The sequence below is a fragment of the Carcharodon carcharias genome, chromosome 10, assembly GCF_017639515.1.
Source record: "Carcharodon carcharias isolate sCarCar2 chromosome 10, sCarCar2.pri, whole genome shotgun sequence".
In the NCBI taxonomy this organism is placed as follows: Eukaryota; Metazoa; Chordata; class Chondrichthyes; order Lamniformes; family Lamnidae; genus Carcharodon; species Carcharodon carcharias.
In genome coordinates, this window is record NC_054476.1 from 64,070,279 (window position 1) to 64,214,457 (window position 144,179).

Below are 144,179 nucleotides of genomic sequence, written 5' to 3' on the forward strand. Positions count from 1 at the left end.
TGAGTATGCCTGTATTTATGTACTTTTTTTGCATGCATGTGTGTCTGTGTGTATCTGTGTGTATGTGCAAGTCTATGTAAGTGTGCCTCTCTTGTGTGTATATCTGTGTATATGTACATGAATGTCTGTTTCTGTGTTGTCTAACATTCACCCCCTCCACCACCAGTGCACAGTGGCAGCTGTGTGTACCATCTACAAGATACAGTGCAGAAACTTGTCAAGGTTTCTTCAAAAGCATCTCACAAACCCACAGCTTCTTCTACCTGGAAGGACTAGAGCAGCAGACACATATGGGAATCCAACCGCCAGCAAGATCCCCTCCAAGCTGCACACTATCTAAAATTGGAAGTATATTGCCATTCCTTCACCATCGTTCAGTCAAAACCCTGGAACTCCCTAGCCAAACAGTGAGAGTACCTACACAATGTGGACTGCAGCAGTTCAAGAAGGTGGCTCAAGGGTAATTAGCGATGGCCACATTCCATGACAAATTAAGAAAAACTCCCGATTCCCATCATACTTGCCGTCCTCCTAAAATGTAATGCGTTTCTTAAAAAAATGTGGCCTCAAAAATAATGTGGCCCAGTTGCATGTAACGTTAATGTAATAGTTCTGTCTATGGGCAGCTCTGGTTTTTTAGGTATGAACATATCTCTGTGTTAGTGTCTGGCAGCTGTCACGGGCTCTGGGACCTTGGATGGTGTTTGGAGAGCTGGCGGGGTGGAGGTGGGGGAGCTGAATTCGCGGCTGCGCAGCTTGGCTGGCGGCGGAGGGGGCTGAGCTCCTCCTTCTAGCGCGCTGCCTTTTCTTTCTCTCGCTTGTCTCCTTCTAGCACCGCCGGCCTCCAATAAAAACCATAACAATGTAGATGCAACACATGACGGATCGATAGTGAAGCTGTGAGCTCGGCGGCGGCGGCGGCGGGGTGTGTGTGTGTATGTGTGTGTGTGTTGGCTGCTGGTTAACCCGGGCTGGGAACAGGCGGTGAGTGCGGCCAGTGGACGGATGCCTGGCCGCTGTCCGTGGTGTTGAATGATCAGCTCAGTCCATGTCTCCACCTCCCGCGGCAGCACCCCAGGAAAGCGACCTCCCTCCGCGACATGTCTGATCGAGGAGATGGGCAAGGGCGACGACAACGATCGCATCGTGATAAACGTGGGAGGGACTAGGCACGAAACGTACCGGAGCACCCTGAAGACCCTGCCCGGCACTCGGCTGGCATGGCTCACCGAGCCCGGCGCCTTCGCCAATTTCGACTACGACCCCAAGGCGGACGAGTTCTTCTTCGATCGTCACCCGGGGGTCTTCGCCCACATCCTCAACTACTATCGCACGGGCAAGCTGCACTGCCCGGCCGATGTGTGCGGACCCCTATACGAGGAAGAGATCGCCTTCTGGGGCATCGATGAGACGGACGTGGAGCCTTGCTGCTGGATGACTTACCGGCAGCACCGAGACGCCGAGGAAGCTCTGGACAGCTTCGAGGCCCCCGACCTCAACAGCGGCGACGGTGACGGCGGAGGCGACGGGGTCGGGGACTCGGAGGACGAACTGGACACCAAGCGCCTCGCCCTGGGAGACTGCTCCCCCGAAGCTGGGGCCAAAGCTGGCTGGTGGAGGAAATGGCAACGCCGCATTTGGGCTCTGTTTGAAGACCCTTATTCCTCTAAATATGCACGGGTAAGAAAAAATACATTTGAAAAAATCTATCAAATAATCGTCACGTGAGTACTACAGCATTCAAACACGATCCTACATCGTAAGAACTTGGTCAAATGCATTGAGGAGCAATTGTAGAAATGCATCCAATTAAAATGAATGCAAAAGGGCATGTCCCAATTGACTTAATATCGAAAGGAGCATAATTGCAAAACACAGTCATTTGAGGAGGTAGAGAGGAGGAGGATAGAATGCTGCGAACTAGACCGAGGGTACCTGGGGGATGCATACTCACTGCAGAATTCTAGGAATACTAGACTGAGGTGTTGTATCTCCGATTTGAGATGAGAAGATTACAAATTGTAAGGGGCTTAGAACAAGCCCACTGGTGGTTGTAGTAAAATCGCGTGTCTATAAATAAATGTAAACTTGTTCAGCACATACTGGGGGTAGAGGTGACAGATATTGATGCAGTTCAAGTGGGCGCAAAGCCCTTCTTCACAATCTTAGGTGTCCGTTGCCGAGAGGTTGTGATGACCGTTTTCCAGGGAACATTTTTTTTTGGAGGGAAATTAGTAATTGGAAATGCCAATTAGATTGGTGGGTTACTTGAAGGGTTTTCTGGGAACTGGAAATATATGGTAACGCGGGACTCGCTTTACTTCGGAGAACTGGTGCTTCTGATCAAAGCTACTGAGGTAGCGCACAGCAGGAGTGCGTTTCAAATTGGGGCTGATTGATATTCCATAGGCGTGCATCCCGGGAGCAGACTGCAGAGGAATCTGAGAGTCGCCACTTTAACCTCAGATCCCAGTTTTATTCTTTAAAGAAATGAGCCGTAGGTCATCTTACAGAAGGAAGCCAGTGATTCTAGGCACTGTGTATGTTTTGTTCTTTGGTTAAAAAAAGACTCAGGCTGGAAATAGCAAGATGAACACGAACAACGTTACCATAAAGTGCTAACATCAATACAATCAAAACATCTCTAAGTGCAAATGTATATCTCAGTAATCCTGCAAAGTATGACATATTCGTATCAAGTCCATGTTTATACACTCTACAAAGCGGCTGAGATGGATGTTGAGGTTTAAAGCTTTTTCCTCTTCTATATTGCTGGCTAGATGCCGTGATACATTATTATCGCTGCCCTCAGAAAATGATAGCTATCGATTTGTAGATTATTTAAAGACTGATAGATGAATGGTGACATTGTACATTGTGACCAATCACCTTTATATAGGTGCATCCTCTTCATCTCAAACGTCTCCGTGCCCCAAAGATTGAAATCACCCGTTTCAGATGAAGAACCGGATTCTCGATGGGGCGATGCACTTGTTTGGGGCAAGATCAGTGGCGATATTAACTCGCAATGTCTCCGTTATTGCATAATAACTGTGTTGGAGCACCGCATGTAATTCAGGCTCTTAGCACACGTGATGTTCAACGAAATCGGAATGTTGTGCTGGTTTCTAAACAAATTGAGAATGTATGAAGGGTAGGGGAGAGAGAAGGCGGGAATCTGCATTTTAAACAATCCGATAAGTAGCAGTAAACAGACTATCTTTCTATATGTGAGAAATCTCAAATCATTCTGAGAACGTTTACATGCTCCATGTTGGATTGTACACGTTCCCCAGCCCTCTCACCACGCCCCCCCTCCCATGTGTTTTAGTGCTCGATTCACCAGAGACAGTGGAATGTCTATCATGATACCCATTGCAATTTCTTTCGTCGTTATTTCAAAGAAACAATTCCTTTCATATGCAGCAAAACCAAATCATGTGATTTTTCCGGACTGGATCCCAGGATCTGCGATATATATACATAGAGAGAGAAAACATTGGGGCTGGATGAGGGCTTCAGGAAGCAATGCGTGCTTCCTCAATGCTCCAGCAGGTGGTACCTGGCACCACGTCCGATTTTCCTGAAATCTCTGCAGTGGGGAAGGGAAACGGATGTTTACAGTCGACAAACCAACACATGAACAGCAGGAATACTGAAATACAGATAGACAGACAGACCGTCACGGAGGATAAATTCTTTGACTTGAAGCTGCGGAATTAACCCATTAGTTTGATGCAATGCGCGAACAGAGATAGGAGCAGATTGACCTTGAATCTGGTGGATTAACGCCCTTTCTTACAAATTGTACAGCTCAAGAATGGGATCTGCCATCTAGGCTGCCTTCTCATACTTCCTTCGAGTTTTTATGCTGAAATGGTGTGGGTTCTTCGATGTTGAGACAGGATAAAGGCAAATGACCTTCATAAATGTACCGTCACCAATAGTGACATTATATTGAAGTTACTTGGATTTGCTTAATGTTGCCGATATTCCTACTCGTAAATTGAAATTATATACAATATAGTAGATAGAGCAAATTCCCTCAGTGTGAGGAATAAAAGCATGGAATGAACGGCCTCATGTCAAATACATAAACAAAAATAGGCATGGAAATAACCGAATCAATTATTATAATTAATTCCATATTCGGAAAGTAAGCAAGAGCGTTTAAATCGGATCTCTTTACTGATTATCACTGTGTTTTCATGGTGTTCTCATTTTTGAATGAGTTTATAATCGACTGGGGACCAATATATAGCAAGTTAGCGAATTGCACATTACTAACCGAACGAAGCCAAACTGCCTCAATGCCGAATCGCAAGGACAAGGTTAGGCATAGGTGGCAATTGGCGGGGGTGGGGGGGAGTTTTTTTTTAAGGAGAATGATGATATGCGTGGAGGGTGATTGGAAACAACTTCTAGGCATGGTAGATGTACGTTTTTTTTTCTTTGACATGCCGCAATTGATTCTTCATTGTAATCAGGAAAATCTCATCTTCTTGAAAAGCAAACGTTAGGCCAAGTTTTTATTTGATTTGGTTGGTGGGTGAGGTGGAGAACAGCGTATCGTATTAGTCCTAATATCATGCATGTGATGTGACATTTCAAGACATTTACGCCTCTGCATCAAACACTTTCCTGCCAACGCTGTCTCTTTAATACAATACAGTTAGTGAAATTAGACAATGCAGTGGGTTAGTCACTGCCCTTTCACCCCTGGGACCTTGGCTCAAGTCCGAGCAGTTTGGTGGGATAAAAGTCACCTCTGTTCATTTTGGATCTATATCAAAATGAGCTTAGAATAGTCACTCCAGATCCTGGTGGGCATGGAGCCCAAAGCACATGACTGCCAGTAACTTAGCACTACATCATTAAATTACAGAACTTTACAATACAGAAACAATGCATTTGGACATCTAGCATACCCTGGATGTGTTCTCCACATGGGACACCACCTTGAAACATCAGTCTCCTGTTCACTTCCTGTATTCATTAATACCAGCCTTTCCATGCAATTATTAAATTCCTTTAAAAAATATGGACTTTGATTGTAAGAATGGCTTTTGGCAGATAATACCATATTCATCATTATTCCCATGTAAAGACATTTTTCTAACTTTTTGCCTTAATGCTTTTTGCGATTCTTAAAATCTATGCTGTTTTGTCACCATCTTCCTTAGCCCAATGGAAATATCTGTCTTTACCTTTTGATACTGAAGCCCTCTGTCAAGCCATTTCTTAACTTTTCCAGATCTTATGAAAACAGCCACTCCACAAATTTCTCTTCTTAACTATAATTCCTCATCGTGGTAACCTCCTTTTAAATGCACACTGCAAATTCCCCATTGCATCCTCCCTCTAGTGAGGTACCCAGAAATGCACACTCCAACTTATATAAGGCCTTATATAAGTTCAAACTTATATAGTTTTATACTCCTTGCAGTTGTATTCTATGGCACTAGATACAAAGCTAAGGTAATTGTTTGCCTTTTTTGTGGTCTTATCTTCTAGCACTGTTACCTTAATGCCCTGCATCACTTGATGACAGGGTTCTTTTGCTGATCAGCTCCATTTAAAATTGTGCTATGTAGGATGTATTATCTTTCATTATTATTTCCAAAGTATATGACTTCACACTAACCATATTGAATTGCATTTGCCTCCTGTCTGCCATGCTGCATGGCAGTAACAATTATCAGTCTTGGCTGGAATCCCCAATTTAGTATCAATGACAAATTTCAATATTTTCCAATCAATTCCTAAGTCCAGGTTATTAACATATACACTAGCCTATCTTTGATTGTGGAGCACACAGGGAGTCAAGGCCTTGTGTAGTCTTCAGGTGGCGAGGTATAGAGGGCAAAGAATTGTTGAGTTTATTGGTGCAAAGGGATTCCTCTGCACTATAGGTTGAGCAGCTAGAAGATGTAAAACTGATGCACTATAGTACCATCACTGGCAGGACAGTGCAATTACAGTGTAATAAGTTTATGCAAACACTTTTCATGATAAGTAGGAATCTAGAATGTGAAACATGACAGAAAAATGCGATGAAGATTTTAAATATAAATTTGTGTAGGAAAGGTAAGAGGAAGTAGGTGGTCAGTAGGAATGTGGAGTTGAAGTTACAATCAGATCAGCCATGATCTTGTTAGATGGCAGAGCAGGCTCGAGGGGCTGAGTGGCCTATTTCTGCTCCTAATTTGTATGAAGTTAGATAGCCAAATAAAGACAGCCCAACAGAGACCCCTACTGAGGACTACTCATATTGTTTGATTTTGGGAAACTTCCTATTCCCTCACACTCTACCCTTTCCCTTTAATTACTTATCTATGTTAAATATATGTCCTTTTAATTCTAAGTGCAAGTATCTTTGCCAAAGGTATCTTATTTGATTCCTTGCCAAGTGCTTTTTGAATACATACACTAAATTTCCTTTATCTATCCTCACTCTTATTTCTCCAAAAAATTGTATTAGGTTGGTCAAGCATGACTTTCCTTTTAAGAATTCAGTATCTGGTCTAGCTCATGTTTTTGTAAATACTCAGTAATGTCATCCCATATTGCAGACTGAAGTGATACTAACTGACCTAGACTTCCTAGCTTATCCCTCTCTCTATTCTTGAAGAGAAGTGTCATGTTTACCACCCTCCAGTCCCCAGGCATAGATTTTCTTTCCAAAGTATTTTGGAACATTATATCTCTTTTCCTGTTCTTTACTGGTACATGTTCTCTGGTTTCCATCTTCATTTTCTCTTCCCCATTCAGACTGATAATACATTCATAGCAAACATTTCAGTTTTCTTTCCATTTTTCTGCACTGATCATGCTTTTGATATTTTTTCCTAACTTGCCTTCAGGATCCTCAAATATAAATCAGTTGGCCCTGAAAGCTTGTCTGCCTTAAAGTTTGAGAAACTTCTTTATTACCATTTCTTGATTAATAACTAACTGTCCTACACTACCTCTGGCAGCTTTACAATTCTAATATCCATGTCCTTTGTGAAAACTGAGGCAGAGTATTTCCATTCCCTAACTCTCTAGGTCAAGCTTGCCTCCTTTTTATTATTACTGTATTCGGTTTGATTATTCTCTGCATACTAATGCGGCATTACTGCTTTGCTCATTTTTAGTCTTTCTAATGTCTCTTTTGTAGGTTTCCTATACATTTTATATTTGCCATTGATTTTTCAAAAAGAACAATTTGCCCAATGTGCTAATCTTTTTTTGCTATTTTTAATATTTAATTTGAGCTAATTTCACTGTTCATCCAGGAAATCCCAGTCCTCAAGGCACTTTCCTTTTTCCTTTATTGAAGTGCTCTTGAATTGCAACTTTCCATCCTCTGTTTAAATATGTTCCATTGCTACATTTCTATTTGCTAAATTTGCCTTCCATTTAATCTGGGAGAAGTTTCTTTTGCCTTGGTATAATTATTCTTCTCCTCAGTCAATTACTCATATTTTGATTTCTCTCTTTCCTTTCCTATATTTGCACTGGGCGTAATTTTACAGTGGGAATTGCTTCCCAAATATTCTCCTTGGCTTTATGTCACCTATTTGCTCTGCTTCATAATTATTCTCCTCCAGAAAAGTCACAGATGGTTGATCTGGGAAATGGAAACTAATGCCCTGGTACAGCAGGAAGGCTCTTCTTAAACTCTGTCTGACATATGTTGTTAGGCCAGTGCAGATGAAGCTTTCCTCTGCAACTAACTGTTTTGTACCTGACCTGCAAGTGCTTGATGCTGACATGTGCCTAAAATTGTTTAATTTCTCACCCCTCATTGTGCTAAATGAAAAAACAAACAAAAAAGTCAAAAATATATAAACTTAGATCTCACTCCAAACTATGTTGGAAACTGTTCATGTTCCTGTCTCGACTGGAAGATTTTCTAGTAAAATTTACTAACAACAATGATTTTGGAATAATTATTTTAAAAAAAACAGTGTACAGAAAACACAATCTGCTATGGTAATAAATTACATGGATTAGAGAGGTGATAATTTTGCATCCCTGATCTCTGCTGATAGGAGACCAGTCAAGGTGCTACAGTTGGCCTCTTCAGTGCCCTTTTCAGAGTTCTTGCTCCTGATTACTTGACTGGAAGTTGCACACTTTGGATATGGATAGGGGTCGTCTAGACTGTAATACTCCTCCCACCCTGTCAAAGTTTATTTGTAACTGGTTACTTGTGGGTTAGGTGCTGGAATCAGTATCTGGGGTTTCCCACTTGTGTGCTTACCACCCCATGATTTTCTACCCATTCATTTTAACGTAGAGGAAAATTATGCGCTGGTAAATGCAGAAAGCTAGTTTTTTAGCAAAAAAAAAGAGATGAACATGTAATGCACAAAATGAATGTCAAGCCAAAGCATGTTTAAATATTTTTTTCAGATTTCCCATGGGGTGGCTGTAGATTATGTTAGGGCCATTGGCTGTCAGCCATCTGCTTACATCCTGTTTCTGAAGTCTGTTAAAATCAGACCTACAGCTTGGTACTAAGATTGCAGATTGGTCAGGTAGAGTATTTGTATAGATCATTGCTGGGGGTTGGGGGGATGGGATGGTGAAGATGTGTAGTAGCTTTGAGATGTAAGAAATTTAATGAATTATTTATATAGTACAAATTGCATGCTTCAGAGAACCTGTTCCCCATATGTTCAAGCTTGCTATGTGGGGGAGTATGTGTGTGAGCACAGAATGTGTGGTGAGTGGAAAGATTACACTATGTCATTGAGAGTGTATTCTCCATTTTAATTAGTTTCTTTTCTTTGTTCATGGGATATGAGCATTGCTGGCAGGGACAGCATTTGTTGTTATCCCTAGTTGTCCTTGAAAAGGTGATGATGAGCCATCTCCTTGAACCACTGAAGTCCCTGTGGTGTAGGTATACTTCCAGTGCTGTTAGGAAGGCAGTTCCAGGATTTTGATGCAGTGGCAACGAATGAAAGGTGATAAAGTCCCGGGTCTGGATGGTGTGTGTCTTGGAGAGGAACTTGCAAGTGGTGATGTTCTTGTGTGACTGCTGTCCTTCTCCATCTGAATGTTAGAGGTTGTGGGTTTGGAAGATGTTGCTGAAGCAGCCTTGGCATGTTGCTGCAGTCCATGTTGTATATGGTACACACTATCACTACTGTGCACCAGTAGTAGAAGGAGTAAATGTTTAAGGTAGTGGATGGTGCTGAGCTTCATGAATGTTATTGGAGCTACACTCATCGAGGCAAGTGGACCATACTTCATTACATTCCTGACTTGTGCCTAGTAGATGGCAAAAAAGCTTTGGGGAGTCAGGAGGTGAGTTACTCACCGCAGGATTCCTAGCCTCTGACCTGCTCTTGTAGCCACAGTATTGATATAGCTAGTCCAGTTCAGTTTCTGGTCAATAGCAACCCCAGGATGTTGATGATGGGGGTTTCAGCAAGGGTAATGCCATTGAACGTCAAGCGGAATGATTAGATTCTCTCTTGTTGAAAATGGTCATTGCCTGGCAATGAGTTTTCCTTTATGAATTTTATGCATGCTTGTACTGGGGAATGGGACTTCTCAAATTATTGTCAGCATCAAGCACTCCTACTTCAGGTATAATGTAGTTATATAGGATAGATTTTCCAAATCCTTTGCAGCAAGCATTTTTCTCAATAATGCTTCAAGTGTATTAGGTCTTTGCCCAATCTAAGAACTCGCAACATCTGCACTAGATAGAGTTAAGGCCCCTTTCCATTAAATGCTTCTGTTAGGTAAAATATAGGAGAATGTTAAGCCAAATCTCCCTTCAAACAGTTCCAGATTAGGTATAACACAAGTTAAGTAGAGGTTAAAGCTTCCTTTTGCTATGTGGATAGCATGTATCTAGAGGTGGTCACCCCACACCTTACGAGTATGAAGGCAGGGAAGGAATGAATGACTGCCAGACAGTTAAGGTGTTCTAGGCAGGTATTGCAAGAGTCCTTTGAGTGTATCTCCTTCTCTAACTAGTACTCAGTTCTGAATACTGGTGAGGGCAGTGGTTCCTCTGGGAAATATAACCAGAGCCAAGGTCACATCTCATGGGTAGCTTGGTTGTGTGGGGGTGAATGGGAGGGGGGAAATCATGGAGGAGGATGGCCAGGAAAGCAATAGTGATAGGGGAACAGACAGGCATTTCTGAGAGTGAACAGCTAGCGTCTATGGTGCATATTAGTACAATGACATAGGTAGAAAAAGGGATAAGGTCTTGTAAGTAAATTTTAGGGAGTTAGGAAAGAAATTAAAAAGTTGGATCTCAAATGAATACTCAGCATGCCACGTGCTAATGAGTACAGAAATGGGAGGTTAGTGTGGCTAAGTGCATGGCTGGAGAGGTAGTGGAGTAGGAAGGGGTATTGGTAGCAGTTCTGGTGCAGGTGGGACCTGTACAAGTTGAACAGCTTGCAGTCATCAGGGTCAGGACCAATATCTTGGCAGGAAGGTTTGCCAGTGCTGTTGGGGAAGGTTTAAACTAGCTTAGCAGTGTGATGGCAACCTGATTGTAGATTCAGTAGGGAGAGAAGCAAAGCTTGAAATAGAAAGCAGGAAATTAGTAAGTGAGATGGAAGGCTCTGGAAACAAAGGCTAGAAAATAGACAACAAAGGAGCTGTTTATTGATTAGTGGTATATACTTCAATACAAAATATCTAGTGAATAAGGCAGATGAACTGAGGGTACAGATGGATACTTGGACATATGATTTCAAAATTACAAAGGAAATTATGAAAGCAAGGAGAAGACATGAAAATAATATTGGTAAGTTAAATCACGGAAAACCCAAAGATGTTATATAAACACATAAAGAGCTCGAGGGTAACTAAGGAAAGAGTAGAACCAATTAAAGACCGAAAAGATGACATGTGAGAGGAGGTGGATGACTTGGGCATGGCTTTTAATGAATACTTTGCATATGTTTTCACAAAACACAGGGATGAGGCAGACATTATACAAAAGGAGGGGTGTGAAATATTAGATGGGATAAACATTGTGAGTGAGGAAATATTAAGGCATTTAGCATCCTGGAAAGTGGATAAACCAGCAGACCAGAATGCAAGTCTCTCTGGCTAAAGGCATGGTGTTGGAGGGCTAGAGAACTGCTAATGTTGTATCATGTTTAGAAAGGCGATAGCCCATGCTATTACAGATCAGTCAGCTGAATCTTGATGGTAGGCAAAATTATTGGAAAAAATTCCAAGAGACAGTATAAATCATCATTTAGAAGGTCTGGATTAACCAAGGGCAGTCAGCAAAGATTTGATATATGGAAGGTTGTGTTTAACTAAATTGATTTAATTTTTTGAGGAGGTAACAAGGAGGGTTGATGAGGGTAGAGTGTTTGATGTAGTCTATATGGATTTTAGTAAGGCTTTTAACAAAGTCTTACATGGCTGCCTGGTCAGAAAACTAAAAGCTTGTGAGATCTAAGGAGAGTGACAAGTTGGGCCCAAAATTGGCTCAACAGAAGAAAGCAAAGGATGGCTGATGGTTATATTTGTGATTGGAAAACCAGTGGGGGTCCCTTGTTGTTCATGGTATTTATCAATGATTTAGATGAAAATGTAAGGGACATGATTAAGAAGTTTGCAGATGACATGGAAATTGGCTTTGTGGTTGATAGTGAGATAGAAAGCGGTAGATTGCTGAAAGATATCAATGGATTGGTCGGATTGGCAGAAAAGTGGCAAATGGAATTCAATCTGGAAAAGTGTGAGATAATGCATTTAGGGAGGGCAAACAAAGCAAGGGAAAACACAGTAAATGGTACAATACTGAGAAGTTGTAGAGGAACAGAGGGACCTTAGTGTGCATGTCCATAAATCCTGAAGGTAGTAGGACTGATAGATGAGGTGGTTAAGAAGGTGCACAGGAAACTTTACTTTACTTTATGAGACCTAGAGTATAAGAGCAGGGAGATTATGCTGGAACTGTATAAAATACTAGTTAGACCATAGCTAGAGTATTGGTTACAGTTCTGGTCACTGCATTACTAGAAGGATGGTGATTTCACTAGAGAGGGTCTGGAAATTTATGAGGATGTTGCCAGGAATGGAGAATTTTAACTATGAGGACAGATCGGATAGGCGACGGTTGTTTTCTTTAGAACAGAGGAAGCTGAGTAAGATATAAATGAGGTGCATAAAATTATGAGGGGGCTAAATAAAGTGGATAGGAAGGACTAATGTTAGCAGAGAGGTCAATAGCCAGGGTGTATTATATTAAATTCATTCATGGGATGTGGTCATTGCTGGCTAGGCCAGCATTTATTGCCCCATCCCTAATTGCCCTTGAGAAGATAATGGTGAACAGCCTGCTTAAAGTTCTAAAGATTTAAAGTGATTGGCAGAACAATTAAAGGAGAGTTGAGGAGAATTCTTTTCATCCAGAATGTGGTGGCGTCTGGAACTCACTGCCTGAAAGGATGGTAGGGGCAAAACCCCTCATTGTATTTAATAAGAAGTTGGATAAGCATCTGATATGCTGTAACCTGGACTAAGAGCTGGAAAGTGGGATGAGGCAGGATAGATCTTTATCGGCCAGCGCAGCCACAAAGGGCTAAACGACCTCCTTCTGTGCTGTAAATATTCTATATTTCTATGTTTCTAATCTGTCCCATCAAGCACTCCCAGGTCAGGTACATAGGAACATAGGACAAACAGGCATAGAGAAGCCCCGTCACACGGTTCATCAAAGTTGCTCCCAAAACCCAGGGAAATAATAACTCCTACCCTTGTATTCCTCATTTTCTGCCCTCACTAAGGAGAAAAAAATATTCAATAAGGCCCGCTTGTGGGCATGAGGATCACAATGTGCTATTATCCCTGAACCAATGGAAGTGATGGAGGTAGAATACAAACTTCAAGCTGAATGGCTGAACACCTAGCAGGAGGCCCAGGTTTGTGCAAGACTAGAACCAATTGAAACTAGCCTGCACTTTATAAATCAGCTTGGACCTCTTTGATGGGAGAGTGCTGGAAGTCACAAGAATATTAGAATAATTGCTTACAATTTGCAGCACAGAAATAGGCCATTTGGCCTCACTGTTCCATGCAGGTGTCCATACCCCACTCAAGCCCCATCTCACCCTCTGAGTGGAAGAAATCTGAGCAATGGCATAGCAGGCCAGAGAGAGGGCTCCCAGGTTCTCTGATACAGCAGTGGAGCCTTCCTACAGAAGTGGAAAGGAGGATCTTTCTGCAGATAAACACTGCAAAGACAGTGTAGCAGTTAGCTGTGGAGGTCAATGCCAGTTGGCTGGCCCTGAGGACCTGGATATGGTGACCTCAAAGGAATGTATCTTTAAATGCCATATCATACAAATCACACCACCAATCTCACACCCTGCTCAATGCACTACATCTACATCACTCACCCATCAGCATTTTCTAGCAATTAGGACTCATGCCTAACATTCAGATGAAATCTCACCATCACACACTTACCTCTGCTGCAAGCCTCACGCCCACACCTCACAGTTTCAGCACATTTCCAGCTATTCAGCTGTGACAGGCACATCATCTAAGCACATTGTAACACACTCACTGACACTTCCCTCTCTCTCTTACAGGACAACGTGGCACATAACAGGAGGAAAAGACCTGATGAGGGACAGGCACAGCTGCATCTCCTGAGCCCCTTGGGGGAAATTGTGCTCAGCATTATTGGCATGGCCATTATTGAGTCCAAGATAATCGTTGTTGCTGAATCCCTCCAGGATGATGGTATGTTCCTGCCTCATGCATTTTGCAAATCCCACATCACCTTCATTCCACACTCTTGTATGAAGTACAAATTGCACATGATGTAACTGTGCAGCTCTTACATTGCAACCACCCCTGTTCTCCCCTTGTGTATTTATGCTTTCAGATACCTAAGACCTTCTGCCTGGCAAGCCAAGGGTGCCTCAGGATGAAGGCCCAGAGGAACAGCACACGTCTGAAGAAGAAGCATTGACACTCGATCTGCCACTCACAGCCACCAGCTCAGATACTGGCACTGCACATAACTTATACGATAGATTACATCTGCCTGATGTAAGTCACTAGTTAAGATGGGCTGCAGAAAGGGCAGTGTGAGTGCCAGCTTGCTGGAGGGCTAGGCGGTAGGCGAGTTCTGCTTCAGGACTTTAATGGGGACATTGATTGGGCTGTGTTCAGGAAAAGGCTGATGAGCATGCACACAGAAATGCTTGGTGCAGACAGCCTGTTGTCACTGTCAAGGAGAACGGATGAGTCCTGCTCCAACTTGGCACAGGACTTTGTGCCAAGCTTAGCGCATTTTGCCCAGCATGAAAGTGGTGGCCAACTTCATTCACATACTTGTGGACTCAGCAATGATGCAGCATCTGATGGCTGATGTCTCAGCTTCTATTGTACCACAGGCAAGAGCTACCTAACATTTGAGTGCTTCAGTGCAAGTTCAGACTGAGGTCATGAAATCTGTTACTGTGCAAGATCTGCCTGTTGCCATGCCGGCTCAGATTGCTGTCATCATGGCTGCAGATATCAATGCTCAAAGGGGCTTGCAGGATCTCATAGCAGTCCAGAAATCTGTGCTGTACCAGAATATAGGATTGTCGAGGCATTGTCCAGGGGAATGGTCATGGTTCTGTGCTGCATGAACCTCTTGTCCTCTCTCAGGATGACAGAATTCATGCTCATACCACTGCTAGTACTCCTACTCTTGCCTCTCAGCCAAGCAGCCCAGGCTTCTATCGCCCAGTCTAAGGTGGTGCAGCCTGAAACTGGGCCCTGAAGACCCAGAGCTGCCTGGGGGCGAGTTGCAAGGTCAACTGAAAAGCAGCAGCCATCCACAGGCCATGCTGCAGAAATGGGGGTGGAACTGCATAGGAGCACTAGGCAAGGCAAAGGCAAGCACAAAGGGAATGCAGATGGATGAGTATTGTATGTATTGTTGGAATTGTTGTTGGAGAGGAGGTGTTAGGCATCTTGAAGAATATTAAGGTGGATAAGTCCCCAGGGCCAGATGGGATCTACCCCAGAGTACTGAGGGAGGCAAGGGATGAGATTGCTGGGGCCTTGACAGAAATCTTTGTATCCTCACTGGCTACGGATGAGGTCCCAGAGGACTGGAGAATGGCCAATGTTGTTCCATTGTTTAAGAAGGGTAGCAGAGATAATCCAGGAAATTGCAGACCGGTGAGCCTTATGTCAGTGGTAGGGAAATTATTGGAGAAGATTCTTCATGACAGGATTTACTAACATTTGGAAGCAAATAGGCGTATTAGTGACAGGCAGCATGGTTTTGTGAAGGGGAGGTCGTGTCTCACTAACTTGATCGAGTTTTTCAAGGAAGTGACAAAGATGATCGACAATGGAAGGGCAGTGGATGTTATATACATGGATTTCAGTAAGGCCTTTGACAAGGTCCTTCATGGCCGACTGGTACAGAAGTTAAAGTCGCACAGGATCAGAGGTGAGCTGGCAAGATGGATACACAATTGGCTTGGTCATAGAAGACAGAGAGTAGCAGTGGAAGGGTGCTTTTCTGAATGGAGAGCAGTGACTAGTGGAGTTCTGCAGGGATCAGTGCTGGGACCTTTGCTGTTTGTGGTATACATAAATGATTTGGAGGAAAATGTAACTGGGCTAATTAGTAAGTTTGCAGACGGAACTAAAGTTGGAGGAGTTGCAGATAATGAGGAGTATTGTTAAAGGATACAACGGGATATAGATCGGTTGGAGACTTGGGCGGAGAAATAGCAGATGGAGTTTAATCCAGACAAATGCGAGGTAATGCATCTTGGAAGGTCTAAAACAGGCAGGAATTATACAGTAAATGGCAGAACCCTTAAGTGCATCGACAGGCAGAGGGATCTGGGTGTACAGGTCCACAGGTCACTGAAAGTGGCAACGCAGGTGGATAAGGTAGTCAGGAAGGCATATGGCATGCTTGCCTTCATCGGCAGGGGTATTGAATATAAAAGCTGGAAAGTCATGCTGCAGCTGTATAGACCTTGGTTAGGCCACACTTGGAATATTGTGTGCAATTCTGGTCACCACATTACCAGAAGGATATCTCCACATGCATTGGAGAGGGTGCAGAGGAGGTTTACCAGGATACTGCCTGGTCTGGAGGTTATTAGCTATGAAGAGAGGTTGGAGAAACTCGGATTGTTCTCACTAGAGTGACGGAGATTGAGGGGCGACTTGATAGAAGTTTACAAAATTATGAGTGGCATGGACAGAGTAGATAGAAGCTTTTTCCCAGGGTGGAAGAGTCAATTACTAGGGGACATAGATTTAAGGTGAGAGGAGAAAACTATAGAGGAGATGTGCGGGGCAAGGTTTTTACGCAGAGGGTAGTAAGTGTCTGGAATTCGCTGCCAGAGGAAGTGGTGGAAGCAGGTATGATAGTGGTGTTTAAGAGGCAGCTTGACAAATACATGAATAGGATGGGAATAGAGGGATACGGACCCCGGAAATGCAAAATGTTTTAGTTGATGGGCAATATGATCGGCGCAGGCTTGGAGGGCCGAAGGGCCTGTTCCTGTGCTATACTTTTCTTTGTTCTTTGTTCTTTGAAAGTTGGTATGGAATGGTTGTTTCGTGGTATCTTTCATTTCAGTACTTTGGTCAAGAGATTGCTGTAATGGTCTATAATAGAGGGATGGAAAGGTGGGGAAGTATGGAGCAATGCTGATTCCTTGGGGTTTTTTTTCCGATGAACCAGAGTCTGATGAGCTGCTCACAGGATAGCCTGTCTGGAGTGATGATGTCTTGGATGCCTCTGCTCTTCCTATTTCTCCTCCTCCTTTTCTTCTTCATCCTCCTGAGGTGGTTGTAAAAGCCTTGGTGGCAACGTGGTAGTCTTCATGATGTACAGGTTGTGGAAGGCGCAGCAGGCCATCATAGATTGAGAGAGATGCTCTGGTGAATACTAAGTACTGGAGGTTTCCCCAAGTAGTCCAGGCAGGACACCAATGCTCTGCTTCATGACATTCCTCAATGCAGCATGGCTGTCTTGTAGAAGTGTGGTATACGTGTGGGTGGGTGTTGGAGGGGAGCCATCATCTGCATAGAGAACAAATTGCCTTTGTCACCAAGCAGCCGTCTTTGGGTTGGATATTGTGGTTTGAAGATGGCTTGAATGGTTGACTGGTGCAAGATGAAAGCATCATGACTGCTGCTAGGACAGCAGGAATTCAACAATGCGATGGTCTGGGCCAGGTCACACACCAACTACATGTTCAGGGATTGGAATCCATTGCAGTGGCAGAACACCTCTCCATTGAGATGTGGCACTCTCAAGGCTACATGCTTGCAGTCAATAGTTTCCTACTCTATTGGGAATCCTGCTTTCCTGTCAAAGCCATATAACCCCTCTTCCTGCTCCTCTCTGCTTAGAGGGAAGACAATAAAGTTCCCTATTCTGGCACACAGGTCCTCGCTGACCTCCCTGAGACAGTGATGAATGGTGAACTGAGATATGTTGGTAGTGTCAGCCTGGAGAGATGCTGAGGTATAGAAATTGAAGGCCACAATAACCTTGACGATCTTTGGCAGTGCCATTCAGGTCTGATTGAAAATGTTGGCGCAGTTCAGTGACCACCTCCTGGATAAAGTGTAGTTGCCACAGGCACTGGTCATAAATTTGCACCTGGAAATACTGTTGAAAGAGCCTCCTGCCTCAAGCTCCTGCTGAGAGCCCTCCTTCTCCCTCTGTGAACAGCTTCTCCTCTCTACTGCATCTTCCCGTCATGCTGCAGCCCAAGAGAAACTGAACTATATGTGATTGAGCACAAGTGATCCACTCGGAAGCCTGCTTCTGGATCAACAGCTATCACAAGGTGGAGGAGTGTTGAACAGAAGGCCCTGCCTAGGGTAATAGGAGGGCACTTTCCCTACCTTCATCTCAGCCAAGAATAGTGTCTGAGACAGCTACATTTCACCAAGGATGTGGTCACTAAAACATGTTAACATCTCCAATCAGACCTGCAGCTAGAGAGCAGGGTGAGGATGGTGCTGTCACCCTGGTCACTGTGCCTCAGGGTCCTTCCAGGCTGCAGCTGGTGACATCATCAACATTTCTCAGTTTGCCATGCTTTGCTGCATTTGGATGGTCACTGAGGTCCTGTATACCATGGGAAGGGACTTCATTGTCTTCTTTCTGAGCAGAGGGAAGCAGAAGGAGTGGGAAAGTGGCTTTGCTAGGGTAGCAGGTTTTTCAGTGGTGCAGAGAGCCACCAACTGCATGCACATGACATTGTGGGTACTGCATCTCAGTGGGGAGATAGGTGGAAACCACAAAGGGTTCCAATCCCTGAACATGAACAGAGCATCATATTGGTGAATATTGCTAACAATGCCACAACTGTGGCATTCAGCCATTTGCATCATGATCAAACCACCACATAAAACCAGAGGGATGCTGTTGGCAACAAGGAATACCTGCTCTGCACATGGCTCATAAGTCCTCTCTGCCCTTGGCCACATATGGGTACAGTGCTTCTGTAATCAGCCCAATGCTGCAGCCAGTCTAGGGCACACAATCAACGCCATGGTTCCACTGCCTGGACAGCTTAGTATTTGCCGGAATGTGTCTTGTGATTTGTGGTGATATACTGTGACCTCCACAACCTGGCAATCATGATGATGCAGTATTTGTCTATAGATCCTCAATGACTATCTCAAGAGGAGGTGAAGGATGAGAGGAAGCACCCAGGACATCATTCTTCCATAAGCATCTCATGTGGTTCCCCTGAAAAACTTCCGACTTTCCCACCTTTCCATCCCTATGTTACAAACCCTCACAGCATCCCCTTGGTTAAAGTCCTGAAATAAAGGAGCACACAAAAGAACCATTCCATTACAACTTTATCCAAACAACATTTCCAATACAATACTTCATACAATACTCTTCTAGTTATCTTTGTGCATTCCCTTAGTGCCTGTCTTGCAGGTGCCTTCACCTGGCCTATGCAGTGCTACCTCAGTGGCTGCAGCATGGCTGGTGAAAGGCTGTTGATTTTCAATAGGGGAGACAGCAGATGGATTTGCAGGGCAACCTCGAATAGCTCTGAGATTTGATAGCCCTGTTTCAGACTGCACCACCTTAGCATGGTCAAAAGCAAATTGGGCTGCTTGGCTGAGAAGCAACAAGCGGGCACTGGCAGAGAGGCAGTGATGGGAGCATGAATTCTGTCATCCTGAGAGAGGATAGCAGCCTCATGCACCATGGAACCACTGCCATTGCCCCCTGTTTGAGTACAGATTGCTGGACTGCTGCGAGACCCTGAAAGCCCCTTTGAGCACTGGTATCTGCAACCACAATGGCAGCAGTCTAAGCCTGCATGGCACCAGGCTGATCTTGCATGGCAATAAGCCAAGCCATGGCACAAAGAACTCATGACTTCAGCCTGAGTTTCCTTTACAGCATTCAGATGTTGGGTGCTGCAATGAAGCTGAGATCAGCCATCAGATGCTGCATCATGTCTTCACGTGTTCTCTTGGAGTTGGCCACCACTTTCCCACTGGAAAGGATGGGCTCCAAGCTCTGCGTGAACTCTCTGCCAAGTTGGAACCATACCCTCCATGCTCCCGGACAGTGACATCAGGCTCCCTCTTCCAATGCACCAAGTATTTCTGTGTGCACACCATCAGCCTTTTCCTGCAAGCCACATGATCAAAGGCCACATCTGCTTCCTCTGCAGTAGATCTCGCCTGCAACACCACCCTCTATGGAGCTGGCACAGAAACTATCCTTTTCTCCTGGCCTGCTTGCAGCCCACTCATGTTCGCTGACTCACCATGCGCTGATCCCACTGCTGTACTATCCTCTAAAGTACACATAGTACCAGTATCTGTGACAATGCTTTGTTATCAGACAAATGCTCTTCTTCTTACCCTTCACGGTGAGGCTACACTGGCTGGCCGGTGGGTCTCTGAAAGCATAAATGCAGAAGGGGAGGGTTGGGGTGAGGGAAGGTGGTGTGGGTGGAAAGCAAGAGACTCATTGTTACACTATCTGAAGCTTGTACTTCATTCCAGATTGGGAGATGAGGGCGAAGTGGGATTTGAGAAGGTGCAGAAGACTAGACCATAGTGCCATCCTGGATGGTTTCAGTGCCCTAGTTACAACACCCTCAATGACTGCTGTGTTAATAATTTGGAGCAACCATCTCCTGCAAGGGTCCAAGGACATTCAGTTAATGATTTAGACGTGAATATAGGAGGTATGATCAATAAGTTCGCAGATGACATGAGAATTGGTGGCGTCATAAATAGTGAAGAGGGAAGCCTTAGATTATAGGATGATATAGATGGGCTGGTAAGTGGCAAATGAAATTTAATCCTGAGAAGTGTGAGGTGATGCACTTTGGGAGGACTAACGTGGCAAGGGAATACACAATGAATGGTAGGACCCTAGGAAGTACAGCGGATCAGAGGGATCTTGGTGTACATGTCCATAGATCCATGAAGGCAGCAGCACAGGTAGATAAGTTGGTTAAGAAGGCATATGGGATACTTGCCTTTATTAGCTGAGGCATAGAATATAAGAACAGGGAGATTATGTTGAAGCTGTATGAAATGCTAGTTAGGCCACAGCTGGAGTAGTGTGTGCAGTTCTGGTCACCACATTATAGGAAGGATGTGATTGCACTGGAGAGGGTGCAGAGGAGATTTAACAGGATGTTGCCTGGGCTGGAGCGTTTCAGCAATGAGGAGAGACTGGATAGGCTAGGGTTGTTTACCTTAGAGCAGAGGAGACCTGATAGAGGTATACAAAATTATAAGGGGCTTAGATACGGTAGAGAGGAAGAAGCTTTTTCCCTTAGTGGAGGTGTCAGTAACCAGGGGGCATAGATTTAGGGTAAGGGGCAGGAGGTTTAGAGGAGATTTGAGGAAAAATATTTTCACCCAGAGGGTGGTTGGAACTTGGAACACACTACCTGAGGGGGTGGTAGAGGCAGGAACCCTCACAACATTTAAGAAGTATTTAGATGAGCACTTGAAACACCATAGCATACAAGGCTATGGGCTAAGTGCTGGAAAATGGGATTAGAATAGATGGGTGCCTGATGGCCGGCAGGGACACAATGGGCCGAAGGACCTGTTTCTGTGTTGTATAACTCTATGACAGCTTGCGTAGATAGTCTTGTAACCCATTGAGTATAGATGATGAAACGGTAATCTAATTGAGATGTTCATGATGATGAAAGACTTTAATATGGTAGATAGAGAGAAACTGTTCCATTTCATGGTGGAGTTCAGGTAAAAGTGGCATTACATTAAAATTAGAGCTAGGCTGTTTAGGGGTAATGTCAAAAGCTACTACGTCATTCAAAGGGCAGTGGAAATCTGGAATTTTCTCCCTCAGTTGAAAATTTCAAAATGGAGACTGAGATTGATAGATTTTATTGGTGAAGATATTAAGGACTGTGGAACCAAGATGGATAAATGGAGCTAAGATACCATTCATCCATGATCTAATTGCATAGCAGCACAGCTTTAGAGGTGAATGGTCTACTCCTGTTCCTTTGTTGCTGTGAAATGGCAGCTGACACAACCAATTTTGTATCACAGTTTTCACTGTTTACCTATCACCCTTGTGCTTTGCTGACCTACATTGACACCTGGTTAAGCAACACCTCAATTTTAAAATTTACATTCTTGTTTGCAAATTCCTCCATGGCCTTGCCTCTCTCTATCTCTGTAGAGTCTTCTGAGACATCTATGCTCCTCCAATTCTGGCCCCTTGCAAGTTTTTGTTTTGCAAACATTGCAAGCATGGGCTGGTTGGGTACGGTCTGTACCCTGCCCATTGCGAACAGCGGCTAGGATGTGCTGTTTGACATGATCTGTCAGTCATTGGGATGTACGGCCTACATACCTAGCATCACACTGGCACTGAAATTCATATACCACACTACTCATTTGTGTGATAGGCAGAATGTCTGTTTGGCTTGACAACAGTATCTATTAATCATGAATGCCACCCGTGTTGCTACAGCGCAGTAGCAGCGTGAAACAGCTAGCTTCACCAGTTGCTCAAAGTTTTGAGATACCTTGCTCTTCCAGGGTAATCTGAGGTAGACTGGGTATTTTTTGGGGCCAAAAGTAACAGCCTTAAACCTGTTTATGAGTTTGTGTGATATACGGTGCAAAATAATCTGATCAGGGTAGCCATTATCCTGCAGGATGTCTTTGATGCCCCCTAATTCAGCATCAAGCTTGCATGGTGAGCAAATGTCTTAGGCTTTATTTACAAGGTTTTTGATAAGACCAATCTGAAAACGTATGGAACTGTAAGAATCCCAATGCCTATATTGACCAGGAAGGTAGGTTTACAGTGGACCGTGGTAGAGAATGCACCTCGCAAATTTTTCAACTAGTACATCAAGGAAGGGGAGTTCATTGACTGCTCCATTTCATATTTGAGCACAGGATGGAGCCCATTAAGACATGTAAGGAAATTGTTACATGCAGCTACAGATTTAGATATAGCCAACATGTCATCCACACATCAGAAATGTGCAAGGGATAGGAGATTATCTGTCATACAATCAAAGGCACGTTTCTTTTGGAGCCCAACAAAGATGTTTGTGAGATTTGGACCTAGAGGGGGTCCCATGGCAACGCAATCTATTTGAGCGTACACGGTGTCATTAAAACTGAACTCAACTGTGCGAGTTGCCGAATTCATAAGTTCAATGAATACTGATTCATGCAATGGTGGCGGGTCCAGATCACCATGATTTGTGCTGCAGCACAAATACCTATGACTTCCTCAAGTGGGATATTGGTGAATAGGTTAGCAATGTCAAATGAGCACATGGAAACAGCATTGCTATCGATATGCAAGTCCTGTATGGCCTTTGCAAATGTGAAGGAATCCTTCACCATGTATCTGGAAAAGTTGGGTCAGAACTGGTTGTGACAATTCACCCAACCTTTTGGCAAATTCATGTTGTACAGAACCGGTCATAGATAAGATGGGACATACAGGAACATCACTTTTTTGTGTCTTGGGCAGCTGATACATTGGGGGATGCAGTGAACCGTGAGGACAAACACTGTCATAAAATCTCATGGTAGCTCACTGCTCTCACACAAGTCCAGCAAGCATTTTTTTTTTAGCTTGTTTTCAAGCAAGACTGACTGGTTATATTGTGCACCAGGTCCAATGGATACAAATTTGGACTTGTCATTAAGAATGGCATGCATTTTGTTGATATCATCTGTCATGAAGCTATTAATGTATATATTATTATTGGAAAATATTTTTCTTTTGAAATAGAGGTTTAGTCTGTGGGTATGTCCTAACTGGATTAAAGCCAGCTAGTCTGGGTGCTTTGATGTGTACTAGTTTTGAGATGTGAGAGAGTTAGAGTGCATTTGCATTTTTTGAATAGAGCATTCAAGGAGTGGGGTGAAATCTGGCATCTAGTGAGCAGAGATCAAGTGCTTATAAAATTGGTACTATGAAAGAGGTTTTATTGTTAGAAGAGGTTGGTGATACAATGAGAATATACATTCGATGAACTGTGCTAGGTATAACTTCAGCAGTTTTGCAGAGCAGAGGCAATGTAAGATCAAAGTATCTGTAAGTCTACAACTGTCTCCACAGGACCCCAAGTGAAAGAAACCTCATTTTGAATTTGTAAGGTGAAAATGTTTTGCCTGGTGTTTGGTTAAGTCTGTGGGTTGCTGTTGCCTTAATGGAGATTAGTTTGGGAATTTGTTAAAAGTTATGATAGTAGTAATTTGTAGCCATGTGTATATACTTAACTTGTGTAAATTAATAAAATGTTTCATTTAGTTTAATATAAAACCTCTTGAGAACTGATGGTCTGATTCCTAAATTTAGAGCTGACCCTCAAACATACCACTTAAGATATAGGTTATGACAGTTGTTTAAAGTTTCCCTCTGGGATTTTTAAATAACTCAGCTTTACCGAAAGGCTGTCTCATAACATCATCACGTTTCTTAGCGATGACTATTCCCTTCCCTTTGTCAGGTTTACTGATGTGTATGTCCGGGTTGATCTTAAGGCCTTGCAATGCTGTAAGACATTTGTGTTGCATGTGAAGGTCAGACAGGTCATTCAGAATCCTGCAATATGCATGTGCTAAATTAGCCAGGCGCGCTTTCAAGGATTCAGCGTCTTCAGTGAACGCTGGTTTGTGGTAAGATAGTTGGGAGTAGAGGAGTTTACAGTTAGCTAATACCTCTTCCCATTTGATTTAGGATGAAGACACACCAAAATTGAAACCATGCACAAGAACAAACTCCTCGCTTTCTGAGAGTACATGGTCAGAGAGATTTGTTACGCGTTTAGTGATATCATTAATTGCGGGATTCCGAACAACCTGACAGCCTTGATCGAAAGTAAGTTAAAAAAGTTTGCTGGGCTTGTGGAAGAGTGATGAGCCACCACGTGATATATATGACAGGGTTCGTCCTCAGAGCTTACACATCCACGTATGTATGGGCTGCCCAAGGCACAAAAAAGTGATGTATCTGTATGTCCCGTCTTATCTACGACCGGTTCTGCACAACATGAATTAGCCAAATGGTTGGATGAATTGTTACAACCAGATTTGAGCAACTTTTCACACATGCGGTGAAGGATTCCTTCACATTTGCGAAGGCCAGAAAGGACGTGCATATTGATAGCGATGCTGTGTCCATGTGCTCATTTGACATTGCTGGCCTATTCACCAATGTCCCAATTAAGGGAGCCATAGGTATTTGTGCTACAGCACTATATCATGGTGATCTAGACCCGCCACCATTACATGAATCAGTATTCATTGAACTTAGGAACTCGGCAACTCACCCAGTTGAGTTCAGTTTTAATGACACCATGCCCAAATAGATAGTGTTGCTATGGGATCTTCTCTAGGCCCAGCTCTTGCAAACATATTTGTTGGGTTCCATGAGAAACATGTCTTTGATGGAATTATAGCTAATCTCCTACCTCTCGCACATTTCTGATATGTGGATATGTTTGCTAAATTTAATTCCGCAGCTGCATGTAACAATTTCCTTACATGTCTTAATGGGTTTCATCTTGTGCTCAAATTCACCTATGAAGTGGAGCAGTCAAATAAACTCCCCTTCCTTGACGTACTAGTTGAGAAATCAACCACAAGTATACCTTCACTGGTCAATATATGTTTTGGGGTTCTTACAGTTCTATATGCTATAAGATTGGTCTTATCAGCAACCTTGTAAATAGAGCCTGAGTCATTTGCTCACCATGCAAGCTTGATGCTGAAATAGGGTGCATCAAAAACTTCCTGCAGGTCAGATCATTTTACACTGTATATCATGCAAACTCATGAACTAAGGCTGTCACTTTCAGCCCTGAAAAATGCCCAATGTACCTAATATTACCCTGGAAGGGCAAGGTATCTCAAAAGTGTGAGCAACAGGTGAAGCTAGCTGTTTCATACTGCTACTGTGCAGTAGCAACAGGAGTGGTATTTGCCACTAACAGGATGCTGCCATCAAGCCAAAAAGACATACTGCCTATCACACACGTGAGTAATGTGGTGTATGAAGTTCTGTCCCAGTGTGATGCTAGGTGTGTAGGTCATATGCCCCAAAGACTGTTGGATCATATCAAACAGCATGGGCTGAATTTTCTGGCCCACGTACAGGTGGCGGAGCCCACACGTCAGCGCTTAAAATGTCACATGCTGACGTCGTGCGATCATCAGAGCGTTGCATCGCGATGTTTACGTTGGCGGGCGTGCTATGCAGCGTAACGCACGCCCGCCATTAATTAAAGGCCTTGTTAATGCCATTAAGTCACCAATTGTCGACGATTTTGAGGGGCCCGTGCAAACTTCGGCTCGGCGCACAGGTCCAACGGGCAAGCAGTAAGTGATTTTTTAACAAACCTCATCCACTGGCGGGATGAGGTTTGATTTCAGATTAAAAAATGTTCAGTAAAGTTTCTGTGTACTTCATTAACACATCCCATCTTGTGTGACATTTTCACATGAGGGGGACATGTTAATGATTTTTTTATTTCTCTAGTTTTGAACCTTCACCACCTTTCAGCGATCTCCCTGAGGCACCACTTAGCCTCAGGGGGATGCGCACTCTCATAGTTGGGGAATCCCACCCCACCCCCCCCCAACTCCCCCGGCCCACAAAGGGAGTGCATAGCGCTTCCCGTCGGGCATCATGCTGGCCGGGCCTTAATTGGCCTGCCCACGTAAAATGGTGGCGGGGCCCGTTTCGGCAGCAGCGATCGGCTGCCCGCCCGCCGCCGAGTCAGTCGGGCCCGCCCACCCATCAAGGGCAAAATTCAATCCCCATGTCCCAGCCGCTGTTCACAATGGGCAGGGGACAGACTGTGCCCAACCAGCCCGTGCTTGCAAAACTCAAAACACAGATTCTGCGATTGGATGACATTTGCTCAATAATTCTCAATGTGCTAAGAATTACACCGACAACCAATTTAAGATTGTCAGTCGGGCTCGGAGTGTGACACATTTGCATGTACCGGAAGCTACATATATTAATACACAGGGCTCTGTTCTTTGCAGACAGAAAGAATATGTACATACACTACGCCTGTTTCAGCCAAACAAAATAAGGTATTCGCCGACTCATTCCTCAGGGTAATGCCTTAACCAATCAGGGTCAAGCTGCCTGGTTGAAATTTCAAACAATGCTTGGCAGTTAACTGTCAATCACCATCAATGGTGCATTCTCCATGGCAATACCACTTGCCCACTAATAGTACTCTTTTACATACAGTATAAATTGTTGTTTTCCTCCTTATATTATTATTTATTCGAGTGTCCTGAAGAGTACAAGACGAAAAGCTTAGACATGTCTCTGTTTTCAACAATAAAAAGGCTATCTGTCTGTGAAACTCAATGTAGAGGTTTTGGATGGCAGACCTCATACCTGCGCAGCAATAAAAATACAGCACAATAGCACTAATGGGTTTAATCTGAAGCAGTGACAACACATGTAACATCTCAAAAAATAACAGTAAATGCTGACAGACATATGCATTGAGAAAAATATAGATATCTTTCATAATGATACCTTATACACAGGTGCTAATGGAGCTCCTCACGCCCAGATATTAATAGATATGTATTTCATAGAATCATGGAAAGGTTAAAGGAAGAGGGGGGCCACTCAGACCTTTGTGCTCAAGCCACCTTCTGCAAGAGCAACTCCCCTAGTTCCACTTCCAACCTATTCCCAGTAGCCTTGCAATTTTTTTCTCTTCAGTTAATTATCCAGATCTATTTTGAAGGCCTCAATTGAATCTAGTTCCACTGCACTCTGAGGCAATGCAGTCCAGACCTAACTTGAAGCGTGGTTTTTCCTCATGTCGCCTTTGCTTCTTTTGCCAGTCACCTTAAATCTATGTCCTCTGTTTCTGGATCTTTTTGCCAATGAGAACAGTTTCTCCCTATCTACTTTGTCCAGACCCCTTATGGTTTTGAACTCCTCTATCGCTCCCTCCACACAAACAGTGTCAGCAGTGTGTACCATCTACAAGATGCACTGATGGAACTCACCAAGGCTCCTTAGGCAGCACCTTCCAAACCCATGACCACTACCATCTAGAAAGACAAGGGCATTATATACATGAGAACACCACCACCTGAAAGTTCCCTTCCAAGCCACTCATCATCCTGATTTGGAAATATATTGCCGTTCCTTCACTGTCGCTGGGTCAAATCCTCAAACACCCCCCCATAACAACACTCTGGATGTACCTGCACCACATGGACTGCAGCGGTTCAAGAAGGCAGCTCACCATCACCTTCTCAAGGGCAATAAGGGGTTGGCAAAAGATGCCGGCCTAGCCAGCGAGGCCCACATCCCGTAAATGACTTTTTAAAAATCAGATTTCATCTTAATAATTTCTTCTCCAAGGAGAACAGCCCCAGTTTCTCCAACCTTTCCACGTAACTAAAGTTCCTCATTCCTGGAACCACTATAGTGAATATTTTCCGCATCCACTCTATTGCCATCACATCCATTTTAAAGTGGTGCCCAGAACTGGACACAATATTCCAGTTGAGGCCAAACCTGTGTTTTATACAGGTTTATTATAACTTCCTTGCTTTTGTACTCTATGTCCCTACTTATAAAGCCCAGAATCCTATACACTTTATTAACTATTTTCTCAATTTGCCCTGCCACCTTCAATGACTTGTGCACATATACCTCTAGTCCCTCTGCTCCTGTGTCTCTTTAGAATTGACCCTTTATATTGACTCTCCTCATTCTTCTTATCAAAATGAATCACTTCACACTTTACTGCATTAAATTTAAGCTGCCCATTGTCTACCCATTCCACCACCCTGTCTAAGTCTTCTTGAAGTTTATCACAATCCTTCCAAATTTTGTGTCATGTGAAACTTTTAAAACTGTGCCCTGTGCACCCAATCCTAGATCATTAATATATATATCAAGAAAGCAGGGGTCCAGCACCAATGCCTGGGGAATCCCACTACTTACCTTCCTCCAGCTCAAAAAGCAACTGTTTACAACTGCCCTGCTTCTGTCCCTTTTATTCCATGGGCACTAACTTTGCTGAGAAGCCTATTATGTAACACTATCAAATGCCTTTTGCAAGTCCATGTACACCACACTGTAAACACTGAGTGTGATTTCAAGGTGCCCTAGCAAAACTGAAGTCATAGGGATTCAGGGGGAAAACTCACCACTGGTTGAGTCATACCTAGCACAAAGGAAGATGGTTGTGGTAGTTGGAGGTCAATCATCTCAGTTCTAGGACATTGCTGCAGGTGTCCCTCAGGGTAATGTCCTTGGCCTAACCATCTTCAGTTACTCCATAAATTGTTTCTGATGAACTGTTTGCAATATAAATTTCAAAATGTTGCAATGCTAACACCAGATCCAAAGTTTCCTTTTCAATCGTTGAATATCTTCTCTGCTGTACATTCAATTTTCGTGAAAAATACCCTATGGGTTTTTCAATTCCATTTTCATCTTCTTGTAGCAATATGGCCCCAATGCCTATATCGCTTACATCAATGACCAACTTAAATTGCTTGGCATAATTGTGTACTGCCAAACTGGCATCATAGTTAATACAATCTTCAAACTGTCAAATGCCTCCTGACACTCCAGTGTCCATTGAAACTTCTTGTTCCTTTTTAATAGTTCAGTCAGTGGAGCAGCCACCCTGCTAAAATGCCCAGAAATCTCAAAACTTCTCCTTTTGTTGTAGGCACAGGAAAATCCACCATAGCTTTGACTTTCATATCTCTTGGAGCCACCTTACCATGTCCAATGGTATGACCTAGATATGTAAGTTGTGGTTTTGCAAATTCAGTTTTAGCTAAATTCATCACCAAATTAGCTTCTTATAATTGACAAAACAATTCTCCCAGATACTGTAAATGCTCCTCTTGAGTCTGACTGAAAACCATCAAGTTGTCAATATAATATAAAATTGCTCAGTCCAGCAATTACTTTGTTTGTCAGTCTTTGAAATGTTGCAGGTGCCTTTTTCATACCAAATGGGATGCCTTTAATCTGATATAATTCATCTGGTGTCACAAAATCCGATATCTCTTTTGCTCTCTCCGATAATGTTACTTGCCAATATCCTCTTAGGAAGTCATTATTTGTGATAAATTTTGACTAATCCACTTTCTCAATGCAATCTCCCAACTGTGCTATAGGATATGAATCCACTTTTGTCACTGCATTCACCTTTTGATAGTCCACACACAGTCTTTGTGTTCCATCCGATTTCAGCACCAGCACAATAGGCTAACTCCAGTTACTACATCTAGAGTCAACGATATCATTTTGAATTTGATTTTTTTCTATGCTTGTGATAACTTTGCTGGATTTAATCTATAAGGATGTAGCCTTATCGAAGATGCAACTCCTGCACATACATCCTATATAGCCAAATTTACCCTCCCCAAATTATGCCCACAAATAGCTCTGTGTGACCACAATAGCTTCCCCAAATCACTTCGACATTTGTCTGGAAGGTAACTCAATAGCTTACCCAAATCACTTTGACACTTGTCTGGAAGGTAACTCAATAGCTTCCCCAAATCTCTTTGACACTTGTCTGGAAGGTAACTTAATAGCTTCCCTAAATCACTTTGACACTTGTCTGGAAGGTAACTCAATATGGCATTTAAATTTTCAAGTACCCCCTTATTAGCCAATTTGATTAGAGGAAAATCAATTTCAGAATCCTGCATTTCTACTTCTTTCTCATTGTCTACCACCAATAATATCTCATTTTGGTCTTCTTCCCTGTTAAAGTACTTTTTAAGCATACTTGCATGACACACCCTCTGCTACTTTCTTCTATCTGGGACAGGATTTTCAGGCTGTTGGGCGGGTGCATTGGGTGGGCCCAGGAGTGGCCAGGGAATGGGCCATCACCTACGATTGGCCCCTGACCGCAATTTCACACTGGCCAATTAACGACCTGCCAGTGTGAAAGGCGCGATTAAAGGCCCAGCGCTGCTGGGGTGGTGGCGGGAAGAGGGCGAATGCTGAAGTCAGCATGAGCATGGGGGAGCATGGAATGAGAGCTTCTTGAAAGCAGGGAGCTGCCTCAAGGAACTGAATAATTTTAAAGCCAAAAATAAACAATATGAAATTCCGAAAAAAATTTCCACCCATAAGAGTCAATCACCTAAACATATTGATGATCAAAATTCTGGCCAGACATTTTTATTTTTCCTTAAATTAATATCAGAAACCTCACCCACCCTTGGCCGAGGTTTCGTCAAAAATCCAAAGGCCGCCTGACCAATTTGCTAGCTCGCCAACTGTAATGTTGGACGGCAGTGAAAATTCCAGGTTAATTACTACATTAATGGCCTTAATAAGCTTGTTAAATGTTGGTGGACACACTGCTAACTTTCACGCGTGCCCGCTAATTGAAATATCATGCGAGTGCGTAATGACTTCAGGACGCTCACCTGGCCTATTTTGTGCATGATTGGGTCGGGTACGCGTCCGCCCTCGGGTGTAAAATTCTGCCCCCAGATTATTTATTAAATAATTTATTTGACTCAGTTTCTTTTCAATCCTTTAAGACCCACTAAATGTTGCCTTTACTGAGTTACCCAGTACTGATAACAGAACTAACACTCTCTCCCCAGCAACACATTACGAGCTGTAGCTTTCCTGTCTGCCCTCACTTTAATCACTTGCTGTGATATCTTTAAATGTTCCATGGCCAACTCACATGCCCTGTCCAATCTTTCTCTGAAGTTTGACACATAATCCAGGAGAGTAGTTTCTGAATTTTGACACACCAACTTCTCATGAATCAATTTCCTCATGACCATAAACTAGTTCAAAAGGTCTAAAACCAGTTGATGCATTAGGAGCATCTGTAATAGCAAATAACAAGAATGGAATTACCCAACCCAGTCCTGTTGATAATCTTGACTATACACCCTCATCATAGTTTTTAAGAGTTTGATGCTTTCTTTCTAAAGCTGTGACATGAAATTTGAACCCTGATCTGATTGTATTTCTTCAGGTAAACCGTACTTTAAAATAATTTAGTTAACTCTTCCACAATTTTCTTTGTTGTAATATTTCTCAAAGGCATTGCTTCAGGAAACCTTGTAGACACACCCACTTTTGTCAGAAAGTGATTTCCACTAGTAAAAGGCTTTTCAAATGCTGGAATTGGAATTAAAGGTGTCAGCTCAATCACTGCTTGTGGTTTCCCTATCACCTGACATGTGTGACATGTTCTGCTGAATTTGATTACATCCCTATGCAATCTAGGCCAATAAAAATGTTTTTTACTTTTGCTTATGGCTTTCTAATTCCTAAATGTCTCCCCATTGCAATTTCATGAGCTATTCTCAGAATCCCATTTCTCTATCCAAATGGTATTACAATCTGATGCACCTCCCTCCAGCTTTCATTTGCTGAAGCATGATAAGGCCACCATTTTCTCATTAACACATTACCCTTAAGGTAATAACATTCTGGAATACCTCCTGAATCTGTTTCAGAGTAAGCTGTCTGATATAACAGTTTTATTTATGAATCCTTTTTCCGTAACTACACTAACTGCTTTGAGTTAAACACCTCAAGTGCATTGCCCTCTGTTCTTGCCTCCTGTACAATGTTATCAAACACAGTGCCAGCTAATTGGACTTCTATGCCTTTTCCCTGCCTGCCTTTGAACTCCCTGTTCTTCTTGTTTCAACCTATGAGTCTGTGATCTTGTTCTTGTACAATCTGGAAACAATCCAGGATGCTCTCCCTGCAACACTTCTGTTGAAAACACTTCTACAGGCTGCTCAACTACCATAGGCATCACCCACATCTATGACCCAGCTATATCATTATCCAGAATAAAATGAACCCCTGCAATGGGCAATTTTTTCACTATTTCAGCAATCACTTCACCTGTTTTTCACTTACTCCTTAAATTTACCTTCCACAATGGAATAGGTTTAGCATCTCCAGGAGCCCCACTTATTATGACCTGCTCCTGTACTACTCCCTCTGAGCAACAAATATCACCATCCCACAATGTTAAGGATTGACTAGCCCGTGTGTCTCTTAAAATTTTAACATATTTACCTATTCCACCCTGTACACATGGAAAGACTTTTTCACATACAAAATCTTTAAACATTTCTGCAACCTGCTCCTCAGAATTCTCTTGGATAAATTGTGAACACATTCTCACTTCTTTACCTATCACAGATTCTTCCTGTTTTATATGTACACAAACCAGTGTTTTTTTTTCCTGTGCCTGAATCTCAGAGCCCCAGTACTTTCACTTCCAGATCTTTTCTGCAACCCACTAATCCCAACAGATTTTCCCTGCAATTTCCAACACACCGACTTTTTGTGTCCAATTTTATTATAATGAAAACATCTCAATTTTTGAATGTCACTTCTACCCTCAGCACCTTCCTTTTTATTCTGAAAAACAAATTTCCTGTGAATTTCCACCTACTCCTCTTCCCTGACTCCCCACCCTTCTTTCACCATCCCACTTTCCATCCTCCTCTGATTTAAAAGGGTGATGAAGAAAGGTTTAGCTGTATGAACTAACTCATTAGCTACCTCTTCTGCTTGTCTTACCATTTCAACCCTTTGTTCCTCCACATGAGTTCTCATTACTGAAGGAATTGAATCGCTAAATTCTCCCAAAAGAATTACCTCTCTAAGAGCTGCATATATTATCCTTATATTTAATGCCCATATCCACAGATCAAAATTACTTTGTTTTACTTTTTCAAACTCAGTATAAGCTTTATCCGGCTGTTTTCTCATATTCTTAAATTTCTGCCTGTATGCCTCAGGAACCAAATCATATGCACTCAAAATAGCCTTTTTTTTAACCACATTGTAGTTCATCGACATTTCTTCTGACAATGAAGCATGAACCTCATGTGCTCTACTCACCAACCTGGATTGTAACAATAATGTCCAGTTTTCCTGTGGCCATTTCATCTGTTTGGCTATCTTCTCAAATGAAATAAAGAATGCTTCAACATCTCTTTCCTTAACTTTAAACATCTCCCCACTGGGTTCTGATCTGGAAATAAATCCTTCCCCACCTCCTGGTGTCTCTTTTTTAACTGCCAGCAGTGTAAGCTGGAATCTTTTGTCTCTCTCTTTTTCGCTTTCCTGCCTTTCTGCTTGTTCCCTTCTTTTTCTGCTGCTTCTAGTTCAAATTTTAAATTTGCAACTGAATTTGAGCCCATTTCAATGAACCACCCCTTGAAGAATTATGTTTGATTTCTTTACCCCATGCAGGTAACCCTAATTGTAACTTATCTGACAATTCCATTAACTTAGCTTTATTTGCCTTTTGTAAACCAACTAAAGTTATAACTTCAACTCCGAGACAAGACTTAGCAAGTGCCAAAGCCACATTGCAGTCTCTTAAAAAACTTAAAAAAAAACCTCACACCAACTCCTGAATTCAAAGTGCTTCTTGTGCTCGTAACCTTAAGGTTCACTAACTCCAAACCAATTCAGGAATTTCAAATATATCACAGATGAGCCTTCAATTTTGTTATGGCACAGCTGATGGTAAATGCCAAGCTGTTCAAATCCCAGAGGGAAACTTGAAACAACAGCCACAACTATTTTACAATTAGTATTTATTTCGAGATGTGTGTCTTGAATTCAGTAGTAATAAGACCACTGAGTCTTATAGGTTACTTACAAAACTAAATTAAACCTTTATTAATAAAAAATGATTTTAAGCACATACATAGGTTGACAAATTAGTACTATGATAACTCCTAGATCCTCTAGTTAATCTAACTCTCAGTTACACCTCCATTAATGGACCAGTAAAACACGTAGATTTTAAAAGACCCAGGCAAAGTGACACGATACCCTGAACAGTCAAATTGAATGTGAGTTTTCTTCACTTCAGTTTTTGTAGACAGCAACCTGAGGCTTAGAGCCTGGAGGCTTTTCCCACTTGTTAGATCTTAGAATTTTTTCCTCTTACAGATAACCTCATCTCCTTTATACAGGTTTCTCCCTTTTTAATGTAAATCCCATTGTCCCAGTATATCCCTTCAACTCTACTTTTCTAATAATAAAAATCTTTCATAGTGCCAATTTTATCAGTAAGCTTTGGTAAAAATAAACACACTGTTTGGCTTCTTCTGGCTAAGTGTAACATTTCACCACCTCTTTTGAAATTCAGATTACTCTGGCTTATCTAAAAATGCAAATTTTCCCTTTACAACTCACATTCTAAACCTTCAGCCATGTTTACCTATTTAACATTTCAAACCTAGCTCCTCTTCTGATACATCAAAGCCTTCAGACCAGCTCTCCTTAATTCATTTAAATCTCACAAACTCACACAAAGACACAGACTATTCCTACCTTACAATAAATTCCCATAACATTATGAAAATTATTAGATTTTCCTGACATAATGTCATCCTTTGCTGGTTCCTAAAATTTCCTAAATCTTCTGGCCCACCGTTAGTGCTTGTAGCATTGTACATCTTTTCTTTCAATTTGATACCATCTTTAACTTCCTTAGCTATACATGGATGATGCATCCTTCTCATAGAGTCTTTTTTTCTCAGTGGAATACACCCTTGTTTAGAGTTATAAAGTGTCTCCCTAAGTGCCTTCTACTGCTTGTCTACCATCTTAACTTTTAACCTAATTTCCCATTCCACTTTAGCCAACTTTGTCTTCACACCCTTGTATTGCCTTTATTTAAGTTTAATACACAAGTTTCTGATTCAAATTTCTCACCTTCAAACTGAATGTGAAATTTAGTCATGTTATGATCAATCTTACTTAGAGGGCCCTTTACAATGAGGTAATCCTGTCTCATTACACATGACCAGGTCTAAAATCACCTGTTCCCTTGTTGGTTCCAGGAAACTGAGGTGGTTGGCCAAGGATTACATCTCAGTGGCACAACTTTCCTCTGCCTCCAGAAGGCCTCTAGGGGAGGGTTCCTCTTTCAAAGGCACTTAGTGCATGATCAAGGGACATGGCAATGGGCCATGGAAAGCCTCCCTGCCCTTGCCTGCAACCCCCCATCCCCTGCGGCCTCCTCCCCCCTGACCCTCATCCCACCCTCATTCACTTGTAGCCTGTGTCATTCGGCCATCCTTGGCCTCTCCCTGGGTGCATTACTGGCAATAGCCATCGCTCCCAGTGATGCTGCTTATAATGAAAAATTGCTGGCCTCTGATTGGCCAGCAGCTTTTGGTGAGCAGGATTTCTGCCCCCGGGGACCTGAATCCAGGGGAAGGCCTGAAGCTGGCCAGCTATGTACCTGACAGGCACTTAATCCTGTTCGTCCTTCCTGTCAGAAGTGATGCGGATTCCCACTGATTCTTCAGCCAGTGGGTGGATCCATGTCAACTCCATTAAATTCCACCTGTGATATTATATTTTGAAACCTCAAATACTGACAGTAATATATTGGCACCTCAAATCCGGACAGTTATATATTGACACCTCACACACTGATAGTAATATACTGACACCTCATACACTGTTAGTGATACATTGGAAACTGTGGGAATGACAAAAGTAGCTCTAACTGGCTGCAGGACCTTGGCAACTATAGAAGCGGCTCTTTGAACACAGGTGCCATGTGTTTCCTCAAGACCAGGGACCCAGTGGAGGACATATCTTTGCCAGGCACTTGATATTTGAGGAGTTTTTGGAGTCATGATGGATCTCGTCCACCCAGTGTCCCTGGAGCTTGGGGTGTAAGAGAAGTAGTACTAGGTCTAGAGGCGTGAATGGCAGAGTGCATCAGCAAGATTTGAGCCTGCGACTGGATCAAACACCGAGGGAGGTCAAGAGGGAGCTAACCAGGAGTCAGTCTGAGGAAGAGCATTGCTGGTCTAACCTTAATTACCTTCAAATATCACAGAGGCAGTGCCAGCAATGATTGCAGATGGCTTGGAAGGCTGTCGCGGACCCGTGTGCTCTGCTGCAGGATGACCTGTGGTCCCTGGGACTCAGAGGGAACCCAATGCCTGTTGCTTTGAAAGTCACTGTGACCTTAAACTTCTACACCAGTAGTTCCTTCCAGGGCTCCACTGGAGACACGTGCAAGATCTTCCAGGCAGCCATTCATTGCTGCATCAGAGAAGTGAAAAATGCCCTGTTCAAGAGGGCTGGAGAGTTTGTGCAACATATTACTGACCCAGAGAGCCAAGCCAAAATATCTGTGGATTCCTGGGTCATTGCAGGCTTCCCTCAAGTGCCAGGCATGATTGATTGCATCTATGTGGCAATCAGGGCTCCTTGGCACCTAACTCTGGTGTTTATTAACAGAAGGGGCTCCAGTCAATTAATGTTCAAATTGGATGTGCGACCACCAAAATTGTATCCTCCAGGTGTGTGTTTGGTTCCCAGAGAGCTCTCGTGATGCCTATATACTACACCACTCCCAGTTGCTCTGCTGAATTTGGCTCTCCATGACGGTCATCAACATCTCCATGAAGGAAGCTTGCACACCTGAGCCACGGCAGAATTCATGGCCTGGAAGGACTCCTCCATCATTTGCGCATGCTGCGCATAGCCTCTAGCTTTGCCAAATGTTCCCCTGCCTATTGATACATCTCCTGAAGGTCTCATGTGCTCATGACATGAGGCCCATCATCAGCCAGAGGATCAGCATGGGCCTAACCTCCAACAGTTTTTTGAATGTCAGGACCCTTGGCTGTCACAGCCTCCCATCAGCTGCTCTGGTGTATCTGTGATGTGCTCACCAGATTGTGACCCTAATTCTAAATGCGATTGTATTCCCACCGAAGTGAATATATATGCGCTGGTGGAGCATGCGAGTGAAAGATGTGATGGTGCATTCTCTGAGGCTATGGTGCCCTCCTCCTCAGAGGTGGACGGCAGAGCCCCAGTCAGTAGAACAGGCCGTCCCTCTGGAATTCAAGTATCTGCATTGGCGACCACAAAGAATTAGGTTCAGGCTCTTCACATTCCCTCCTCCCGCTCCTCTCTGATGTGTGTCGCCCTTCTACCCAGTGGTTGGCACCAAGCCCGTGGCCTCCTCACTTCCTTCTATCTGCACTTCTGAATTGCCCTTTGTAATTGTCCAGCTTCCCTGTTCTCTGGCCAGTTCCACCACCTCCTCCCCTTCTGGTGTGAGCAATCAATGAAGGGCATTCCTCCACCTGTCTTGATCCTTTCTATGTTGTTGTGGGCTATTTTCTCCTGCAATCAGAAGGGAGGATTGAGTCCCCACTCAATGAACAACTGACCCACTTATCAGGTGACATTCCTCTGACAGGTAACAGGGCCTCACCATTGTGTGTCCATTCCAACACTCACAGCCCTTGTACAACGATGGAACCTTTTTGCCCACATGCAGCCAAGTGCCAAGATGCACCTACAGCATGGGGCTTACAATTCTTTTGGTCACCTGCCTGCTCCCTTCCCTTGGTAAGTCACCTTGCTTATTGCCCAAATGAATGTCACATTTTGTTATCTTCACCCTAGTAGCGCAGAGGAAGATGTTGGTCCTCTTTTTACATTGGACCCATGTGCGCCTGTGGAAAACACAGCTGCTAACCTCCGCTGCTATGTCCACCCAGGAGGGTTGTGTGATGCCAATAGTGGTGAAGAGCACCTTCCGTCATTCCTGAGCAGCCTAGAGGAGAACCTGCAGGGACGTATCACTGAACAGCAGCCCACACTTTGTCTGGTTTGAGCCATTAGCCAGTTGGTTCACTCCCTGATCAGGACAAACATGGATAAGATTGGAGATCTGGAGAATGAGGCTTGAGTTCCTGCTGAAGAAGAGCAGATTGAGGTTGAAGGTCTGTTCAGGATGGGAATTCTTTGCTGCCTCTGCAAAACTGTTGCTGCTGGTTTATGTCACAGAGTGCAGGTCGAGGTGCCATTTAAAAATGGGATCTCTGACCCCATCAGCTGATGCCGGGTTCAGGGACATCCTTCCTACCCTGCTGTCTAATTGGTTGATCTCCACTCCTCTACATTAATTGGCTGGCCACCACATAATCACAAGTGGACAGTCTTTCTAGCTGTTGGTGGCAATGCAGCCCACTTCCCAGTCCATCACCTGGCCCTGCGTAGGAGTGACTAAGCTCCGCCCACTGATTCTAATATAGTGACACCTCACACACTGACAGAAATATGTTTACACCTCACACACTGACAGAAATATATTAACACCTCACATACTGACAGTAATATATTAACACTTTACACACTGACAGTAATATATTTGCTACTCACATACTGACAGTAATATATTAACACTTCATACACTGACAGTAATATATTTGCAACTCACACACTGACAGTAATATACTTACACTTCACACACTGACAGTAATATATTTGCAACTCACATACTGACAGTAATATATTAACACCTCACACACTGACAGAAATATATTAACACTTCACACACTGACAGTAATGTATTAACACTTTACACACTGACAGTAATATATTAACACTTCACGCACTGACAGTAATGTATTAACACCTTACACACTGACAGTAATATATCAACACCTCACATACTGACAGTAATATATTAACACCTTACAAACTGACAGTAATATATTAACACCTCACATACTGACAGTAATATATTAACACCTCACATACTAACAGTAAAATATTAACACCTTACATACTGATGGTAATATATTAGCACCTTACACACTGACAGTAATATATTTACACCTTACATACTGACAGAAATATATTTACAACTTACATACTGACAGTAGTCAATTGATACCTCACACAGGGATTGCAATATATTGACACCTCAAATGTTGATAGTAGTATATTGATGTCCCATATACTGACAATTACATATTAACACATCATATGCTGACAGTGATATATTGGCACCTCACATGCTGACAGTGCACTGATAGTGATATATATAGATGCCTCAAACGACCCTAATTTATTAACACCTCACAGACCGACAATAATATTGTCATATCACACACTGACATAACAGACTGACACCTGACTCACTTGCAGTCATATATTGAGACATCACACACTGACAGTAATGTATCGATCATTCCCACAATGACCTTAATATATTGACACCTCACACAGGGACCGTAAAATATTTTCACTTCAAACATTGTTAGTAATATTTTGACACCATATACACTGACAGTAATATTTTAACACCAGATAATTACAGTAGTATATAAATGAAATGACCATAATATATTCACACCTCACACATTGACAGTAATAAATTGACACCTGACAGACTGGCAATAACATAATGATGCCTCAAACAATGGCAGCAGTATATCAACACCTCACACACTGATAATATATTGATACCTCACACAGGAATCATTATATATTTTCACTTCACCTTTATTAATATATTGATACCTCATATACCGACATATATAATATATTAGCACCATATCCACTGACAATGAAATATTGGCGCCTCACATTCTGAAAGTAAGATGTTGACCCTTTATACACTGTCAGTAATATATTGATGTCTCACACAGGAAATGCAGTAGTATTTATATGGCTAGTCCAGTTCAGTTTCTGATCAATGGCAACCCCCAGGATGACAGTTGCACCACACAAGTGTCAGGCAATGACTATCTCTGACAAGAGAGAATCTAACCATCACCTCTTGACATTCAATGACAATACCATCACTGAATGCCCCACTATCAACATCCTGGAGGTTACCATTGACCAGAAACTGAACTGGTCTAGCCACATAAATACTGTGGCTATAAGAGCAGGTCAGGGGCTAGGAATCCTGCGGTGAGTAACTCACCTCCTGACTCTCCAAAGTTTGTCCACCATCGACAAAGGGCAAATCAGGAGTGTGATGGAATGCTCTCTACTTGCCTGGATGAGTGCAGATCCAATAACACTCAAGAAGCTGGACACCATGCAGGACAAAGCAGTCCGCTTGATTGGCACCCCTTCCATAAACATTCACTCCCTCCACCACCAATGAACAGTGCCAACAGTATGTACTATCTACAAGATGCGCTGCAGAAACTCACCAAGACTCCTTAGGCAGTACCTTCCAAACCCACAACCACTACCATCTAGAAGGACAAGGGCAGCAGACACTTGGGAGAGCCACCACCTGGAAGTTCCCCTCCAAGCCACTCGGCATCCTGATTTGGAAATATATCATAACTCCTTCACTGTCGCTGGGTCAAAATCTTGGAACTCCCTCCCTAACAGCACTGTGGGTGTACCTACACCACAGGGGCTGCAGTCGTTCAAGAAGGCCATTACCTTTGCAAGGGCAATTTGGGATGGGCAATAAATGCTGGCCAGCCAATGACACCTACATCCCATAAATGAATTTTAAAAAAACACACTGACAGTAATGCATTAAAACATCACACCTGATGGCAATATATTGACGCCTCACACACTAACAGAAATATATTGAGACATAACACACTGATGGGAATATATTGATCACTCCCACAATGACAGTAATATATTGACACTTCGCTCAGGGGCCCTAAAATATTTTCACCTCAAAAGTTGGTAGTAAAGGATTGGCACCTCGCATACTGACAGTGACATATTAACATCTCATACTCTTGCAGTAATATATTAACACCGTGCACATTGACAGTAATATCTTAATACTTCACAGAGTGACAGTAGTATATTGACACCTCACAAACTAGCAGAAATATATTAACGCCTTGGACGTTACAGTAATAGATTGACACCTCACACACCTCCAGTAATGTATTCACACCTAACCAACTGACAGTGATATGTCGATGCCTCACACACTAACAGTAATATCTCACTTACTGGCAGCAATATATTGGCACCTCACACTGTGACATAATATATTGGAAACCCACACACTGGCAGTAATATATTGGCACCTCACACACTGACAGTAACAAATTACACCACACATGTTAATAGCAATATATTGATGGCTCACACACTAACAGTAATATTATAACATCTCACCCACAGGCAGTAATATTTTGACACCTCACACACTGACAGCAATATTTTGACAGTTCACATACTGACAATAATACTTTTTTACCTCACACACTGATGAACATATTAACACCTCACACACTAACACTGATATATTAACACCTAAAACACTGACAGTAATATATTGATCATGCACACATTTCCAGGCATCTAATACACTCACAGTGATATTCTGACACTTGAAACATTGACTATCATATTGACAGTAATTGACAGTAATATATTGACAGTAATATATTGACACCTCACCCACTGACATTAATATATCAACACCTCACACACTGACAGTAATAAATGGCACCTCACACACTAACAGTAATATATTGACACCTCACACACTGACAGCAATATATTGACACTGCACACACTGAGAGTAATATTTGGATACCTCACACACTGTTAGCAACATATTGACATCTCGCACATTGACAGTAATATATTGACACCTCACCCACTGACATTAATATATCAACACCTCATACACTGACAGTAATATATTACCACCTCACAAATTGACTGTAATATATTAACACCTCACCTACTGATAGTAATATGTTGAGGCCTCACACATTGACACTAAAATGTTGACACCTTACAGACTAACAGTAATATATTGACACCTCAAACACTGAGAATAATATATTGATGCCTCACACACCAACATCAATATATTGACATCTGACACACTGACAAAAATATACTGACACCTCACACACTGACAGTAATATATCGACACCTCACACACTGACAATAGTATATTGACGCCTCACACACTGGCAAAAATATATTGAGACCTCGCACACTGATAGTAATATATTGACACCTCACACACTGATAATATATTGACACTTCACACACTGACACCAATACACTGAGACCTCACGCACTGACAGTAATGTATTGACACCTCACACACTGCCAGTAAAATATCGACATCTCACACACTGACTGCAATATATTGACACCTCACACACTGATAATAACATATTGATGCCTCACACAATGACACCAATACATTGAGACCTCACACACTGACAGTAATATATTGACACCTCACACACTGACAGTAATATATCGACACCTCACACACTGACAGTAAAATATCAACACCTCACACTGACAGCAATATATCAACACCTCACACACTGACAATAGATTAACACCTGAAACACTGACAGTAACATATGGATGCCTCACACACTGACAGTAAGGTATTAACACCTCACATACAGTAATATATTAACACCTCATGTACTGACAGTAATATGTTGAGACCTCACATACTGACAGTAATATATTGAGACCTCAGAAATTGACAGTAATATATTAGCACCTCATACACTGACACAAATATATTAACATCTCAAGATTGACAGTAATATGTTGATCACACACATGCTGACAGTAATATATTGACAACTCACACATTGAGAGTAACATATAGACATCTCACACCCAGATAATAAAATTTGACAACACACATAATAAGAGCAACTTATTGACAATGCCTATAATAATAATGATGCTTCACTCAGGACCTGTAATATATTGACACCTCAAACGCTGAAAGTAATGTAATGCTCACACATGGACATTAATACTTTAACATCTCACACACAGACAGTAATATTTTGATGCCTAAAACAATTACATTAATATATTGATACCTTGCATGCTGATAGTAATATATTGATACTTCATGCACTGTCAGTTACTGGCAATTAAAACAGTGACAGTAATATATTTTGTCCCCTGCCCTCACACTCTTCCAGATATACATTGGGAAAAGTAACTGGCAATAATATACTAACACCGCAAATACTAACAATAAAATCAACACCTCACACACTGACAGTAAAATATGAACACATCACACACTGACAGAAAAACGTTGACACCTCATACACTGACAGCAATATATTGACACGTCACACACTGACAGTAATATAGTGACAACTAACACACTGACAGTAATATACCAACACCTTACACACTGACAGCAATATATTGACACCTCACACACTGCCAGTAAAACATTGACATCTCACACACTGGCAGCAATATATTGACACATCACACACTGACAGTAATATAAGTGATACCTGAAACAATGACAGTAACATATGGATGCCTGACACACTGACAGTAATATTGGTTCTCGCACTCTAACAATAACATAGCGACACCTCACACACTGACAATAGGTTGTCATCTGAAACAATGACAGTAATATATGGATGCCTCACACACTGACAGTAATGTATTAACACCTCACATGCTGACAGTAATATATTAGCACCTCACACACTGACAGTAATACACTGACATCTCACACACAGATAATAAAATATTGACACCTCACACACTGACAGCAGTATATTAATACCTCACGCACACTGACAATAATTTATCAAAACCTCACACACTGAGCATAATATATTGACACCTCACACACTGACAGCAGTATATTAATACCTCACGCACACTGATAATAATTTATCAAAACCTCACACACTGAGTGTAATATATCGACACCTCACACACTGACAGTAATATATTGATACCACGCACACTGATTAATATATTGACACCTCACACAATAGCAGTAATATGTTAACACCTCACATACTAACAGTAATATCTTGACAGCTGGTTGGAGAATGTAAAACCAGGGGACACTGTCTCAGAAGAGGCAGGCCATTTAGGACTGAGCTGAGGAAGAATTTCTTCATTCAGATGGTAGTGAAGGTTTGGAATTCTCTACCCAAGAGGGCTGTGGTGCCTCAGTCATTGAGTATGTCCAAAGCAGAGGGCAATAGATTTCTAGATACCAATGACATTGATGGATACAGGAATAGTGCAGGAAGATGGCATTGAGGTGAAAGATCAGCCATGATCTAGTTCATGGTGGAGCAGGCTGGAGGGGTTGAATGGCTTACTCCTGCTCCTGTTCCTATATTCCAATACTCCAGTGTTTCATATAGATTTAACAAAACTTCCCTGATTTGGGACTTTATGTCCCTATTGATATATGCTTTATTAATTGTCGTATGTTTGATTATCCGCTCTCAACGAGCCCATTATCTCTAATCTGTCTCCTGCCTTCAGCCAATTTCTTAATGAGGTCAACAATTTGCTTTAAATTTTAGCCTATAGACTTTCATGAGGGTCTTTATCAAATGCCTTCTGGAAGTCAGTATAATTAACATCCATAGACATTCCCTGTTCATTATTTTACTCACCTCTTCAAAAGATTTAATCAAGTTTATTAGGCATGGCCTACCCTTTACAAGTTCATTAATATTGATCCCTTTTTGCCTGTGAAGAAAAACCTGGACCCCCTGGATTATGAAAGCCCATGGCATTATAGAACACTTACCATCAGGTCAAACATGGGCAAGGAAACCTCCTGCTGATTACCACGTACCGCCCTCCTTCAGCTGATGAATCAGTGCTCCTCCATGTTGAACACCACTTGGAGGAAGCACTGAGGGTGCCAAGTGTGCAGAATGTACTCTGGGTGGGGGACTTCAATACCCATTACCAAAAGTGGCTTGGTAGCAGCACTACTGACCAAGCTGGCCGAGTCCTAAATGATATAGCTGCTAGACTGGGTCTGTGGCAGGTGGTGAGCTACGACGCTGGCATCTGCCTAGCTATGTGAAAAATTGCCCAGGTATATCCTGTACACAAAGAGCAGGACAAAACCAACCTGACCAATGACTGCCCCATTAGTCTACTCTACATTATCAGTAAAGTAATGAAAGGAGTCTTCAACAATGCTTCAAGCAGCACTTGCTTAGCAATAACCTGCTCACTGATGCCCAGTTTGAATTCTGCCAAGGCCACTCAGCTCCTGACCTCATTAAAGCCTTGCTTCAAACATGGACAAAAGAGCTGAACTTTTGAGGTGAGGTGAGAGTGACTGCCCTTGACATTAAGGCTGCATTTGACTGAGTGTGGCATCAAGAAGCCCTAGCAAAACTGGAGTCAATCGGAATCGGGGGAAAGCTCTCCGCTGGTTGGATTCATACCTAGCACAAAGGAAAATGGTTGTGGTTGTTGAAGGTCAGTCATCTCAGCTCCAGGACATCACTGCAGGAGTTCCTCAGGGTAGTGTCCTAGGCCCAACCATCTTCAGCTGCTTCATCAATGACCTTTCTTCCATCATAAGGTCAGAAGTGGGGATGTTCACCGATGATTGCATAATGTTCAGCACCATTCACGACTCCTCAGATGCTGAAGCAGTCCATGTCCAAATGCAGAAAGACCTGGACAATATCGAGGCTTGGGCTGACAAGTGGCAAGTAACATTTGCATCACACAAGTGCCAGGTAATGAGCATCTCCAACAAGAGTGAATATAACCATCTCCCCTTGACCAGAAACTGAACTGGACTAGCCATATAAACACTCTGGCTACAAGAGCAGGTTAGAGGCTAGGAATCATACGACGAGTAACTCACCTCCTGACTCCACAAAGCCTGTCCACCATCGTCAAGGTACAGGTCAGGAGTGTGATGGAATACTCTCCACTTGCCTGGATGAGTGAAACTCCCACAACACTCAAGAAGCTTGACATCGTCCAGGACAAAGGAGCCCGCTTGATTGGCACCACATCCACAAACATTCACTCCCTCCAGCACCAATGCACAGTAGCAGCAGTGTGTACCATCTGCAAGATGCACTGCAGGAATTCGCCAAGGCTCCTTAGACTGCACCTTCCAAACCCATGACCACTACTATCTAAAAGGACAAGGACAGCAGATAGATGGAAACACCACCACCTGGAAGTTCCCCTCCAAGACACTCACTATCCTGACTTGGAAATATATCGCCGTTCCTTCACTGTCACGGTGTCAAAATCCTGGAATTTCCTTCCTAACAGTACTGTGGATGTACCTACAACACATGGACTGAAACAGTTCAAGAAGGCTGCTCCCCACCACCTTCTCAAGGGCAACTAGGGATGGGCAATAAATGCTGGCCCAGTTAGCGAAGCCCACATCCCCTGAATGAATATAAAAAATAATTGAAGCTCAGCAGTAGCAGACCCTACCAGACACCAATACAGATATGCAGATCATATACACTTCTATAATCTTGCAACTCACCAGCTTGTGAGCACACACCAGGTATACACAATGTGACATCGCCACTGATTGAGAGCATTGAGGAGATATGTCAATGACAAAAAAAAGACTTGGAGTGGGATTTTCCGGCCCTGCCCATTGCTGGGATTGTCTGGTCCCACTAAAAGTCAGTGGACTTTTGGCTGGGCTGCTGCATCCCCTGCAGCGGCTCCTGCATTGGTGGGATGGAAAACCCTAGCCTTGGATTTATGTAGCACCTTTTATGACCTCAGGACATCCTGAGGGTTTTAGAGCCAATTAAATACTTTCAATGTGTAGTTACTGTTGTAATGTAGGAAATGCAGCAGCCATGTGCTCATTGTAAAGTCTCTCAAACAGCAATATGATATTGAAAAGATAACCTGTTTTAGTGAAATAAAAACAGAAAATGCTGGAAAAACTCAGCAGGTCTGACAGCATCTGTGGAGAGAGAAACAGAGTCAATGTTTCAAGCCCACATGATTTTTCTTCAGAGTTTTGAAGAAGAGTCTTGCAGACTTGAAACGTTAACTCTCCACAAATGCTGTCAGACCTGTGGAGGTTTTCCAGCATTTTCTGTTTTTATTTTATATTTCCAGCATCTGCCATGTTTTGCTTTTTCCTGTTTTAGTGATATTGGTTGGGGGATAAATATTGGCCAGGATAATAGGGAGAATTCTCCTGCTCTTTAAAATAGTGCCATGCATTGATTAATGTCCACCTGAGAATACAAAAGTTCTAGACCAAAGAGGTACTTTGAGGGCTGGAGGCCAGTGGGCTTCACCTTGAAGTCACAGTGTTGGAGTGACAAAAAAAATCCTTAATAAAAAAGGGTCCTACAATTGGTGGTAGAATTCATCTTTCTCCTCTTCTGTATTTGTCGCTGTTGTTGCTTAAACTTGCACAACAATGGCTTTGGCGTGTCTTGTGTAGAATCTGGCAGTGATGATGCGATGGTTTACTGGCGTCAACCTAACTAACATTTGTGTTGAGCATCTGTTGAGTATGAGGCCAACTCCATGGGTGTGGTTTTCTTTTTGCCCGGAGTAGAGGATCGTGCAACGAGCAGCTCTTCACATTCAAGGATATCAAAGAGCAGAGCCTGGAGTATCAGAAGCAACTTGTTATCAACTTCATTGATTTTAAGAAAGCTTTGGATGGCATCCATCGATAGTCTCTCTGGTACATTGTGAAGATAGTACAAAGTCCTGCTGCGGTATATAAACATCTTCAAAACCTAATACCATGACTCCAGCTGCTGCGGCAAAACCAGCATGGGCACCATTGACTCCTTGAACATCATCGCAGGAGTACAGCAAGGCTGCATACTCTCTCCATTCCTTTTCCTCTTGGTTATTCATTTTATCATGAGGAAGTTGATGCTGGGTATAGCCTTTGGCATCACGTGGCAACACCACCAGTTGACAGACCTGGATTTCACTGATGACATCACCATGCTGGCCGAAGAATCACATTCACTCCAAGACATGACTACCAGCCTTGAGAGTAGTGGTGCCAAGTTTGGTCTACACATAGCTGCGAGAAGACCAAGGCAATGACGACTGGATGACAACAAGGCTCTCTCAGCACTATTGGGCAACAGATCATTAAGGACACTGACCACCTCCCGTACTTAGGAGGTAACATCTTGAGGGAGAGTGATGTAGAGATCACCATCCACACAAGAATCAGCAAAGCAGTATTGGTTTTCCACCAGCTCCACACGGTCTGGGCACCCAACACCATCAACACACCCCTGAAGCTGTAACTCTACATGTCCATAGTAGTTCCTACCGCAACCTAAGCCAGCGAGAGAATAGCAAAGGTGTCGCATAAGTTGGACAATTTTCACCAGCGCCACCCATGTAAGATCCTGGGCGTCACACAGAGAGACAGCATCACCAACAAAGAAGTACTACTAAGGGCTGGTCAGAGGCCCATGCGGTACATTGTGACAGAGAAATGACTGAGACTGGCAGGACACATATTTCATCTCTTGGACGTATGCCCCGCCGGAAGGCCAATAGATAGGACACCACCTGATGAAAGAAGAAGAGGGGGCAGGACAAAGAAGACCTGGTGAAGTACATTTAAGGAATACCTTCAAGTGTGGGACGTAACTTGGGCTGGAGTGGAAGAGATTGCAATGGACCAGGCCCAGTAGTGGAGTCTTGGTGTCAATTGTCGCACATGGGAGTGGAGGCACTAAGTCTAAGTAAGTAAGATATTTCAGCAGTCAGGTGCATGTATGACTTATATTGCAGCTGGGGCACATTTCCAGGGAATTTGTTATTCCTTCTTTGATAAAGTTCAGTTAGCCTTTACAATTATATATGTGGCAATAATCCACAAGCAGCTTTCTCCTCATATGTTAATGTCCAACATCTATCAGTGCTTCTGATACCAAATAATTACACCTCCTTATTCCTATAACTACAGGCACTGTAATGTCAGCTCTTCTGCTGCACAAAAGAGCTACCAATCAGTTCCTGTAGTTTTAACTAACTTGCTGTGATTATGTACTCAGGTTAATATGTGCTGTGAGTGAAAGGGGTTGCATCCAATCATAGGCCCATATTCCAGGCCATTTTAAAACTTTTGTTTGTTCTCATTTTGAATTGTCCAGCATTTTTGAAATTGTTCATCAGTTTTTGTGACTCGACAGATGAGGAAACTGAAATTGGAATCGGGAGGTGTTATACATTCAGATCTTTCATGTCACTACAGTCAGGAATATCACCAAAGAAATGAGAAAGCCAGGCTGGGAATTTCCTCATAGCTGCCGCTGAACAGAAGCAGCTCTGAGGAAATTCTCAGTCCACCTCTTCCTGTTTTTAATGACAACAAACACATTATCCCAGAAATAATTGACTTGACAACATCAATTGGGGGTTGGGGGGGTGGGGGGTGTGGTGGTGGGGGGACGACAGTGCGATGATTCCTTAAGTGTATTTAGAAGAAAGTTATTCAGAGCATTTAATGAAAATGGATGAAATAATTGCATACCAGCATGGTTTTATGAGAAACAACTTCTGTGCTACAAAATGCATTGGAGTTCTTTGGGCATGTGATCTAGCTGGTTTTTCACAAGACAGTCGAACATTTCTGTAACTCTTTCGAGTACAAACACGTTTCCATCTGTTTCAAATGAAGTTACATTGTTTCATAGTTTGCCATTGTGAGATTTGAACTCTTGATCTTGGGGTTACTCGAACATTTCTGTACTCCAACTAATAGGAGGGTGTAATCATTTGAGTAATAAACTGACTGCATAATAGGAAACAGCAAATAGGGATCAATGGGAATAGTTCTAATTGAACAGCTGTGACCCGAAGACTAACTCTATAATTATCTTTGCACCTCTGTTGTTCACAGTATTTACAAACGATCTTACAACACAAGAATTTTTTAGAAACAGAAAAAAGCCATTCGGCCCAAATAGCTTGTCTCTTTTTTGGAGATCATACCCCACTAGCCTGCTTCAGGTTACCTTCCTCAATTCTTTTTTCTACAGAATGCATCACATTGGTTCTTAAAACCACTTGTCGATCTTTTGTTCCACTAGCTCACTACTTTAAGGATGCTCATGCTTTAAACATGTGGGATCATTATTAGAGGGGTGAGATTATGTAAAAATAATTAAATGGCTAAAAGCATAATTTCCCATGATTTTCAACAGGATGGCACTGCTCCAATCCTAAATCCACCTGGATTGGGCCCAAGGAAAGCTAAGTGTCTGACGGAGCTCTTGAAGGGGTATGAGTCTTTCTGAGATGGTTTTCATTTGCAGTTTGCCAGTACATATTTACCCATATACTTGTGTTGACTTTTTAAAATTTTGAGCTATAAAAGTCAAGCATTATCTGCTTTTTCATTCAAAAGATGACTGTAAAAAGACTTCAACAGAATAGGAATACGTGAAAAAAGAGGGCACATAAAAAAGGAGTACTTACAATATAAACTTTTCACTGGGACTTGGGGTGCAAGAAGAGAAAAACACAGAGTTCTCCAGAGTTTGGCAAATTGAGATAAAATTATTGTTGGGGGTTAGTTTTGGAGTGCCTCAGATCTAGCATTTCATGTCTGAATTATACAATATGAAGGATGTCATGCCAAGGAGATCAGCGGGCACCAGAACTCAAGTGCCCATGCCTGCCATTATGCTACCAGTTATATCTTTGAGTCCTGGTATATCTACATTGCAACGACCAAGGAGATCTGGATCCACATGCTGTGGAACAGGAGGGAGTCAGCTGCATGGCTTTGTCATTTGTGCAAGGAAACTTATAGTGACACATTGTCATAGGAATGGCATGCCAAGAAGCAATTAAGTTGTTTTTGCAAGTGAGGTCACCAATGACCCCAGCTCTTGTTCTTCTTCCTTCTTGCAGCCTAGCTTAGGGGTGAACTGGAGTATCAGATACTTTGCTGCCATGTATCAAAGAGATAACTGGTGCATAATTCAGTGTTTTCATCTCTCCAAAATTCTACATTTGCAAAATCAGGGAAGTCATTGATGTCAGCAACATGGTCATCCTGTGACAGGCTCCTAGTGCTATTCTGCTATTCCATACATGTGCACTCACAAGGCCTCTGGGCATGGGGAAACCTGGCCTGCACACTTACTAAGCTCGCAAACTGCATACCTGGCCCATGTGTGGGCCCATACCAATATGACATTTTTGTCTTTTCACACCGGTGGTTGGGTTTGCAGTGCAGTTTGTGAGCTGTGAACCAGTGCAGGAGGAATGTGAGTGTGGAGGGGGCCGGTTAGAAGGCACACCTCCGTTCTCCAACACAGTATCCCAGCTTCCAACAGTGTTTAAAGGCCCCCCTGAACCTCATCATCCCCTCAAAGTATAGCCCCTGAGTTCAGGCTAGTGAACTGCTCCAGGAAAAACAAGCTACCAAAACAGACATAAGCATGTGCTTTGTCTAGCTCATGAGTTTCTTGACCCAGGAAGCCTTTTAAGTCTAAATCTTAAACCTCACCCACCCACCTCTCTTGTCAGTCCATGCTACCTCAGGTTAGTCATGTCATCCCTATGGCCCCCATGTTTCCTCCATGCCTCCTCAGATCGCCCATGCCACTCCTATGCCCCCATGTATCTCCATGCCTGCTAAGATTCCCCCATGTTACTTCTATGCCTTCCATGTATCCTACATAGTCACTCACCCAATATGTACTGTGTCCAGTTGTAGGGAAGCAGATGATTAGAATTTATTCAAGTGTCAAAACCAGACATTTTTTTATCAGCCAGACCATTTAAATCACAATAAAAATGATGACAGCACAGGCTGACAGGAAATTTTGATACATTTTTCACTGCATCATGGCACTTTTTCCATTGGAAAAGCAGTGCAATGCATGTGAGCAAATACACAAGGCTGGTCGATGTGAGGGTCAACTTACCTTTAAAGGACAGAACCTAATGATGAATCACTGCATTAAAAACACATCTACATTACAATACAGCATCAAATAGTGATATTTGAAGGTGTGAAGACACTTTGCACTTAGCTATTGGGATGTCCCAGGCTCTGCAGGAGATTTTCCATTTTCTTTTCATTTTCTGAAGAAGTCATTACCGACTCAAAACAGTAACTCTGTTTATCTCTCCACAGATGCTGCCAGACCTGCTGAGTATTTCCAGCATTTTCTGTTTTTATTTCAGATTTCCAGCATCCACAATGTTTTGCTTTTTTCCTTCATTTTCTTCATGAACTCTCAAACCTGGCATGCTTTTAATGGGCTTCCAAAACCCCGCACCACCCAATGAAAATGGTGTGGGGGAGGAAATCCAATTTTTGCCCCCCATTTAAAATGGAGAACCTGACCTCAGCAGATGTGCATGTGTGTTTTGCACACTAGGCATTCTTGACCTGCAAAAGTGTCAGAGAAAAATGCCATAGGGTCAGGAGTGTAGAGGAAAATCAGATTTCCTCCAAAAAAATGTGGCCATTCAAGCATTGAAACATGCCTCTAAACCCTGACAAAAATTTGGCCCTCTGACTCAGCCTGTCCATTCTGCTCCAGTTCATTATTTATATCCTTCAGTTTGATGCTGTGTTGGATTGAATCCGTATCTCAGAACTGAAAAGACAATGTCTAAGAACCCAATGTCTAAATACCCAATCCCCGTTTTCCATATAAGCCCAATTTCTCTTACATACCCATTTTAATGAAACAGATCAGGTTGCTCTTGCATGGAACCAAACATTACAGGCAATTATTCCTGGGGAATTCCATTCCATTAATAATTCAGGTAACTCTATGAAATGAAAATAGTCTGTTTCAATACCATCGTTACCTGACTTGCACCAAAACTGTTGGAAACACTGGAATTCGATGTTGGAACACAGTTAAGGAGGGCTTATGTTGTACAAGCTGTGGAGTAAAAGTTGGAGAAGACTGGGAAACAGGGAGCTGGGAAGGAATGACGGTGGAGGTGTTGGGGAGGGGAGGGCATGAGAGACATGGAGAACTGGGAAGGGGTAAAAAAGGGGAGCTGGTGAGTAGAAAGGCAGGGACAGCCAGGAAAATGAGCATCAGTGAATCCTGGGGAATAAATAATCTTTCACCTGAACAACAGTTACAGAACTACATTTGGCCCTAGCAACCTTCTGTTTGAGGAAAGAAAATAATGAGTCAGGGCTCATAGCTTCCATATTACATTGCTTTCATTGTAATATTGTACCCATAGAAATGGCATCAACTTTGACATTCAGTGCATATATGCCCAATGACTTACAACTGCAGGAATACTTTCCATGAGCTCTAATTGCAAAGTGCACTGGTTGCTCACTGGTTACTGTCACACACTGCACTGCGTAGTACTCCACTCTCTATTTCTTCTCACCTTTCCACTACCCAGTCTCCTGTGATGCTCTGCTCACCAGTCCTTCCCACCTCTTTGTTTCTCAGGGGCATGGTAATGTAATGGTTACATTACTGGACTAGTTATCCAAAGTCTTAGACTAATAATAGAGAAACTAAATTCAAATCATGTCACTTTGAGAATTTCAATTATGTTTAAAAAAGTGGAAATAAAAAAGATGATACCAGTAAAAATGACAATAAAGCTGTTGGATAGACAAAAATATCCAAGTAGTTCACTTACATTCTTTATAGAGGGGAAACTGTCACCCTTACTTAGAACTGTAGAAAAGTTATGGCATAGAAAGAGACCATTCAGCTCATTGTGTCTGCGCCAGCCAAGAAAGAGAATAAAAGACACTAGCTGCTAATTTTAATCCCACTTTCCAGCACCTGGTCTGTAGCCTTACAGTTTACAGCATTTCAGGTGCAGCTCCAGGTACCTTTTAAATGAGCTGAGCCTTTCAGCCTCAACTACCAATTTGGGCAGTGAATTCCAGGTGCCCATCACCCTCTGGGTGAAAATGTTTTCCTTGTGTTCCGTCTAGTCCTTCCACCAGTCACCTTAAATCTATGTCCCCTGGTAACTGACCTCACTGCTAGGGGATACGAATCTTTTCTGTCTACCCTATCTAGACCCCACATAATTTTAGACATCTCAGTTAGGTCATCTCAACCTCCTCTGTTCTAAGGAAAACAACTCTAGCCTATTCAATCTCTCCTCATAGCTGCAATTTTCAAGCCCTGGTAACACTGTTGTAAATCTCTGTACTCTCTCCAGAGCAATTATGCCCTTCCTGTAATGTGGTGATCAGAACTGTACTCAAAATTCCAGCTGCGGTTTAACCAGTGTTTTATACAGTTCCATCATTACATCTATGCTTTTGTATTCAATACCTTGTCCAGTAAAGGAAAGCATTCCATATGCTTTATTTTTAACCATCTTAACCACCCGTCTAGGGACCTGTGGAAACGCACTGCAAGGTCTCTTGCTTCCTCAACCCCTCTCAATGTCTTCCAGTTTATTGAGCATTCCTTTGCTTTGTTTGCCTTCACCAAATGCATTACCTCACATTTTTCAAGATTGAATTCCAGTTACCACTTTTCTGCCCATTCAACCAAACCATTGATATCGTTCTGGAGACAGCAGCTATCCTCTTCACTGTCAACCACATGACCAATTTTTGTGTCATCTGCAAATTTCCCATTCATGCCTCCCACATTTATGTCCAAATAATTAATATACATGACAAACAGCAAGGGCCCCAACACAGGGTGGAATCATACCAGATTTGCACTAAGTGTGGTAGCGGACAGATAAAACAACATTTTACCTGCCGGCCGTGATGGCAGGTTTTCATGCGTATTGTCCCAAACCCACCACATTATTTATGCATTCCCAGGGAACAAGCCATTCTCATGGTGGGCGGGCTCTGATTAGCCTGCTACGCCGTCACTTTGCCACTTCATCATGCCAGGCACCAAGTTTAAAGTACAGCCATGTTCAATGCTCCCAGCCCAGGACTGCAGTAAAAATGACACGGCCCTGAAAGACAAGAAGCCTGCAGTCCTCGAGTGCCTCTTGGATGCTGTGGAGGTCTGCTGTGATGTCCTCTACCCCCCACTCTGGCTGTGGGGCCCGGCAGCAACATTACCATTAAGGCTTGGTAGGCAATGGCACTGGTGATCAGTGCCAATGCTACACAGAAGACGTTGGCCATCCAATGCAGTTAGAGGATGATTGATGTCGTCCATGCAGCCAGGGTAAGGCAACCATGTCATCACTCTGAACTCACACACTCAAGCCCATCACACATTCACATCTCACAAACTGCCAGCTCAAGGGACATCACCACCCATTCTCACACACATACCCCCACATGTCCATCTGGCCTCATCTCCTGTGCAGACTGTCTCCTAAGGCATCACCATCTTGAGGCCACTTGTACGGATCAACATGTGCCCCGCATACACCCTGGGGTACCCTCCTTCCCCAGCACAGCTCTCATTCTGTAGTCTCTTCCTTGCCTGAGACCACTTCTCCCATTCCCCAAGTAAGGCCTAGTCTGCAGCCATTGAAAAAACACCTACATATGGTTGATCTGGTAGGTACAGACCAGCCGTGAGCCTCCCTAAAAGTGATGTGGTGCTGTCTGTGAAGCCTGGTGCTGGTGACTGCAAATGTTGATTGAAGCAAGGTAGGCAAACGCACCTTGAAGTCCTGAGGGAAGTGCAGCCTGCCAAGTGAATGTCGCTTATGTGTTGTTGTGAAACACATTGGCTTGTTTTCCCATTGACATTGGCAGACGATCCAGTGGGGGGAGATGATTCCATCAGTCTGGCCTAATAATGATATGATGATGTTTTACAATGAGGTTCCCGACATCCAATAGCAGAGAATGCCAAGTGGACGATCGATAACTGGTTTCACGCCATCGTGAAACCAATCGCACCATATTGTCTGCTTACACCATCGAACATGCCCAACGCTGACGGGCACGGAACATCCCAGCCTGAATCCTGTGGAATGCCACCAGAAACCACTTTCTATTCAGAAAAACACATCCATCAACCATTACCCTTTGTTTCCTGTCACTGAGCCAATTTTGGATCCAACTTGCCACCTTCCCCTGTATCCCGTAGGATCTCACTTTTCTGGTCAGTCTGCCATGTGGGACCTTGTCAAATACATTATTAAAATCCATGTAGGCAACATCCACTGCACTACCCTCATCAATCCTCCTTATTAATTCCTCAAAAAAATTTGATTAATTTAGTAAGACACGATCTTCCCTTACAAAACCATGCTGACTATCCCTAACCAATCTGTGCCTTTCTAAGTGACGGTTTATCCTGTCTTTTAGAATTGATTCCAATAATTTGCCCATCACTGAAGTCAGACTGAGCAGCCTATAATTTTCTGGCCTATCTCTTGCACCCTTTTTAAATAATAGTACAACGCTGCAGACCTCCAGTCTTCTGGTACCTCTCCTGTGTCTAGTGAGGATTGGAAAATGATACTCAAAGTATCTGCTATTTCTCCCTTCACTTCCTTCAACAGCTTGGGATACAATCCATCTGGCCCTGGTGATTTATCCACCTTCCAGGATGTCAGTCCCTCCAATACTTCCTCTTATTATTCTGATTGTATCTAATATTTCACACTGCTCCTCTTTACAAGAATGTATGCATCGTCCCTCTCCTTAGTGAAGACAGAAACAAAGTTCTCATTGAGAGCCCTGCCCACATCTTCAGCATCAACACAAGTTACCATGTACATCTCTAATAGGCCTTAGTTATCCTCTTGCTCTTAATTTACTTTGAAAACATCTTTGGGTTTTCTTTGATTTTACTTGCCAATATTTTTTGATATCCTTTCTTTGCTTTCCTAATTTCCTTTTTTGCTTCACCCTTGTACTTTTCCAGGCTTTCTACAGTATTAAGTTTTTTGTGACTGTCAGATGCTTTCTTTTTCTGCTTTATCTTACCCTGTATGCTTCTGGACAACCAGGGCTCTAGATTTGGGAGTACCACCCTTTCTCTTTGTGGGGACATGTCTATACTGTGCACGTAGAATCTCACTTTTGAATACCTCTCACTGATTTGACAGTTTTCCCTTCTAGTAGCTGTATCCAGTCCACTTTCACCAGTTCACCTCTTAGCTTTGTAAAATTTGTCTTTCCCCAAATTAGAACTTTTACTCGTGTTCTATCTTTGTCTTTTTCCATAATGATGCTAAATCTAACTGTATTATGGTCACTATCTCCAAAATAGTCACCCACTGCTACTTCATCTGCTTGCCCAGCTTCATTTCCTGAGATTAAATCTCGAATTGTGCCCACTCTTGTTGGGTTTGTTACACGCTGGCTAAAAAAGTTCTCTTGAATGCACTTCTAAAATTTTGTGTCCTCTGTGCCCTTCACAATGTTTGTATCCTAATTGATATTAGGGTAATTGAAGTCTCCAACTATTAGTGCTCCATTGTTTTTGCATTCAGAAATTTGCCTACATATTTGCTCTTCCAACTCCCTTCCACTATTTGGGGATCTATAGTGCACTCCTAGCAGTGTGACTGCCACTTTTTTATTCCTGAGCTCAACCCATAAGGCCTCATTTGATGCTTCATTTAGCATATCATCCCTCCTCACAGGTGTAATTGATTCTTTAGCCTAAAATGCTGCATCCCAACTTTTTTTATCCCCTCTTGTATCCTGCCTGAAAACTCTACATCCAGGGATGTTGAGCTGCCATTTTTGCCCCTCTTTAAGCCAAGTTTCCATCATAGCGACGATATCATGCTGCCAAAACAAAAACAGAATTACCTGGAAAAACTCAGCAGGTCTGGCAGCATTGGTGGAGAAGAAAAGAGTTGACGTTTCGAGTCCTCATGACCCTCAGACAGAACATAGGTGAATCCAAGGAAGGGGTGAAATATAAGCTGGTTTAAGGTGTGTGTGTTTGTGGGGTGGGGGGTTGTAGGGACAAGCAAGCAGATCATCAAAAGATGTCACAGACAAAAGAACAAAAGAACACATAGGTGTTGAAGTTGGTGATATATATCTAAACGAATGTGCTAATTAAGAATGGATGGTTGGGGAATTAAGGTATAGCTCTAGTGGGGGTGGGGGGAGCAGAAAAGATTTAAAAATATTTAAAAATAATGGAAATAGGTGGGAAAAGAAAAATCTATATAATTTATTGGAAAAAACAAAAGGAAGGAGGAAGAAACAGAAAGGGGGTGGGGATGGAGGAGGGAGTTCAGGACCTAAAGTTGTTGAATTCAATATTCAGTCCGGAAGGCTGTAAAGTGCCTAGTTGGAAGATGAGGTGTTGTTCCTCCAGTTTGCGTTGGGTTTCACTGGAACAATGCAGCAAGCCAAGGACAGACATGTGGGCAAGAGAGCAGGGTGGAGTGTTAAAATGGCAAGCGACAGGGAGGTTTGGGTCATTCTTGCGGACAGACCACAGGTGTTCTGCAAAGCAGTCGCCCAGTTTACATTGGTCTCTCCAATGTAGAGCAGACCACATTGGGAGCAACGAATACAGTAGACTAAGTGGGGGGAAATGCAAGTGAAATGCTGCTTCACTTGAAAGGAGTGTTTGGGCCCTTGGACGGTGAGGAGAGAGGATATGAAGGGGCAGGTGTTACATCTTTTGCGTGGGCATGGGGTGGTGCCATAAGTGGGCGTTGAGGAGTAGGGGGTGATGGAGGAGTGGACCAGGGTGTCCCAGAGGGAGCGATCCCTACGGAATGCCGACATTGGGGGTGAAGGGAAGATGTGTTTGGTGGTGGCATCATGCTGGAGTTGGCGGAAATGACGGAGGATGATCCTTTGAATGCGGAGGCTGATGGGGTGATAAGTGAGGACAAGGGGGACCCTATCATGTTTCTGGGAGGGAGGAGAAGGTGTGAGGGCGGATGCGCGGGAGATGGGCCGGACACGGTTGAGGGCCCTGTCAACGACCGTGGGTGGAAAACCTCGGTTAAGAAAGAAGGAGGACATGTCAGAGGAACTGTTTTTGAAGATAGCATCATCGGAACAGATGCGACGGAGGCGAAGGAACTGAGAGAATGGGATGGAGTCCTTACAGGAAGCGGGGTGTGAGGAGCTGTAGTCAAGGTAGCTGTGGGAGTCGGTAGGCTTGTAATGCATATTGGTGGACAGTCTATCACCAGAGATTGAGACAGAGAGGTCAAGGAAGGGAAGGGAAGTGTCAGAGATGGACCACATGAAAATGATGGAGGGGTGGAGATTGGAGGCAAAATTAATAAATTTTTCCAAGTCACCGACACTTAGGCACTTTACAGCCTTCCGGACTGAATATTGAATTCAACAACTTTAGGTCCTGAACTCCCTCCTCCATCCCCACCCCCTTTCTGTTTCTTCCCCCTTCCTTTTGTTTTTTCCAATAAATTATATCGATTTTTCTTTTCCCACCTATTTCCATTATTTTTAAATCTTTTCTGCTCCCCCCACCCCCACTAGAGCTTTCCTTGAGTGCCCTCCCATCCATTCTTAATTAGCACATTTGTTTAGATATATATCACCAACTTCAACACCTATGTGTTCTTTTGTTCTTTTGTCTGTGAAATCTTTTGATGATCTGCTTCTATCACTGCTTGATTGTCCCTACAACCGCACCGCCCCCCTCCACTTCTCTCCCCCCACCCAAGCCCCCCCCCCCCAAACACACACCTTAAACCAGCTTATATTTCACCCCTTCCTTGGATTCACCTAGTTCTGTCTAAGGGTCATGAGGACTCGAACGTCAACTCTTTTCTTCTCCACCGATGCTGCCAGACCTGCTGAGTTTTTCCAGGTAATTCTGTTTTTGTTTTGGATTTCCAGCATCCGCAGTTGTTTGTTTTTATATCATGCTGCCATGCGTCTATCTGTCTATCTGTGCCCTCAGACCATTGATTTTTATTTGCTTTATTCTGTGCCATTATAAATATGCCTTTTAACACTGCCAAATTGCTTTGCTGTACACTTCTTTGGTCTTTCAGTCACTCATTAATTTTCCATCTCCCGTTTCCTGCTCTGAATTTGCCCTCACGTTCCTATCCCCCAGCCAATCTAGTTTAAACTCCCCCCAACAGCACTAGCAAATCTCCCTGCGAGGATATTCATCCCAGTCCTGTTCAGGTGTAGATCATCTGGCTTGTACGAATCCCACCTTCCCCAGAACCAGTCTCAATACTCAGAAATCTAATGCCCTCCCTCCTACACCAGCTTTCCAGCCACCTGTTTAATCACTCAATTCTCCTATTTCTATGCTCACTAGCATGTGAGACTGGGAGTAATCCTGAATTTTCAATCTCCTTCCTAGCTCCCTGAAATCTGCTTTCAGGGCCTCATCCGCCTTCCTACATAAGCCATCGGTACAATGTGGACCACGACCGCTGGCTGATCACCCTCCCCTGCAGTCTGCAACTACTCCATGACATCCTTGAGCCTGGCACCTGGGAGGCAACATACCATCCTGACACCCCTACATACCATCATACTTGGTATGCCCTATATGTGACTCCAATCCCACACCAATGTGATTGACTCTTAACTTCCCTCTGAAGTATCTTAGCAAGTCATTCAGCTGTATCAAATCATACCACCATGATCTGAGAGTAACTAGGAATGAGCAAACAATACTGGTTCTGTCACTGATGTCCATGTCCCAAGAATGCATTAAAAAAATCAAGGTGGGGTTGAAGAAGTCTACATAGCCTTAGCATTCAACTTGTCCAACCAACGTATAGCTACAATAAACTTAATTAAACATTGGAATACATAATCAAAACAGTAGAATATAAGTCACGATCAAACTGAATAATGCTCCAATCAAACTGCACTTTGAATACTATGTCCAGTTCTGGTCACCAAAACGCAGGGAGGTATTCAAGCATTAAAAAGATTCCAATAAGCTCTGAAGTTTACCTCCAGAGGTCTGAGTTATGAGGATAAACTTGAGTTTTCAGACTTGAATGGAGTCTTATGAAAGACAATCTTTGATATCTATAAAAAAAAAGTTATTGGTATAGGGGAAATAGTAAAGGTAAAGAAGTCATTTGTTGGAGTGGTTTATAGGCCTCCTAAAAGTAACCATACTGTAGGATGGGGCATACAAGAAGAAATAATGGAGGCTTGTGAGAAAGGTATGGTGATAATCATAGGTGATTTGAATGTACATATAGATTGGACAAATCAGATTGGCAGAGGTAGCCTGGACAATGCTTTCATAGAGTGTTTTCAGGCCAGTCTTTTTTGGAGCAGCACATTTTAGCATCAAGCAGAGATCAGGCTATACTAGATCTGGTAATGTGCAACGAGACAGGATTAATTAATGACCTCATAGTGAAGGCAACCCTAGGTAGCAGTGATCATAATATGATTGAATTTCACATTCAGTTTGAGGGAGGAGTGGATCTAAGACTAATGTTTTAAACTTAAGGGCAATTATGAGCAAATGAAGACAGACCTGGCTAAAGAGAACTTGGAAATAAGGTTAAGGGATAGATCAGCAGAAATGCAGTGGCAGACATTTAAGGAGATATTTCCGAATACTCAGAAAAGATGCGTTCCAGTGAGAAAGAAAGATTCTAAGGGAAGGACACACCATCCATGGCTAGCTAAAGAAGTTAAAGATAGTATCAAATTGAAAGAAAAAGTGATTAATTCTGCAAAAATGAGTGGCAGGTCAGAAGATTGAACAGAATATAAAGAACAGCAAAGAATGACTAAAAGGTTAATAAGGAGGAAGAAATTAGAGTATGAGAGAAGCTAGCTAGAAATATTAAAACAGAAAGTAAGAATAAATAAAGCAAGTGGTGTTGCTCCTCTAGAGAGTGAAAATGGGGAATTAATAATGGAAAATAAGCAAAAGGCAAATTAATTGAACCGACATTTTACATCACTGTAGAGGATACAAATAACATCCAAGAAATAATTGTGAGTCAGGAGGTGAAAAGGTGGGAAGAACTTAAAACAATTCCAATCGCCAGGGAAGGGAAGGGTACTAAGAAAATTATTAGACTAAAGGCTGACAAGTCCACAGGTCCTGATGGACCTTATCTTAGGGTCTTAAAAGAAGTGGGTGCTGAGATAGTAGATGCATTGGTTTTAATTTTCTAAAATTCCCTAGATCCTGGAAAGGCCTCATGTGTGGAAAATAGCGAATGTGACTCCTCTATTCAACAAAGGAGGGAGACATAAAGCAGGAAACTACAGGCCAGTTAGATTAACATCTGTTGTAGGGAAATGGCTGGAATCTATTATTAAGCAGGTTATAGTGGGGCACATAGGAAATCTCAATGGAATCAGGCAGAATCAACATGGTTTTGTGAAAGGGAAGTCATTTGAACAATTTACTAGAGTTCTTTGAGGAAGTGACAAGCAACGTAGATGAAGAGGAACCTGTGGATGTGCTGTACTTAGATTTCCAGAAGGCATTTGGCAAGGTGCCACATCAAAGATTGCTGCACAAAATAAGAGCCCATGGTGCAGGGGGTAACATACTAGCATGGATAGAGGATTGGTTAGCTAACAGGAAACAGAGAGTAGGCATAAATGACTCATTTTCGGATTAGCAAAATGTGACGAATAACTACCACAGGGATCAGTGCTGGGGCCTTAACTATTTACAATTTATATCACTGACTTGAATGAAGGGACCGAATGTATGGTTGCAAAATTTGCTGATGACACAAAGAAAGTAAGTTGTGAAGGGCACATAAGGAGTCTGCAAAGGGCATAGATAGATAAGTGAGTAGACAAACATTTGGCCGGTGGAGTATATTGTGGGAAAATGTGAACCTGTCCATTTTGGCAGGAAGAATAGAAAAGCAGCATATTATTTAATTGGAGAGAGATTGCAGAACTCTGAGGTACAGGAGGATCTGGGTGTCCTGATACATGAATCAGGAAAAGTTAGTATGTAGGTACAAGTAATTCAGAAGGCATATAGAATGTTGTCATTTATTGCACAGGGAATGGAATAAAAAGGCTACAGTTGTACAGGGTGTTGGTGAGGGCACATCTGGAGTACTGTGCACAGTTTAGGTCTCATTTAAAAAAGGATATAAATGCATTGAAGCAGTTCCGGCAAGGTTCACTCAATTGATACCTGGGATTGTGGGAGAGGTGGTTTCCATACGAGGAAAGGTTGGACATGCTGGGTCTGTATCCATTGGAAGTTAGACAATTGAGAGGTGATCTTATTGAAACTTATAAGATCCTGAGGAGACTTGACAGGGTGGATGCTGAAAGGATGTTTCGTCTTGTGGGAGAGCCTAGAATTAGGGGACAGAGTTTAAAAATAAGGAGTCTATCATTTAAGACGGAGATGAGAAGAAATTTTTTCGAGGTTCGTCAGTCTTTGGAATGCTCCACCCCAGGGAATGGTGGAGGCAGGGTCAATGAATATTTTTAAGGCAGAGGTAGATAGATTCTTAACCAACAAGGGAGTCAAAGATTATTGGGGGTTGATGAAAATATTGGAATCATTTAATGACCAATTGGATACTGCAGTGGAGGACTTCAGTTTGCTCGGGTCAGGCAGACTAAATGAGGCATCAAAAAACGTTGTTATTTCCTGGACGAGACCACAGTGAACTATAATTAAAGATTGTCTTTGTATTACTGAAAAAAAGAGCCATGCTGTCGAAATTTTTCATTTTGAACTCATCAGGTCAGTTCACAAGAATACCAATAGTAAAGGGAACAATGATTTATACTGCATGAGAAGAGAGTGTTGATTGGTTGGCAGGTGGACTCTGATTGGTAGAGGCACTGCCATAATAAATGCATCAGGGAACAGTTAACTGCCAAGCTTTTGTTCAAATTCAAACCAGGCAGGTCGACTCTGATTGGTCAAGGCATTGCCATGGGGAATGAACCAAGGAATGGCTATCCCCAAAGCTTTTGTTTAGCTGAAAAAAATGTAATATTTGGACATGCTCATTCTGTCTGTAAAGGACAGTGCCTGTGTGTGAATATATGTAGCTTCTAGTATGTATAAGTGAGCCACACTGCAAGCCCAACTGATAACCTTAAATCGGTTTTCAGTATAATTCTTAACATAATCAGGATTATTTAGCAAATGTTGTTCAAACGTCGAATCACAATTAATGTTGGACATGATGTTTTGAGTTTGAAAGCACGGGCTGCTTGGATACGGTTAGTATTTTTCCTGTTACAAACAGCCAAGGGGATGTGCTGCTTGATACAATCCACCAGTTGTTGGGAAGTATAGCTTGCACGTCGGCACTGAAATTCATATACCATGTTACTCATTTGACTGATATGCAGAATGTCTTTTTTGCTTGATAGCAGCATCCTCTTAGTAGAGAATACCACTTGTATTGCTACTGCACAGTAACATGAAAGCAGAGTCAACCTGCCTGGTTTGAATTTGAGCAAAAGCTTGACAGTTAACTATTCCCTGGTGCATTCTCCATGGCAATGCCTCTACCAATCAGCATTCTCTTCTCATGCAGCATAAATTGTTATACCCTTTACTATTGGTATTATTGCAAATCGGTCCTGATGAGTGCAAGATGAAAGGCCTTGACAGCACGTCGCTTTTCTCAGCAATGCTCAAGTTCTGAAATTCCAAACGAGGGTTGTCTCTATCTTCTCAAAAGATAAGCACACTCTGATCCACAAGTCTGCCTGGTAGCTTGGAGCCATTTTGATGTTCGGTTCTTTTTGAAATCAGTTCAAGGTTTTTGAAATGTAAGCTTAAAATAACGTTTTTTTTTAAATTGTAATGTCACGACTGCCCATCATAACACAAGCCTGAAACTCCAATAAATCACAGTGCTGTTTGAGCTTTTCAGGGATATTTTGATGACATCCCTAAAGAGTTTCTGGTGTCCTCCTGGGAGTCTGTTGCTGTAACTGTGTTCCAAGTAGAGCAGTCATTTCTGGAGTCTGAAGTCAGGCATATGAACAACATGATAAAAACAAAAACAAAAAAACTGCGGATGCTGGAAATCCAAAACAAAAACAGAATTACCTGGAAAAACTCAGCAGGTCTGGCAGCATCGGCGGAGAAGAAAAGAGTTGACGTTTCGAGTCCTCATGACCCTTTGACAGAACTTGAGTTCGAGTCCAAGAAAGAGTTGAAATATAAGCTGGTTTAAGGTGTGTGTGTGGGGGGCGGAGAGATAGAGAGACAGAGAGGTGGAATGGGGGGGCGGTGTGGTTGTAGGGACAAACAAGCAGTGGTAGAAGCAGATCATCAAAAGATGTCAACGACAATAGTACAATAGAACACATAGGTGTTAAAGTTAAAGTTGGTGATATTATCTAAACGAATGTGCCAATTAAGAATGGATGGTAGGGCACTCAAGGTATAGCTCTAGTGGGTTTTTTTTTTATTATATAATGGAAATAGGTGGGAAAAGGAAAATCTTTATAATTTATTGGAAAAAAAAGGGAAGGGGGAAACAGAAAGGGGGTGGGGATGGGGGAGGGAGCTCACGACCTAAAGTTGTTGAATTCAATATTCAGTCCGGAAGGCTGTAAAGTGCCTAGTCGGAAGATGAGGTGTTGTTCCTCCAGTTTGCGTTGGGCTTCACTGGAACAATGCAGCAAGCCAAGGACAGACATGTGGGCAAGAGAGCAGGGTAGAGTGTTAAAATGGCAAGCGACAGGGAGGTTTGGGTCATTCTTGCGGACAGACCGCAGGTGTTCTGCAAAGCAGTCGCCCAGTTTACATTTGGTCTCTCCAATGTAAAGGAGACCACATTGGGAGCAACGAATGCAGTAGACTAAGTTGGGGGAAATGCAAGTGAAATGCTGCTTCACTTGAAAGGAGTGTTTGGGTCCTTGGACGGTGAGGAGAGAGGAAGTGAAGGGGCAGGTGTTGCATCTTTTGCGTGGGCATGGGGTGGTGCCATAGGAGGGGATTGAGGAGTAGGGGGTGATGGAGGAGTGGACCAGGGTGTCCCGGAGGGAGCGATCCCTACGGAATGCCGATAAGGGGGGTGAAGGGAAGATGTGTTTGGTGGTGGCATCATGCTGGAGTTGGTGGAAATGGCGGAGGATGATCCTTTGAATGCGGAGGCTGGTGGGGTGATAAGTGAGGACAAGGGGGACCCTATCATGTTTCTGGGAGGGAGGAGAAGGCGTGAGGGCGGATGCGCGGGAGATGGGCCGGACACGGTTGAGGGCCCTGTCAACGACCGTGGGTGGAAAACCTCGGTTAAGGAAGAAGGAGGACATGTCAGAGGAACTGTTTTTGAATGTAGCATCATCGGAACAGATGCGACGGAGGCGAAGGAACTGAGAGAATGGGATGGAGTCCTTACAGGAAGTGGGGTGTGAGGAGCTGTAGTCGAGATAGCTGTGGGAGTCGGTGGGTTTGTAATGGATATTGGTGGACAGTCTATCACCAGAGATTGAGACAGAGAGGTCAAGGAAGGGAAGGGAAGTGTCAGAGATGGACCACGTGAAAATGATGGAGGGGTGGAGATTGGAAGCAAAATTAATAAATTTTTCCAAGTCCCGACGAGAGCATGAAGCGGCACCGAAGTAATCATCGATGTACCGGAGAAAGAGTTGTGGAAGGGGGCCGGACTAGGACTGGAACAAGGAATGTTCCACATACCCCATAAAGAGACATGCATAGCTGGGGCCCATGCGGGTACCCATAGCCACACCTTTTATTTGGAGGAAGTGAGAGGAGTTGAAGGAGAAATTGTTCAGCGTGAGAACAAGTTCAGCCAGACGGAGGAGAGTAGTGGTGGATGGGGATTGTTCGGGCCTCTGTTCGAGGAAGAAGCTAAGGGCCCTCAGACCATCCTGGTGGGGGATGGAGGTGTAGAGGGATTGGACGTCCATGGTGAAGAGGAAGCGGTTGGGACCAGGGAAGTGGAAATTGTTGATGTGACGTAAGGTGTCAGAGGAATCACGGATGTAGGTGGGAAGGGACTGGACAAGGGGAGAGAGAAGGGAGTCAAGATAACGAGAAATGAGTTCTGTGGGGCAGGAGCAAGCTGAGACGATCGGTGTACCGGGGCAGTTCTGTTTGTGGATTTTGGGTAGGAGATAGAAGCGGGCTGTCCGAGGTTGGGCGACTATCAGGTTGGAAGCTGTGGGAGGGAGATCCCCAGAGGAGATGAGGTCAGTGAACAACATGTCCCAGCCAACGGAGCTGGTTTTGATTGATTAGCACCTCGATGCTGGGCAAGTTGGCTTGGGAGAGAGTCCTACTTCTGTATCATTTTTCTTGCCACTAGATCTGGAAGATCTTGCAAAGGCATTGCTGGTGGTACTTCTCCAATGTCTTGATTTACCTGCTGTAGGTTGTCCAAGTCTTTGAAACATATAAGATTGAGAAACCACTGCTGTTTGGTAAACCTGACCTTTGTTTTGAGTTTGAGATCCTGGTCCTCAAATACTCTTTTCCTCCGTCAGTCGAAGGCTAAGCTGACACATTGGAGCTGATGATGAATTTTGTCATCTTTGTCATTAGGAAGCTTCCAAGATATGGAAAATGGTCCACATATTCCAGGAACTCGCGGCTGATCTTAACTCGTGGAAGGAGATGTTGTGCTGTGGGAGACTGAATTAGGCGACTATTGATTACTGCAATACACTGTACTGGGAAATCATGGATAACAGTAATGAACTGCTAAGGGTTCAGTGATCATGTAGTCCAGTACATTGAGAAATTTCTAATTACTTTAATGGATTAAATTAGGTGGCTATTGATTACTGTAATATACTGCACTTGATGATAATAGATTATCATATCGCCTATACCACATGATCACAGATCTCTGGGTTACACTGTAATGAGTGATCGCTGATTACTGTATTGCACAGTAATAGTTGTTTTTGGATTAGATTAATACTGCGCTAGGTAATTTAGTAATAATTGCAATACATTTGTCCTAATATGCAGTTCACTTAGCAATTACCTGATTACTGTAGTACACTGCTCAGGGTGATCATTAATTACTGAAACACAAACGACTATTCAGTCATTGCTACTATACACTGCATTAATGTAATATTCTTTACTGAGCAATCATTAATCACTGCAATATGCTACATTGGGTCATCATCAATTATTGTGATACAATTATACACAGTGGGCAATCAAAACAGTGATAGACTGCACTAAGCAACTTTTGTTTACATCAACACAATGTATTGGGTGACCATTCATTCATTCATTGCAGTAAAGGAAAAACTTGCAGGAATATGGGGAAAGTGTAGAGAAGTTGGACTAAACTGGATAACATTTCAAAAGAGCAGACACAGGTACAATGGGCTGAATGGCCTCCCTCTGTGTTACAAGATTCTATAATTATGCTGAGTGATCACTCATTGCTATGATCCACTGTACAAGGTGCTCACTAATTATATTAATACATACAATTATAAACATTGATAATTGTCCTAAACTCCACTGGGGATTCAGTTTTAAAATTCATTTACTGGATGTGGGCTTCACTGGCTGGGCCAGCATTTATTGCCCATCCCTAGTTGCCCTTTAGAAGGTGGTGGTGAGCTGCCTTCTTGAACTGCTGCAGTCCATGTGGTGTAGGTACACCCACAGTACTGAAGAGAAGGAAGTTCCAGGATTTTGACCCAGTGACAGTGAAGGAACAACGATATATTTCCAAGTCAGGATGGTGAGTGGCTTGGAAGGGAACTTGCAGGTGGTGGTTGTGTTCCCACCTATCTGTTGCCCTTGTCCTTCCAGGTGGTAGTGGTCATCGGTTTGGAAGTGCTGTCGAAGGAGCCTTGGTGAATTCCTGCAGTGCATCTTGTGGACGGTACACACTGCTGCTACAGTGCGTCAGTGGTGGAGGGAGTGAATATTTGTGGATGTGGTGCCAATCAAGGTGGCTGCTTTGTCCTGAACAGTGTCCAGCTTCTTCAGTGTTGTAGGAGCTGCACTCATCCAGGCAAGTGGAGAGTATTCCATCACACTCCTGACCTGCACCTTGCAGATGGTGGACAGGCTATAGGGAGTCAGGAGGTGAGTTACTCGTTGCACAATTCTTTAGCCTCTGACCTGCTCTTGTAGCCATAGTATTTATATGGCTAGTCCAGTTCAGTTCCTAGTCAATGATAACCGCACCCCCCCCGCCCCAGGATGCTGATAGTGAGGGATTCAGTAATGCCATTGAACATCAAGAGGTGATGGTTGGATTCTCTCTTGTTGGAGTTGGTCATTGCCTAACACTAATGTGGCGCGAATGTTACTTGCCGCTTGTCAGCCAAGCCTAGGTATTGTCCAAGGCTTGCTGCATTTGGAATGGACTGCTTCAGTATCTGAGGAGTCATGAACGGTGCTGAACATTGTGCAATCATCAGCAAACATCTCCACTTCTGACCTTATGATGGCAGGAAGGTCATTGATGAAGCAGCTGAAGATGGATAGGCTGAGGACACTACCCTGAGGAAACTCTGCAGTGATCTCCTGGAGCTGAGATAACTGACCTCCAACATTCACAACCACCTTCCTTTATGCTAGGTATGACTCCAACCAGCGGCGAGCTTTCCCCCTGATTCCTATAGACTTATGTTTTGCTGTGGCTTCTTTATGCCACACTCAGTCAAATGTGGCCTTGATGTCAAGGACAGTCACTCTCACCTCACCTCGGGAGTTCAGCTCTTTTGTCCATGTTTGAACCAAAGCTGTAATGAGGTCAGGAGCTGAGTGGCCCTGGTGGAACCCAAACTGGGCATCAGTGAGCAGGTTAATGCTAAGCAAGTGCCACTTGATAGCACTGTTGATGACTCCTTCCATTACTTTACTGATAATGGAGAGTAGACTGATGGGGCAGTAATTGGCCGGGTTGGATTTGTCCTGCTTTTTATGTACAGGACATACCTGGGCAATTTTCTACTTAGCCAGGCAGATGACATTGTTGTAGCTGTACTGGAACAGCTTGGCTAGGGGCGCAGCAAGTTCTGGAGCAAAAGTCTTCAATATCATTGCCGGAATATTGTCAGTATCCAGTGCCTTCAGCTGTTTCTTGATATCACATGGAGTGAATTGGCTGAAGACGGGGAGGAGGAGGCCAAGAAGGATCATTCACTCGGCAGTTCTGGCTGAAGATTATAGCAAATGCTTCAGCCTTATCTTTTGCACTGATACACTGGGATCCTCCATCATTGAAGATGGGGATATTTATGGAACCTCCTTCTCCAGTAAATTGTTTAATTTCCACCATCATTCACAACTGGATGTGGCAGGACTACAGAGCTTAGATCAGATTGGTTGGCTGTGGGATCGCTTAGCCCTGTCTATCAATTGCTGCTTATGTTGTTTGGCACATATGTAGTCCTGTGTTGTCACTTCACTGGGTTGACACCTCATTTTTAGGTATGCCTGGTGCTGCTTCTGGCATGCTCTCCTGCACTCTTCATTGAAACTTGGTTGATTCCCTGGCAATGGTGGCTATGCTGAGCCATGACGTTACAGATTGTGTTCACGTATAATTCTGCTGCTGCCCCCACAGCACCTCATGGATGCTCAATCTGGAGTTGCTAGATCTGTTTGAAATCTATCCCATTTAGCACTGTGGTAGTGCCACACAACACGATGGAGGGTATCCTCAATGTGAAGGCAGGACTTTGTCTCCACAACTGTGCAGTGGTCACTCCTACTGCTACTGTCTTGGACGGTGCACCTGTGGCAGGCAGGTTGGGGTCAAGTATGTTTTTCCTCTCTTGTTGGCTCCCTCATCACCTGTCACAGACCCAGTCTAGCAGCTACGTCATTAAGGACTCAGCCACTCTTGGTGATGGACATTGAAATCTCCCATCCAGTATACATTCTGCACCCTCAGTGCTTCCTTTAAATTGTGTTCAACATTGAGGAGCACGGATTCATCAGTTGAGGGAGGGCAGTACATGGTAATCATGTTTCACCTGATGCCATGAGACTACATGGGCACACAAGTATACAGTGTTCCCCACTGTATACATTGTGCCTCCACCTCTCTTGGGAACTGTCCTGCTGGTGGAACAGGATGACTATGTCAGGCTGTTGCTTGACTAGTCTGTGAGACAGCTCTCCCAATTTTGGCATTAGCTCCCAGGTGTTAGTAAGGAAGGTTTTGCTGAGATTGAGTTGTGTTTTCAGTGCCTAGATTGATGGCAAGTGGTCTGTCTGGTTTCATTGTGACTTTGTCAAGGCTGGTGGCTTGCATTTAAGAGTGACCTGGAGCCACATGTAGGCCGGACTAGGTAAAGACGACAGATTAGTGATTACAACAAGCAACAATGGTTTCATTAGATTAGATTTTTAATTCCAGATCTTTTGTTGTTGAATTCAAATTCCACCATCTGCCATGGCAGGATTCGAACCTGGGTCCTGAGAGCATTGCCCTAGGTTTCTGGATTACCAGTCCATCGACAATACCACTACGCCACCACATCCCCCTTGTGCTACAGTATACTGGATTTCATATTACAATGACAACTGCAATGAGTGACCATCCTTTATTGCATTAGACTTCAGTGGATAACTGTCAATTATCATAACACGCTGCTGGACAATGATTTATTTCTGTAATACATTGTACTGGTGATCATTGATTACTGTAATACATAGTATTGGGTAATCGATTCCTGTAAAATACTGGACTGCTTTCTCACTGATGGATGTAACATTCATTGTTTACTCATAACGGCAATAGTTGTAATAGTGCTCTAACAAAGTGAACTGGTGGCAGTAATACAATACACTACATGATCCCTTTCTGCTGTAGTACATAATACTGCCCTGAATGATCTTTCGGCTTTCTAAAATAACCTTTACTGGATGATTGTTGATTATTATAACACACTGCTCTGCTCATTTATTGCTTTTATATACTTTATAGAATCATAAAATGATACAGTGAAGAAGGCCATTCACCACAACTCTCTGCTTTTCTGTCCCTAAGCCAATATCCAGGCTGCACTGTTATTTTACTCCCATCGGCTTCAAATTTTCCGTTAATTCTAGTGTATAGTACTTTATCAAACACCTTTTGAAAGTCCAAATATGCAATATCAGCCACATTATCCTCATTAACCTGCCCTACCACTTCATCAAAAAAGACAGTCAAGTTAGTCAAACATAACGTGCTTTTAACAAATCTGTGCTAGCTGTCATTTATGAAAATATTTTTCCAAGTGATAATTAATTTTAATTAATTCTCTAAATGTTTCCTCACTACAGTTGTTAGGCTGACTGGCATGCAGTTATTGGGCTTATCTCTCTTCCATTTTTTTGACCAAGGGTGTATCTAAGAAGGAATGGAAGATTATAGTCAGGGCCTTTGTAATCTACTACCTTATTTCCTCAGCGACCTTGGATGCATCCCATCCGCACCAGATGATTTTTCTGATTTGAGTGTGGCCAACCTTTTAGTTACCTCCTCTTTATCTATTTTTATTCTATCCAATTTTGCTACTATCTCCTCCTTTGCTATGACATTGGCAGCATCCTTTTCTTTAATGTGAGAGATGCAAATATTCCTTTAGTGCCTCAATTATGCCCTCTGCCTCCACTAGAAGAATTCATTTTGGTCCCTTTTGACTATTGTTCTTAATAAGAACTTTGTTGTTTATAAAAGACTTCTTGTGTTCTCTGATACGTTACCTGTGAATCTATTCTCATACACTCTCTTTGCCCCCTTTTCCAGTTCTCCTCTGCACTTTCTATGTTCAGTTTGGTTCTCTCCTGTACTATCATTTACCATATCTCTCCTTTTTCTGTTTTATTTTAATCACTGTATCCTTAGTCAGCGAGGGAGCTCTATAATGTCCTCTGTAATTTCTAAGCTTAATAATACTGTGATCACATAGAAACATAGAAAATCAGAGCAGGAGTAGGCCATTCGGCCCTTCAAGCCGGCTCCGCCATTCATTATGGTCATGGCTGATCATCCAACTCAATAGCCTGCTCCTGCTTTCTCCTCATATCCTTTGATCCCTTTCGTCCCAAGAGCTATATCTAACTCCTTCTTGAAAACATACAATGTTTTGGCCTCAATTACTTTCTGTGGTAGCAACTTCCACAGGCTCACCACTCTCTGGGTGAAGAAATTTCTCCTCATCTCAGTCCTAAATGGTCTACCCCATATCCTCAGACTGTGAGCCCTGGTTCTGGACTCCTCCACCTTCGGGAACATGCTTCCTGCCTCTACCCTGTCTAGTCCTGTTAGAATTTAATAGGTTTCTGGTGAGATCCCCCCTCATCCTTCTGAACTCCAGCAAAAATAATCCTAACCGCCTCAATCTCTTCTCATATGTCAGTCCCGCCATCCCAGAAATCAGTCTGGTAAACCTTCGCTGCACTCCCTCTATAGCAAGTACATCCTTCCTCAGATAAGGAGACCAAAACTGCACACAATATTCCAGGTGTGGTCTCACTCAGGCCCTGTATAATTGCAGCAAGACATCTCTGCTCCTGTATTTGAATCCTCTCACTATGAAGGCCAAACTACCATTTGTCTTCTTTACCGCCTGTTGCACCTGCATGCTTATCTTCAGCGATTGGTGTATAGGGACACCCAGGTCTCACTGCACAATCCCTTCTCTCAAGTTATAGCCATTCAGATAATAATCTGCCTTCCTGTTTTTGCTACCAAAGTAGATAACCTCACATTTATCCACATTATACTGCATCTGCCATGCATTAGCCCACTCACACAGCTTGTCCAAATCACACTGAAGCATCTCTGCATCTTCCTCACAGCTCACCCTCCCACCCAGTTTTGTGTCATCTGCAAATCTGGAGGTATTGCATTTAGTTCCCTCATCTAAATCATGAATATATATTGTGAATACCCGGGATCCCAGCACCGATCCCTGCGATACCCCTCTAGTCACTGCCTGTCATTCGGAAAAGACCCATTTATTCCTACTCTTTGTTTCCTGTTTGCCAACCAGTTTTCTATCCATCTCAATTCACTACCCCCAGTCTCATGCGTTTTAATTTTACATGCTACTATGTGGGATTTTGTCAAAAGCTTTCTGAAAGTCCAAATAAACCACATCCACTGGCTCCCCCTCATCAACTCTACTAGTTACATCCTCGAAAAATTGTAGTAGATTTGTCAGGTATGATTTCCCTTTCATAAATCCATGCTGACTTTGTCCAATTCTGCCACTGTTTTCCAAGTGCTCAGCTATTAAACTTTTTATAGTGGACGCTAGAATTTTCCCCACTACTGACGTCAGGCTGACTGGTCTATAATTCCCTGTTTTCTCTCTACCTCCCTTTTCAAATAGTGGGGTTACATTAGCTACCCTCCAATCTGTAGGAACTGCTCCAGAGTCTATAGAATCTTGGAAGATGACCACCAATGCATCCACTATTTCTAGGGCTACTTCTTTAAGTACTCTGGGATGTAGATTATCAGGCCCTGGGGATTTAACGGCCTTCAATCCCATCAATCCCCCAAGTCCATTTCCCTAATAATACTGATTTCTTTCAGTTCCTCCCTCTCACTAAACCCTGTGTTCCCCAACATTTCTGGTATGTTATTTGTGTCCTCCTTTGTGAAGACAGAACCAAAGCATGTGTTTAGTTGGTCAGCCATTTCTTTATTCCCCATTATAAGTTCCCCTGTTTCTGACTGTAAGGGACCTACATTTGTGTTCACCAATCTTTTTCTCTTCACATACCTATAGAAACTTTTACAGTCAGTTTTTATGTTCCCCACAAGCTTATTCTCGTACTCTATTTTCCCCTTCTGAATCAATCCCTTGGTCCTCCTTTGCTGAATTCTAAACTGCTCCCAATCCTCATGTCTGTTGTTTATTCTGGCCAATTTGTATGCCTGTTCCTTGGATCTAATACTATCTCTAATTTCCCTTGTAAGCCATGGTTTGGCCACCTTTCCTGTTTTACTTTTGCACCAGACAGGAATAAACAATTGTTGTAGTTCACCCATGCGCTCTTTGAATGTTTGCCATTGCCTATCCACCATAATCCCTTTAAGTAATGTTATTGCGAATGCTATAAACATGGAGGGAGAAGGAACATGGAGAGAGCAGGAGACAAAGCAAGCATGGGGACGGAAAGGGAGTGGGAACACGGAGAGAGAGCAAGAAAATGGAGAAAGCAAGAACATGAACAGAGGGCAAGAACATGGAGAGAAAACACCAAGACAAGAGCAGGAGCACAGAAAGAGAGCTGGGGCATAGACAGAGCAGGAGCAGGGACAAAGCAGGAGCACAGAGAGAGCAGGAACATGGAGAGAGCAGGGTCATGGAGAGAGCACGTGCATGGAGAGAGCAGGAGCATCAAAAGAGAAGGAGCATAGGGAGAGCAGCAACACAGAGAGAGCAGGAACACGGAGAGAGCAGGAACACAGAGAGTGCAGGAGCACGGGCAGAGAGCAAGAGCAGGGAGACAGAATAGGAGCATGGAGAGAGCAGGAGCATGGAGAAAGCAGGATCACAGAGAGAGTACTTGCACAGGGCATGCTGGAGGATGGGCAGAGAGCAAGAGCAGGGGCACAGAGTGGGAAAACTGAGAAAGCAGGGGCATGGAGAGATCTGGAGCACAGGGAGAGCAGGAGCATGGAGAGAGCAGGGACGTGGGGAGAGCAGGGACGTGGGGAGAGCAGGAGCATGGAGAGCAGGGGAATGGAGTGAACAGGAGCATGGGGAGAACAGGAGCACAGAGAGCAGGAGCAAAAACAGAGCAGGAGCACAGGGAGAACAGGAGAATAGGGAGAGCAGGAGCATGGTGAGTACAGGAGCATAAGGAGAGCAGGAGCATAGGGAGAACAGGAACAAGGAGAGAGCAGGACCATTGATAGAGCAGAAGCATGGAGAGAGCAGCAGCAGGGAGAGAGCAGGGGCACAGAGAGAGAGCAGGAATATGGAGAGAGCAGGGGCACAAAGACAGCAGGGTAACAAAGAGAATGAGAGAATAGGAGCATGGATAGAGCAGGAGCACAGAGAATGCAGCAGCACAGAGAGAGCAAGAACATGGAGAGAGTAAGTGCACAGAGAAAGCAGGAGCATGGAGAGAACAGGAGCAGGGAGAAAGCAGGAGAATGGAGGGAGCAGGAGCATGGAGAGAGCAGGAGCATGGAGAGAGCAGGGAGATGGAAAGAGAGCAGGAAGGTCGAGAGAGGACAGGAAAATGGAGCAAGCCGGAACACAAACAATGGGCGAGAACACAGAGAGAAAGGAGCAAGACAAGAGCAGGAGCACAAAAAGAAATCGGAAGCACGGACAGAGCAGAAACACTGCAGAAGCAGAAGTATGGGCAGGAGTAAGGAGAGAGCAGGAACATGGGGAGAGCAGGAGCATGGAGAGAGCAGGAGCATGGAGAGAGCAGGAACATGGGGTGAGCAGGACCATGGAGAGAGCATGTGCAGGGAGAGAGCAGGAGCATGGTCTTAGAGCAACAGAAGAGAGAGAGCTGGAACAGCGAGAGAGCAGGGGCACGGAGAGAGCAGGAGCACGGAGAGAGCAGGAGCACGGAGAGAGCAGGAGCATGGAGAGAGCAGGAGCATGGAGAGAGCAGGAACATGGAGAGTGGGTGCAGGGAGAGAGCAGGAGGATGGAAAAAGAGCAGGAGCATTGAGAGAGAGCAGGAAATTGGAGAAAGCAGGAACATGGGCAGAGGGCAAGAACACTGAGAGAAAAGAGCAAGACAAGGGCAGGAGCACGGTAAGAGAGCTGGAGCACAGACAGAGAAGGAGCATGGAGAGAGTAGGAAGACAGAGAAAGCAGGAGCACAGAAAGAGGAGGAGCAGGTGGAATGCAGGAGCACAAAGAGAGCAGGAACATTCTGAGAGCTGGAGCAGAGAGCAAGAACATAGAGAGAACAGGAGCACAGAGAAAGCAGGAGCATAGAGAGAACAGGAGCATGGAGAGAGCAGGAGATGGAGAGAGCAGGAGGACAGAAAGAGAGCAGGAACATGGAGAGAGAGGAGGAAAATGGATAAGGCAGGAACACGGACAGAGGGCAAGAACACAGAGAGAAAAGAGCAAAGCAGGAGTAAGAACACAGAAAGGGAGCAGGAGCATGGTATGAGCAGGAGCATGGAGGGAGCAAGAGCATGGACAAAGCAGGAGCACGGAGAGACCAGGGCAGGGAGAGAGCAGGAGCACAGGGTGAGAACAAGAGCAGGGGCAGAGAGCCTGAAAACCGAAAGAGTAGGGGCATGGAGAGAGCAGGAATGTGGAAAGAGTAGGGACATGGAGGGAACAAGAACACAGTGAGAGCAGAAGGGAGGAGAGAGCAGGAGGACGGAAACAGAATAGAAACACAGAGACAGTGCGGGAAAATGAAGAAAGCATGAGCACCGAAAGAGAGCAGGAGCATGGAAAGTGGAGGAGCAGGTAGGGTGCTGGAGCACAAAGAGAGCAGGAGCATTGTGAGAGCTGGAGCAGGGAGAGAGCAAAAACATGGAGAGAGCAGGAGCACAGAGAAAGCAGAAGCATAGAGAGAACACGGTCATGGAGAGAGCAGGAGACGGAGAGAGCAGGAGGACAGAAAGAGAGCAGGAACATGGAGAGAGAGCAAGAACATGCACAGAACAGGAGTATGGAGAGAGTAGGAGCAGAGAAAGAGCAGGAAAATGGAAAGAACAAGAGGACAGGGAGAGCAGGAGCACAGAGAGAGCAGGAGCATGGACAGAGCAGAAGCACAGAAAGTGCAACTACACAAAGTGAGCAGGAGCACAGGGAGAGTTGGAAGAAGGAGAGAGCAGGGGGCTGGAGAGAACTGCAGACGGAGAGAGCAAGAACATGGAGAGAGAGCAGGAACACAGACAGAGCAGGAGCATGGAGGGAGCAGGAGCAGTGCAAAGCAGGAGCATGGAGAGAGCAGGGGCATGGAGAGAGCAGGAGCATGGAGAGAGCTGGGGCATGGAGAGAGCAGGGGCAGGGAGAGAGCAGATGTTGGAGCGAGCAGGAGGATGGAAAGAGAGCAGGAACATGGAGAGAGAGAGAGAGCAGAAAAATGGAAAAGCAAGTAGATGGACAGAGGGCAGGAACATGGACAGAAAAGAGCAAAACAAAAGCAGGAGGACAGAAAGAGAGCTGAAGCATGAATAGAGCAGGAGCATGGCATGAGCAGGAGCACGGAGAAATCAGGAGCACGGAGAAATCAGGAGCACAGAGAGAGCAGGAGCATGGAAGGAGCATGGAGCATGGAGAAATCAGGAGCACGGAGAAATCAGGAGCACAGAGAAAGCAGGAGCATGGAGAAAAGAGGAGATGAGCAGAGAAGGAGTACAGAAAGAGAGCTGGCGATGGTATGAGCATGGAGGGAGTAGGAACACCGACAAAGCTGGAGCATGGAGAGAGCAGGAGCAGGGACACAACAGGAGCATGGCGAGAGCAGGTGCATGGAGAGAGCAGGTGCAGGGAGAGAGCAGGAGCATGGAGAGAGCAGGAGCATGGAGAGATCACATGCACAGAGGGAGCTGGAGCACAGGGTGAGAGCAAGAGTAGGGAAAGAGAGCAGGACCACCAAGAGAGCAGGGGCATGGAGAGAGGATGAGCACAGAGAAAGCAGGAGTATGGAGAGAGCAGGAGCATGGAGAGAACAGGAGACTGAGAGAGCAGATGGACAGATGGAGTACAGGAAAATGGAGAGGGATCAGGAAAATAGAGAAAGCAGGAACACAGATAGAGGGCAAGAATACAGAGAGAAAATAGCAAGACAGGAGCAAGAGCACAGAGGAGAGCAGGAGCATGGACAGAGCAGGAGCACAGTATGAGCAGGAGCATGGAGTGTACAGGAGCACGGGCAAAGCAGGTGCACAGAGAGTAGGGCCAGGGAGAGAGCAGGAAAATGGAGAAAGCAGGAGCACGGACAGAGGACAAGATCATGGAGAGAAAAGGGCAAGACAAGAGCAGGAACACAGAAAGAGAGCTGGAGCATGGACAGAGCAGGAGCACGGTATGCGCAGGAGCATGGATGGAGCAGGAGCACAGACAAAAGAGGAGGGCAGAGAGAGCAGGAGCACAGAGAGAGCAGGAACATGGAGAGAGCAGGATCATGGAGAGAGCATGTGCATGGAGAGAGCAGGAGAATGGGACAACAAGAGCAGGGAGGGAGAGCAGGAAAACTGAAAGATCAGTGGCATGGAAAGAGGAGGATCACAGAGAGAGCAGGAGCACAGAGATAGCAGGAGCATGGAGAGAGAGCAGGAACATAGAAAGAGCAGGAACAGGGATAGATCAGGAGCACAGAGGGTGCAGGAGCAAGGTGCCAGCAGGAACATGGAGAGAGCAGGAACACGGGGAGAACAGGAGCACAGGGAGAGCATGAGCATGGAGAGAGGAGGAGCATGGAGAGATCAGGAGCAGGGAGAGAGCAGGAGCACAGTGATAGCAGATGCACAGAGAGAGCAGGAATCAGGGAGAGGACATAAACAGGGAGAGAGAGCAGGAGCACAGAGAGAGAAAGAACATGGCACCAGCAGGAACATGAAGAGAGCAGGGAAATGGAGAAAGCAGGAGCATGAAGAGAGCAGGAGTGCTGAGAGAGTAGGAGCACAGAGAGTGCAGGAAAATAGAGAGAAGAAGAGTATGGGGATAGTAGGAGCACTGTGCAAGGAGCATAATGAGAGAAGGAGCACATGGAGAGCAGGAACATGAAGAGAGCAGGAGCATGGGGAGGGCAGGAGCACAGAGAGATCAGGAGAAGGGAGAGAGAGCAGGAGAACAGCGAGAGCTGGAGCCTGGAGAGAGTAGAGACAGAGAGAGCAGGAACACGGAAAGAGCAGGAACACAGAAAGAGAAGGAGGACCACGGAGAATGCTGGAGCAGAGAGAGAGCATGACCACAGAGAGAGCAGGTGTATGAGAGAGCAGCAGACAGAGACAGCAGGAGCACAGACAGAGAGCAGGAGCACGGAGAGAGCAGGAACACAGAGTGCAAGGTCACAGACAGAACGGGAGAGACCAGAAGCATGGAGACAGCAGCAGCCAGAGAAAGCAAGAGCACAGAGAGAGAAGGAAGACACAGAGAGCAGCAACACGGACACAGAGCAAGAACACGCACAGAACAGGAGCAGGGAGAGTGCAGGAGCATGGAGAGAGCAGATGTATGGAGAGAGCTGGAACACGGACAGAACAGTAGCAGGAAGAGGAGGAGCATTGAGGGAGCAGGAGCAGGGAGAGAGCAGGAACATGAAGAGAACAGGAGCACAGAGAGAAAGCAAGCACACAGAGAGAGCTGGAGCATGGGCAGGGCATGAGCATGGGGAACCAGAGCACAGAATGCAGGAACATAGAGAGGGCAGGAGCACAGAGACAGAGAGGGAGCAAGGGAGCAGAGAGAGTAGGAGTACAGAGCGTGCAGGAACATGAGAGAACAGGACACCGAGAGAGCAGGAGCATTGAGAGAGCTGGAGCACAGAGAACAGTAGAATGGAGAGGGTACGAACATGGTGACAGCAGGAACACAGAGACAGCAGAAGCACGGAGTGAGAAGGAACACAGGGAGAGAGAACAGGAGCATGGAGGGATCAGGAGAAGGGACAGAGACAGCAAGAGCACAGGGAGGGCAGCAGCAAAGAGAGAGAGCAGGAGCACAGAGAGAGAGAGAGAGGGAGAGCTGGAGCACAGAGAGAGAGAGAGAGCTGGAGCACAGAGAGAGCGGGAGCATGGAGAGTGCAGGAGTTGGAGAGGGCATAAGGACGGAATGAGAGCAAGAACATGGGCGGAGGGAGCAAGCAGGAACATGGACAGAGAGCAGCAGCAGAAAGAGAGCAGGAGAATGGAGAGAGCAGGGACATGGAGAGCAGGAACACGGGGAAGGAGCAGGGACATGGAGAGAGAGCAGGGGCATGGAGAGAGCAGGAACACGAAGAGAGAACAGGGCATGTAGAGAGTAGGAGCATGGAGAGAGCAGGAGCACAGAGAGACCAGGACTTGGAGACAGCAGGATCAGGGAGTAAGCTGGAGCATGAAGAGAGAAGTGACACGGAGAAAGCAAGAACACAGAGAGCGCAGGATTTTGGAGAGAACGGGAGCATGGAGAGAGCAGGAGCACAGAGCAGGAAAATGGAGAGTGTAAGAGCACGAAGAGAGCAGGAGCACAGTGAAAGATAAGTGGCATATAGCGAGTAGGCGCATGGAGAGTGCAGGACCACACAGAGAGAGAAGGGGCAAGTGGAGAGTAGGAGCATGGAGAGAGCAAGAGCATGTGAAGAGCAGGATAATGGAGGGAGCAGGAGCACGGTGGGATCAGGAGCATGAAGAGAGCAGGAGCATGGAGAGAGCAGGAACACGGAGAGACCAGGAGCATGGAGAGAGCAGGAGCACGGGGAGAGAGCAGGAGCATGGGGAGAGCAGGATTAAAGAGAGCAGGAGGATGGAGAGAGCAGCAACATGGAGCGAGCAAGTGCAGGGAGCGAGCAGAAACATGGACAGAGAGTAGCAGCAGAAAGACAGCAGGAGAATGGAGAGAGCAGGGACATGGAGAGCAGGAACACGGGGAGGGGGCAGGGACATGGAGAGAGCAGGAACACAAAGAAAGAACAGGGGCATGTGGAGAGCAGGAGCACAGAGACAGCAGGAGCACGGAGAGAGCAGGAATACACAGAGAGTCGAACATGGAAGGGAGCAGGGACACAGAGAGAGAGCAGGAGCCGAGAGAGAGCAGGAACATGGGGAGAGAGCAGGAACACGGGAGAGAGCGGGAATATGGAGAGAGAACAGGAGCATGGAGAGAGCTGGAGCACAGAGAGAGCGGACCATGGAGAGAGCAGGAGCACAGGGAGAGCAGGAGCATGAAAAGTGCAGGAGAGCAGAACGAGTAGTAGCAAAGTGGGAGCAGGAACACTGAGAGAGCAAGAACATGGAAAGAACAGGAACACGGAGAGAGCACAAAGACAGAGAGTGAACAGTAAAACAGAGGGAGCAGCAGCATGGAGAGACCAGGAGCACGGAGAGAGCACAAAGACAGAGAGTGAACAGTAAAACAGAGGGAGCAGCAGCATGGAGAGACCAGGAGCACGGAGAGAGCAGGAGCACGGGGAGAGAGCAGGAACATGGAGAGAGAACAGGTGCATGGATGGAGTAGGAGCACAGAGAGACCAGGAGCATAGGGACAGCAGGAGCATGGAGAGAGCAGGAAGGTGGGGAGAGAGCAGGAAGGTGGAGAGAGCAGGAGTCCAGAGAGAGCAGTAGCATGGGGAGAGCAGGAACACAGAGAGAGCTGGAGCATGAATAAAACAGGAACAAGGGAAGGGGGCAGGAACACGGAGAGAGAGCAGGAGCGTGTAGAAAGCTGGAGCACAAAGAGAGCAGAAGCATGGAGAGAGCAGGAGCACAGAGAGAGCAGGACTTGGAGACAGCAGGATCAGGGAGTAAGCAGGAGCATGGAGAGAGAAGTGACACGGAGAAAGCAAGAACACAGAGAGTGCAGGATTTTGGAGAGAACGGGAGCATGGAGAGAGCAGGAGCACAGAGCAGGAAAATGGAGAGAGTAAGAGCACGGAGAGAGCAGGAGCACAGTGAGAGATAAGTGGCATATAGCGAGTAGGCGCATGGAGAGTGCAAGAGAACACAGAGAGAGAAGGGGCATGTGGAGAGTAGGAGCATGGAAAGAGCAGGAGCATGTGGAGAGCAGGATAATGGAGAGAGCAGGAGCACAGTGGGATCAGGAGCATGAAGAGAGCAGGAGCATAGGGACAGCAGGAGCATGGAGAAAGCAGGAAGGTGGGGAGAGAGCAGGAAGGTGGAGAGAGCAGGAGTCCAGAGAGAGCAGTAGCATGGGGAGAGCAGGAACACAGAGAGAGCTGGAGCATGAATAAAACAGGAACAAGGGAAGGGAGCAGGAACACGGAGAGAGAGCAGGAGCATGGAGAAAGCTGGAGCACAAAGAGAGCAGGAGCACAGAGAGAGCAGGAGCACAGAGAGAGCAGGAGCATGGAGAGTGCATGAAAATGGAAGGAACAGGAGCATGGAGAGAGCAGGAGCATGGAGAAAACAGGAACATGAAGAGAGCAGGAACACAGGAGAGAGCAGGAACATGGAGAGCGCAGGAACACGTAGAGCAGAGACAGAGTGAGAAGGAACATGGAGAGAGCAGGAGATGGAGCGAGCAGGAACATGGAGAGGACAGCAACATGGACAGAGAGCAAGAACACACAGAACAGGAGCAAGGAAGGAGCAGGAGCACAGAAAGAGAGTGGGGGCAGGGAGAAAGCAGGAGCAGGAAGAGAGCACGATCAAAGAGAGAACAGGAGCACAGAGAGAGCAGGAAGACAAAGATATAAAAGCAAAATACTGCAGATTCTGGAAATCTGAAACAAAAACAGAAAACGCTGGAAAAATGCATCAGGGCTAACATTATCTGTGGAGAGAAAAACAGAGTTAACGTTTCAAGTCCATATGACTCTTCTTCAGAGCTAAAGAGAAGTAAAATTGTGATGAAATTTATACTGTTTAAGGGGGGTGGAGCAGGTGAAGCTGGATAAAAGACCAGCAATAGGTTGGGGCTTAGGAGGGCATGAAAAAGATGTCATGGAGAAAAGGACAAAGGGGTGCTAATAGTAGCAGTACTGGCTAAAGGAGGTGCTGATGGTGGCATTAAGGTAAAGCAGAATGTGCTAATAGCAGGACAAGAGTAAGCACTCTGAAAAGAATAGCATGAACAAGTGACAGATGGTCCTTGTGGGGGTTGGATGGGTGCGCACCTCCTACAATTTGGTCTACCCGATTCACTGCTCCCAATGTGGTCTCCTCTATTTTGGGGAAAACTCAGTGACTGCTTTGTGAAACATCTTCAGTCTGTCCACAAGCATGACCAGACCTCCTTGTCACTTGCCATTTCAACACACCACCCTGCTCTCATACCCACATGTCTGTCCTTGACCTGTTGCAATGTTCCAGTGAAGCTCAATGCAAACTGGAGGAACAGCACCTCATCTTCCGATTAGACACTTTACAGCCTTCTGGACTTAACATTGAGTTCAACAACTTCAGACCATGAGCTCTCTCCTCCATACTCATCCCTTTTTAATCCCCTTTTTTCTGATATTCATTTTATTTTTTATTTTTTATTTTTTATATCTTTTGCATCCAGTTACTTTCATTTTTATTTTTTTTATCTATTTTCATTTTTATTCATTGTTTTATCCCCGCATTTTATCCTATTTTCTATCTTTTTCACATCACCATCCCCTCCCCCCACCCCACCTCCACAAGGGTCATCTGTCACTTGTTCATGCTATTCTTTTAAGAGTGCTTACCCTTGTCCTGCTATTGTCACATTCTGCTTTCTTACATTAATGCCACCATCAGAGAGAGCGGGAGCATGGAGAGAGCAGGAGCATGGAGAGAATAGGAGCATGGTGAGAGAGCAGGAACCCAGAAAGTCCAGGAACATGGATGGAACAGGCATAGGAAAAGAGCAGGAGCATAGAAGGGGAGCAGGATTACAGAGAAAGCAGGAGCATGGAGAGAGTAGGGGCATGGAAAGAGCAGCAGCTTGGAGAGAACAGGAGCAAGGGGAGCAGGAGCAGGGAGAGAGCAGGAGTATGGAGAAAGCAGGAACATGGGGAAAGAGCAGGAATGTGGAGAGAGCAGGAGCATGGATAGAGCAGGAGCACAGAAAGAGACCAAGAGCTCAGAGAGAGCAGAACCATGCAGAGAGCAGAACACCTGGAGAGAGCAGGAACATGGAGGTTGAAGGAGCAAGGAGAGAGCAGGTGTACAGATGGAGCAGCAGCACAGAGAGAGCAGGAATATGGAGAAAGCAGGAACATGGAGAGAGCAGGTGCATTGCAAGAGCAGAAGCGCTGAGAGAGCAAGAGCACAGAGAGAGCAGGGGCACTGAGAGCTGGAGAACGGAGAATGCAGGAACACAGAGAGAACAGGAACATGGAGAGAGCAGGAGCATGGAGAGAGCAGGAGCACAGAGAGAGACCAAGAGCTCAGAGAGAGCAGGACCATGCAGAGAGCAGAACACGTGGAGAGAGCAGGAACATGGAGATTGAAGGAGCATGGAGAGAGCAGGAGCACAGGGAGAGAGCAGGAGCATGGGGATACAGCAGGTAGCAGGAACATGGAGAGAGAGCAGGAACAATGGGAAAGCCGGAGCACAGAGAGAGCAGGAGCATGGGGAGAGCAGGAGCATGTACAGAGCAGGAACACGGAGAGAGCAAGAGATCAGAGAGAGCAGGAGCATGAGGGAGCAGTAGCACGGGGAGAGCAGCAACACAGAGGGATCAGAAGCACAGAGAGAGCAGGAACACTGGGAGGGAGCAGGGGCACAGAGACAGCAGGAGCACAGTGAGAGCAGGAACAGGGAGAAAACAACAACAAGGAAGAGAGCAAGAATACACACAGAACAGAAGCAGAGAGAGAGAGCAACAGCATGGAGAGAGCAGGAGCATGGAGAGAGCAGGAGCCTGTGGAGAGCACAAGCATGGAGAAAGCAGGAGCAGGGAGAAGGAAGGAGCACAGAGACAATAGGGTCAGGGGGAGAGCAGGAACATGGACAGAACAGGAATGTGGAGAGAACAGGAGCATGGATAGAGCAGGTGTGCAAGGGGAGCAGCAGCACAGAGAGAGAGAGAGGAACATGAAGAGAGAAGGAGCAAGGAGAGAGCAGGTGCACTGTGACAGCAGAAGCACCGAGAGAGCAGGACCACAGAGAGAGCAGGGGCGCAGAGAGCCGGAGCATGGAGAATGCAGGAACACAGAGAGAACAGGAACATGGAGAGCAAGGGCACAGAGAGAGAGAAAGCAGGAGCTCAGAGAGAGCAGGAGCACAATGAGTGAAGGAGCATGGAGACAGCAGGAGCATGGAAAGAGAAGCAACAGTGAGAGAACAGGAGCATGGAGAGACCAGCAGATGGAGAGAGCAGGAGTACAGAGAGAGCAGGAGCATGGGGAGAGTAGCAGCATGGAGAGAGCAGGACACAGATTGAGCAGTAACATGGTGAGTGTAGGAGCACAGGGATAGCTGGAGAAGAGAGACAGCAGGAGCCTGGAGAGAGCAGGCACATGGAGAGAGCAGGAGCACAGGGAGAGCAGGGGAATGGAGAGCCAGAGCATGGAGAATGCAGGAACACAGAGAGAGCAGGAACATGGAGAGCACAGGAGCAGGGAAAATATAGGAACATGGAGAGAGCAGCAGCACAGTGAGAGAGCAGGACCATGGAGAGAGCAGGAACATGGACAGAACAGGAGCAGGAGGAGAGCAGGAGCACAAAAAGAGAGCAGGAGCACAGACAGAGCAGGATCATGGAGAGAGCAGGAACACAGCAAGAGCAGGAGCTTGGAGATAGCTGGAGAAGGAATAGGGAGGAGCAGAGAGAGAGCAGGAGCATGGAGAGAGCAAGTACAGGGACAGAGCAGGAGCAGGGAGAGAGCAGGGGCAAGGAGCAAGCAGGAGCACGGGGAGAGAGCAGGAACACAGGGAGACCATGAGCACAGAGAGAGCAGGAGTACAGAGAGTGCAGGAGCATGAAGACAGCAGGAGCAGGGAGTACAGGGAGAACTGGAGCATGGAGGGAGCAGAAACAGGGAGAGAGCAGGCACACAGAGAGAGAGAGCAGGATCACAGAGAGGGCAGGAACATGGACACAGAGTAAGGACATGGACAGAACGGGAGCAGGGAGCAAGCAGGAGCAAGGAGAGAGCAGGAACATGGAGAGAGCAGGACCATGAAGAGAACAGGAGCAGGGAGGAAGCAGGAGTACAAAGAGAATTGGAGCACAGAGAGAGCAGGAGCATGGAGAGAACAGGAACACAGAGATGGCAGGAACATGGAGAGAGAGCAGCAGCACCGAGAGAGGGGAAGCACAGAAAGAGCAGGAGCATGGAGAGAGCAGGAACATGGGCAGAGAGCCAGATCAGAAAGAGGAGCATGGAGAGAACAGGAGCATGGAGAGAACAGGAGCACGGAGAACAGGAGCATGGAGAGTGCAGGAACACGGAGAGGAAATGAGCCCAGAGAGAGCAGAAGCATGTCGAGAGCATGGAGAGAACAGGAGCATGGAGAGGGCAGGAGCACGGGGAAAGCAGGAACACGGAGAGAGCTGGAGTGGGGAGAGAAGATGAACATGGGAGAGCTGGAGCACAGACAGTGCAGGAGCACCAAGAGAGCAAGAGCATGGAGAGAGGGGAAGCATGGAGAGAGCAGGTGCGTAGCGAGCAGAGACGGAATGAGTAGGAGACAAGAGAGCACAAGCATGGAGAGCAGAGATGGAGTGAGCAAGAGAATGAAAGAGCAGGAGGATGGATAGAGCAGAAGCCTCAGGATAGCAAGAGTGTGTGAAGAGCAGGAGCACTAGAGGAGAAGGGCAGAGCCAGAGTCCTGGTGGAGCAGAACCGTCCTTGGCAACTGTTCTTTAATTTTAGTCTTGACCATAGTCCCTGGGCTGTCACCCACATCAACCCCTCCACACCCCCTCTAAGGCTGGCCCTGAATTGTGGACCCTGGACAGGTCTCTGCAGATCCCTGGGTATCTATGGGCCTCAATTTGAGGACCGTTGATCCAGAGATTACCACCTTTGATGTCTTGCTCTTGAACTTAATGCTGAAACTCTGGTTACACAATCTCAATAACTTTCCTTCCTAAGTTGCTGGTTTCAACATGGAGCATGACTTTTAGATGTTCCCCTTCTCCACCACCCTCTCCCCACTTGAATGCTGTTCACCCATTCCTTGATTGCTTTGACCCTGGCACCAGGGAAGTAATACACTATGCAAGACTCACATCTACTGGGCATTGCTGGTTAATGCAAGTTATCATGGTTGGCCATCGCTGCTATGTACTCTTGTGGTTGATCAATAACAGCTGGAATAAACTGTGCTAGGCAATTACTGAAACAAACTCCCATCGATTGTTACAACATGTTGTACTTAGTGATCAGTGATTACAGGAGCGAATTCTGTTAGTTAATCATATGTACTATATGTGTCAGCTTGGCTCAGTTGTAGATCCTTTTGTTGATACTTCACTCCAGCACTGGTAGTGTGCTATGTTGTAGGATGTGCTGTTATTCAGGTGATGTTTGTTCACCTGGCTCTAAAATCTCCCATGGCACTATTTTATAAAGAGCAGGAGAGTTACCCCCATCAGCAGCTTCACCAGAGTTTAGCTGATTATTTATCTCATTGGTTTGGGGTTTATAGTTTCCTACACAACAGTGACTGCACTTCAAATTTAGTTGATTGATTATGAAACACTTTGTGATATGCAGAGAATGTGAAGGGACAATATAGGTGCAAGATTTTTATTTCTTTTGTTGACTCAGCTCCCTTGTACTAGGTGATCAATGATTATATATACTATACTTGGTGTTAATTTATTGGTGTAGTATGTTGTACTGGGCGTTCATTGATTATTATAGGAGATGCACTGGTGATCTCTGATTATGTTGCTTCACTGTACTGACTAATCATTAATCACTGTAATCTAGTGCAGCTAAAGCTCTACCCACCTGCTAAATATCAAAAGCAGCAGACTATACACAGAACTAAGTCGAATCACCAACCATGAATCACAGTTAAGTTCTCTAGCCTCACCACCAGTTCAGAATTTACAGTTAGGGGGATAAAAAGGAGACTTATCATTCCCATTGTGAATTGTAGTGGAATCTCAGCATGCAAATGTAAGACTAGGCTGAAGTGTTTATAAGCATTTTCAGCCAGAGGTGCAGAGTGGAATATCCTCCTTAGTCCCTTCCCAAAATTCCCACTTATCATCTATGACATTGGGCTAAATAATACACTCCCAAATCGGTACCAATCCCCACTCCTGCCGATGAATTGTTGGGCTTGATGACGTTAGGTTATTTTCCCGATATCATTACATCAGTTTCAATTAATACAGCAGATGGGCGGGCTTCAAAATCGGGAGCCTGGCTGTACTATTCAAATTTTATTTGTGTTTAAGGTCATTAACAACCCAATTGGTTGCAATAATACGTTGTGTCAGCAATAATAAACTTGCAGAGATAAAAACAAAAAACTGCGGATGCTGGAAATCCAAAACAAAAACAGAAATACCTGGAAAAACTCAGCAGGTCTGGCAGCATTGGCGGAGAAGAACAAAGTTGACGTTTCGAGTCCTCATGACCCTTCAACAGAACTAAGTAGAACTAAGAGATTGCTTCCAATCTCCACCCCTCCATCATTTTCACATGGTCCATCTCTGACACTTCCCTTCCCTTCCTTGACCTCTCTGTCTCAATTTCTGGTGATAGACTGTCCACCAATATCCATTACAAGCCTACCGACTCCCACAGCTACCTCGACTACAGCTCCTCACATCCCGCTTCCTGTAAGGACTCCATCCCATTCTCTCAGTTCCTTTGCCTCCATCGCATCTGTTCTGATGATGCTACCTTCAAAAACAGTTCCTCTGACATGTCCTCCTTCTTCCTTAACCGAGGTTTTCCACCCATGGTAGTTGACAGGGCCCTCAACTGTGTCCGGCCCATCTCCCGTACATCCGCCCTCACACCTTCTCCTCCCTCCCAGAAACATGATAGGGTCCCCCTTGTCCTCACTTATCACCCCACCAGCCTCCACATTCAAAGGATCATCCTCCGCCATTTCCGCTAACTCCAGCATGATGCCACCACCAAACACATCTTCCCTTCATCCCCCCTGGTGGCATTCTGTAGGGATCATTCCCTCCGTGACACCTTGGTCCACTCCTCCATCACCCCCTACTCCTCAATCCCCAACTACGGCACCTCCCCATGCAAACGCAAAATATGCAACACCTGCCCCTTCACTTCCTCTCTCCTCACCGTCCAAGGGCCCAAAAACTCCTTTCAAGTGAAGCAGCATTTCACTTGCATTTCCCCCAACTTAGTCTACTGCATTCGTTGCTCCCAATGCAGTTTCCTCTACATTGGAGAGACCAAACGTAGACTGGGTGACCGCTTTGCAGAACATCTTCAGTCTGTCTGCATGCATAACCCAGACCTCCCTGTCACTTGCCATTTTAACACTCCATCCTGCTCTCTTGCCCACATGTCTGTCCTTGGCTTGCTGCATTGTTCCAGTGAAGCTCAACGCAAACTGGAGGAACAGCACCTCATCTTCCGACTAGGCACTTTACAGCCTTCCGGACTGAATATTGAGTTCAACAACTTTAGATCTTGAACTCCCTCCTCCATCCCCACCCCCTTTCCGTTTCTGCCCCCTTCCTATTGTTTTTTCCAATAATTTATATAGATTTTTCTTTTCCCACCTATTTCCATTATTTTTAAATGTATTCTACCCATCGTTTATTTCACCCCACCTCCCACTAGAGCTTCCTTGCTTGTCCTACTCTCCACTCTTAATTAACACATTCTTTTAGATAATATCACCACCTTCAACACCGCTTTGTTCTTTGGTCTGTGACATCTTTTGGTTATCTCCTATCACTGCTCGCTTGTCCCAACAAACCACCCCCCCTTCTTTCCCCCCACCCCTTAAACCAGCTTATATTTCACACCTTTCCTGTTTCTACTTAGTTCTGTTGAAGGGTCATGAGGACTTGAAACGTCAACTTTGCTCTTCTCCGCCGATGCTGCCAGACCTGCTGAGTTTTTTCAGGTATTTCTGTTTTTGTTATACACTTGCAGAGTCTGTTTTATGACAATTGGGCTCTCTTTTTTAAATGAGGGAGCTTGTTAGGGCAGGTTTCTGCAAGTGTATAACAAAAACAGAAATACCTGGAAAAACTCAGCAGGTCTGGCAGCATCGGCGGAGAAGAGCAAAGTTGACGTTTCAAGTCCTCATGACCCTTCAACAGAACTAAATAGAAACAGGAAAGGTGTGAAATATAAGCTGGTTTAAGGGGTGGGGGGAAAGAAGGGGGGGTGGTTTGTTGGGACAAGCGAGCAGTGATAGGAGGAGATAACCAAAAGATGTCACAGACCAAAGAACAAAGCGGTGTTGAAGGTGGTGATATTATCTAAAAGAATGTGTTAATTAAGAGTGGAGAGTAGGACAAGCTGAACCCTGAGTTTCATCCTAACAATTTGGAGTTCTGTAGCTGCTGGGAGTGCTTCATTCAAGGAGCAGGGTTTTCATTTAAAACTTATGCTAATTAGAAGCTGTAGTAACTGAAGGTGTAGCCTCTCCTACTGTCTGTCAGGGGTCATGTTCTTGGAGGCTCCGACCAAGGAGCCCTAGGTGCGGGTAATCCAGGGGGCAGGACTTCTTGATGAGGATCTGGTTCAAGCATATAGCATCTGAAAAGATCTCTGTAATAAATTTTATATGTTTCTTGTTGAAACCTGTCTGGCATGACAGAAGAAAGTAGAAAAGAATACTCAGCAGTCATCCAACTCTTCAGCAGAATCGATCCTTACTATGATCGATCGACTATGGAACGCCGGAGCCAATATGTACAGTTCCTTGGTTTTTATTTTGTAGTGAATGAAATTACCATGGAGGAAAAGCAGAAAGCAATCCTTTTGAGTGTATGTGGTAACAAGACATACAACCTCATCCGCAGCTTGATGGCCCCGAACGCGCCCAATTCTAAGTCCTTTAGTGAATCAGTGGACCTCGTAAAAATGGATTTCCAGTTGAAGCCATCCATAGTAATGCAGAGGTTTAAGTTTAATTCCAGAGTTCGAGCCTTAGGAGAGTCCATCGTAACCTATATAGTGAAGTTGAAGCAGCTGACAGAACGCTGTGACTTCAGAGACACACTCAATGATATGTCATGGGACTGATTAGTTTGAGTTCACAATGAAGTTCACATTTACCCGCAGAAGTCGATGCCGATTTGAAGCGTGAAATGGAAACAGCACTAGCCATGGAAAGTGCTGTGATAGACTTGCAGGCTTTACAACGTGTACAACATGCACTGTTCTTCATGTGGGGCAGGAAGCTACCGCTGGGCATGGTGTGAAAACTAGAGGCACTGCTGCGAAGTAATCGAACCGAATAAGGAAAGCCAGTATTTTCTGTGCTCGTCATCGTGGGGCATCTTTGGTGGTGCGTGTGGACAATATGGTGTGATCAGTTTCTCAAGGGCGTGAAACCAGTTCATGATCGTCTGCTTAGCCCGCCAATGGCGGGCTGTGTTCCTTGCCATCGGACATCGGGAACCTTATTGTTATACATCAGCATTTCATTATTAGGCCTACCTGCCGGAAATGATCCCCCGCCCTTCTGGATCATCTGCCCACATTAGCAGGAAAACACGCTATGTGTTTCACAACAGCACATAAGCAACATTAACCTGGTGGGCTGCACTTCGCTCAGGTTTGTTCGCCTACCTTGCTTCAGGCAGCACTCACAGTCATCAGCGCCAGACTTCACAGGCAGCACCACATCACTTTTAGTGGGGCTCACGGGTAGGTCTCTACCTACTAGATCACCTATATGTGGGTGGCTTTTCAATGGCTGCAGGGCGAGGGCTTGCTTGGCGAAGGAGGAGAAGTGACCTCAGGCAAGAGAACAGGCTGCAGGGCGAGGGCTGTACTGGGGAAGGAGGGTATCCCAGAGTGTGTGTGGGAGCACATATTGATCTGTGCACGTGGCCTCAAGATAATGAGGGCTGAGGAGGCAGTTTCCAGAGGAGATGAAGCCAGATGGACATGTGAGAGTTTGTGTGTGAGAATGGATGGTGATGTCCCTTGTGCTGGCAGTGAGTAAGATGCCAGTGAATGCGTGATGGGCTTGAGTATGTGAGTTGAATGATGAGATGGTTGCCATACCCTGGCTGCATGGATGAGATCATTCATCCTCTATCTGCATTGAATGTCCATCCTCTTCTGTGCACCATTGATACTGATCACCACTGCCACCGCTTCCCAAGTCTGGTTAGTCATGACGCAGCCAATTCTGCAGCCAGAGTGAGGGTAGAGGACATTGTGGCAGGCTTCCATAGTGTCCAAAAGGCATTCCAGTGACACGTCACTAAACCTGGGGGCTGCAGCATTTTTGCCTTTCAATAGACATCTTCCCTGCAGTAGCTGTGGGCTGGAACACTGAGATGTGTGCGCGTGGCTGGACTTTAAATATGTTGCCCAGCGTGATGAAGCGGTGAGGTGATGGCATGGCAGGTGCATGAGAGCCGGCCCGCAATGGAAACGACGTGTTTCCTGGGAATGCATAACTAATGCGGTGGATTTTGGATGATACAATGCAAAAACACACCATTGCGGCCAGCGTGTAAAACGTTGTTTTACCAGCCTGTTACTGCACTTACAGCAAACCTAGAACAATTCTGCCCTTAATCGTTAATCACCTGAGTTGTATATACATATATATAGCGGGTATTCAAATATTCTCTGTAAATAGAAACTGCAAAAAAATGAAAATGGGGGGGAAATGTAGTAACTGAAGGTCAAGCCCCTCCTACTGTCTATCAGGGGGCATGTAATTATTCTTGGAGGCTCCAACCAATGAGCCCTAAGCACAGATAATCCTGGGGCCGGGGGAGGGTTGGGGGAGGGGAGGGGGGGGTGTGCTGTGCGGCTTAAACTTGCAATCTTGTCGAGGACCTGGTTCAAGCATGTAGCATCTGAAAAGCTCTCTGTAATAAAGTTTATCTGTTTCTTGTTGAAACCTGTCCAGTATGTCAAGTCATTACAGTGGTCTTTTATCCTCCTGCTGAGTGCTGTATTTATTTCTCGGCCATCATGCAAGGCATTAAAGTAGCTGAGAAAAATGGGCATTGTGGTCTTGGTGGGAGACACAACCACCAGTGAGGAGGAGAGGACAATGAAGAGGAGGAGGAGGAGAGTGAGAGGAACAAGGGCAGAGCGGGAGGTCCAGGATGCACTGGTGGTGCATGAAGGGACTAGAGCTGCACCAGGCCCAGAGAGTAATGAAGGCATACATCCTCAGTGGAGGCGTAGAAGGTCTTACGTGGCTCCTCAAGTATACAGGCAGAAACTGAGCTATCTGCAGACGTCAGAGACCCGATGCAAGAGAATGCTCAAGCTACCAAGGGCGACAGTCACATCACTCTGTGACATGCTCACAGGGGTGATCTCATCCAACAGCATAGAGGGGCACCCGATGCCTGTAGCTCTGAAGGTCACTGTCCTGTTCAACTTCTTTGTGACAGGCTCCTTTCAGGCAGCACGTGGAGACCTCAGTGGCATAGCACAGCCTGCTGCACACCACTGCGTCAAGGTCTTCACTGATGCTATGTTTCAAAGGGCAGACAGTTTCATCTCCTTCACACTGGACGAGCAGATTCAAGTGGATAGAGCCAGAGGGGTCGCAGTGATTGCAGGTTTCTCCAGGGTACAGGGAGCCATTGATTATACTCACATCACCATAAAGGCTCCAGCTGGACAGCACTGCATCCTCATCAACAGGAAGAGCTTCCAGTCACTGAACGTCCAGCTGGTCTGTGATCATCATTGCCGGACCATGCAAGTATGTGCCAGGTACCCATTCAGCAGCCATGCCACCTTCATTCTTCAAAATACATAGTTGCTAGACCAATTCAGCAATCCTGATTGGATGGCTTATAGGTGACAAGGGGTACCCATTGAAGAGATGGCTAATGATGCCTGTAAAGGTACCCAGAACCGAGGCAGAAAGGAGATATGATGAGAGCCACGGAAGCACCAGGGCCATCATCGATCAACCATTGGCCTGTTGAAAATGAGATCAAATGCCTTGACAGATCTGGAAGGGCATTGTAGTATGCTTCCTCACTTGTGTCCCTAATGGTTGTGATGTGCTGTTCCTTCCATACCCTCGGTATCCAAAGAGTGGATGCCCTGGAGAATGAGGGCATTGCAGGTAGGGCTACCCCTCAGCAGATGAAGGTGAGGATGAGGTAAGCAAAACGTCGATGTTCAGGTCGAAGGCCTTGGCCATGATCGCATGGATGGCCGTGGCACCAGAGATGCCTTAATTGCGGGTAACGGCCAGTGACCTTGGGGGCCGGACATCCTGCCCTCCAACACTAATTGGGCAGGTTGAAAGCCTCAAACCGACCCTGCAATTTCAAGCTTTAGTGGGAGCTTTTTGAAGGTGGGCCTGAAAGTTGGAACTTGTCCCCTGCGCCACAGCATATTATCCACCCCAGTGTTTAGCGTTTCATTTATTCACCTGTCATTAATAAGTGGATGGGCGCACTGAACAAAAAAAGGCCCTGGGAATATCCCAGCTTTAGCTCTGAGGGGCTATACACCAGAGCTATATCCAGCCTGCTATCCAAGTTATCCCATGATATAGGCTTCGACCCATTGCCCAGGTATGGCTGATCTGCAAAAACAGGGCTACTATCATCTAGTCCATATCAGCCTCCTCCCAGTTATTACTAAAGTGATGAAGGGGTCATTAGTAATGTCATCATTTGTACACAAAGAAACAAATTTAACTCCTTCCTGAGTCCAGCAAAACCTTGATCCAGACATAAGGCAGAATTTTATGGTTTGCAAGTTTGTAGGCGGGCCTGTAAAATTCCATAAATGGCCTTCCCACCCTGGACCCACCCATAATTTTACATGCAGTGGGCGAGGCTGAGGGCAACCCCCTCCACCCTCACCCCAATTGAGGCTCTTAAGTGGCCAATTATTGGGCACTTAAGGGCCACTTCCCACCTGGCCACAATTTTTCAGCCAGCGGGAGGAATTCAGGGAGGAATGCCCAGCAGATCACCCCACTCAGGCCTTGGGTGGGGGTTGGGGGGAGGGGGGTGGTGGGGAGGGGGCAACAGCTCCATTACTGGCCATCTTCCTGATTGGGCTGACCCCAAGGCCTGCACCATTCTCCCACGTCCATCCCCACCTGGCCTTGCCCACCACCCTCTCCACGCCAACTCCGAGCCATGCTCAACCATCCCCGCCGTGAGAACCCCCACACACTTACCTCAATCTTGGACTCTGGGGTTTAGAATCTGAGGACTGCTTCTAGCCCCAGCAATGCCCACTGCTCCCTCTGGTGCTGCTGGCCAATCAGATTGATTGGCACCTCTCTGAGGCAGGACCTCTGCCCAGGTGAGAAGCGGAGATCCCGCCCTCTGCTAATTAGGCTGTTGGGCAGCCAGCGTTTCTGCCGACTCTTCAGGTAGTGGCTCGGAATATTCTGCCAAGTGGCACAAGACACAAGAACTAAATACCAGAGGAGAGGTGAGAACAGCTGCCCTCAATACCAAGACAGCATTGGACTGAGTATGGTACAAGGGTGTTCTGGCAAAAATCAAGATCATTGGGGAGATCGGAGGAAAAGCCTTTAACTTGTTGAAGGCGTAACTGCGCACAGGAAGAAGGTTGTGGATATGGAAAAAAGTCATTACAGATTCAGAACTCGAGAACACAAGAAATAGGAGTAGACCATATGGCCCGTCAAGCCTGCTCCGCCATTCAACGTGATCATGGGGGAGAATTTTCTGCCCATCGGGGGGGTGTTGTGCGCAGGTGGCTGCGGGCCCGATTGGCGCCCCCGATTGGGTGTGTGCCGTCACTTTATGTGGGCGGGCCAATTAAGGCCCACCCAGCGTGACGCGCACCCTGAAGCACTGAACGCTCCCTGTGTGGGGCGGTGTGGGGCGGTGGGGCTCCCTGAGTCGGGAGTGTGCTCTTTCTGCACATGCGCGAAAGAGCGCAGAAATATCCCCGACGCACAGAGGTGCCTCAGGGAGATAAGTTTAAAGTGTAAAAAGCTTAATAAAGTCGTGGAAATTTTTTTATGACATGTCTTCTCATGTGAAACTCTCACTTGAGCTGGGACATTTGCATTAATTTTATTGAAATTTTTTGTGAACATTTTAAATCATTCATGATACCTCATCCCGCCCATGGATGAGGTTCTATGAAAAATGCAAAGGCTGCCTGGGCTCTTCGCCCGCCTGCCAACCTTAAGGTTGGACGAGCAGCTCCATTAATTATTTTAATTGAAAGTTAAATGCCTTAGTAGGCTTTGACAGTGTGGTGGGTGCCTGCCGAAATGAAAATCAAAATGATGCACGGTGACATCATGACACATGCCCAATGTCACCCCACGTCATTTTACGCCTCAGCGAGCGGGCTCCACCCCCACTCACTGAGCCGAAAATCCTTCCCATTGTTTATCTTGGGCTTCAACTCCATTTTCCCGTCTGTTCTCCATATCCCTTCATTCCCAACAATCTGTCAAACCCAGCCTTAAACGTATTCAGTAATAGATTGGGCTAGAGAATTCCAAAGATACACAATCCTTTGAGTGAAGTAATTTCTCCTTATCTCAGTCCTAAATGATCAGCCCTTATCCTGAGACTGTGCCCCCATGTTTTAGACTTTCCAATCAGTGGAAACAATCTCTCAGTGCCCACCCTATCAGAATTTTGTAGGTTTCAATGAGATCACCTCTTATTCTTCTAAACTCCAGAAAATGTAAACCCAATTTATTCAACCTGTCATCATGGGGAAACCTCTCATCCCAGGGCTCAATCTAGTGAACCTTCGCTTTACCAACTCCAATGCAAGTATATCCTTTCTTAAATGTGGGGACCAAAATTGCACACAGTATTCCAAATGTGGTGTCACCAAAACCCTGTACAATTGCAGGAAGACTTGTTTATTCTTATACTCCAATTCCCTTGCAATAAAGGCCAACATGCCATTTACCTTCCTAATTGGCCTGTTGCATCTTCTCAGTCCAGCTATCTTCAACTGCATCATCAATGAACTTTTCTCCATCTTAACAACACCAACTTGCATTTATATAACTCCTTTACAGTTATAAAATGTCCCAAGGTGCTTTACAGGAGCATTATGGAACAAAATTTGACACCAAGCCACCTGAGGAGGCATTAGGCCAGATGAGAAAAAGCTTGGTTAAAGAAATAGATTTTAGGGGGTCTCTTCAAGGAGATAGAGAGGTGGAGGGATATAGAAAGAGAATTCCTGAGCTGCAACTGAAGGCTTGGCTGCCAATTGGTGGAGTGATTAAGATTGGGAATGTTCAAGAGAAAGACAGAATTGGTGGAACATAGAGATCTTTAGGGGTTGTGGGGCTGAAGGAGACTACAGAGACAGTGAGGGGGCAGATCATGGAGGGATTTGAAACAAGGATGAGAATTCTAAAATAGAGCTGTTGCTTGACTGGAATTCAATGCAGTTCAGTGAACACAGGGATGTTGGGTGAACAGAACTTGGTGTAAGTTAGGGCACAGGCAACAGAGTTTTGAACAATCTCAAGTTTGGTAACAGTAGGAAGTGGGATGCCAGTCAGGAGTGCATTAGAATAATGAAGTCTAAAGGCAGCGAAGACACAGATGAGAGTTTCAGCAACAGGTGAACTGACGAAAGGGCGGAGTCAGGCAATGTTATGGAGATGGAAATAGCGGTTTTAGTAATAGTGCGGATGTGTGGTAAGAAGCTAAACTCAGGGACAAATATAACACCAAGATTGAAAACAACCTGGTAGCTCGGCCTCAGACAGTTACCAGGAAAAAGGATGAAGCTGGTGGCTGGGGAATGGAGTTTGTGACATGGACCAAAGCAATGGCTCTTGCATTCCCAATATTTAATTGGAGGAAACTTCTGCTTGTCGGACAAGTAATCAGGCAATTTAGAGACTGAGTTGGCATCAAGAGAGGTAGAGCTGGCTATTATCAGTGTGCATGTGAAAAGTACTGATGCCATGATTTTGGATAATGTCGCTGAGAGGCACCATATAGATGAATAAAAGGAGGGGAACAAGGACAGATCCTTGGGGAACACCAAAAGTAATGGTGTGGGAGCAAGTGGAAATGGGAAGAAAATCTATTGCAGGTGATTCTCTGGCTATGACAGGTTAAATAAGAATGAAACCCAACAAGTGCAGTCTCACCCAGCTGGAAGACAGAGACATTGGAGCAGAATTTTGTTGTAAGCCATGCCAAAGACTACAGACAAGTTGAGGAGAAATAGTTGACCTTTGTTACAGTCAACAGGATGTCATTTGTGACTGTGGTAAGTTCTTTTTGTTGCCCTGTTAGCGCTTCTCCAGGGCTCAAGCCAGGAACTGATGGAATACTCACCATTCATCTGGTTAGGTGAACATATAATAACTCTCAAGAAATTCAATGTTCTCCAAGACAGAGCTTAATCCCCTCCTCTCCCACCAGAAGCAATATCCACCCCTCAATGGCTGACACACTGTGGCTACAGTAATGGTGAATGAAAAGTATGAAGATTGTCATTTTGGTGAAGTACCAAAGTGTTGACATGGAACCATCATTCAGTAAGATTCACTGACTTCAGCGCAGGAGGGAAGGAATGAGGAAGAAATTGGGACAAATCTCCGATAGAGGTATTCAAAATGTTGCAGGATCTGAACAGAGTAGATAGGGGAAAACTGTTCCCACTGGTAGAGCAAAGAACAAAGAAAAGTACAGCACAGGAACAGGCCCTTCGGCCCTCCAAGCCTGCGCCAATCATATTGCCCGTCAACTAAAACATTTTGCACTTCTGGGGTCTGTATCCCTCTATTCCCATCCTATTCATGTATTTGTCAAGCTGCCTCTTAAACACCACTATCGTACCTGCTTCCACCACCTCCTCTGGCAGCAAATTCCAGACACTCAGTACCCTCTGCGTAAAATACTTGCCCCACACATCTCCTCTATAGTTTTCTCCTCTCACCTTAAATCTATGTCCCCTAGTAATTGACTCTTCCACCCTGGGAAAAAGCTTCTATCTACTCTGTCCATGCCACTCATAATTTTGTAAACTTCTATCAAGTCGCCCCTCAATCCCCATCACTCTAGTGAGAACAATCCGAGTTTCTCCAACCTCTTCTCATAGCTAATAACCTCCAGACCAGGCAGCATCCTGGTAAACCTCCTCTGCACCCTCTCCAACGTCTCCATATCCTTCTGGTAATGTGGCAACCAGAATGGCACGCATTATTCCAAGTGTGGCCTAACCAAGGTTCTATACAGCTGAAGCATGACTTCCCAGCTTTTATACTCAATACCCCTGCCAATGAAGGCAAGCATGCCATATGCCTTCCTGACTATCTTATCCACCTGCGTTGCCACTGTACACCCAGAGCCCTCTGCCTGTCAATGCACTTAAGGGTTCTGCCATTTACTGTATAATTCCTGCCTATATTAGACCTTCCAAAATGCATTACCTCGCATTTGTCTGGATTAAACTCCATCTGTCATTTCTCCGCCCAGATCCGTAGAAGGATCTAGAATGGGAGGGCACAGATTTGAGGTAGTAGGCAAAAGAAAGAATGCGCTGCCTGAGAGCGTGGTGGAGGCAGGTTCAATTGGGGCATTCAAGAGGGAATTGGATTATTAACTGAAAAGAATGGATGTGCAGAGTTACAGGGAGAAGGCAGGGGAATGGCATTGGGTGAATTGCTTATTTGGAGGAACTGGTGCAGACATGATGGGCCAAATGGCCTCCTTCTGTGCTGTAACAATTCTGTGATTCTTTGTGAAATTCACAGTTTGGACCATCTCTAGCCAGTGCCAGTGCATAAAAAGCATGTTTGTCAGTCTTACTAGGCCGTAAGGACTGGTGCATTGCAGGATTGGGACCAAGTGGAGGAACCTCATACTCTCTATGCCATTGGTAAATGACTATTTACTGGCAGTAATTGGAATGCACTTAGGCCAGTCAATCAACAGTGATGTTGTGGATCAAATAAAGAAAGACTTTGTGCAAAAACAGAATTACCTGGAAAAACTCAGCAGGTCTGGCAGCATCGGCGGAGAAGAAAAGAGTTGCCGTTTCGAGTCCTCATGACCCTTCGACAGAACTTGAGTTTGAGTCCAAGAAAGAGTTGAAATATTAGCTGGTTTAAGGTGTGTGTGGGGGGGGGGGGGGGGGGGGGGGGGGGGGGGGGGGGCGAGATCTCCACCCCCCCCACACACCTTAAACCAGCTTATATTTCAACTCTTTCTTGGACTTGAACTCAAGTTCTGTCGAAGGGTCATGAGGACTCGAAATGTCAACTCTTTTCTTCTCCGCCGATGCTGCCAGACCTGCTGAGTTTTTCCAGGTAATTCTGTTTTTGTTTTGGATTTCCAGCATCCGCAGTTTTTTTGTTTTTATATTTTTAAGACTTTGTGCAATTGTATTTGTTACCTTAGAGGTTACGGGTCTACGCAGAATAAACCTTGACAGTCTTAACTGACTGCTCCTTAATATGCATCACTAAAATTGGCCATCATTTAATGGCATACTTTCATGGATTTTAGGTTGGACATGTATGTGTTGGTGCCTGAGTGGTCCACAGCAGTGTCCATTATGCAACTTACATTTCTGCCTTAAGTGATAGGTGCTTCATCACCATGAGAAGACTGCAACAGGTTTGGCCTTTCCACAGCTAGAGAACTCTTGGACCAGTGTGAAAATGATTTACCCCATTAGGTGGAGGTGAACATAACAGGGGTGCACAGAAAAGACAGAATAGATAAGGGAGGAGGGGTACAACTTATATGTCAGAGCCTCCTGGGAGGCAAAGGTAAAATATTGCCTGGGAAAGTAAAACTTCCAATTAAATACACTGGCCTGAAATTTGAGGTGCACAGAGAGCCAATATGTCACTAAGGGTTTGCTGCAGATTGCCAGCTCGAAATGAGGAGGGCAGATTACCTGATGAAGAAATAAAGTGAAACCTGCAAATAGGGAAACTACATTATATCTGCCAACATATTGAAATGGATGTTAAGGCACCTCTGGGTGATTGTGAAAACAGCATGACTATGTTCCATATGAATCAACACTTCGGAGGATCAATATTCAAATATTCAAGTTTTAAATAGGACAAGGGCAAGAGTGGAAAGTCGTACTGAGGAGAATATAAGACAATTGCAAACCAAAGATTAGTAAATACAGCCTCAAAGAATGATCCTGTATAAATTAATAAAACAATGCAACATGAAATTTAAAAAGAAAAATTAATTTCACAAAGTCTGCAGAGAAATGCAAAGAATGCAATGGAACAAATACTGGAAATTAGCATGACTACAGATGGTGAACACTACAGCAAGGAAGTTTTCCAGTACATTTACGGTAAGATGACAGGAAATGAGCAGCTTATAAAAGTGCCAATGGGAGTGAAACAGAACAGGAGCAAAGGATGATTGATGAGCAATTGCTTCCTCTAAATGTTAATGCCTTATATTAATGGACAAAATCCAGGCAGATGTATAGACTTTGAAATCAAAATAATAGCTCTGATTAACTAACACCTAGGAATGGATAATATCTATCCCAGCACCCGAGGAGAGATTAGGAGGGGTAAATTAGATGAAACCCGAATACAGGCAAGAAGATGGTGGTATGCAATGACTCCAAATCCCTTCATTGTCATGCAGGAAGCACGTTAAATTTGTGCTGCACACTGTTTTTAATGATAGCTACATGCAGCCAAAACTACCCACGCTGTTTATTTGCTGCATGCATAAGCAAGGGGCCCAATATCATGAGTGGGTAGCTCTATTTAAAACCAGCAATTAGGTTTTCCTTTTCAGTACTCTCCTTCTCTGAGCTCTCCTTCTCTAGACTCTCCTTCTCCAGACTCTCCTTCTCCAGACTCCTTCTCCAGAATCTCGCTCTCCACGTTCCGCTTCCCCGTGCCCTCCGTCGCCACTTTTACAGTTGTTCCATGGATGGAACTAAGCCACATAGTTTGGATAGTGTAGACAGCTTTATTCTGTTCTTTAGCTAACTTGTACTGTAGCTAACTAGAGAATGTTTGATGGGAACTGGATGTCCAAACTGGCAAGTATTCTATTCTACAATACTAAAAGTATCCACCTTTTGGAACTTAGCACAAAAAAGAATGGTTGTTACTAGTTTCAGTTTAGAAATAAAAAAACTGATACCACCATATATATTGAATGGTTGCCCTCTAGCAGGACTGGATCATGATTCCAGCTTGATCTTGTGATTCATTAAATGTAAACGATGACTCATCAACCAATGTTGTTTCTGGGACAGTCTAAACTTTGGGCATTATGAGTTTTGAGTTTGACATATAACACTGACGATCATTTAGAGAAGCACAGGGTATCATTTGGAGAAACAGGGTAAACAACAGGCCTTGGAAGCTCAGCCTGATTGTTCATTGGTGAGACAAGTGGTTCAGGGTGACCAGCTTGAATTGTTACTGTCATAATGGATGCTGTTCTCAGCAAGTCCAGTTCACCCCTTTCAATGACATTGAGCTGTGTATTTAAGGTGCCACATTGTTGATTACATTACTTAAGATTTTTCAATAAAAAAATAACTATTGAGGATCTTTCGCTCCAACTATTTGTGGTGCCCCATCAAAAAAAAATTTCATTTGAGTGTTGATAAATCACTGGGAGATTCCAGGGCATAGCTTCAAGGTGAACTTCAAATCTGAGAGGAAACTCAGAAGTCAGACAGCCAGTAACAGCATGGACAAGACAACTTGACCTCAAAATATTTTTCTTACATAATGGTTGCACAGTAAGTGTATATTCAGTGGCCTACAGTGAGTGAGGGAATGTATTTGCTAATTGTACTTTGGGAGATGAATATTTATTTACTCCCCATACAATTTCTATAGTCACTACTCCCCCATATCTCACACTTTATAAAGGGAAAGAATTCACTGACATATTATGGAAGGAGAGGGGAGAATATTGACAGTAACACATAGTGGAGGGGAATATACATTGAGTATAAAGTAAGGAAGGGGGGAATATTCAGTAAATTATATAGTGTGAGAGAGGGAATATTCACTGGGTTAAAAGGTGGGGAAGGAAAAACATTCACCAAGTTGGACCATTGGGGAAGGTTGTATTTCTGAATGTTTATCATGGAAAAGGTTTAACTGGCACAGTGCTACTCACTAATCAGGAAGACCTTTTAAATCTAATTAATGGTCTAAGAATACATGCACTTTACAGAATACACTTCATTTCCAGTGCATCACACCTACACCAATAGCATTTGTGGTAATACAAGACGGACTATAAGTGCAAACTTCATGAATTAACTCATCATATCAGGTATGCATTTCTTAACCTTTTGGTAGGCTGTTTTTGAATAACTATAACCCACTCCCTTTGCCATATATACATATATATGGTGTGAAGTTCCAACTTTAGGACCTTTGTTTTCTTACCACGTGAGTTCCTTTATCCTTGTGTATCTGTCAATATTCAGAATGAAACATAGGCCAGGATTTTGCCCTTGTCGGGCGAGCTTGGCAGGGGTGGGCGGGGGTGCGCAGGAAGCCGCCCACTGCGTGCGATCGGGGCTTGACTGTGATTTCACGCTGGCAGGCCAATTAAGGACTGCCCAGTGTGAAACGTGTGCTGCAGTGCTCAGCGCTGCCTGAGTTGTGGGGGAAGAGAGCGAGCATGCAAGTTCATGCATGCACGCAGGAAAAGCTCCCTGAGGCACAGAGCTACCTTACAACCATAAGGTTGGACGGGCAGCGAAAAATTGAACTTAATTATTACTTTAATGATCTTAATAGGCCTTACAATTATCAGCGGACGTGCAGCCGGCTCTGGCGCGCGCCCACCGACCGACCGAGTACGCAATGACGTCGGGACGCTTGCCTGACGTCATTATGCGACATTTTATGCTTGAGTTGGTGAGGTGCATGCCCACCCGACAAGCAATAGAATCATTTCACGCCCTTGCACAGTCAGGCCAAAGATGACAAGGTGTGGTACAAATCAGAGTTCCTTGTGAATCAATCTGCAAATATATCACACATCAAATTCTGAACAGTAATTGTACTAAGCCAGCATGAAAGTCCTAGTATAGACTTTGGATTATTATGTTTACAAATGAGGTCAATGTAATAATTTAAAGTATCTACCTGGACTGTCATTTAAACGGTCAAGTGAGCCTTTACAATCATGAAGTGGAATAGAGGTGGGTGATGGTGATGTGGAATGCTTTGTTTATTACTAAAAGTAAAGTCATAGATTTTGAAGGGCGGGAATTGCAAAGCACTATTTTAAACAGTTCCTGTAACTTTAGGATTTCTGCCCTTACCCCAACCAAATATCAAAAATGGTGACTGATTGCTGACCGAGAATTTCCTTGATGCTATTGCATTTTTAAAGCAATTTGCACCCCCTTGGGTGCCCTCGACAGGAAGACACTCTTGTTTTTTCTGGGTCTGCTCAATTTCATTCCCATTGGTGCATTGATTGGTGTAGGCAGCCAAGCTACTAGGAAACTTTTATAAAAGCCTTTAAAAAAGACAGTTGAACCTGCACTCATCATCAACAGATGAGGGAACAAAAAGGTGAGAGGAACAATGGCTTTTTTCATGTCATTCTACTAGCATCACTGGCTGTTGTAACAATATTTTTATGAACATTCATACTGAATTATGACCATTTGAATTCCACCGAGGCCCGAATTCATTAGGACATGGCACCAAGCCAACTTGATTCATTCAGACCTTCAAGCCCTCTTGGGTGCTTTAAAAGCAGAATAAACATATTGCTACCAAGTCACCCTGAATTATCACCAGAATCAACCGGCAGAAGGTGACTCCCCCACTCCTGGCGTGCAGAACAGTACCACGTGAATATCCTCAGCCGAGCAGGCAAGGTAACACGCTGCGTACCCACCCTGGCAATAGCAGTTTTGAACCTCTTAAAGCAACAACTACTCAGTTAATCCTTTGCAGTATTCTCTGTTTAAGGGTGTGGGGGGAGGTCTCAAATTTGGCTTCCCCACACAACAATTACACAACCCTGAATCCCCAGCCTCCACTTGAACAGCCTCGTAACCCCACATTCCTTACTTTGCCTAAAATCCCATAATGCAGAAGGAGGTCATTCAGCCCATCATGCCTGTTTCAGCTCCTTGAAAGAGCTAGAAATTAGTCCCACTCCCATATTTATTCTCCATAGTTCTGCAAGTTTTCCTTTTAAAGTATATATCCAAACCCCTTTTGAAAGTTAACATTGGCCAGGATTTTCCGGTTGGCCAGTGGGGGGGTGGTGCCCATGTAAAACGGCAGCACGCCCCCCCATTGGGGGCGCCAATCAGAGGCATGCCTCCACACACCCGCTCTTAAACTTCCCCTCCGATGGGGAAAAATTCTGCCCATTGAATCTGCTTCCACCATCCTTTCAGGCAGTGTGTTAGTGTTTTCCAAATTATCAGAACTTGCCATGTTAAAAAAAAATTGTCCTTGTCTGCACCTAACCCTATCGATAATTTTGTCAATTATCTTAAACCTCTGGTGACTGACCCTCTTGCCCATGAAAATGGTTTCTCGTGATTTACTCTGTCATACCTTTCCTAACTTGAATACTTTTGTTAGATCTCCCAATAACCATCTATGCTCAAAACTTTTCTAGACTCTCCAAATAATTGAAGAATCTCGCCCCACTACTATTCTAGTAAATCTCCCTTCTATGCTCTCCAAGTTCTTGATAACCTCCCTCAAGCGTGGTTCCCAGAATTAGACAGAATACTCTAGCTGAGGCCTAATCAGTGATTTATAAAGTCTTAGCAAAACTTCCTCACTTCTTCTGCCATGCTGCTTGGCACATACTCCTGAACTGCTAGCCTTATGTTCATTCGCCTATCTTCCTGCAGCAGAAATTAACACAAAATGCCTGCCACAGATTTGGCACTTTAAAAGGCCCCACAACTTAAGTACCACATCCCTTTCAAGGAAAAGGTGGTGAAACATATGCAGAAACACACAGCTCTTGACGTCAGAGATGGCAGTGGATTCTTCTATTGCTAGGCTATATAAATGCATGTTGTCATTGCTGTCCAAGAACAGACCAACCACAGAAGATGGCATTTGAAGATACATTTACAAACCTTGGCTACTCATGTGAGGTCATTGAGTTCCTTGTGGCACTGCATCCAGGCCCTCGGGGCTAGACGCTGACATTGACTGTTATGGCTATCAGGTCCTACTGCCTTTGCCAAGTTTGTCAGGTGTGGGGTTGGGGTGGGAGGTTTGTGGGAGGTGGGAGGGGTACTCTTGATCCCTTGTGGTTATATATCTTTCCTTTCTCCATCTCCACAAGGTTTTCTGTGCAGTATCAGAAAATCTGGGAACTCATTCTCTTCCATGTGGTGCCATTTTGGTGTCTTTCCTGCGGCAACATCATTTTTGGGATGACTTACAGCCCTTCCTTCCAATTGAGGCCTGCCCTGCATGGATAACGAGTGGCAGTGCTCAACGCTACCGTGTGGGCGGGGGGAGGAGGGAGAGCGGGCCAGGCGCTCAATTCATGCATACACTCGAAAGAGCGCTTCAATCTCCCTGACACATGGAGCTGCCTCAGGGAGGTTGATGCACTTTTTAAAAAAATTAATAAAGACAATACAAATTTAATAAAACATTTCCCCTCAAATGACTGTGTCACATGAGCTGGGACATATTTTTAATTTCAAAATAAAGTTTTTATTTAACATGTATTAGCTTTAGGAAACCTCAAGCCACTCGTGGATGAAGTTTCCTAAAAAATGTAAAGGCCACTTGGCCTTTTCGCCTGCCCGCCAACCATTAGGTTGGACGGGCAGCATAAATTCCAAGTTAATTACCTTGTTAATGGCCTTAATAGGCCTTTCAATTATTGGCGGGTGTGCAGCCAACTCTGGTGCGTGCCCGCTGAATGAAATGTTGCGCGAGTGCGCGATGATTTCGGGATGCATGCCCAACGTCATCACGCGTCATATTACGCTTGGGTGTGTCAGGCTTGCGCCCGCACACCAAATGTAAAATTCTGGCCTTGGTTTAAGCAGTGCAGGCTAGCTTGAACCCATGCAAGCCCCTCAAGGTTTTGCACCTGCTGCTCATGCGTGCAGCCCTTCAACAGTGTGCTCAGCACTAGATGCATGAAACAATCATTTCAATTAGCAGGCAGCCTGCATCAGAAACAATGGGCATGGGTTACTTGCATATCGTGATCCCCAAAGCAGTTTTCAGGGGGTTATTGAATTTCACAGCTGTGCTCAACGTGCTGAATCATGTTTTCTCCTTCCACTTCTGTATAGGATCATAGTTCCTCGGAATTCAAGAACTTTGTCGAAATGGGGTCATTGCTATTGTTAAAGATTTAATAGAGAGAGAAATACAGAATTTTAAAACTCTCAACTGCCCATGAAATCCTGAAATTTGTAAAAGTGACAGCTACATCCATTACTAACCAACATTGATGTTAGAAAAGGATTCATCAGGAAGTGTTTATGGATCCCTGCATTCTTCCACTCAGTGCTCTGAACATTTATGTTATTATAAAAATATCCTGGTGACTTTGGTTGAGTGTGTCCCTCTCATTAATCTTGAAGCAAGGATACAAGGAGGAGTTTTAATTAAATAGAACAATTATATAACATTCTATAACAATCCTATAGGCCATGAAAGACACCTAGAGTTTATAAGCATAGAAATTAATTTGCTTATGATCTGGCATAAAAATGCTTAAAATAAATGGGTTAACTGGGAATGGCAACATGGTTGAAATGCTACTACTAGGCAAATAATTCAGTGACCTGGACTAATGCTCCAGCAACATGAATTCAAATCCCACCACAGCACCTGGTGGAATTTTAAAAATCAATTAATCAAATGAATTTAGAATAAAAATGTTAGTCTCAGTAACACTGGCTGTGAAACTACTGAAATGTCATCTAGTTCATTAATGTTCTTTATGAAAGGAAATTTGCAATCCTTAGCCGGTCTAGCATACAAGTGACTTCTGGCCCACAACAATGAGGTAAACTCTTAATTCTCAGCTGAAATGGCTGAGCAAACCACTAATTTGTACCACAAGAAGAATTAAAAAATGCAATGCCTTTCTTAATATAACAGAAAAAGATCATTAACGGTGCAATTGTCTCCGATTTTTCGTGGCCCATCTAGCCTTACGGTTGGCGGATGGGCGAATCAGCCAGGTGGCCTTTGCATTTTTCATCAAACCTCATCCAAGGGTGGGATGAAATTCCCGTTATGAAATAAAATTAAAATAAATATCAGTGGACAGCATTTTTATCAGCTTTATTTTCAGGTGCCTGATTGTGACACATGGACCTTTTTTTGCAGCTTTTTAAATCTTTATTTGATGGTTTTCAGGTCTGTAGGGGCAGGATTTTCTCCCCGTCGGGGGCGGAGTTGAAGGGCAGGCATGCACAGGCATGCTTCCAATCAGTGCCCCGATGGGGGCACGCTGCCATTTTACGTGGGCGGGCCAATTAAGGCCCACCCAGCGTGACGCCCGCATGAAAGCGCTCTGCGCTCCCTGTGCGGAGGGCGGGGGGGGGGGATATCCCAAAATCGGGAGTGCGCTTTTCGCCCTGATGCTAAGTGCTGCCTCAGGAATTCGGCTTTAAATGTAAAAAAGCTAAAGAAAGAAAAATAAAATTTCCCTGACATGTCGCCTCATGTGACACTGTCACATGAGTTGGGACATGTCCATAATTTTTACAAAAACTTTATTAACATTTTTAAAAAACCTACATGAAACCTCATCCTGCCCGTGGATGAGGTTTCATGCTTTTTATAATTCCTGCCGGGGCTCCTGACCTGCCCGCCAATCTTAAGGTTGGACGGGCAGGTCCATTAATTAGTTTAATTACTCTGTCAATGGCCTCAATTGGCCATTGACAGGTCGGCGGGCGCACAGCTGATTTTGCTGTGCCCCCGCTTACCGGAAAATTTAAATGGGGCGCAGTGACGTCGGGAATTCCGCCTGACGTCACTGTGCATTGGCGAGCAGGTTCCCCCGCCCCCCCGCTCGCCGACGGGAAAACCCCACCCCAGGCTTCTCTGAGGCAGCTCTCTGCCTTCATGGAGCTTTCTCGCAGTGCTCACAACACGCCCATGGAAACATCATCTCCCGCCCTCTTCCTGCCCTCACCCCCACAGTGCTGACCTTTTCTGGTTAATTGGCCAGCCAGTGTGAAATCGCGGCTGGGGGCCGATCGCGGTTGGGGACCCATTTTCCAACTGCTCCGCTCCCGGGCCCACCAATTGCACGTGCCCGCCAAAGGTAAAGTTCAGGCCAGTATGTGTTAAACATCCAGTTACCAAAACTTTATGCAATATTTAACTCAGTGCTTGGCTGCAATGAAAAAGATAAATAGGTATTAGGCTTTATTAGGAGAAGGATAAAATTCAAAGTTAAAAGTCTTAGACTGCTGTGTTTGGAGTATTCTGTGCATTTCTGGTTCAACCAAGCATATGAAACATATCATTGCCCTTGAGACAGTAAAGGGACATACAGCAAATATGCCATGTATCAGGAATCTAACTATGGAGGAAGATTAAGAAAGTCAGGATAATTTTCTTTGGAAAAGCAACTTCAATTTGACCTAAATATGTAATATGTAATTCCCAATTACATAGAAATTGAACAAATTGATGCAAGCAAATCATTCACTATAGTGAGGAACTCCAATTAAAGGGAGCACAGGTGAAAACAATAAGGAAATTGGGAATCAGGGGGAAATCAAATTAAACTTTTAATATCCAAGGAAGAGACTTACAAAATAAATTATTGAAGAAGGCCATTGAAGCAGACCATATATGTGTTTTCAAGAGACAATGGGTTATGTTGGACTGAACAAGGGGCTGAATACTCCTCTGCTCCTAGCAAGTAGATTTGATCATAGTGACCACAGTTAAAAGCTAGAGTAACAACTCTGTAGTCCTGATTTTCCAAACCATGTTTCTTATGAACAGGATTTCCTACTTGGACCATGGGACCCTAAATTTACCTGATGGTGAGATGTCAGGTAAGTAGAGCTGCAAGAAATTAGGAAGGAGCAGGCTTTTTTGGGAATCTGGACCTTTCCTATTCACAGAAGTAATTATGTTATTATTCTGAACCTCTATGCATGTGTTGACCTGATCTTCCAATTCTTGTCAGTGACTTTCCTATTCTCTTTTTCTCTTCACAGTACTGTGCTTTCGCTTCACTTTTCTTCATCCTGGTGTCAATCAGCACCTTCTGCCTTGAGACCCATGAGGCATTTAATCCAATTGTTAACAGAACAGAGATTGTAAGGAACGGAAATGAAACCCGGATGGAAATTATTCAGGAAACTGAAACAGAAGCCTTCTTAATGTACATCGAAGGAGTCTGTGTGGTATGGTTTACTTTTGAATTTCTCATGAGGATCACTTTTTGCCCCAACAAAGTGGAGTTTATCAAGAATTCTCTCAATATCATAGACTTTGTGGCTATTCTTCCCTTCTATCTGGAGGTAGGACTCAGTGCTTTGTCTTCCAAAGCTGCTAAGGATGTTCTGGGCTTCTTGAGAGTGGTCCGCTTTGTCCGAATCCTGCGAATCTTCAAGCTGACCCGCCATTTTGTGGGACTGAGAGTTTTAGGACATACTTTGCGTGCAAGCACCAATGAATTCCTGCTGCTCATCATCTTCTTGGCACTTGGCGTCCTGATATTTGCCACCATGATCTACTATGCTGAGAGGATAGGTGCTAACCCCCATGACCTGAGAGCCGATCAACACACACAATTTAAAAATATTCCGATTGGATTCTGGTGGGCCGTGGTAACCATGACTACACTTGGCTATGGAGACATGTATCCTCAGACATGGTCGGGCATGTTGGTAGGAGCCCTCTGTGCTCTTTCGGGCGTGCTGACCATTGCTATGCCAGTCCCTGTCATTGTCAATAATTTTGGAATGTATTACTCCTTAGCGATGGCCAAACAAAAATTACCAAAGAAGAAAAAGAAGCATATACCGAGACCGCCCCAGCTGGGATCCCCCAATTATTGTAAATCTGGTGTAAACTCTCCACATCACAGTACACAGAGTGACACATGCCCACTCGCTCAGGAAGAGATTTTAGAAATAAACAGAGCAGGTAGGAAACCTCTTAGAGGAATGTCCATCTGACCCTCAAATGCCTCCTTTGCATCTATCCCTGGTAGTCATTTTATATCCCAACCAGCTTTGGGTTTCTAGAAAGGCAGCACATTTAAGCCATGCCAGTGTTTTGTAAGAAACGTCCTTTTAGTAAGCATGTTACCAAATAGGGTTCAGTCAATCCAGTAGATTCTACTTTGGAACAAATCATTCATCATTGAGGTAATTCAATAACATCAGCCTGTTGTGAATTCTTAGTATAAGCTGTAAATTAATGGCTTGTGCCAATTTTTCTTTTTGGGAAAGAGAACAAAATATGTAGACGATTTATATCCCAGAACGGCTACCAAAACCTATTATATTTACCTGAAGTATTTAGCATTGTTCATAGCTTACTGGTTAGTAATCTCTAGAACTAGGTATTGCAATCTCGGAGGTGGATTTAGGACTGTCCCTGACCTTGTTTGATCAGCTATGGGGATCGAGATTGGAGGAAAACAATAATCTCTGTGTATAAGGAAATGTGAGATGAATTGCACTGAGGGCTTTGGATTCCAAATCACTTCTCTGGAGCCTAATTACTGCCTCTCCTACAGGAGTCTTGTTGCATGAAAATATATACATGGTTAGGCTTGAAACTCTTACAAAAGTAGTACAAGGGAGTTTCACAGCGAAGAATATTACTCCTTAGTTTGTTTTTCTGTAAATATATCTCTGTTGCTCTTAAAAGTCTGCAGTCTATTCTCCTTGAAATAACATAGTGCAATAGTACAAATAATATTATATCTCTGCAACCTAATGTGAGAAGAAGCCACTTTCCCTGTTGTTTCTGAGTGGATTAGCATAAAATAATTGTGCATTTTAGTACAAAAGATGTTTAACTCTTTCAATGAGAGAAGTGTAGTCACATAATCACATCAGATTAAGATGTTTCTAACACCTATTTTAGTATTAAAAATTTTTAGCCTAGAAATTGCTATTTGTATACTAATGGACACATTTAAAATAAACAGGTTAACACCTGCATTGAAATAGGAGTGTCAAGCAAATGCTTTAAGTGTGCGGACGTCTGCTAATATCACAAACAGAAATGTATTATTTTGCTTTAACAAATTGTCTTCTGAGAGAAAAAGAGATATTAAAGTATAAACAGAGAAGTTAATCTTAGGACATTTAGCAATGATCTATGTTTCTAAAACAAGAGTTGACATTACAAGTTAGCAAGATCATCATACAAACATGTAATGCACTCCTACCAAATTTCTTTCTCTTCTTTTTAACAAAGTTAATCAATGAATTTTAACCAATGATCATCATCAGTAAAATAGCAGAGAGATGATTTTAAAATAAGCACAGGAAGCAATCATACAATGACATTGTCAATAGTAATTTCCATCTTACTGGCTCTATTTTCAAGTTCACTGTTTTTTGTTGGTGGATCTTTCTCTTTAGCACATTTTATATTCCTACTCTGTTAAATCAATGTTTCTATGGTGATTAGAATGTAAACTGATATCCTGTGCATTTTTACCCAGCCTATGGGTACTGCTGGGATCCTTTGGAAGCAAGATACAAAAAATGACTTTCCACTTGTTGAAGTAAAGGCCATTAGCAATGAGAAACATGGGTCATCTTCACTTCTAGTCCCAAATCCAAAAGGACACCTCATCAGTTCAGCCACCATGCACAACTTTACACTTCTAACTCTAACTCCAAATTCCATAGCCAGTAATGCCACGACCCACATTCACAAGCTACTGCCAGTCTCTCTCCACCTTAATTCATCTCCCAAAGAATCCAATGTCTAATGTGGAATGAATCAAATATCTGCCTTTCTTTTACCTCAACTGAGGATTCAACTCTGGCATGGTTTACAGGGCCCTCAAACTTTCCATTCCATTTCCTGCATTTCTGCTTTCACTCATTTCCCTCCTTCCCAGAACCACAATAGAGCTTCCTTTGTCCTCACATTTCACCCCACCAGCCTCCAGATAAACAGATTATCCTCCGCCATTTCTATTACTCCAGCATGATACCACCATTGAACACATCCTCTTCAGCGCTCCAAAGAGACAGTTACTCCATCTCCTGGTCCACTCCTCTGTCACTCCCAAAATCCCCTCCCCTTCCCAAGGACCCTGTCATGCAAACACAGGAGATTAAACACTTGTCCTTTTACCTCCTCCACTCTCATTCTACAGGGCCCCCTAACAATCCATCTAGGTGAAACATCAAGATTTGTATCTCTCTGAATTTAGTACACTGTATTTGCTGCTCACAATGCAGCCACCTCTACATTAAAGAGACCAAACACAGGTTGGGTGACTGCTTTGCAGACCATCTCCATTCAGTTTGCAAGCAGATCCAGAGCTTCCAGTCTCTTGTTATTTTAATTTTCTGCCCCATTCCCACTCTGACCACTTTGTCCTCTACCTTTTACGCTGTTCCAATAAAGCTCAATGTAAATTTGAGGAACATCTCATCTTCTGATTCAGTATTTTACTATCTTCAATACTGAGTTCAACAATTTCAGATCATAAGCTCTGTCCTCATTTTTTGGACATTGGTGATGATTCTGCTATTCCCCATTTACACCTCCACTAGATCTATCTTTTGTTTCTCTGCATGTCCCAACACCATCTCTTTTTGCCTTGCACCATCACCTCTCCAGTCATTTAATCTCTCCTGTTTTCGACTATATCACAATCCTTCCATTTTGTTATTTTTCCCTGCTGCCTTTCTCTGTCTCTGTACTTGCTTAAAACCCGCTACATTTCTAACTTTTTGCAGTTCTGACAAAAGATCGTTGACCTGAAACGTTAATTCTGTTTCTCTCTCCACAGATGCTGCCTGACCTGCTGAGTATTTTCAGCATTATTTCAGATTTCCAGCATCTGCAGTATTTACTTTTGTACCTGAGGAACTTAGTTCAGTTCATGGGGCTAGCAGTACAATGAGAATGATTAGTTGAATACCTCATTAACTGAGCCACAGAATAAAGCAAATGATTTCATTCCGAGATGAGCTAATATTTCTAAAAAGCTGTGTCTTTCCTGTGTAGTTGCAGTTGCATTTAATTGAATAAAGCCAAAACATAATGCATATTTTGCGCTGCATTTCTATAGCTAGCTGTCTCCAGCTGGCAATGCTCCCTTTCCCACATGGAGTCCCTGCACTATCCAAAAATGACCAATATATATTGACAGATAAATAAAAGTCACTGGAGAGATGGGGAGAATGAGAAGAGAAGAATCACGCAATTGACAACTTGATACTTGATAGTAGCCATTCTGTGTATTGTCTGGCAACATAATACAAACAAGACTAAACCTCAAATGTTTAATTAATAAGCCAGTACTTAAACTATCCAATTAGGATGTAGCCAAATACAGAATGCTGGACAAGTTTATTCTCTAGCTCACTGTCCTACTCCAGCTCCTCTACATCTTCAGCATCCTTTCTATGTTCTTCATAATATTTGCCATGTTCTTCCCTTATTAATACCTCCATCACTGCTTCAGTATTTTCCTCCACATCTTTCTTCCCATGTTCACAATGTTCTTTGCCATTCTTTCATTACTCACCATATTTAGTGAACTTTTATGTATGGTGGGGGAAAGAAGAGTAATGTACCCTTTTCATTGTGACAATGTCATGTGCAAATGACAGATGATGTGCGTCAATGCATTTTGTGATAATAGGATATGTATTTGTGATCAAAGGAAAGCAATTGTTAATAATGAAGATGGTAACCTTGCACTTAGCTGGCATTGGATATTACTGAGGGATGTCAGTGGATGATGGATCAGATTGTTGCTGCTTGATGCCACATGATAATAGGCCTGCACAGATGATTAAAAGCCTTACTATCTGTAAAAATAAAAAGAGCACATGACTGTATCCGAACAAATATTACTTTACAATTTCAGCCTACATCAAATAGAATATTAATCTTTGATCTACAAGCACTAATCTATCCCTAATTACTTTGAGTTAAGCCCACTGACCAGAGTATCCCCAGTCAATATTTCTTGATGGTCATCTTCTACAATAGAAATTACATAAAAGTTTTCCCTTTGCAACACATTAATCACAGTGGTGTGTATTTATATTCCTCCAGCAGCCAATGTTTTAGAACTTGATTGTTTCTGTTTCTCAAAGTTGCACATTGAAGTTAGTTACTTTTCTTTAGAACTATGAAACCTATCTCTCAAATTTTGGTGCCGTTGCTTACTATATTCGTGTGATTTCATTTTCAAATGCAAAATATTTTATTGGCTGAATGTGCTGCCTCTGGAGTACTTTAGTAGATTGCATAGAGCGTTACAAGGCATAGATTCTACTAACCTTTAGTAAGAAACGCAAACATAGTACCTAGCATTTCATTCAGCTTTTGCTTGTATATTTGAAGATTTTAAACAGAACGGTGATGCAGCAAATGCAGCATTGGCAAACGAAGATTGTCCTCATATTGACCAGGCACTGACGCCTGAGGATCACCTCCCCTTCACTCGTTCTAACACCAGGGAGAGGAATGCCAGAGACGGACCCTGCTTCCTCTTATCAACCGGGGAATTTGCATGTCCACCCGATGGAGGAATAAGAAAGGGTACGTAATACACAGGCAAGATACAGTAACCTTATAGGTATACATATCAATCTGTTAATCTAGTATTGCTAGGATATACAGCTGCATTGGAGAAGGTATATCATGGATTAATAAGCAATGCTTAGTTGTGTAGAGTAATTGTCTATGAAATTCCATAGAGATTTTAGAAAGACGCTAAGCGCCATGAATTAAAGTGTAGAATTTCATTCAAGTCCTCTCACTGGTGTATTGTATATATATATGTATATATATATAGATCTATACATAGAGAGACAGTATTATCCAAACCATACCATTGGTGTGGTATATAGGAGCTTCATGTGCCATTTCTGATGGACAGTCTTCTATAGAGAACATTTAATATGTAAATATAATTTATAAAGTAAATTAAAAGCCAGACTAAAAATTTGATCACAACACTTTCATAAGAAAGTAGCTCAAAAACCTCAGCTAAAATTATCTTTGTAGCAAAGTGTTGAATTTGATTCCGTATTGGACAGATTGGCTAAAGAGTAATTCACTAGTGTGTTTCAATGTCAGCATATTGTTGGCCCGTGGAAGTGTGTTTCTACCAGCATGAACGATGGAAACCTTTCAGCTTAAATCCATCCTGTATGTGTTCTTGTAGATCAGTTCAATGTTAAGTTTTTGTGCATGTTTGAAATGGAATTGGTTGCATGTCTAGTCTTTAAACGCTTCAATGGACTTCAGAATAGTATCAAATTGGCATCAAAAAGAGGCCAATTCCTACTCATATGAAAGACTAAAGAGTTCCCTTCCTTCAGTCATTCTTGGCATTATATGGAGTGAGATATTATGGGGCTTAACTCAAAGCAAACAGATATCAATCTGGTTTCCACCATAGAGTTAACACTAATGACCTATATAAGGACTTTCGTGACCTTAAATTTGGTAAAGTCAATTGGTTAGCCCATTTTCTAGTTTTTCATTCAAAATTTAAAAAAATCCAAATGGAATGACTTTGGCACAGCTTATTTTACCAGTACCCTGAGCATTGCATTTTCTGTTCAGTTAGTTTAATGTTTACATCTTTTCAATGTTTATTACGTTTGTTTGACTTTCATTGTCCAGGTCTTATGGAGCTAAATAACTAGAATAGAGTCAACTCTTCAATACCTTGCTGACTAGGTCAACATACTAGGTCAACCTAATGACCTCGTATTTCTGAGGCATTCGTTTTCTAATGCAAGAAATCTGTGGCACTTTCCTGGCTTGAATGCTGAAAATTGCCATTTGGAAAGAGAGTGATAGCCTTTCTTTCAAATCATGCCTACCTGATGAAAAACTCCTCTCTCTCTTAACCAATATACAAAATGAGTCTGGACAGTCTCAATACACTTTTGGATGAGGTTGGTTCTTCTGCACTGAAACCTATCCCTAATTCAACAATTTTGTGGAGGTTGTGGAAAATGGAAAAAATTGGTTCACAGGTAGTGCTCCTCTGAGGTATGGACTGTTAGATGTTGCTGGAGCAGATTAGAGAAAGTTTTACTCTGCCTCTAGATATATTATATTATTTAGCAATGCCCAACCAAGGAATACTTGATATAGACATTGCTGAATGGAAAGAGCTGTTTCCTCAGTACTAAAATCTTTCACCTTGATGTGTACAAAATTTACATGAAAAGTTTTATATGTAAGCAGTATGTATAAATCTTTAAAATAGTTTCCACTAATATCTCCACTGAGCCAATGCTGTTGCTGTGGTAACAGTTTAGATTAATTTCACTTTTCGCTTGGCTCCAAGGGTAACTAATAACTAGGTGCCTGAAAATAATTAACTTGTCTTTCTCATTTTATATTAAAATTCCTACCTCAGAAAAACTCTACAATACAACATAGCAACTTTTACTTACTTTCTGTATTTTTGTTCTCTAATCAAAAATTATTTTTAAATCAATATTTACCAGTTAAAAATTGCCCTGTTTGATGTGTCTGAGATATTTTTATACTGCAACTTAGCTCAAAAGACTATGCTTTCCATAGTGCTGGCACGTAGGCTCTGCTTTAGAGTCAGGGCTGCCAAGTGTATTCACATCACCAGCCTTGGCTTAACCTTGATTTGGACAACTCTTCCCTCACTCCACTTGAAAAAAATGCCAACTGCTTTGCACAATCAGTTCAACATAAATAATCAATAGTGGCAAAGGAAATGTGGGTGCACAGTGGTCGATGTCAATCTGCGAAGATCAGAAGCTGAGTGAAATTGGACTCGACAATTATTTCCACTTGCAGGCCAGCTAGACTTTTGTTGCTTGTTTGTTGCACTTTGACTTGAAGTTTGAGTGAATTGTTGCCATATCAAAGATGACACAAAGTCATTATGTTGTTCATTTTTAACCTGTTAGCCATGTTGGAATAATAATTTACTCGAAAACTTGCAGTCCTAATCTCTTAAATTGGTATAATGAATCATATTATGGCTAAACAGAGATTAGAAGTTCCCTAAAACTGAATTACAGTCAGATAATCACAGAGGCAAGCACTATGAGCAACTTATCCAACATAACATTCATAGATATCACCTCACCTAAGTGCTTTCTTAGGAACTATTGCCTGGTGAAATAAGAGCTGGGAACATTGGGAGATAGAAGCAAGCCCTTGTAATTACTCTTTGTCTTTCATTAATAGTGATACTACTCTGAGCATGCAAGTGCATGGAGATGCTTTACCAGACTGGCAATGATGTAGACTCATCATTATCCATTCTATTGTTGATCCAATGCTGTACTTTGCATTTTTCCTTACATAAAGGTTTTGAAAACTCAAGGAGCCTAAACAACAGAGCTGGCATGAGCAGAAATATACTAAAATTGCCTTCAGTGTCTTCTTCGCTCTACAGCTCTCCTTGTCCATTGAGGCATTCTCCGTCTCCCATACCATCCATTTTATAGCATGGATTAGTAGCTGAGAATGGTCCAAAGCTTTAGTCCTACAGCCTATACTGTCTTGCATAAAACCAGGTAATAAGTCTGAAGATCGCATGTCTCGGGGTAGCATCTTGCTTCTGGTGGTTCTACTGTTGACGTTAGGTGGAACAAGCCACGGTAGTTTCTAGGTGACATTGCGCAGGCACACAGTGGCACCGGCGGTCCATACACTGCATGTATTTGATGCATAGATGGCGGTTATGCAGCTACATGCAGTTCCCAGTGATAGACGGTGCAGCCCATTGCTATCGGTGCTTAACTGTCCAATTATGAATACACTGGCCCTTTGGGAATGGGTAACCTTTATGTCTGCTGCTGCACCTGGTCAACGTTTGAAGATTTCTTTCTCAGGATCTTTTGAGCCATTGGACCCTGAAGGAGCTCAGGCACACATGCACAGTTTGAGGTGCCAATGCATGGAAGCCAAACCAGTTGCAAGCAATACTCTGTAGAGGCGCCAGTTAGTCCAGGTGCATGTGAAGGTCTTTAGAAGAAGGACACTGCCGCCTCTGCATGTAGCTATCAATTTATTTAACAGAAACAAAATGCCACGTTTATGTTGAAGGGCAGGGGAAGGAAGCTCAAGTATTCACTGTATTCTTTGCATGCAGATTTCTGCAAAGGCAACCCTGTCATTGCTAAGTATATGCAAGCAGGGGCAGTCAGAGTAACTTAATGTGCTGGGACAGAATTGGACGCTCTGTGGGCAATTATCTGCCCACTGGGAACATTTCAAGAGAAGAAGACCAACCTCTTTAGGACAAGCAAACTACTCCAAGCCAAACAGATTTCTAAGGACCATTGTGTGTTACAGATTTGACCCAGAGTCGTTGAATGTTTCTAAAGCCTATTGTTTCTGAAAACAAAAACGGTAGAAGATTTGTAATTATTTGCCAGCATGAACTGCATGTTCTAGAAACTGTAATTCTATGATTAACCTTTAAATCAGAAGTTCTGTTTCCTTCTAAACTCAGTTAATTTTACATAACTTTGATGTAATCATAATGTAAAAGAATTATAATTAACTACATTTATTTGCAATAGATTGCTTTTTTGTATTATTCATGAATCAGTGCAAGATTAGAGAAAAATATATGTAGGTGGCGATCGGTCATATTGACCACTCCTCCATGCTTCAGAGCTACATCAGAAACAAACCATTAAAATCATGTATTCAGAAAGCACTTTTGCCCCTGTCTCTGATTAGGTTGGCATGCTAGTGATCCTGTATTTTCTGGACATGTGTATCTCTATGGATATTAACTCTTCATCCAGATGGTCTTGGCTCTTTCCATTTACCACTGTATATTTTCAGACTTGCAGACTCTCAGTTAGGAAGTGTGCATTCCATTGAACAGTACCAATTTATCTGTGTCGTTTTCCATGGCAGGACTGCTGGTCCAAGTCAGCGAATGACTTCACTTCAATTTGGTCTCCTAAAGTTGGAATCAATACTTCAGCACTGTATGCAATTTAGTTCTGAATACGTGCATGCACAATATGATATGCAAAAAAATCTAGCATGAAATAAATTTTGTATTAACTTATCCTCTGCTTGCACTGTTTAATTTATTTTGTTGTCTTTAATATAAGTCCTGCACTGACACATTTACTGTTATGTCCAAATACAAATAAAGAAGGGTTAGACTAGTGAAACCAGGCTGATCTTCAAACAATGAATGTGTGAGCCATGATGGGCTGGGAGAGCTGTTACTTATTACCAATGGTTCATATACAGTCTTAAAATCTATCTATAATTTAAAAATGTATTTAATTGTGGATTTTATTGTTCAAAAGGTAATGTAGCAGTTGAAAGGTAGAGGATCATTTTGGGATGAATGAATGCCACCAACATTTACTGCTAATGCTGCCCACCTCACTTCAAGCTTTTCTTGACAATGAGGTTGAATGGTGCCATGCTTGAGTTAATTTAATTGTCTTCTTGATTCTAGTGACCGGGTTCAAATTCATCCTTGGTAGAAGAGATGGAGGCATCCAATATATAACAGGAAATTGGACGACATTAAATATTTTTTTTCTCATTATTAAAAATGACCTGGAGCTAAACCAAACCCATTGTGGGTAATTTTAACTTAACCCGCCTGGTGGTAATGGGTCAGGCTTGGGTCAGATGCCCATTTTACAGCCCACCCAATTTTCCGCTCATTGGCTTCCATGAAGCACAAATTGCTTGCCTGCAGGCACTTCAAGTGGGTACCCAAATGCGAGGGCACAAGAAGAAATTAGCAGCATGCCTTGTGTGTTGCTGCCCCCATTAGACAGGAGGTTTTGGAAACCACTGGCAGCAAAGACAAGTAGACCTTAAAAGGTAAGTGACCTTATTTCCTCCAAATACTGCACTGGGCACTCAGGAATGGGGGCCTTCTCACTGTTGTTTTTGAACAGCAGCCAGAAAGCCAAAAAGGTTGGTGGCCATTTTTGCTGCCTCAGTTCTCTCAAGGCTGTAGCAGTGGCTGGATTTTGGCCCTAATTCTCAGTGCAGGTTCAAGCCAATAGGCAGGTTTATGTCTGATGGATGCCAGGATGCTACAGATAACTCAAGCCCAAAAGCTGACAGAATTAAAAAATGAAGATATTGTGCTTTCACTCTGGGACCTGTTTTAAATTTAGCCCAGTCACAGAGAATAAAGGCCTCTCTCTCTCTGATGGAATGTTAGGTGGTACAGTGAGTTGAATTTTGTGCTATCACTTCTGAGATTGTGTATTCACCAGAAGAGATAAATGCATTTTCTCTTTGATGGGAAAGTGAATCGTGAAGTGGACTAGACACTTTAGAGGGAGTTTTAACAACTTGGTGGCACTGGTGGAATGCGCAGGTTGCTCACTCAGAAACTGTAATGGGAGGCATGGTCTCATTAACATTCCACCGGCCACATAAAACATGGGTCCAAAGGAAAAGAATTCACTTGCTTTGGGCCTATGGAAATCATAGGGCCTAGAGGCTCACAGGTTGGCAGTCGGGTAAGTCATTGGAGAGGATGTTTGATTTCTGCCAGAGGAAACTAAAATCGCTCCTACTCTTTCACATGTGGGACAACAGCTGAACTACACACATGGGTGGAGATATTGCCTGCAAAAGTTCTTCAACCATGCTGTGTCCAGTAATAGGTGCTTTGTTTCAGAACATCTTGTATACCTGATGCTTTGGTATTCTGCAAACTTTAAACATGCTATTTTTCAATTATATGTGACCTTGCAGCATTGAAGAGTGCCAGACATCAGTTGTTAATTAAATACCCAATCGTCATCCATTCTCTTTGATAGCTCACAAAGTACAACATTACTTCTACCCTCTCCTGCAGGAGCTGACTCTTGCTGGGAACAGATAAAACCCGCTGACAAGGGTGGTGCTGTTGTTGTCTGGCGCACTGACCTCTACCTCGCGGAGGCTGAGCGTCAACTCGCAGACACTTCCTCCTACCTCTCCCTGGACCATGTCCCCACCACTGAACATCAAGCCATTGTTTCCAGGACTGTCACTGACCTCATCTCCTCTGGGGATCTCCCTCCCACAGCTTCCAACCTGATAGTCGCCCAACCTCGGACAGCCCGCTTCTATCTCCTACCCAAAATCCACAAACAGAACTGCCCCGGTAGACCGATCGTCTCAGCTTGCTCCTGCCCCACAGAACTCATTTCTCATTATCTTGACTCCCTTCTCTCTCCCCTTGTCCAGTCCCTTCCCACCTACATCCGTGATTCCTCTGACACCTTACGTCACATCAACAATTTCCAGTTCCCTGGCCCCAACCGCTTCCTCTTCACCATGGACGTCCAATCCCTCTACACCTCCATCCCCCACCAGGATGGTCTGAGGGCTCTTAGCTTCTTCCTCGAACAGAGGCCCGAACAATCCCCATCCACCACTACTGTCCTCCGTCTGGCTGAACTTGTTCTCACACTGAACAATTTCTCCTTCAACTCCTCTCACTTCCTCCAAATAAAAGGTGTGGCTATGGGTACCTGCATGGGCCCCAGCTATGCCTGTCTCTTTATGGGGTATGTGGAACATTCCTTGTTGCAGTCCTACTCCGGCCCCCGTCCACAACTCTTTCTCCGGTACATCGATGATTACTTTGGTGCCGCTTCATGCTCTCGTCAGGACTTGGAAAAATTTATTAATTTTGCTTCCAATCTCCACCCCTCCTTCATTTTCACGTGGTCCATCTCTGACACTTCCCTTCCCTTCCTTGACCTCTCTGTCTCAATCTCTGGTGATAGACTGTCCACCAATATCCATTACAAACCCACCGACTCCCACAGCTATCTCGACTACAGCTCCTCACACCCCGCTTCCTGTAAGGACTCCATCCCATTCTCTCAGTTCCTTTGCCTCCGTCGCATCTGTTCCGATGATGCTACCTTCAAAAACAGTTCCTCTGACATGTCCTCCTTCTTCCTTAACCGAGGTTTTCCACCCACGGTTGTTGACAGGGCCCTCAACCTTGTCCGGCCCATCTCCCGCGCATCCGCCCTCATGCCTTCTCCTCCCTCCCAGAAACATGATAGGGTCCCCCTTGTCCTCACTTATCACCCCACCAGCCTCCGCATTCAAAGGATCATCCTCCGCCATTTCCGCCAACTCCAGCACGATGCCACCACCAAACACATCTTCCCTTCACCCCCCTTATCGGCATTCCGTAGGGATCGCTCCCTCCGGGACACCCTGGTCCACTCCTCCATCACCACCTACTCCTCAACCCCCTCCTATGGCACCACCCCATGCCCATGCAAAAGATGCAACACCTGCCCCTTCACTTCCTCTCTCCTCACCGTCCAAGGACCCAAACACTCCTTTCAAGTGAAGCAGCATTTCACTTGCATTTCCCCCAACTTAGTCTACTGCATTCGTTGCTCCCAATGTGGTCTCCTCTAAATTGGAGAGACCAAACGTAAACTGGGCGACTGCTTTGCAGAACACCTGCGGTCTGTCCGCAAGAATGACCCAAACCTCCCTGTCGCTTGCCATTTTAACACTCCACCCTGCTCTCTTGCCCACATGTCTGTCCTTGGCTTGCTGCATTGTTCCAGTGAAGCCCAACGCAAACTGGAGGAACAACACCTCATCTTCCGACTAGGCACTTTACAGCCATCCGGACTGAATATTGAATTCAACAACTTTAGGTCGTGAGCTCCCTCCCCCATCCCCACCCCCTTTCTGTTTCCCCCTTCCTTTTTTTTCCCAATAAATTATAAAGATTTTCCTTTTCCCACCTATTTCCATTATAAAAAAAAATGTTAAAAAAAACCCCCACTAGAGCTATACCTTGAGTGCCCTACCATCCATTCTTAATTAGCACATTCGTTTAGATAATATCACCAACTTTAACTTTAACACCCATGTGTTCTATTGTACTATTGTCGTTGACATCTTTTGATGATCTGCTTCTATCACTGCTTGTTTGTCCCTACAACCACACCAACCCCCTCCACCTCTCTGTCTCTCTATCTCTCCGCCCCCCACACACACACCTTAAACCAGCTTATATTTCAACTCTTTCTTGGACTCGAACTCAAGTTCTGTCGAAGGGTCATGAGGACTCGAAACGTCAACTCTTTTCTTCTCCGCCGATGCTGCCAGACCTGCTGAGTTTTTCCAGGTAATTCTGTTTTTGTTTTAGATAAAAATAATTCTTTGTATGTCATGTTAATGACCCTTCATCATGTGTGAGCTGTAGAATCGAATGCTAGCAGGATATTTACCTTTAGATTTTATCTTGTCCATACCAAAATCACATGCAAGCATTCTAGGGGGTGTAATTAGATTTTGAGCAGGAGCAGAGGACCTAGTTATTTTCCTCCCGACCCAGGGGCACTAAAGCCAAATGTAACACTGTAAGTGCCATCGCTACAAAAACCTACTAACTCAGCACAAAATGCAAATTAAATCTAGGACTTTGCTGGTCAGCTTGTCTTCATATAGCAATTGGCAATATCTTGACTCAGTAAACCATCAATGAAGCTAAATTCACGGTTAAAGTGATCTGATTACATTACATAACCACACTCCAAAGTCACAAGAAACTAGCATAAATGCAGCAATTTCATTCTGAGAGCCACAGTGTTCCAATTAGTCCCCGAATAATATGGTATAAGACTCTGGTGCCTGGAATTTCCTCAATGGGAGCAGCCCAAGAGTTAGGCTTGAAAATGCACCTAATGTGCATCCGTTTTGCTGATGTCAGTTATGCTCAAGTCATATTCCAATACACGCCCGAACTTAATATGGGCATATTTCAGCCTAAACAATTAATACCCAATGAAAGCGTTGAATACACACTATATTTATTCTTTACATATGAAAATATAAGTTTTGATTCATTTAACCTGCTAAAGAAGTTTTTCCATTTTTAATACAATTTATCCTTACACAACAAAAATACATAAAAGGAAATAGAAAATGCAAAGGAGATCTCAGGATAAATATTTTAAAATCTCAAAAAATGCTATAAAATGTCCGAAGAATGACTTTTCCTGCTACATCTCCAGTCGCAATGTGAAGAGGCTCTTTAAACAAGTGCAAGTGTAGGATATTCACAGTTGACAGTTGGAGCACAGCTAGTTATGTGGGCGGAGATTCTTCTGGGTGGAGGCTGTAAAAGATCAAAAGACACAACCATATTGAAGTTATGCACAAAATCAGTGTAAATGCAGCAATTTTAGTTAGAGATCTTTTAAGCCACATAACTGGTTTACACCCTGATTGTGCATGTCACTGGGCACAAATGCGGGACAATCTCCAAGCCTGAATGTTTTTGCTTTATTGCTTTGCTCCTTTGGATTCTGAAGAGTATCACATTTAAAAAAGAGTAAACCTGATGAGTCTTAATAAAAATGAAATATTGGGACAGAAATTACTGCAATGGTAGGTTTGATGGTGAATGACATTAATTGGACTTCTATATTCAATTCAGACATCACATTATGTTGTTGGCATCTTTTCATCTACGAGAGATGATGGGCAGGCAGCAAACAACCCATTCAGTTGGGGGGTGGGTGTCTTAATTTGGTGCACCTTTGCTGATGCCTCTGAAGGTCAATCCTTCAGAGGCAGCTTCTGCCACAAGTGCCGCACATGAAGCTGCCAAATGAGATTGCGGTTTATTAATTTCAGCATTGACGTCTGTTGCCAAGCTGCTATAGCCACTGGTCATTGTGGCAGTTCATGCCAGCCCACAGGAGGCGTCATCATTTCCCTCTTTCGCCAGCTAAAACTCCCAGGTGCGATGCAAGCATCCTTGAAGTGGAGTCTTGGGCACCCCACTGGTCGTCTGGCTCTGACTTTACCTCACCATACCGAAGTCTCTTGGGTAAGCGACCATCTTCCATCCTGTAGACGTGCTTGAGCCACCTAAGCTGCCTCTGTTTGATTCGTGCCAATACACATAGGAGCTCTGTCTTTGAGGTAATGCAATAATTATGATTTTGTCCGGCCATGATATACCCATATTGCGCTGCAAGACAGTGAAGATGTGAATTATTGAGCTTCTTTTCCTGGTAGTGGTAAGCCACCCATACAGCAATATGCTGATAACATAGGCCCAAAAAACCATCAGCTTTGTCTTGAGGCTCGGCTTGGTGTTATCCCATGAACGTTTTGCAAGTTGGCCAAAGGTAGTAGCTGCTTTCCCTATGCGTGTATCAAGCTCTGCGTCAAGGGATAGATTGTCACCATGGATCCAAGATAGCAGAATTTGCTAACCATTCAAGTGAGGTGTGATCAAGGACAGAGATACAATGACCACGGTTTTCTTGATGCTTGTAGTTAGGGAGAACAAGTTACAGCACTATATTAACTCTATATTATATTTACAGTTACAGGCACTACATTTATTCTATATTTGCTTGCAAATCACTGGAATGTCGATCTGTTAACAGCACAGTGATTTTAATGGTACACCTGAGCCCTTATGCCCAATGCCTTATTTCTCTGACCAACAAAATAAAATAATAGAAAAAGAAACAATGCCAAAGGCAGAGAAGGATGAATTAGAGTCAAACAAAATACAGAGAAATAAAGAGATGGAAAAAAATGGAATGTATTAAGGGAGATTAAAAAGAGACAAGAATTTTTTTTATTGAAGAGCAAACAGAGACATTATGGCAAGGGCCAAATATTATGGCTTCGGGATTCACAATGTTTAACTTGCAGCTTTTCCAGGATTGGATGTCTGACAATTTGACATCAGATACAATGGAGGGGTTGAGAGAGGTAGCAGAGGGGAAGAGTAGGGTGTCAAGAGTGCACATATGGAACCTGGCCCAATGTTTTAGGATGATATCATCAAGTGGCTGATGAGAATGAGGAGCGGGAAGCCAGACAAATGCTTCGGAGACTTTAGAGGTAACAGTACTGGGGCAAAAAGGAGCTCGTTGTCATTAGCTGTAAGCCTGTTTCATTAAAGCCAATGCATCCAGAATAAGGTTGTGGAAAGCAACGGCCTTGTTATCCACTGAATGGATATTCTGGAGGGAAAAGTAGGGATTGGTGATGATTGTTGGTCAGCTTGTACAGTCAAGGGTGCAGTGATGCACAAGGTGAGCAGGATGAGAAGGAGCTTGGTGTGATTTGCTCCCAGTGGGTTGACAGATTAGTGAGAGGGGAATAAAGCTGTTGGGGTCACTGCTCATAAAGTGGAAGTGATGTGTGCTTTGATAGGCCTTTCAGAGAATGTGAAGAGAGACACAGAGGGTAGCTACGAGTTTTTCAAAGAGAGAATTAAAGACCCTTTTGGAAAGGCAACCATGTAAGTGATGAGTGGGGTAGGGATTGGGGAAACAAAATACCTAAGAGTGAAGAAATGACAGTGACAGGAAGGGGAAGAGACAAGAGAGAAGGATGGAAGTATGGTCAAGGTGAGAATGAAAGACTGGAACCAAAATACACAGGTGGGTGAATACAGATAGAGTGCAAATTACAGCAGCATCAAGCAAGATACAGCACAAACTTTTCAATCTTATTCTAAAAAAATGTAGGTGAAGATAGTCAAAGGATTATCTATAGCATGCTATGTATGTGCCCAATAAACTTTAAGCAATGCCAGGTTTCAAAGTGGAACTTTATATTTTATAGTGTACATTTTGCAATAATAGATAAATGATCAAATATAGATACAATTGGATGTTCCTGGGATTTTATAACATTGGACTGGGTGTTCTGGGTTTTTTCAGCATTGAGGGAGGGTCTTGGGTTTTAGGACTACTACAGGAGTAATCTGGTCTTGTTAGCTCTCCAGAGGAGTAAACTGGAGTTTGGCATTACTGGGGCCAAAATGTGAAGCACTGGAGAGTTTGGTCCCATGATGTACAACACTGAATGGGGTTTGGCAAAGAGAAATTTGGAAGGATGTTTATGAAAGATTTCTGCAAATATAATGAAGTTATGCTTTTTCATTTCTTCTAACACTAAACTTATAAATAAACATTCGTTGAATGCAGAAACAATCGCAACTGCAAACATTGATTTGGTGCTAAAAATGACACAATAACAATTTGCATTTATATAGCACCTTTAATATAGTAAAACATAAAACATCTCATGAGGAGAAACTTCTTTAGCCAGAGAGTGGTGAATCTGTGGAATTCATTGCCACAGAAGGCTGTGGAGGCCAGGTCATTGAGTGTATTTAAGACCGAGATAGATAGGTTCTTGATTGGTAAGGGAATCAAAGGTTATGGGGAGAAGGCGGGAGAATGGGGTTGAGAAACTTATCAGCCATGATTGAATGGCAGAGCAGACTCGATGGGCCGAATGGCCTAATTTCTGCTCCAACGTCTTATGGTCTTATGGTCTTATGGCACTATTCAGGAGCATTATAAAACAAAATTTGACACTGAGCCACCAGAGAACCAGAAGCTTCATCAAAGGGATAGGTTTTAAGTCATGCTTGAAAGGAGGGAAGAAAGTTTTAAGGAGAGAATTCCAGAGCTTCGGGCCTTAGCAGCTGAAGACATGATCACCAATGATGAAGCAATTAATACCAGGGATTCTCAAGAGGGCAGAGTTGGAGGAGTGCAGATATCCCAGAGGTTTGTAGAGCTGGAAGAGATTACAGGGTTAGGAAGGGGAGAGGGGACAGGCCATGGAGCAATTTGAAAGCAAGGATGAGAATTTTAAAATTGAAATGTTGCTTAATCTGGAGCCAATGTCAGCCAGCAAGAAAGGTGTGATGGGTGAATGGGACGTGGTGTGAGTTAAGACACGGGCAGCAAAGCTTTGGATGAACTCAAGTTTACTTCGGCTGGTTAGAAGTGTGTTGGAACAATCAAGTCTAGAGGTCACAAAGGCATGGATGAGAGTTTCAGCTGTAGATGAACTGAGGCAGGGATGAAGTCAGGCGATGTTACAGAGGTGGAAATAGGTGGTCATGGTGATGGTGTGGATATGTGTTTGGTAGCTTAACTCAAGGGGTAAGTTTCCAATAGTCAGACATCAAACATTTAAAGGATCACGCTTTCTGCTTCCATTTGGATGATGGGGTATGCTTGGGAAGCATAGGAGGTGGGTGAGAAGAGGGAGGGGGAGAGGGAGGACATTGCACATTGCCAGAAGTATTAATACCTCTATCCAGGCACGCTGATCAAACAAGTATTTTTTGATTAATTGTTTTTCAGGAATCTTATCTGTTGCATGCAAATATATAAATAAATCTTTACATAAATTAGAAATGTCTACAAAGCATCAGTAACTACACTACACAGGTAATTCATTGGCCTGGCATGCCTTGAGGAAGTGAAAAGTAAGTCCTTCCATCTTGCTCATAAAAACATATTCGAAATAGGAGCAGGAGTAGATCATTTGGTCCCTCTAATTTGCATCACGTTCAATAAGATCATGGCTGAACTTTCAGATCAATTCCACTTTCCCTATCACTGTATCCCTTGATTTCCTTTAGCGTCCAACAATCTATTGATCTCAGTCTCAGATTGACTATCTCACAGCTGTCTGTGGTACAGAATTTCAAAGATTCAAAGCCTTCTGAGTGAAGAAATTTCTCCTTATCTCAGTCCTAAATAGCTGACCCTTATCCTGAGACTGTGATCCCTAATTCTAGGCTCTCTAGCCAGGAGAAACAACCTCTAAGCATATACCCTGTCAAGTCACTAAGAGTTAAAACTGTTTCAATCAGATCATCTCATTCTTCTGAGCTCCATCTCTCCTCATAGGACAGCCCTCTCATCCCAGGAATCAATCTAATGAACCTTCAATGCATCACCTCTAAGGCAAGTATATCTGTTCTTAGGTAAGGAGACCAAATTGGACCATACTCCAGGAGAATTCCCATCAGAGTTCTGTATAATTACAGCAAGACTTCTTTACTCTTATGCTTTAACCCTCTTGCAATAAAGTCTAACATTTGCCTTCCTAATTGCATGCTGTTCCTGCATGTTAACTATCTGTGATTAGTGTACAAGTGCACCTAAATTCCTTTGAAACCTGACATTAACTAGACTTTCAACTTTTTAAAAATATTCTGCTTTATCATTCTTCCTACCACTCCCTACAATTATATTCTATCTATCACCTTCTTGCCCAATCATTTAACCTGTCTATATCCCTTTGGAATCTTTTTGCATCATCCTTGCTGTTTACTTTCCCACCTGGCTTTGTATCATCTACAAATATATTACACTTGGTCTCCTCATCTAAGTCATTAATATAGATTGGAAATAGCTGAAGCCCAAGCCCATGCAGGACTCCACTAGTCACAACCTGCCATCCCAAATAACTTGTTTATTCCTACGCCCTGTTTTCTGTCAGTTAAAGAATCCTCAATCCATGCTAATACAATAGCCACAATCCCATGAATCCTAATCTGGTTTAATAACCTTACATGTGGCACCTTATTGAAAGTTTTTTTGAAAAGCCAATATATTACATCCACTGGTTCCCAGTGCTAGTTGCACCCTCAAAAAACTCTATTAGACTTGTCAAATATGATTTTCCTTTCATAAAACCATGCTAACTCTGCCTAATCATATTGCGATTTTCCAAGTGCCCCATTACCAATATCCTTATTAAGTTTCTAGCATTTCCCCACTGCTGACATCAGGCTAACAGACCTATAGTTCCCTGTTTCCTCTCCCCTTCTTTCTTAAACAGTTCGATTACATAGAATCATAGAACAAAGAACAAAGAAAAGTACAGCACAGGAACAGGCCCTTCGGCCCTCCAAGCCTGCGCCGATCATATTGCCCGTCAACTAAAACATTTTGCACTTCTGGGGTCCGTATCCCTCTATTCCCATCCTATTCATGTATTTGTCAAGCTGCCTGTTAAACACCATTATTGTACCTGCTTCCACCACTTCCTCTGGCAGCGAATTCCAGACACTCACTACCCTCTGCGTAACAAACTTGCCCTGCACATCTCCTCTATAGTTTTCTCCTCTCACCTTAAATCTATGTCCCCTAGTAATTGACTCTCCCACCCTGGGACAAAGCTTCAGACTATCTACTCTGTCCATGCCACTCATAATTTTGTAAACTTCTATCAAGTCGCCCCTCAATCTCCATCGCTCTAGTGAGAACAATCCGAGTTTCTCCAACCTCTCCTCATAGCTAATAACCTCCAGACCAGGCAGCATCCTGGTAAACCTCCTCTGCACCCTCTCCAACGCCTCCATATCCTTCTGGTAATGCGGTGACCAGAATTGCATGCAATATTCCAAGTGTGGCCTAACCAGCTTTTATACTCAATACCCCTGCCGATGTTGGCAAGCATGCCATATGCCTTACTGACTATCTTATCCACCTGCGTTGCCACTTTCAGTGACCTGTGGACCTGTACACCCAGATCCCTCTGCCTGTTGATGCACTTAAGGGTTCTGCCATTTACTGTATAATTCCTGCCTGTATTAGACCTTCCAAAATGCATTGCCTCGTACTTGTCCTGATTAAACTCCATCTGCCATTTCTCCGCCCAAATCTCCAACCGATCTATATCCCGTTGTATCCTTTGACAATCCTCTTCACTATCTGCAACTCCTCCAACTTCAGTGTCACCTACAATTTTACTAATTAGCCCAGTTACATTTTCCTCCAAATCATTTATGTATACTACAAACAGCAAAGGTCCCAGCACTGATCCCTGCGGAACTCCAGTAGTCACAGCTCTCCATTCAGAAAAGCACCCTTCCACTGCTACCCTCTGTCTTCAATGACCAAGCCAATTCTGTACCAATCTTGCCAGCTCACCTCTGATCCCATGCAACTTTACCTTCTGTACCAGTCTGCCATGAGGGACCTTGTCAAAGGCCTTATTGAAATCCATGTATATAACATCCACTGCCCTTCCATCGTCGATCATCTTTGTCACTTCCTCAAAAAACTCGATCAAGTTAGTGAGACACGAACTCCCCTTCACAAAACCATGCTGCCTGTCACTTAAGCACCCATATGCTTCCAAATGTTAGTAAATCCTGTCATGAAGAATCTTCTCCAATAATTTCCCTACCACTGACGTAAGGCTCACTGGCCTGTAATTTCCTGGATTATCCCTGCTACCCTTCTTAAACAATGGAACAATATTGGCCATTCTCCAGTCCTCTGGGACCTCACCCGTAGCCAGTGAGGATACAAAGATTTCTGTCAAGGCCCCAGCAATCTCCTCCCTTGCCTCCATCAGTACTTTGGAGTAGATCCCGTCTGGCCCTGGGGAATTATCCACCTTAATGTTCTTCAAGACGCCTAACACCTCTTTTTTGATCTCAACATGATCCAGGCTATCTACACACTCTTCCTTAGACAATCAACCACTGAATCCTTCTGTTTGGTGAATACTGATGAAAAGTTCTCATTTAGTATCTCTCCCATTTCTTCTGGCTCCACACACAGATTCCCACCTCTGTCCCTTTCCCTGGCTACCCTCTTGCTTTTTACATATGTATAAAAGGCCTTGGGATTTTCCTTAATCCTGGTTGCCACTAACTTTTCCTGACTCCTTTTAGCTCTCCTGACTCCTTGCTTAAGTTTCTTCCTACTTTCTTTATATTTTCCATTGGCTTCATCTGTTCCCAGCCTTCTAGCTCTTACGAATGCTTTCCTTTTCTTTTTGACTAATCTCACAATATCCTTTGTAATCCAAGGTTCCTGAAACTTGCCATGCTTATCCTTCATCCTAGCAGGAACATGCCGGTCTGAATTCTTATCAACTGACGTTTGTTTGTCCCCCACATGTCAGTTGTTGATTTGCCCACAAACATCCGCCTCCAGTCTGGATTCCTCAATTCCTGCCTAATATTGTTATTATTAGCCTTCCCCCAATTAACCCGAGGACTCCTGTTATCCTTATCCACCAGTACCTTGAAACTGAATTATGGTCACTTTTCCTAAAATGCTCCCCTACTGAAACTTCGACCACCTGGCTGGGTTCATTCCCTATTACCAGGTCCGGTATTGCCCCTTCCCTAGTTGGACTATCTACATATTGTCTCAGGAAGCCCTCCTGGATGCACCTTACAAATTCTGCACCATCCAAACCCCTAGCACTAAGTGATCCCCAGTCAATATAGGGAAAGTTAAAATCACCCACCACAACAACCCTATTGCTTTTACATCTTTCCAAAATCTGCCTACATAACTGTTCCTCAATCTCCCGCCGGCAATTGGGAGGCCTATAGTAAACCCCCAACATTGTGACTGCAACCTTTCTATTCCGGAGCTCTACCCATATTGCCTCACTGCATGAGCCCACCGAGATGTCCTCCTGTTGTACAGCTGTGATATTCTCATTAAACAGCAGTGTAACTCCCCCAACTCTTCTACATCACTCTCTATCCTGCCTGAAACATCTAAATCCTGGAATGTTTATCTGCCAATCCTGTCCATCCTTCAACCAAGTCTCTATAATAGCAATAACATCATAGTCCCAAGTACTAATCCAAGCTCTAAGCTCATATGCCTTGCCTGTTATACTTCTCGCATTAAAACAAATGCATTTCAGACCCCCAGTCCCACTGTGTTCAGTAATTTCTCCCTGCCTGCCCCTCCTCTTAGTCCTGCTGGCAATATTCACTGGTTCCCAGTAATTTATTTCACGTGCTGACCTATTGCTCTGGTTCCCACCCCCCTGCCATACTAATTTAAACCCTCCTGAGTGACACCAGCAAACCTCGCAGCCAGGATATTGGTGCCCCTCCAGTTTAGATGCAACCCGTCCTTCTTGTACAGGTCCCACCTGCCCCGGAAGAGATCCCACTGATCCAGATATCAGCAACCCTCCCTCTTACACCATCTGTTCAGCTGCACGATCTTCCTATTTCTAGCCTCACTGGCATGTGGCACAGGGAGTAATCCTGAGATTACAACCCCAAAGGTCCTGCTTTTTAACTTTCTGCCTAACTCTCTGAACTCCTGCTGCAGGACCACATCACTCTTCCTGCCTATATCATTAGTACCAATGTGTAGCACGACCTCTGGCTGTTCTCCCTCCTCCTTCAGAATGTCCCAGACCCAATCAGAGACATCCTGGACCCTGGCACCAGGGAGGCAACATACCATCTTGGTGTCTCTTTCACAACCTCAGAAGCGCCTATCTGAGCCCCTGACTATAGAGTCCCCTATGACAATTGCCCTTCTGTGCTTTGACCCCCCCTGCTGAACAACAGAGACAGCCATGGTGCCACTGCTCTGGCTGCTGCTGTTGTTTTTCCCAGATAGGCCATCCCCCCCAACAGTATCCAAAACGGTATACCTATTAGAGAGGGGGACAGCCACAGGGGATTTCTGCACTGACTGCCTACCCCTTCTAGCGGTCACCCATCTATCTGTCTGTACCTTGGGTGTGACCACATCTCCAAAACTCCTGTCTATGACGCTTTCTGCCACCTGAATGCTCCTAAGTGCATCCAACTGCTGCTCCAACCGATCCATGCGGTCTGTGAGGAGCTGTAATTGGGTACACTTCCTGCAGATGTAGTTGTCCGGGACACTTGAAGCGTCACAGATTTCCCACATTCCCCAGGTGAAGCACTTCACCCCAGCAACTGCCATTTCTAGAACTATTTAATAAATTAATTTAAATCTAGTAACTGCTTATTGACTCCTTATTAACTATATGTTCCCTAGGGCTAGATTTCTACTATAAATGCTAAATTCTAAGAACAATAATCCCCTGATTCTGGTTTAGATACCCTCTAGTTATTAATTAAGTGATTAATTTATTTGGTTTAATTAGTTTAACAATGTTTTAGTTTCAAATTCAGTGTAGATTTCCTACCAGCCAATAAGTCACAGATTTACTGTGACGCCACTTTTAATTTTCTTTTTAAGACCCGAGGTCCAAGAATCCCCGAGGTAAGTTTTTTATACTTACCTCTCTGGAACTCTGCCCTCTGACTATGTTCCCTGGAACCCCGAGGTAAGATTTTTATACTCACCGCCCTGGAACTTCACCCTCCGACTCAGCACAGAACAAGGCCATTTGACCCATTGTGTCTATGCTGGCCTTCTTCAGGAGCAAATCACCTAGTGCCACTCCTCTGCATTTCCCCCGTAGCCCTGCACATTTTTCCCATTTCAGATAATGATCTGATTCCCACTTGAATGTCTCATTTGAACCTACCTCCACCACAATTTTCAGGCAGTGCATTCCAGATCCTAACCACTTGCTGCGTGAATAAGTTTTCCCACATGTTGCCATTGCTTCTTTTGCCAATTACCTTAAATCTATGCCCTCTGGTTCTCAATCCTTCCAGCATCCTTCTCCCTATTTACCTTTTCCAGGCCCTCATGATTTGGAATCCCTCTATAAAATCTGCTCTCAACATTCTTTTCTCCAAGAAAAAGTCTTAGCTTTTCCAATCTATCCATGTAACATTTGCTACATACCAATCCATGGAGACTGTGGATGGAATTTTCCATTCTGGAGACTAAGTTGGGTGGTGGGCAGGAAACTCAACGTGATTCCCGCTGGGTGGCAGGGCAGGGCCTCGCGCTAGATTGTTTACTTTTCAGTTCATTAGTTATGCATCAGTGAGGAGCTCAGTGAATCTCATGGTGGGGTGGACTGGGATTCATCCACTCCGCTGTTACCTCATGGGGGTCGAAGGTCCAGGGACCATATTCATTCATTCAATCTCTGAAGCCCAGGACTTGTGACAAAGACAAAAATGGCCCCAAGAAGACAAGCCCCCAGTGACAGGTTCAGTGACAAGTCCCTGGCGAGACTCATCCAGGAAGTCCAGGGCTGGCGGGAGGTCCTCTACCCTTGGGATGGGAGCCAGAGGTCCACCAACCTCACCATACTCGTCCTAGGAGGAGGTCACCAGGGAGTTCAGTGCATGTGAAACCCAGGAGAGGACCATCCTGCAGTGCAGGAAGAGAATGAATGATCTCATCCGCTCCATCAGGGTCAGTCAACCCTTTCCTCAATCCAAACTCACACTGTCATAAGGTCATCAGGCAGTCTAAGGGTTACAGTGCAGGGATCTCACATATTATCAGCAGAAGGTGCATCAGCACTGATTGTCTGATGGACACTTTAACATTACCATCTCATATAACATCCTGCACAAGTTGCGCCTTCAGCCCTTACTGGGGAGCACTCAGCACACGCAGCAGGCATGCGTGTTTCTAAACTTCTCTTTGATCCATGATGCTCACAGTCAATTTCTCTGTCTTTATGCAAGACAAGCTCTCCCAAAGGGAGAGAGAGAATGCAGATCGGAAGGGAACAATGGAATGGAGGCCACTCTCCCCCTAGGGGAGAGGTGGCAGAGCTGGCTGGAGAAGACAGGGACAATTCCTGCATGGAAAGTGAGATTGGTGACCCCCAACAAGCCAGTGAGGATCCAGGCATGCAGACATCGGCCACACACAGACAATGACCATGAGTGTTCTACAATGTAGATGCCTGTCGACCTAATAATTAAAGATCTTTTTTCTCTATCCCAGCCACCAGTAAGAAAAGGCAGATGCAGAGCACCAGCCAGCATACCAAACCCAAACCCAAGCCATCTCGGATGAGGATCTTGAGGAAGCATCCAAGCAAGGCCAGTCACTGCATTCACTTGCACCCTCCACAAGCACAGATGCACACACCTCGGTGGGTCCTGGTTCTAGAGTAGGCTCAGGATCACAATCTGGCAATCATCTCACAGACACTGGTCCACAGCAGGCAGAGGCAGTGACAGTTGAGGTCTCTGACACTCGGAGGACTACTGGGGACCAGGGCCTTGCTGAGTCTGAGTCGGATGACAAGCCTCTAGAATCAGCCCTGTTGAGAAATGTCGGCGATGCAGAGACAGGCAAGGGAACATCAGGCAGAGCTGTCAGTGGCCGTCTCCAGACTCGAACGAAGGATGGAGGAGTCCATCCATATCCTGTCTGATATCATGGCTCTGACATGTGAGCGCATCAAAGTTTCCATTGGATGAGTGGTGGCCACCTTGGAAACCTAGGCCCAGCGGTTTGTGCCGGATATGCGCTTGGAGCTGCACACCATCGCTATAGTCATGAGTGGGATCCATCAGGGACTAGGCAAGAGGGGGACGGGGCACTTCGACCTCCCTCCAGGTGCCCCTCTCCTTAAGGAATCAAGGAGAAGCCCTCGGGCACCCACGGGGAAGAGCGTCAGCTGGGCACCCCAGGGCCATCCATACAGGAGTTTCCAAGATTTTCAGCTGCTCCAAATCCCCTCTGCCTGTGATCCTATCAACTCCAGCAGGTTAGGCAGAGGAGGGTACACCCGACACAGAGCAGAAGACCCTTAGCAGGCTGGGGCCTTCCAGGCCTCGGGCCTCCAGGTCATCTCAGACAATGGGGCATAGTATTCAGCAGGCTGCCCCCACCTCTGCTGCAGATGTCGGGTCTGCATCTAGACATAGTGGTAGGGTTAGGAAAATCAAGAAGAACTGAGAGCACAATGATGGCACAGGTACTCACTCACTGTATATACTTTGCACCTTTGAGAATATATTTTGCCTCTTTCCCTCAAAGTCTCAGGTACTGAATGGCTCTTCCAATGTGATGCAATGTTCCGCAGTCATCCAAGTCTGACACATGTCCCGTTCTCGAGTATCTCCCATCGTGTCCTAGTGTTGTCTTCCTGATAGACATGACCCTCAACTCAGTCAGTCGCCTTAATGTCCACATAAGCGAGATGAACAAAGCTAGTTGCTATTTGAACATGATGGTTGAACAATGCATATGTAAGCCTTGTTTCAGAGGATCATATAATGTGGCCTCATGAGTATAGATCTTTGAAGTGTATCTATAATCCTGATGCAGCTGCACTGAAGTCTGTTCTCTGTGTATGTTGTAGGTATTTATCGCAACCTATGTTGGAGTCATTCCAACCAAGTGCACTTTCAATGGTCTCCATGTAATGACTGTCGGGTTAGGGTTACAGTTTAATTAATCATAGAGGACCTTAGCCTTTCTTGGCTGCCTGATGTATTAACTCATTACCACCTTTATGGCTGAATCTTACTCCTTTATTAGTTGCCACTCTCTACCTGCATGACGCAGAGTGATGAAAGTACTTTCCACTTGGTGACTCTTGAAATGTCTGCTAGACAGCCATGAGTATGCTGAGTGTAGGCATGTGCCTAACCTCATGATGCTGGCCTATTGTATATGAGGATACTAGTTCACACCTGAAGGTCTGGCTAGTGTGGTTTTACGGAATGCCTGTGCAAGTCTCATAAGGCCAATCGACAAGGTTCTCTGATTGTGACAGTGCCATCAGTGTATTAGGCTTCCTCGTACACATCACAATCTGGTAGAATGAAGGGACTGTAATGGGATGAGAGTGAAGCTCCTGTACATTTCCCGAGCAATCTTTAGTATTAACGAGGGTACTAAGTTATCCTTAAATGCTTTGTCAAGATTGACTGGGCCACGTCTCTCCAAGATGCCAAGGCAATGCTGGACCTGAACTTGGGAAGCTCCTGACAAAGGCTGGTTCACAACTGCTTGTCAGTGATCATACAATGGCCCTGCTGAAGCACTCTGTGTGCACACAAAGGTAATCTGACTAGCAGTCTCACTTCCATGCTGTGGAGTGACAGATCACAGGGCCTGAAGAGCAATGTAATCCTGGGGGCTCAGTATCAGGATGAGGCTTGAACATTATTCATGTATGAGACATGTCATCTTGAAAGGTGCCACTGTCTGGATTTAGATCCAATCTTAGACGGTCAAATGAGTACCAGTGACTGATGATTGTCCTCCTTGAGGCACTTTGCAAGGCCCCAGGCATACTGCCATGAGTGCACTGATGTTTGCAGTGGTGTTCCTTCCTCTTGAAGGCTGTCATAGCCAGTGAAATGTTGGTGCAATGCTTGAAAGGACTGCACCATGTTTACTAGCTTCACATTGAATGCTGGTGCAATTCTTATTCCATTATAGGACATCCACAGGATCCATAGGCTCCTTTGCCTGCTAAGGATGAGGCCATCATGATGCACAATTATGACTACTCAGGCTACTCATTCTGAGATTGATGTCCCTCATTGAAGTGTTGAGGATTACCAATGAGGTCTTAATGTCTACCCTGTATCAAGGGGACAGGTGAAATGTGCTCAAAAGAGCTAGTCTTAATCTTAATCACCCTTGAACCTTGTCACTATAAGGGTCTCACGGACACATTTGTCACATTTTGCCCATGCAATGTCCTCTTCCTGTGAGGCATATCATCCTCGCCTTCTTGGATATCATCCTTTTCTGCATCCTCCTCATCCAAGGAGACATGCAGCTCCTCCATCTCTCCATGTGGCAACTTATCCCCCTTCTGCAGGTTGTGTAGGGCATAGCAAACCACATGGTGTGGGACACCCTCTGTGGGAAGTACTGGAGAGTGCTGCCTGATTGGTCCAGACATCTGAAACACATCTCCATCATGCAAATGGTCTGCTCAATCAAAGAACGTGTTGCAGAATGAGCTGCATTGTACCTCTCTTCTGAAGCACTCTGTGGCCACTGAACGGGATTCATTAGCCATGTCTTTTGGGGGTAGCCTTTATCCCCGATGAGCCAACCCTGAATGCGCTGAGGGCCCTCAAAGATCTATGTCACCTGCGAATGACTCAAGATGTAAGAGTCGTGCGAGCTCCAAGGGTACCTTGCAAGACTTACATTATCTGATTTTGGTGATTACAGATTAGTTGCACATTGAGAGAATGGAAGCCTTTTCTACTGATAAGTCTTTCTGGCTGCTGCCTGAGTGCTCTTAAGGCTACATGTGTGCAGTTGATGGCACCCTGCACCTATGGGAAAATGGAGATCGCTGCAAATCCCACTTCTCTGGCAGTCTGGCTGGTTTCATCCATGGAGAATTGGACGTAATCGTGTGAGTTATTGAAAAGGGCATCAGTGACCTCCCTTATGCATTTACGAGTGGAGGATTGTGATATTCTTCAGAGGTCCCCCATGGAGCCCTGGAACAAGACGCTTGCAAAAAGGTTGAGTGCGGTGGTCTCCTTTAGAGCCACTGGCAATGGATGGCCTCCCAGTCTGTGCGGCATCAGATCCTCCCAAAGAAGTTGATAGACATGACCCACCATATCCCTTGACAAGCGAAGGCATCTGCAGCACTGCATTTCGCTCATCTGCAAGAATAAGGCGTCTTCTGTATACTCTGAGTCACGCCAAACACCTCAGTGGAATTTGTCTCTCCTCCTCAGCATATGGATCTTCATGGAGCCCCGTTGGCCCATGTTCCTCAGGGCGAAGCTGTTTCCTGGACCTTGCCAGGGGACGACGAGTCCTTCTTCTCCTGATTCATATCCAAGCCATGAAGAATATAATGCTGGTTGTGGCCTGAATTCTGCACTCCTCCCTGTTTCTGTGGACAAATAGATTAGAGACAAGATTCAATGATTACCCTCCTTTGCAAAGCCAGGGAGTCATTGTGATGCACTTGGGCTGCCCTCATTCCATACCCACCCTTGCCACTGAAGCACATCCTGAATGATCACAGGTAGCTGAGCACCCCTCTCTCTGCTCTGCCAACCGCCCCCCTCGACATGACAGCACATTCACAAAGAGGCTTGGGTCTGGGTGAATACAGCCATGTGCTATCAACCTCAGTCATGGCACTGTCAGGCTGCCTCCTTTTGATTAGATTACAGTCCATCCTTGCACTAATTTAATGACTACAAGCGTTCGGCCTTGTAAGCCATGAACATCCCAACTACAACGTGTAGGCTTGTCTGGAGCATGTTGCATTTGTCCTGCAGCCGTGTCCCCATAATAGTTTGATCCTTCTTACCTTTACACATTCCTCTGTGATGGGGAAAATGGTCAGTCACATCAAATCAAATCTTGCCCCAAGCTCTAATGGATTCTCGCAAGAAAGCGCACCATGAATTAATATGCCCAAATCTTTCAATTTGTCTTTGACTCTTCCCAACATCTCTCTGCTGAACCATGATCTCCATCTCTTCAGCTAGTAATTGTTAGGGTGCCCCATCAATCAGCCCAAAAGCGCAGTAGTCGACTCCTCCCACATACCCTCAGAACCCTCCCCTGGTGATTTTTTTCCAAAGTCATGTTTTTACTGTATCACACTATCGGGCTATAAAATGGTGCTGCTCCGATTCTATTTTGAGACCAGCTTCTGAGCCCCTCTTGTTATTGTCCAAGTCCCACCTATCTTCTTTGATGCCCATCGTGTGCAAATTTCCATTCCTCTGATCACTCCCTGCCTCCCCCTTTAATCCTGGAGCCCATCATCATTGTTGTTGATATTCCTGTCCTCCCCGAACCATTTTCTGTCGATTCCCCATGCCCCATGTTGGCATCACCCCTCCTCATCCTGAGGCCCTATGCACAGTGATCTACAGGAACCACCCCCCCCACCTCCCACCCCCCAACATGAGATCATCAACTTCCCCCATCTTACTTATCGGATCCCGATTGACAGGCCACAGATGCCTCCTCTTACCATGACAGTGTCATCTATGCCTGGTGTTCCAGGCATAGCCCTGCAGCATGGTCCACGCAGCCCCCTAACTGCATTTATATTCTGCCCCCAACAGTGTGGTCTGCACAACCCCAGTACTGACTCACACTTTTCCTCCCTCTTCCCTTAACCCCCAAGTCATACCTCTGCCTTCCATCCTTCCCTCCCTTTCTTTGGTCATCCCCGCCCCTTCTCCGGTCATGCTTCAGCCTTCCACCCCTTCCCTTTCCTCTGGTCTTGCCTGACAGTGAGGAGCCTTGGTGCAGAATTGGAGCAGCTGCAAGATATGGCAGCAGCGCAGTTAAAGGTAGGTGAACACAATGTGTACGAACCTCAAAGTCGTGAGTGAAGTGAAGGTTGCCAGGTGCACATCACTTGTATAAGGTCAATTACAGACCGGTCCAATTATCCACTGGCAAGACAATTCAGTCTGGAGGGAGAACTTGATTCAGGTGAGCTGGATTTTTCATGAATGTTCATGATATGGAAATGCATGCAAATATGGTTCCCAACATGACTCAGTGGGAAAGTTGACTAGCCGTTAGCTTGCCATGAAAGTCGGGAGGTGAAAATTCCAACTTCTTTTCTCACCAGTGGAAAACTGACTTTTGACATCATGCCAAAGTTTGTGGCCCCGCCCACCGTGATTCCTGCCGCTGGGAGGACTGGAAAATTCCACCCTATATCTAACACCCCTGCAGCACTTTTTGTTTGCCCAGTCTCTATGAAGATTAAAATCCCCCATGATTGTCACATTGTCCTTTATACATCAGCTGTGGCTCACTTGGTTGCAAACTTGCTCTGAGTCACAAAGTTCTGGGTTCAAGTCCCACTCCAGAGCTTGAGCACAAAAATTAAGGCTGACCCTCCAGTGTAATACTGAGTGAGTGCTGCACTGCTGGAGGTGCCATCTTTCAGATGAAAAGTTAAACTGAGTCCCCATCTGCCTACTCAGGTGGATGAATGGCATTATTTCAAGAGCAGGGGAGTTATATCCGATGTCCAATATTTATCCCTCAATCAACATCACAAAAGCAGATTAGCTGGTTATTATCACATTGCTGTTTGTGGGAGTTTGCTGTGCATGTATTGCTGCTGCTTTCCTACATTACAACACTTCAAAAAGTATTTTGTTTCCTGTAAAGCACTTTGAGATATCTGATGGTCAGAGAAATGCTCTATAACTGCAAGTCTTTCTTTATTTTATTTATCCTTGTTACATGTTGCTCTAATTTCCTGATTTAATCTCCAACACTATGATTATTGTTGGGGGCCTCTAAACCATTCTACCTGTGTTTGCTGCCCTTTGTTGTTTTGTAGCTCTCCCCATTACAGATACGATGTCTTGACATTTTTCCGGCTCGAGGGGCCAACTATCCTATTTCTGCTCCTATTTCCTGTTTCTAATTATTTGATTTGGCAGGAAACTAATCCGGGTTGGTTTAATTGGAGCCCACCCCAATAGAACAGCTCCCTCTTTCCCCAGTACAGGTGCCATTGCTCCAGTGAACATACGAGCATACGAACAAGGATTAGGCCATTCAGCCCATCGAGCCTGCTCTGCCATTTGACAAGATCATGGCCGATCTGATAGTAACCTGAAATCTGCATCCCATCTACCCCCGATAACCTATCACCCCCTTGCTTACCAAGAATCTATCTACCTCTGCCTTAAAAATACTCAAAGACCCTGCTTCCACCGCCTTTTCAGGAAGAGAGTTCCAAAGACTCTCAGCCTTCTGAGTGAAAATATTTTGCCTCATCTCTGTCTTAAATGGGCAACCCCTTATTTTTAAATAGTGACCCCCTAGTTCTAGATTCTTCCACAATAGGAAACACCGCCTCCACGTCCACCCTGTCAAGATCCCTCAGGATCTTATGGGTAGGACTTTTCGCTCTGCGTGTGGGCACGCGTCCGACACGCCCAAGCATAAAATAGCATGTGATGACGTTAGGCAAGCGTCCCGACATCATCGCGTACTCGCGCAACATTTCAGTCAACGGGCATGTGCTAGAGTT

At 44.2% G+C, this 144,179-nt stretch overlaps 1 protein-coding gene across 7 annotated transcripts; it reads left to right on the forward strand.

Moving 5' to 3' along the window:
* The first annotated feature begins 1,032 nt into the window (after positions 1-1,032).
* On the forward strand, positions 1,033-119,909 carry LOC121283320 (potassium voltage-gated channel subfamily C member 1-like). Of its 7 annotated transcripts, XM_041197772.1 has the most exons (5): positions 1,033-1,680; positions 110,738-111,671; positions 116,085-116,286; positions 118,470-118,471; positions 119,058-119,197. In XM_041197772.1, exons 1-5 carry the CDS (start codon positions 1,033-1,035, stop codon positions 119,195-119,197), a joined length of 1,926 nt encoding a protein of 641 aa, XP_041053706.1. The 7 variants fall into 7 exon arrangements, with proteins under 7 accessions (XP_041053706.1, XP_041053710.1, XP_041053707.1 ...); XM_041197776.1 differs by lacking the exons at positions 118,470-118,471; positions 119,058-119,197 and adding an exon at positions 119,845-119,909 and having other exon boundaries at positions 116,085-116,282; XM_041197773.1 differs by lacking the exon at positions 118,470-118,471 and having other exon boundaries at positions 116,085-116,282.
* The last annotated feature ends 24,270 nt before the right edge of the window (positions 119,910-144,179 follow it).

Excerpts from the sequence above, each read along its gene's own strand:
- LOC121283320 (XM_041197772.1), top strand. The coding sequence starts at position 1,033 with ATGATCAGCTCAGTCCATGTCTCCACCTCCCGCGGCAGCACCCCAGGA. Across the intron at positions 1,681-110,737 it reads ATTCCTCTAAATATGCACGG|TACTGTGCTTTCGCTTCACT; the intron begins GTAAGAAAAAAT and ends TTCTCTTCACAG. Across the intron at positions 111,672-116,084 it reads TTTAGAAATAAACAGAGCAG|ATTTTAAACAGAACGGTGAT; the intron begins GTAGGAAACCTC and ends GTATATTTGAAG.